Consider the following 144,179-nt stretch of genomic DNA (forward strand, 5'->3'; position numbering starts at 1 on the left):
TCTATGTTGTGCCCTTCCTGCCATAGGACCCCATGGAGAAACTCATGTTGGCATCTGCAGTGGGCATCTCCATGTGCTATTTACTGTGTTGGGAATAAATTCAGAGGTGTACAACATGCCTTCCCTACCCTTGAGCTGATTACCATCACATGGTGAAGATAGCTGCATAATTTAACTAAATTTTCTCTTACTATTTCCTCAGGCATGAGGAAATATTGTAAAGCAACTAGATAAGCAAGAATGTAGGTTTTATGCCCGTGGTATTGTAGATAAGGCTGGAAATGTAGGTTAGGTGAAAGCAGGAAGGTTTCCAATGCCAAGGAAAGAAGTTTTACTGGATTGAATGGGTCACAGGTTATTGATAAGGTCTTTTGTACAGGGCATAGTACAATAGATGAGAGATTTAGGCTCGTCGATTCCTCATCTCTGAAACTACTCTATAGACAGCCTACTGGAATATTTGGAGAAGGAAGTATCTGAAAGCAGAAAGATCCGTGGGAAAACTAATCTAATACTCCAAAAGGGAAACCAGCAGGGCCTGGACCAGAGAAGAGGAGGAGAATTTAAGAAACATGAAAGGCCTTGCAAAGGAAGAAGCCATAGGAATAGGTCACAGAATGGATAAATGGAGTAAAGTTGAGGTTTCAAAGCTAGGTTCCAGGGACAGCAATGGTATCATGAGCAGAAATCCTCTTTGATTTTAATGTAAATCTGTTCCAAAGGAACTGAGAACCTCTGGTTTCCCCAAACAAAAATAATGGTGGCCTGCCCCCTGAGGAGCTGGGGGAAAATGCAGAGGGATTGGGCTTCCTCACCTGGATTGTTGCTGATATTCTCACAAACATTGAGGACTGGTGGTTTGATGTGCTGAGCCCTCTGTCATGGTACTTGCCTTTATGGAACTTGTTACTGCAAAGGAGAGGCTTAATCTGCTTATAATTGTGCCTAAGAGTCTCCCTCTGAGTACTCTTGGTTGCTCAGATGTGGCCCTCTCTCGCTAGCTAAGCCAACTCAGCAGGTGAACTCACTGCCCTCCCCGCTATGTGGGACATGACTCCCAGAGGTGTAAATCTCCCTGGCAATTGGGGATATGACTCCTGGGGATGAATCTGGACCTGACATCGTGGGATTGAGAACATCTTCTTGACCAAAAGGGGAATGCAAAATGAAACAAATAAAGTGTCAGTGGCTGAGAGATTTCAAATGGAATCGAGAGGGTCACTCTGGGGACATTCTTACACACTATATAGGTAACACTTTTCAGGTTTTAATGTATTGGAATAGCTAGAAGTAAATACCTGAAATATCAAACTCTGACCCAGTAGACTTGATTCTTGAAGATGAGTGTGTAACTATATAGCTTACACAATGTGACTGTGTGATTGTGAAAACCTTGTGGCTCACACTCCCTTTATCCAGTGTATGGATGGATGAGTAGAAAAATGGGGAAAAAACTAAATGAAAAATAGGGTGGGATGGGGGGGTGATTTGGGTGTTCTTTTTTACTTTTATTTTTTATTCTTATTCTGAATCTTTCTGGTATAAAGAAAATGTTCAAAAATAGATTGGGGTAGGAAGATCTAAGATGGCAGCATAGAGAGGAGTGGAAGCTAAGTAGTCCCCCTGGAATAACTAAAAAAAAAAAAAAACAGAAACAACTAGTAAATAATCCAGAGTAACTGCAGGGGGACAAACGTGAACGTCCATTCATCATACACCAACCTGAATTGGGAGGAATGCCCGCAATCACAGAATAAAATCTGTGAGTAAAAACTGTGGATCCAAATCGGGAGACCCCCTCACCCATAGACCAAGCTACAAAGCCTCATGGTACCAGAGAGAAGCTTTCTCCCAGAGAGCAAATATAGCTCAGCTGAGCTCCAACTGGGGTTTTAATTAGTGAGTGTGAACTGCTCACTACCAGATACAAATCCCCAACAAGTAGACAGAGGCTTTGGGTGACGACTGAACTTGGAGAGCCAGAGGGTTGCCTCGGACTAGCACCATTCCTTTTTCAACTCAGTGGAGAAAGCCTCAGTCATTGTCAGTTCCCAGTTCTGTGACCCAGACAGGGGTGGAGATAGCACAGGCAGAGAGAGACCATTGAAATGTTAATGACCTCCCCCTAGGGCGTCTATCTTCTCTAAGAGGAAAGGGGTGGGGCCCAGCTCTACTACCTGCCTTTCATTCAGAACTTACACCAGTCAAGGATTATAGGCTAATAAGTGCCACCTGCTGGGCAGAAAAGCACAGTGACTGGAGGCATCACAGGGTGTACCGATTTTCTAAGACACACCCTCAGGGAAACTGGATACTGAATATTTCTTCCTTCTGGGACCTCAGCCCATTCTGGTCTGGGGATGTCTGATTGGGGTAACCAAGGAAACCATGCCTAGACAACAGAAAACTACAACCTACACCAAGAAAAATGAGGTTATAGCCCCGTCAGGGGAACAAACTTGCACTTCAACTGTGATGCAGGAATTGAAACAACTAGTAATAACTGAATTCAAGAAGTTTAGGGAAGATATGGCAAAAGAGATGAACTGTATAATGAAAACACAGGACATACATAAGGTAAGAAATTGGAAAGTCCAAAAAACCAACTGCTGGAATCTATGGAAATGAAAGGCAAAACACAAGAGATGAAAGACACACTGGAAACATACAACAGCAGATCTCAAGAGTCAAAAGAAAACACTCAGGAACTGGAGAACAAGGCACCTGAAAGCCTACACACAAAAGAACAGATAGAGAAAAGAATGGACAAATATGAGCAACATCCCCAGGAACTGAAAGACAAAACAAAAAGCAAGAATTTACGTGTCATTAGTGTCCCAGAAGGAGAAGAGAAGGGAAAAGGGGCAGAAGCAATAATAGAGGAAATAATCAATGGAAATTTCCCATCTCTTATGAAAGACATAAAATTACAGATCCAAGAAGCACAGCGTACCCCAAACAGAATAGATCTGAATAGGCCTGTGCCAAGACACTTAATAATCAGATTATCAAATATCAAAGATAAAGAGAGAATCCTGAAAGCAGCAAGAGAGAAACGATCTATCACATACAAAGGAAGCTTGATAAGACTATGTGTGGATTTCTCAACAGAAACCATGGAGGCAAGAAGGAAGTGGGGTGATATATTTAAGATACTGAAAGAGAAAAACCACTAACCAAGAATCCTATATTCGGCAAAACTATCCTTCAGGTATGAGGGAAAGCTTAAAATATTCTCTGACAAACAATGACCGAGTTTGTGAACAAGAAACCTGTTCTACAGGAAACACTGAAGGAAGCACTGCAGGCAGAAAGGAAAAGACAGGAGTGAGAGGTTTGGAAAACAAAGTTGGGAGATAGTAGCACAGCAATGTAAGTACACGGAACAAAGATGACTGCGAACATGGTTGAAAGAGGAAGGCTGGGATCATGTGAGACACCAGAACAAAAGACGAGCGATAAAGACTGGGACTGTGTAACTCAGGGAAACCTAGGGTGCTCAACAATTGTAATAAAAAGTACAAATATGTTTTTACATGAAGTAGAACAAATGAATGTCAGTATTGCAAGGTGTTAAAAATAGGGTGGGATTGGGGGGGAAATACAATCAATGCAAACTAGAGGCTAGAATTAACAGAAACATTGTATTATGCTTCCTTTAATGTAACAAAAGCAAGACACCAAAGCTAAATGCATATGGGGGGGTAGGGAATAGGGGAAGGGTATGGGACTCCAGGCATTGATGATGTTGTCTGACTCTTTATTCTACTTTAGGTTAATGCTATCTTTCCTTTTGTCATCTTCTATCAAGTTTTTTTGTTTGTGTGTTTGTTTGTTTGTTTTTCTCTCTCTTGCCTCTCTGCCTTCTTTGACTCTTCCTCTGTCTTTGTGGAAGAAATGTCCTTATATAGAGAGTGGCAATGGTGCTCAATACATAAAAACGTGACTATGCAGGGAACCAACGATTGTTTACTTAGGACGGAATGTATAGTGTTTGAACAAAACCATCTTAAAAGAAATGGGTTGATGAAGAAACCCTGAGGGCACTATATTGAGTGAAATAAGACAGACATATAAAGGCAAATATTGCAGGGTCTCACTGATATGAACTAATTATAATATGTAAACTCATAGACATGAAATATAAGTTACCAGGACATAGAATGAAGCTAAAGAATGGGGAGCGGTTGCTTATTATGTGCAGAATGTTCAACTAGGGTGAACTTAAATATTTGGAAATGGACAGGGGTGATGGTTGCATGTAATCAGAATAACTAACAGTGCTAAAAGGTGTGTGAAAGTGGTGGAAACGGTAAGCTCAGAGTCATGCATGTCACCAGAAGAAAAGTTGGAGGTTCAAAGATGGGAATGTATAAAACAGTGAATCTTGTGGTGGACAATGTCCGTGATTAACTATACACATATTAGAAATCCCTTTCATGAACTAGAACAAATGTATGTCACTATAACTAGAAGTCAATAATAGAGAGACATATAGGGAAAAATATATACCTATTGCAAACTATATACTACAGTTAGTAGTATTTTAACATTCTTTCATCAACAGTAACAAACGTACTATACCAAAACTATGAATCAATAATGGAGGGGGGGCGTGGTTAGGGGTATGGGAGGATGTGAGTTTCCCTTTTTTTGTCTTTGTTTCTTTTCTGGAGTAGTGCAGATGTTCTAAAAATTGAAAAAAAATAATTGTGTTGATGGATGCACAGCTGTATGGTGGTGCCGTGGGCAATTGATTGTACACTTTGGATCTTTGGATAGTTGTATGGTATCTGAACAATCTCAATTAAAATAAATAAAATAAAAAAATAGATTGGGGTATTGAATGCACAACTACATGATGGTACTGTGAACAGTTGATTGTACACCATGGATGATTGTATGGTATGTGAATATATCTCAGTAAAACTGAATTTTAAAAAAACTAACAGTGACCTGAAAAGTTTCCCCAGTTGTTCCCTCAACAAGCCCCAATGTAGTCTCCCTATGTGGGTGAGGTCCAGATCCCCTAGGAGGACACCAACCAGCTCCATGATCTACAGGTAATTATTTTGGTTTCCTCATCTTTAAAATCTAGAACAGACATTCAACATTGGTTCATGATTTCCTCCATAACCAATTCTTATGAAGCTAACATTTATAAATGTATGCTCTCTTTGAACCATGACCAGTCACTGCTAAGGTATGAATAATTTATTATGCTCCCCTTTCTAGCTGCATTGTCAAGGAGATCCTGGAACTTAACATTGTTCTAAAAGGTGGAATTCCAGACATCAAAGAGGACCAGAGGCAATGGTCCTCCCTAACTCTACTAAAAGTACACCATTCAGCCATTTCTCAGGTGGTATTTTGCACACTTCCATGAGACAGTATGCCACATTGTACACAGAGCCATAGGTCTCAGAACACATTATTTTGGAGCATCTTGAAGATGTTGGGATAATTTATTGATTGAAATAGTTTACATTAAAAGACTATACCAATGCATTGGGAAGTAGAATATAAATTTTGCACTAATTTTTTTTATTTTAAACAGTGCTGGGCTAACGGGAAGCATGTGAAAGGGCTTCGGGGAGAAGGGAGAAGAAGGTAAAGATATTAACTCTTAGGTTCACTCCAGAGAAAAGCTTGGGAAGCCCTAACGGATGCATTTAGCCTAGCCTAATGGATAATGTGCCTTACAATGAAAAGAGCATTGTGAGTAAGACCCAAGAATCAGTACATTTTTTTATTCCTCTCCATTTTCCCTATTTTTTCAGTGGAACTTGTATGTGGTATATAATTCTAAGCCTATTGGTTTCAGATTATAAACTCAGTAGCTCTCTGAAATCAGAGAGAGCCATGAATAGAATGACTGCACTGAAAATGGCACTGGGAAATGTGCATGGGGTTAGAACAACTGTGAAGGCAGATGTCATTAACTGCAGACTACAGCCAACCCCCTCCTATCCATGAACAAGTGACAGTTCACTGACATGTCCCAACCAAAAGGTCAGCAGCTCAAAATCCAAGTTTGTATATATTGTCTGCTTTGGAGCTTCCCCACCTCATAAGATCTTTAAAGAACCAAATAGCCCAAAATCTTTGCCATTTTGGTATGTCTATGTAAATCCTGACACAAAGTGAGCCATAGCCATAGTAACCATAGATAAATCTAGACATAAGAGTGACTTTGGATGAAAAAATCCAGCTAAAACTGTATGACTTTGATGATAAAGATGATGGATTTAAAAGAGTAAACATAAAATTATTTAAATCAATAGTCATTTTATTTCTCTCCAGTCTAGAGATTTAGCTTTGGCATTTACACAATCTTGCTGAATGCTTCCATGTTGTCATAGATTTTTATTTCAAATAAAGACTTAAGAATGGCTTAAAGTGACCCACAAGGTGGGGGGGGGGGGCAAAGACATTTAAAGTGTTTTTTCAACTATTATTGATATTTTCTTATTACACAGTGTAATAAGAGATACTTTCCCCATCACTATTCCATTTTCTCAAATTCCACATTTATAAATCAACTCATTTAGCCCTGAATGAAAAAATGATCTTTCCAATCTAAAGACTTCTCAAGATATTTTATGATAGAAACTGGTTCTAATCAAAACTTATAAATTCACATGAACTCTTCTCTGTGGGGGGTCGTGATGACCCTGAAGGTGATACCAAAACAGAATATCTTTTTTACTCTTCAAAGACCTTGAAATGTGAATGGCACATTGTATATTTTGGTTTCTTTCTTCACTGGTAAAGAAACTGAGAAGCCAGTGGATTAACAAATTGATTACACAAATCAACAGAAGTCAAGAAAGGAATCTAGAACAATGCATATCTCTGAGACACCTGAAACTCAGAGCTAGAGCTCGGCAGATATGAATGTCAGTATTAGTGCATACAGCCACTATCAAAAAAAAAAAAAAAAAGCTGAAAAAGAGCCCAGACTTCAATTAGTGATATGAATGAAGCAGGTCTGGTTAAGACCGGGGCAAGCCAGGCCAAAGGATAAAGGTTGAAACTGATTGTGTTTTAAAACTTCAACTTTCATATGAGACCAAGGGAATAGATATCTATTTGGTACAGGATCTAAATTTTCTAAACGGTACAACTCTACAGTCTATTTGTTCAAACACCACAATTGCATGGAACTTTGAATAGGAAGTGAGATACGGTAGGTTAGTATAGGCTGGAGTGAAATAGTGACACATCCTAGAGTAATTTGGGCAGATAATAAAAAATATATTTACAGCCTCCCCCTCCCCAGCCCCGAGGATCTGGAGGAAGGTGCGGATGTGTTGGACATCCTCACCTGGACTGGTGTTGATGTTGTCACAAACATTGGGACTGGCGGTGTGATGTGCTGAGCCCTCGAGCATGGGACTTGCCATTGTGAAGCTCATTACCACAAAGGAGAGTCTAAAGTTGTATGTAATGGTGCCTAAGAGTCTCCCCCTGAGTACCTCTTTGTTGCTCAGATGTGGCCTTCTCTCTCTCTAACCGAGCCATCTCGACAGGTGAACTCGCTGCCCTCCCCCCTACGTGGGACCCGACTCCCAGGGGTGTAAATCTCCCTGGCAACGCAGTGTATGACTCCCGGGGATGAATGTGGACCCGGCATCGTGGGACTGAGAGTATCTTCTTGACCAAAAGGGGGATGCAAAATGAGACGAAATAGTTTCAGTGGCTGAGAGATTTCAAATGGAGTCGAGAGGTCACTCTGGTGGACATTCTTATGCACTATATAGATAACACCTCTTAGGTTTTAATGTATTGGAATAGCTAGAAGTAAATACCTGAAACTACCAAACTCCAACCCAGCAGTCTGGACTCCTGAAGACTATTATATAATAATGTAGATTACAAGGGGTGACAGTGTGATTGTGAAGACCTTGTGGATCACACCCCCTTTATCTAGTGTATGGATGAGTGGAGGAATGGGGATAAAAACTAAAGGACAAATGGGGTGGGATGGGGGGATGATTTGGGTGTTCTTTTTTCACTTTTATTTTTTATTCTTGTTCTGGTTCTTTCTGATGTAAGGAAAATGTTCAGAGATAGATTGTGGTGATGAACGCGTAACTATGTTATCATACTGTGGACATTGAATTGTATATCATGGATGATTGTATGGTGTGTGAATGTATTTCAATAAAACTGAACTTAATAAAAAAAAAGAAAGGAATCTAGAATTCTTATTTCTAAAATGCTTAATTAATTACTACAAGGGGAAATAAAGAAAGCATCCACAAATCATACTAAATATTAATACACCTTACCCTTTCTCCACCCTCCATTCTGACACTTCATTTTAAATTTTGAGACACGCAAATAAAATAAAATGCTGTGATTGAAATCTTGCCACTGATTAGGTGATACAATGGTGAACTGCGACTATAACTCACAGAAAGGGGGCTTTTCATTAAGCAAATTATCTCCATACTAAATCATGCATGCTATTTATTCCCTTCATTTGTGTTATTCTTTCCCTATTATAATTCAGCTCTTGCCAGCTACAATGTCAATGGCTCTTGGACTCTGCTTTCAGAAAGAGTGTTAAAGGCAGACATTTCATCCTCACTCACAGAAAGCAGCTGCATACATAAACACCAAGCAAGACTCTGTACAAAACAATGGATTTCATAGTTGTCACTACAAATGTGAGCTTCTTTCCCATAATTTCTTTTCACTAAGAAATGATGTTTTATCAACTATCTGCCAAGCATCTAGACCATCAAAGAGTCTTTTGATGTGGCCAGTAAAGCAGGAAAGCAGCAAAGCTAGAAATACAGGAGAAATGAAGAAATCAAGAGATTCTTCTTGCTAATTACACTTGTATAGTTCAGCTTTCATTGAGAAGGGACAACCTAGGTAAGATATACTGAAAAGAAAAGATTGAGAAAAGAAATCTTTAAGAAAAGATTGGCCAGACACCAAGATTTCCACATCTTATTTTGTTGTGTTGGCAGCTAGTATCTCTACAAAAGCATAAGGGAGATGGCTCTGGCCCCTTTCTTAATCCTTACGTCTTAATCTTTATGTCTTAGTTTCTCAGGCTGCTATGACAAATACCACACAATGGATCGGCTTCAACAACAAGCATTTATTTAGTGCATCATGGTTTGGAGGCTAGAAGTCCAAAGTCAAGGCATTGGCAAGGCCGTGCTTTCTCCTGAAGTCTGGTTCTGGCTTGCTGTAATCCTCAGGTTTCCTTGGCTTGCATCTCTGCCTCCTCCTTGGGAGATGTCCTTCGTCTCCTTCTGCATGGTTTTCTCAAACTAACTGTATCTGAATTTCTTCTGTGTATAAAGGACTCCAGTAATACTGATTAAGGACCACTGAGATCCAGTTGGGCCACAACTAATTAGAATCTTAATATATCCTATGTGAAAATGTGTCCACACCTTAACTGATAATCAGTTTTCAAAGGGTCCTATTTACAAATGCGCTCACACCCAAAAAGGGTTAAGATTAAGAATATGTCTTTTGTTAGGGTCCCTGATCAAATCTGCCACACCCCATTTTTATTCCCTTTCCTAGCCAACAGGCAGCCATTCCAATGTGCATTTTTTTTTGGTTTGTGTATATTCCTACAAATGGATGCTTTTGTGTGCATATTCTTTTAATTTACCTAAATGGTATTTAGTTTTCTATTTCATTCTATTTTATACTTTTTACATTAAGCATTCAGATTTTAAGTTCTGTCCGTGTTGCTATCTGTACATCCAGTCTGATGTTTCTAACTGCTGTCTAATATTCCATGGTATGACTTCACATTTTACTTATCCCAAGATGGACCCTCGACTGCCTTCAATGTGCTGAATGAAATAACATGAAAATACCCTGGTACATGCCCCCTTAATAGGCCTGTGTGTGAATACACACTCATACACACACATACACACACCATCAGAAACATTGCTGAGTCAAAGAAATGTCTTCTGTTAAAAAGAAACCCTTCGTTGTCACTTAATCAACTTAATGTTATTCCCGTTTTATTTGTGCTTATGAAGATTTGTCTTAAAAAGTCCTTTCCTGCCTCTAAGCCACAAAGATATTATACAATTGTATCTATTGCTTTATACTGGTAACTTTCATGTCCAGGGAGATGCAGCAGGTAACATTACTTCACTTATTTATATAAAGCTTTTGCCCCAGATAAAAGTGGTCTCGGTGAGCCAGGCTGGGTCCCTGGAATTGGCAGGTCTAAAGAAGGCCTGGAACAGAAGAGGCTGAGTGGCCCCTTTGACTATTCTCCCATTTGCCCTACATAGGGACTGTGTCTGCTACTCTTATGGTGACAGGAGGGCCTGCAAATACCTGTTACTTTTTACCTGAGGTCCATTAATTTCCTCACTGATAAAAATGGGATAAGAAGTAATAAAAATTACCTGCTTAGTGAGTACAAAGCAGCAAGCTCAGGAATGGGGTAGTAATCCTATATCTCCTATCGTATGAACTTCTGTCTTCCACGGCATTTAAATAAAGTGGACATGTGATTTTCCCAGAGTTTGGCAGCTATTGAGACTGATTTCAGGGACTCTCTGTGTCAGGCCACGTTTGGGTGCAGCAACAGGGGTGTCTTCAATAGATAACACCTAAGGAGTTGCACAGCTTAGAAAGACCCTCCTGAGCAGGTCCAGAGCAGAGCGGGCCTCAAGCCCCTGTCCAGAAGCATTGCTAAGGGAGGGGCACTCTAGTGATGGGTAGAAGAGCGGAAAGACAGCCAGCGATGCCCCCACTGAATAAGAAAGAGAGCAGGTAGTTGATGGAAGCAGGTGCCCTTCCTTTATTCATTCAGCAGAGATGAAGTGGGATAGTGCGCCTTCTGATGGAAATACGCAATGCCACCATGGTCCTGCTCCCTGTGCTTGAGGGCCCTGAATGTCACAAATATAGAAAGACTAAGGCATCCTAAAAAATCTTTTAGGTCTTGTAAGTAAGTTATTTGAAAGTTCAGTAAACCATTATTAAGTGAACAAGAGAGCGCGTGCGAGAGAAAGACATGAGCTGAACTAGGCTTCCTACACCAGAGGATGTGTAGCTGAAAAAATACAAATATGAACAAGAAAAGGAGAAGAGTCATAATATTGGCCCTGGAAAACTAGAGAGAAGGCAGATGTTTTTGTTTAAATTGGGGGGCCTCAAATCACCCAAAGTAGAAGTCTCTGCAGACCGAGTTCCCCCGTCTGCTTGGTGGCGTCATTTTGGGGGAGTTTATACTGCCTGGACATCCCAAGTTGGAAAAGCAGGGGGTGGGGAGGGGCAACCCATCCCTTGGCTCCCCAAGGGAGCTTGACCTGGTCAGTCCCCACAGGGGGTCAGGTGGGGCCACCTCCCGTGGGAGTCCTGGGCCAGTCCCTGCCTCACCCTGCCCTGCCCCAGCAAATCCGGGTGACTGTCCAGGAGCCCACAGTGATCCCTGGAGCCCACGGCTTCTCCAGTTCCAAGAGGAGAGGGACCCTGGGGAAAAGGCAGGCAGACTGTGGGAACCACTTAGGTTATGACTTTAAAATATCAAGACATACGGTTTATGGGTGTTTTTATACTGCTGAATCTGATCAAGCACCAATAGTCAAATTCCAAGAAACACTGTGTCAGAGAAACATTAAACCAAAGCCCTGTGATGCAGTCAGCAAGACCGAGATTGGGGAAACTCTGTAGGACAAATACCAGTGTCTAAAATAAATTGCAAGGAGGAGAAATAAAGGGAAGTGGTAGAAACTATGGATTAAAAGATTCTTCAGAAATGCTTCAAGAAATGCTTCAGAAATGCTGCACTTGCTTGGACGGGAGTAAGCAGCCTGTAAAAGTCATTCATGAGACACCTGGGCTGACTCAAATACTGACTAGATATTTGGTGAATATGAGACATACAGAATTATTGTTAAATTGTTTAAAATGTGGTAATGGTGTTGAAGTTCCGCTTTTTAAAATAATTTTTGTCTTTTAGAGGTACATACTGAAATACTAATGGATATGTGATAAGGCGCCTGGAATTTGCTTCAAAATAATCTAGTGACAAGGGAGAGGAGTTGGGGATAAGATGAGACAAATGGGCCAGGAATTGATCTCAGTTGAAGCTGGGAGATGGGTATATGAGAGGTCACAATGTTATTTATTTCCTTTATTTTACAGATACAGGAAATTTTCCAAAATGAAAAGTTAAAAACATAAGTATTAACTGAGCACCTATTATTTGCCAGCACTGATCAAGATAGACCATTACTGCCCTCGTGGAACTTAGAGTTTTTAACAGATAATTTCAGATACTTAAATAATTTCTACTGTGCTAAGTGCTGTGAAGGAGAGGTCCTGGGGTCAGGGAGCACAAAGGGGCTATCAATCTGCCCTGAGAAGAGGAGTCTTCCTGCAGCCGCATCGGGCAGGCAGGGCTGTGACTCCCGGCTCCTGCTCCTTGCTTCCTCGTTGGGGAATACTGGGCACATTCCTGAGTTCTTCTAAGCTTCAGTTTCCTCTTCTGAGAACTGGCAGTAAAACAGCGATAAACTCTCAGTGTTCCTGGTGAGGATTATATGAGGTAAGATTACTTATCTTAAAGTCCTGGGCACTGCCCCCAGCACACAGGAAACGCTACCTTGGGCGTTTTAGAGTAAAGAGGAAGGTTGAAGTTTCAGGGAAGGCTTCTCTGAGGAAGTGACTTTTAAGCTGCGATCTACCAAAAGAAAGAGAGAGAGAGAAGAAAAGAAAAAGAAAGAAAGACAAGAAAGAACTAGTGATTAGCTAAAAAAAGGGGGAGGGAGGGGCAAGGGTGGGGGTGGGGGTTGGTTATGCTAAGCACAGGGCTTGTGGTGAGAAGCTTAACCTTCAAGACAGTGAGAAAAGGCCCTTTAGGAGTTGGTGAGAGGGGAAGGGAGGTGCAGGGTCCCTCACATCAATTCCTGGCTTCCTGCAGCTGTGTTAAAATCCGAGCTGTTACCATATTTCCTCACTTCTAGGATCCTCTTTTTTTTCCTATTTTAACATCTCTGAATTCAGGACACGTGATACAATCAAGGATGTGTCAAAGTTTAACCGGCAGCATTTTCTTTCTTGGATGTCTATAAAATAACAGCATGCCTTTGAAAATATGGAATGCTCTATTCTATAAAATGTGGCATTTTCTAAGAGCAGTGGAAAGCATTGACTGGTGGTTTAACATAAGATCAAATTTACGTTTCCAAATGGTCATTCTGGCTTCAGCGTGGAAGATGGATTGGAGGGGATGTATCTGGTAGGACTCTCATTTGGAAACAACAATTTATTGGGATATTAGATCACCCAAAGAATCATTAGGAGGATTGAAGAAGCAAGTTTAGAGCTAACCGTCTATGAACATTACCCAAACCTATGTCACAGAACTGGTCTGATAAGAGAACCAACAAGCCTCGCTGCTCCTGCCCATCAAAGCTGCTTCTGTGCCATGAGCATTATCTCAGAACCACTGCCACACACCAGGGACAGGAAGCCTGAGTCACAACCCTTGCCGACAAAGTGGTGACCAAAATTCTTCTTTCTTTCAAACAAGCTGCCTTACTCCTCACGTGCTCCTACCCACTTGAGTCCAGACTACCTTAAATCTAATCTTGCAGCTGTGAGACTACAGAGAAAAACAACTCAGACTGCAGGAAAAGAAACAAAAACAGACAACTTCAGACCTCTAATTATTTTAAATATCAAACTTGCCCCTGACCCTTAAGCTACCCATAAGGTAGCTTGCAAGGCTGCTAACTGGGCACTTCCTTATCTACCGCCTCCTTTCTCTCAGCCCTTACAGACCCCAGGCAGCCTAATTACTGCCAAGGAAAACATTCCAAACTAAATAGTCATAACCTCAGCAAATCACTCACCCACCCAAGGGATCAACTCCCTTACTATCTTCCAGTGCTTTTCCTCTAACCCACTCCCAGCCCTTCAAAAGCTGGCTGTCCTTTGTTTCCAGGGCATTGAGTTCTCCTCTTTCTGCTCTGCTATAGCTGCACGTGATTAAAGTCATCCTAGTCTGATTAACATTGTCTGGTACAGATTTTCCTTTGGCAGTAGATTCCATGTTGGATCCATTTTCTTCCAGTTGCCCAACCTATGAATCTTGGTTTCCTGTGAGCGAGTCTGATTACTTGTAAAGAAAGCTGAAGAGCAGAATTTTTCTGTGCTTTTTCTTGAGAATGTGGTACTCATAGGCTGGAAATGCTCCAAACGTAGTTTGGAAGTTCAGAGGGTGCTGGGCAGCCAGGAAACAAGGTGGACATACAACCAGGGGACTCAGTGAGATGCCATTTAGCTTGGACCCTAAGCCCGGCTGCCACTGAGCAGCTGAGGGGGTTGACCATCTGCAGTGGAAAGCAGTGGGGTGGGAAGCATTCACGCCCTGAGGCAAAGAGGAAAAACTGGGCTCAGCAAACACCCATCTTATCACTTGCACCACATGTTAAAACACAAAGCTTTCACAAATGTTATGAAACCACAAAGGCAAAAGTTGTTGGAGAATCAAGGCAGAATCAAAATAGCAAATGTATGGTAGCTTCTCACATATATGATACTGGATGAAAAGACCTACCAGTAGTCACTGACTTCACTAACCTTATAAATGAGACAAACCGCACCGTCTTACCCTCCCTCTCATCCTCCCATCCTTCCTTCCATCCTCCCTCCCTCCCTCCCTCCCTTCCTTCCTTCCTTCCTTCCTACCTACCTTTTAGCCATGTCTATACACTAGACTGGAAAAAAATAGTAATTTGGGAAAATAAATGTGATGTCTATAAATATTCGAGGAACTTAATTTTTTGAACCAAATGTTTTCCACATATTAAACAGGGATATTTACTATATCAAAACAGTGTATAAGGGAAGCAAATCTGAGTTCAGAATGAGCTTTAATTTGAACCTCACTTTACCAGCTGGGTGACCTGAGCAAATCATTAAACCTTCCAGAACCTCACTTGCAGTTCTCTCTTGCAAAACGGTAATAAAACCACTTAGTTTTCTTTGTTGTGAAGATCAGCAAGGAGTGTTGGAAAAGTGCTAGGAATATGGTTAAGATTTCAGAACATGATGTTACAACAATTGATTATAGACGCTAGTGATTGTAGCCACCACTTTTTCCTATTATTTCTGCAAAGATTTAAAGACATAATTTTATTTTAAAACCTTCACAAGTTTACCGTTAAAGATTTTGTTGCATTTATTTTTACGGCAATTCCCTTCCTTTATCTCAGACAACAATCACAGAAAATAGGAAATAGTTTAAAGTTTAAACTTAAATGTAGGCTTGTTAATGACATCGCTTTGGACTTTTAAATATTGTCATTCTTACTGCAGCTTTTGACTGAATACTTTCTATACATATATTTATCCAGAAGAATAAACTTATATCAACTGGGGTTGCAAAATCTGTCAGCTCTTTGATGTTTAATATTATGATTGCTAAGGGATATTTCTCCTCAGTGCCACACATCCTGCCTTCTCTCTTGGAACAAAGGATGAAGTGTCCCTCTTCCCATCCAAGTCCTGTCCTTCAGTGCAGTTCTTGCTTCCCTCCCCTCTTGGCGTCCAGAAGTACGTCACTCCAGCAATTCTCCCCTCTCTGTCCTGCATCTTCAGTTTCTCTCACACTACTGGTCATTCCTCTGAGCATAAAATATGCCTTAACATCACCCATCTTAAAAAAATCTGACTCTCCCTTGACCCTATGCCCCCATTCAGTTTCGGCCCCGTTCCTCAGTTTCACTTTGCAGCAAAACTGTTCTAAAAGATTGACAAATCCTTATTTATATTCTCCTTCCCAACCTCTCTAATAGTCTTTCATCCCCACCGTGCCCATAAAGCAGCCCTCATCAAGGGCCTTCACACACACCAAACCCAACGGTCAGTTCTGTGTCCTCATCCAACCTGACCTCTCACTGTCCTGGGACCCACTGCCCACACCCATCTTCCCAAATCACTTTCTTCTCTTAGCACCCACAGCTCCTCACTCCTAGTTCCAATTCCAACTCATTTTTTCCTCCTTCTATGCCCATCTGCTAATTACAGAACCCCAGGACTAAGTCGTCAGCCCTGTTCGCTTTTCTTGCTCTTCTGCCTCTCCACTCCAACCACACCATAAATCTCTCTGAGACAATGATGTAAAATGTTACCTATTAACTGATGACAACTATATTTTTATCTTTAGCCCTGACCTCTCTAACCCTGAGCCCTGACCCCATACACAACATCCACATCTGGGTGTATAATTGGCATCTCTAAGTTAACATGTTCAAAAGAGACCTCCAAATTTTCCCTTAGTAATCTCCACTTCTTGATGATGTGAATGGAAATAAGATCCAAGGATACAAGTAGTGTTGCAAAGGTCCCTTTAAAGATGTTAGACTCCGTAGATCATTCAGCAAAAATTATATTGCAGATAGTGTGCCGAGTGCTGAAGATACCAAGAGGGAAAAACAGGACCTCTGCCACCAGGGGGCTCAATGTAGTATAAACCAATGGCTAAATCCTCTGGCTCTGGCATCTCTACTTACCAGCTGTTCAAACTTGGGCTACTTAAATTCTTGGCCTCAGTTTCCTCATCCATAACATGAGGATAATAATCATATAATCATACTTTCCTCATATGCTTGTTGTAGAAATCAAAATGAAGTTTTATATATGTATAATTATATATTTGTGGGTGTGGATAGATGGTAGATAGATAGATAGATAGATAGATAGATAGATAGATAGATAGATGATCCCAGTGGCTGGCACATAAAAAACACTCAATTAATTTTAACTTTTAAGCAAGCAGCTAAAATTGTATGTCTTATTGTCATCCAAAATTCAAAGTGTCTCTTTCTTTTTGCCTGGAAGGGGAGACAGACATAAAAATAAATCTAGAAATTATGCTATACACTTTAGAGTAACACATAAAATAATGTAAGTTCTGAAAGAAAGTGTTCTCCAACAAGAAGTCTAAGCCAAGCAACTGCAACATAAACATCAACTGCTTGAGATGTCTTTTTCTCTATCCTATAATTACTCTTTCTAATTTATTTTGTCTTAAGGTCATCTCTTGCCTCTCAAGTATTCTTCATTAAAAGAGAGCATCCCACATTTAGAGGTATATTCATTTTTCCTTCCTCCTACACACAAAAGATCTATTACATTAAAAACCTACAAGTCATGAAGACTATTGTATAACAATGTAGCTTACAAGGGGTGACAGTGTGACTGTGAAAACCCTGTGGATCACACTCCCTTTATCCAGTGTATGGATGGATGAGTAGAAAAATGGGGACAAAACCTAAATGAAAAATAGGGTGGGATGGGGGGTGATTTGGGTGTTCTATTTTTATTTTTATTTTTTATTCTGATTCTGATTCTTTCTTGTGTAAGTAAAATGTTCAAAAATAGATTGGGGTGATGAATGCACAACTATAAGATGGTACTGTGAACAGTTGATTGTACACCATGGATGATTGTATGATATGTGAATATATCTCAATAAAACTGAATTAAAATAATTTTTAAAAAAAAGGCTTTGCTGGGGACTTGTGGAGCAAGAATTCTTTTCCAAGCAATTAAAAAACAAAACAAAACAAAAAAACCACCTATAAGTCAGCAGAGTGACAACATTTAAATGCCAATATTGGAAAGCCCATAAATGAAATACATCATTTTGTTCGCTGCATAAATAATTTTCAAGCACTCTGATTTCCAGACTATTGGGATTGTTTTTCCTTTCTGGTTACAAGCATCGAGGCTTTAGAAATATATCTTTTTCTTGGGAATGTTGAGGGAAACATTAAAGGCAAGTGATATGAAACAGGGCTAGAATGCTGAGCAGCAGATACTAATTGCATCACCTCATTTCAGCTTTGTCCAATCTTGTTTGAAAAAAATCTCAGTGACACTGTGAACTCTGACATTTCCTTTAGAAATGCCTCCTCACCAAGCTGAGAGTCCAATCCTTAATTCTTCTAAGGCTCCTCCTAATTTTTGCTATGACTAGAGTTTTATCTATCCTACTATTAAGTCATTCACATATTGGTTTTTTCATAAAGTGTACGTTTTTCTTGGACAGCATACTTAACCTCAAATTACAGAGTATACACATGAATACCATTCTGTTTGTTTATTTTACAAAATCTTTGCATTCAGGTAAACTATTAGAAAGCTGAACTTACAGAATTTCACATCAAATCCTGAGGCATGTGGCAAAGGGTTATCTAGGGTTTACAGAGGGAGAAACCGAGACCCAAAGCCATTACCAAATCCATAACAAAGATGGGAATGGGCTAATGGAAGCCAAATAGTGAAACCCTTTTTCCTTTTTGTTTTCCTGCAGGATTTAGGACTTATTTAATCAGGCAGCCTAATCAACATCCTAAACAAGGGATAGCCTCCCAATATGCTTGCATTTTTCTTGAAAAGGAATGAGGAAGAAGTGTCTTCAACACTTGTACCTGTATTATTTTTCCATGATCTCTTAAAGCAAATGAATCCCTCTGTGTTCCTTTGTTTTTGTGAGGACTTACTAACAAGTCAACTTGCTTGTTTCTATTCAGATTCTATAAATAATGAATAATTGTCTTCAGAGATAAAGGTAAGGATTAGCTTTTCCATACAATAGAAATCCCACAGCAAGGTCAACATCATATGGTAATGCCCCCTTAAATCCACCCTTGAAAGAACACAGAAAGGGCAAGTTCTTTGTTAGAATCTCCTTACCAGGACCTGGGAGGGAAACCTTATTCTACCTCTTTTATAGATGAAGAAATTGAGTCTCAGAGAAGTTGACCTGCCCAAGCTCACAGAGCTAACACTTGACAGACCTGGGATTTAACAGAGGACTGTCTACTCCAAGTCCATCCTATTTCCCCTTTGCCACTATGAAAGATGAAGCTTCACTCATAGGGCACCTTCAGATGTTCTGTAACCTAATGCTTCATCATCCATGGCCCAGGGTTCCTGTTCTGGTTCAACCCTTGGGCCAGCCTCAGAAGTCATCCACTCCCCCCTGAGAAACCAAGTCACAGCCAGGGCTTACCCCAGAGTAGGGCTAAATACCTGGATGTTGCGGTTCTGGATCTTTCTCAATCAAAGATGAGCCAGAGTTGGGTCAACTGCTGCAGTTAGACAGGGCAGAACTCCTGGTCAGGGCCCGAAGTAAGCTGGCTTCAGAAAATGGAAAGTGAGAGAAGCAGAAGGCTTGGCACCTGAAGACCAGGTTCTCCTCCCAAGTTCATCATTTGCCAGCAATGGGACCTTGAGGTTCCTCACTTCTCTGAGCCTCAGCTTCCTCCTCTTGCAATTAGGGATGATAGAACCTTCTATATATCCATCATTACAATGATTGTCAAAACAGGTCATGGAAACAGCTCCAGTATCCCTCAACAGGAAAATTGATATAATATCATATATACAAAAAGTGGATACTACTCAGCAACAAAAAAAGAAACAAGTTGCTGATACATGCAACAAAACCAATGAATCTCAAAAACATCTTAGGCTAAGAGGGAAAAGAGACACAAAACACTGGATGAGTCCATTTATGTGAAGCTTTAGGGCAAGAAAAACCAATCAATAACAATAGGACTCAGGATGATGGCTGCCCAGTGAGGGAGTAGGGATTGACTGGGAAGGAGAAAAGGAAACTTTCTTGGGTGATAGAAAAGTTCTATATCTTGATAGAGAGTGGGTTACAAGAGTGTATACATTTGTCAAGAATGAGCAAACATACTTTTAAGATCTGTGCATTTTACCATATATAAATTTTACCTCAATAAAAATGATAATAAATAGGAGAACTCTGTGCAAATGTAAAATGTCACCATTGCTTACCTAAATATTAGTACTCTGTACATCACTGCATGGTCAGACAATCTCATATGAGTGATTTGTGGTGGCTCCAGAAAGTGCACTTAATTGAAGTTGCTTCCTTTTACTATCCAGATTTTATGATTGGATCTGAACATAGGGATTTCTGAGAAAAGGAAATAGCATACAAAAAAAGCAATACTAAGTTTAGTAATAATGAGTCATATTCTAATAACAAGTGACATATGGTCCATTCCATAGCATCGACACTTCCTCTAAATCAGACTCCCTAGATCTCCATAGAAGAGGGAAGTTGCTATTTAAAATTTAGTTCAAAAAAAAAAAAAAAAAAAGTAGTTCAAGAAAAGCAAGTAGCAATAAAAAGAATAGTAGACATTTTTATTAAGTATTCCAGGCACTGACCACGCTCTTCTAAAATGTTTCTGCTCACAGCAGCACTGCAAAGCAGATATAATTTTCTCCACTTAAAAGATTAAAAAAATCAAGGCCCTGAAATGACTGTTACTTGCCTGAAAATATGCAGCAAAAATTCAATCCTGGTATGTCTGACTCCAAAGCATCTTTCTTCTATCTTGATAGATTATACATATATTTTTTCCCAATCTGACCTATTGTTATAATTTGCTATCTTCACAGTTGTGGGAAATTTCATCTCATTATACAGCAGTCATTAATAATAATATCTGACATTTATTGAGCATTTATCAAGTGCCAGGTACTTAACATGTATTAACTCATAAAAGCTTTAAACAACCTAAGAGGTAGATATTATTACTAGCCTGAGTTTACAAAGAAACTGACCAAGGAACGTACAGAAACCTTCCCGAGGTCACACCTGTAGTAAGTGGCAGAGCCGGAATGTATGCTGAGACAACCTGGATTCCAAGGCCATGCAAGCATTAACACCATTCACTGGATTATTTGTTTTTTTTCTCAATGCCAGCTAATGCATGGCTTACCTCTGTGAAACCCAAGGTACAAGGCCTTATACAATAAGAAGTAAACCTTTATTTTGGAAAAAAGGAGAAACATTTCCAAGTTTCCTATGAAAGGTCTGCAACCAGAGGCTAGTCTTAGATTATAAAACAACACATGTCTTCTCTTACTTCTAATTCATAAGAGAAGCAGGGACAATCATTATGCCTATAGTAGATGCAAAGACAATAGAACTTTACAAATCTTTATTAGCAAGTATCCTAAAAGGTTCATGAGGTCAGGGCATGACTGCTTGATAATTGACCATCTCTTAGAAAATTTCATTGACCTAGTCCTATGGTTCATTCCAAGGCTTCTAAAGGATGTATCAGATTCCCAGAGTAACAGAGTTCACTATGGCAGTGATAGGAGTGGAAGAAGGGGCCAGGGAGAGGGGTCCCAGGTGTTCCTGATACTCCTCTTCATTTACCTCCTTCTAGAGAATTAGGGATTTAGGCTCTCATTACCATCAGCGGTTCTCAAACTTTCACATGCAGAAGAATCACCTGAAGCAGAGGTATTACTAACAAGTTCCCAGGTAAGGCCGATGCTGCAGGGCTGGCACCACACTTTGAGAATTGCCCTCTAATATCCTCACCAAGCCTCTGTTTCAGTATTTCCAACCACAAGGGGCACTGAAGTAAACCTGACATTGCCCACTCAACATAGCAGGAAGTTACTATGTTATTTACTGACAATAGGAAATGCTACTAAGTGTTAAATAATGACTTTTTAATAATAAATTCTGATTTAAAAACAATAGAAGTTGCTATATGTCACTTAAAAATAAAAGGGCAGATTTTATTTTTTAACATCTACTGGGAAGTTCAGTTCAAAATTGTTCACATATGATGTTTATGCTCCATGAGAAGAAAATCCTCACAGACCCAGAAGTCAATGTACAAGCTCTGCATAAATGTCAGCAGCACAAGTCTCAGTTGAGCTCATTTAACTTAACAAGTCTCCAACTTCAGTTCACAGTCAGAAGCCGAGATCAATAAAAACTCCATCATGCTTTTCTATTAGTCTCCAGACTTTGCACAAAATGATGAAAGATGAACAAAGGTGATAATGTGATAGACATCACCCACACTAAAGCTCAATTCAGTTACTTAGAGCCAAGAGGCACTTTTAAGGGGTTTCTGTGTTTTTTCTGGGGTAATTTTGGAGCTATTTCTTCCCTGTGGCTTGTCACTAACTCACCAAATTCTAGATATGAAAGAGGCTTTAGAACTATCTTGGTTCCACTTGCAATCAGCCTATGTTGCAAGAACATCTCCTACAATATTTTAGGAGATGTAAACATGACAGCCTTCCAAAAGATGATCCTCAAGACTTCTCTCTATCAGAGTAATTTTAACCAACTCCCTGACCTACTCCTCACCAGAAATGACTGCTATTTAAAATACATCTTTCAAAACTAAGATATCTAGGAAAGGAGCAATACTGCTCAACCAATTAATTTACCATCACAAAAATAAAATTTCCATGAAGGGAGGAAGTCAGCCTTTGTTTTTCACCACTGTATGCCAGGGCTGGCACAGCTGGACATATAATTGCTCAGTAATTGTTTGTTGGCTAAATTAATCAATGAATGGGACCACCATAGGTATTTACAGATGTCACAGCATTTTGTAACTTTCCAGGATAACTCTAAATGACTAGATCTGTTGCTGAGGGTCCTCCACAGCTACAGAAAAACAAGTTTTGGTCAAGTCCAGAAGGAACTATGTTTTGTACTTAAAATATTCACTAGTGACACCAACTAAACACTTCAATATAGAGAAAATTTTAAATGTAATAAGTTACAGATGCAAATAGGAAACATTCAATTTTGGTGTGAAATTTTCTGAATTTTTCATTTCAGTTGGATCCTTGAAATGCTCTCTCTTACATGTGAACATGAAATACCTCAGAAACAAAACTGGAATCTTAGTTAACCCATTTGACTCTGGAGTGTAATTTCAACACTTTAAAAAAAAATCACTCCCATTATCAATTTCACTCTTAAGGAAAAAAGGAAACTAATAACCACTAAGCACCTTTGATGTGTGAAGCAAAGGGAAAGACTCTTCAAAACACCACCTATTCATCACATCAACAGGCTCTAACTTGCAGATATCCAAGTAATCATCTCTTGAAAACAGAAATCCAATGAGGGAACTTTTGTGATAAAAATAAATTAATTGATCCAAAGGCTCTAGACTTGAAAAGTAAATTCCTAAGAGCAAACATGTGCCTTCATACATGTATTAAATTACTAGAATTGGAGAAAATAAGCATTGACTTCAGTAGATAAGAGGGGGAAAGATTTCCCAATCAACTCAGGAATACTGTTTTATATGAGTAGAGAAGACAAGTATTTAGAAAGACATTGATTATTTCCTCATGGGAAAAAAAATGTCAAAAAAAGTTCTACAAGTGATTTTTTTTAAAAGGAGACAGGAGGGTAGGGATGGCTATCACATCCTTCACAAGAGGTGGGAGAGGTAAAAAAGTTTCCCTTAAATATGGGAAAGCTTAAATAAAAGGATAAATTACAAAGCAGAGTGTCAACTCAGCACACTTGCCACTAAGTCCTCCTACCCATCTTTCATTATCTCTCTTGTCTCTTTCCCTAGTTCAGCCTCTTTTTGTTCCTGTTTTTATCCCAGAGTAGAAGTGTCTATCTTCATCTCTCCCCTGTCTTTTCACATGACCATTTTCATTTCCAGGTAGTTCTCTTCCTTCTCCTCTCCCTTAGGGACCATCATATGGATTTGAAGTCCTCAATTTATAGTCCTTGATTGGAACATTTGATATCTTTCCCTTAAAGATGCCTTGGCTTTTTCAATGTGCTTCAGTATTGTTTAAAACGTTAAGATTTTATGATTAAAAAAAAATTGTCTTGGTATCTTATGTGTCCAGAAAACCTTGTGCTAAGATTCAGAGAAAGATAATTTTCAGACGGATTCATGAAAAGCATGATTTTTGTAGGCCTGGAGAACACATCACGAGAGGGTATGTATCTGGGTATGCCTGGCCACTTCTAGAACCAATCATCAAGTTAAAAAGAAAAAAAGACATAATAAGAGAAAAATCACAGCATAGTAAAATTAGGGCAAATAAAATGTACCACCATTGAGATATACAGCAACTCATTACTAGGACAGCTATATTATTTCAGTATAAAGTATGAAAACCTTAATAGTAGGAGACTTTAAATACACCACTTTCCATAATGGATATAACATCTAGATGGAAGATCAATAATGAAATATAGGACTTGAATGATATTCTAAACCAACTACACCTAACAGACATATATGGATAATGTTACCCAACAACAAGAGAATACACATTCTTCTTGAAAGTAAATGGATCATTCTCCAGGAGAGACCATATGTTAGATCACAAAACAAGTCTCAATAAATTAAAAAATATTGAAATCATACAATGTATCTTCTCTGACCACAATGGAATGAAGTTACAAATCAATAATAGAGGGAGGAATGGAAAATTCACAAATACATGGAAATTAAACAATGTATTCTTAAAAACCAATGGGTTAAAGAGGAAATCACAAGGGAAATTAGGCAATATCTTGCAGTGGATGAAAATGAAAATACAACATAAAACTTGTAGGATGCAGCAAAGGCAGTGCTAAGAGGGAAATTTATAGCTCTAAATGCTTTCATTAAAAAAGAGGAAAGATTTCAAACGAGAAACCTAACCTAAAACCTGGAAGAACTAGAAAAAGAAGAGCAAAATAAACACAAAAAGAGCAGAAGGAAAGAAATAACAAAGATTAGAGTGGAGATAAATGAAATAGAGATTTAAAAACACAGAAAACAATAGAGAGAATCAACAAAGGCAAAAGTTGGTTCTTTGGAAAGATCAATAAAATTGACAAACCTTTAGCTAGAGAGATGAAGAAAAAAGAGAGAGGACACAAATGACTAAAATCAGAAATGAAGAGGGGGACATTACAACCAACCCCAAAGAAATAAAAAGTTCTATAAAAGGATACAATGAACAACTGTATGGCAACAAATTAGATAAACTAAATGAAATGGACACATTCCTAGAAACATGCAAATTACCGACTCTGACTCAAGAAGAAATAGAGGATCTCAACAAACCAACAACTAGTAAAGAGATTGAATCAGTAATCAAAAACCACCCACCAAAAGATAATACCAAGACCCAATGGCTCCACAGGGAAATTATACCAAACATTTCACAAAGAATTTATACCAATCCTGCTCAAACTCTTCCAAAAAGTTGAAGAGAAGGGAAAACTCCCTAATTCATTCTATGAGGCCAACAGATAAAGATACCACAAGAAAGGAAAATTACAGACCAATATCTCTTAAGAATACAGATGCAAAAATCCTCAATAAAATACTAGCAAATTGAATCTGACAGTAAATTAAAAGAGTTCTATACCACGATCAAGTGGGATTTATCCCAGGTATTCAAGGGTGGTTCAACACAAGATAATCAATTAACACAATAGGCCATATTAATAGAATTAAAGAAAAAAGCCACATGATCATCTCAATTAATGCAGAAAAGACATTTTACAGAATCCAGCACCCCTTCTTGATAAAAGCACTTAGAAAACTAATAGAGGGAAACTTCCTCAACATGACAAAGGGCATATATGAAAAACCCACAGCTAACATCATCTGTAATGGTGAAAGACTGAAAGCATTCTATCTAAGATCACACACCAGAAAAGGATGCCCACTGTCATCACTGTTATCCAACATTGTCCTGAAAGTTCTAGACAGAGTAATTAGGCAAGAAAAATAAGGCATCCAAATTGGAAAGTAAGAACTAAAACCTTTCCCTATTTGTATATGACATGAGCCTATATATAGAAAATCCTGAAAAAGCCACAACAAATCTCCTAGAACTAATAAATGAATTCAGCAAAGTGGCAGGGTACAAGATTGACACTCCAAAATCCATCATCATTACACCAGTAATGACAATCAGAAGAAGAAATCGAGAAAAAAAAATCCCATTTATAATAGCAACTAAAAGAATCAAATATCTAGGGCTAAATCTCACCAGGAGGTATAGAACTTATAAACAGAAAACTACAACTTGTAAACAGAAAACCACAAAACACTGATAAAATAAATCAAAGACCTAAATAAATGTATGGACATTCCATGTTCATGAATTGGAAGACTAACTAATGTTAAGATGTCAGTTCTACCCAAGGCAATTTACCGATTCAGCACAGTCCCAATCAAAATTCCAAAAACCTTCTTTGAAGAAATGGAAATGCCAATAATCAAATTTACATGGAAGGATAAGGGGCCTCAAATAGCCAAAGCCATCTTGAAAAAGAAGAGTGAAGTGGGAGGATTCACACATCCCAATCCTAAAAGTTATTACAAAGCCACAGTAATTAAAACAGCATCGTATTGGCACAAGGGCGGACATATAGACCAATGGAATTGAACTGAGAACTCAGAAATAAACCCTCATATTTATGGCCCACTGATTTTTGACAAGGGGCAAAGTACTTAACTGGGAAAGAATAATCTTTTCAACAAATGGTTCTAGAAAAATTGGATCTCCATCTGCAAAAGAATAAAGGTAGATCCCTACATCACACCATATGCAAAAATCAACTCAAAATGGATCAAAGACCTAAATATAAGAAACAGAACTATCAAACTCATAGAAGAAAACATAGGCAAGCATCTACAGGACCTTGTGTTAGACAATGGTTTCTTAGATTTCACACTCAAAACACAAGCAACAACAAAAATTAGATAAATGAGACCTTATCAAAATTAAAAACTTTTGTGACTCAAAGGACTTTATCATGAAATTAAAATGACAATCTAGTCAATGGGGATAAATATTTGGCAATCACATATCCAATCAGAATTTAATACACAGAATATATAAAGAAGACTTTCAACTCAACAAGAGAAAGACAACCCAATTAAAAAATGGGCAAAAGACTTGAATAGACATTTCCCCCAAAAAGATATACAAATGGCCAAAAAGCATATGAAAAGATGCTCAACAACATTAGCTATTAGGGAAATACAAATCAAAAGTATAATGAGATCATTCCACACCCTCTAAAATGGCTACAGTTATTTTTTCAAAAAACTGGAAAATTAAAAGTGTTGAGGAGGATGTGGAGAAATAGGAACACTCACTCATAGTTGTTAGGAATGTAAAATGATGCAGCCCCAGTGGAAGACAGTTTGGCAGTTCCTCAGAGAGTTAATTATAGAATTGCCATGTGACCAGCAATCCCACTTCTAGGTATATACCGCAAAGAATTGAAAGCAGGGACTCTAACAGACTTTTTTTTTTTAATTTTATTTCCTAACAGTGTCTTCTTTATTATTAATTAATTATCATTCATTATGAGATAACATATATAAAAGGTGCTAGAATATAAATGCTATTGCTGACAGGGCGGCGCAGGAATGAAACACGGACACAAAGTTAAGAGTTACGGGAGCAGGGGGCCCACTGCATCTCGTGCTAAGTGGACACCAATGCAGCCTTGCTCCAGCTATTTATTACAGAAGATCAGGTGTATATGCTAAAGGTCCTCAGGCTTGGGAGAGCCTGCCAGATACCTATGTTTACATCAGGTGTATACAATCTAGGTTTACATCAGGTGCATACAATCTAGGTTTAAGACAATGGTAGTCACAAGACACACATCTTTACAGGGCAGGCCTGCATGGCATTCTATGCAGGCCTGAGGCTCAGTGTTCTAAGCCACCAGCCCAGATATGCCTCAGGCAACATGGAAGACTTAGTTTCCCACAAAATGCAATCTTAAAATACAACATATTGCAAGTCCCCATATAACAACCATATAGGTCAAGAAATAGAACTCAACCACTCACTCCATAAGCCCCCAACCACACCTGCCATGTACACCATCCTGATCACCACATACTTCTTCCTTAGAGGAATCCTGACTCTTGTGATAATCATTTCCTTACTTTTCTTTAGAGTTTTTTTTTTACCTAGATATGCATCCCTAAACAATGTGCAATACCTCAGTTTTGCTGTTTGCTAATTTCATATGACTTGAACAGACTTTTGCAAACCAATGTTCATAGTGGCATTATTCGCAATTGCCAAAAGGTGAAAGTAACCCTAGCATCCATGAACTGATGAATGGATACACAAAATGTGGTATATGCACACAGTGGAATATTATCCAGCCATAAAAAGGAATGAAATTCTGATAAATGTGATAATATGGATGAACCTTGAAAATATCATACTGAATGAAATAAGCCAGAGACAAAAGGACAAATACGATCTCACTGATGTGAAATAATTAGAAAAAGGAAACTCATAGAGTCAGATTCTAAAATACAGGTTACCAAGAGATAGGGTTGGGGTAGGAAATAGGGAGTTAAGGCTTAAAATGTACAGAGTTTCTATTTTGGGTAATGGAAAACTTTTGGTAATGGATGGTAGTTATGGCAGCACAACTTTGTGAACATAATTAACAGCAATGAATTATATATTTGAATGTAGTTGAAAGGGTAGTATGAGATTGTATATATGGTACTAGTATAAATCAAAAAAAAATATCTATGGAACTGCACAACAGAAACAGTAAACCCTAATGGATTGGATTTTTACAATTATAAAAGTGTGCTTCATCAATTGTAACAAATGTACCACACCAAAGCCAGGTGTTAATAATAAGGCGTTATATGGGAACCCTACATTTTATGCATGATTGTTCCTTAAACCCACAATTTTTCTAATAATGAAAAGAATGAAAGCCTGAAGCAGAATAAAACATTTTAAAACAATAAAGAAAAATACATGGTTTGTCTTATAAAGGACATTTTTCAAAGGTAAGGAGAAATTCCATCCCGGGTGCTCATTTTGTTTCAGCTATTGATCTACCTCTTAATTGCTCCTTCTTTTGTTATTAATTTCAAAATCAGAAGGAGTGCTTACCATTTATTCATTTGTTTATTCCTCAAATGCCTGTGGGGAGCGTGGCCAATGGGAAGAGGGGGAAAGCATGTTGTCCTCTTGCATCTGCAGCTTCTAAACTTAGAGACAGCCTCAGAGCCAAATGCCTCAAAAAGGAGGATACAAATGCCTCCAATGGGAGATATTGCTGACTGAAACTACTTCCCTGTTTATGAACATCAAAGAACAAATATCTGTGCTCCAAGAGTATCATAGTTTCATAGCAACCATCAGTCCAAAATCCCCATTCTGTTCTTAGTTCTTCAAAATAAGGTCCTTTCCTGATAAACCCAGTGAACCGCACTCTGACTCTGTTCTCTTGGGGCCTGAAATATTATTATTTCTCAGAAGTAGTTAAGTTTAGGTTTTCACTCCTGCAGATTCCAAAGACCTCTCAAAGACACTTGAGGATGCCCTCCACAAAATAGCTTTGCACCCAAAAAGACCCTGCCATAAAAATAACCTTCACCCTTCCAACCTGGAATTGATCACATATTATTCACATAAGAGTTTGAACAAAATGCCTAGCTATACTTCTACTCAAAATTATCTATGAACTTTCCTTAGCAATGACAATAATCTGATTCTTTTCTGTTTTGTTTTGTTTTTTTACATTTTATTTTGAAATAAATTCAAAGTTATAGGAACAGTTGCAAAAATAATACAAGCCCTATACACAGAACTCCAGCATACCCCGACCCCCCTCCACTGATACCCTGATCCACCAACTTTAACATCCTGTCACACCACCATTTCTTTCTTTCCATCCCTCCATCCCTATCATCCATCATCTATTGCTCTGTCTTCTGAACATATGAGAACAAGCTGCACACATCCTTGAACAAACACTATAATTCACATATACAATTCCCATGAACAAGAACATTCTTTTATGCAATCCCATTAAGCGCAGCTAAGAAGTACAAGAGATTCAACAATGATACAAAGCTTACATTCTGTATTTCCTTTTTCTTATGTCTCAACTGTGTCCCTTTGAGCCTCCTGTCCTCCATCCTCAGATCCCATCCAGGGTCATCCTTGGCATTCAATTGTCATCTATTTAGACTGTCTTCTTTTTTTTTTTTCCTCAATTGTGGAAACATATTTACAGCCTAAATCTTCCCATTCCACCCCCTCCCTAGCATCCCATTAGTGGGATTAATCACATTTAGAATGTTGTAATGGTATCACCTTCCCACCATCCATTTCTAGAAATTTCCCATCACCTCAAACAGCAACCCTACACTCATTTCTTAACTCCCCATTGCCCCTTCCTCCATTTCTCGTAACCCATACTCTACTTTTCATCTCTATGGTCATATTCTCTGATAATTCTTTGTGTTTACTGTGGTGCTTAAAATTAAACTCTTAAATCCATAACAATCTTGTTTTTCTTTGATGCCAACTTAATTTCAATAGGACACATAAACTATGTATCTATACTCCCCCATTCCCCCACCTTTATATAGTACTTGTAAAAAATTACATACTTTATATTGAGTTCAAAACCACTGATTTGTCATTAGAGTTTGTGTATTTTATATCATGTAGGAAATAAATAGTGGAGTTACAATTCAAAAATTATTGACTTCTATTTGTATTCCATTGTGGTCAGAGATTGTGCTTTGAATATGTTCAATTTGTTTGTTTGTTTGTTTTAATTTATTGAGGCTTGTTTTATGTCCCAACATATGGTCCATTCTGGAGAAAGATCTGTGATCACTAGAGAAAAATGAGTGTCCTGGTGATTTGGGATGTGATATTTTATTTATGTCTGTTAAAATTCTCTGTATCTCTTTCTCCTTTCTTTGTTTCTCTGTCAGTAGGGCTCCCTTTAGTATCTGAAGTAAGGCAGGTCTTTTATTGGCAAAATCTCTCAGCATTTGTTTGTCTGTGAAAAATTTAAGCTCTCCCTCAAATTTGAAGGAGAGTTTTGCTGGATAAAGTATTCCTGGTTGGAAATTTTTCTCTCTTAGAGTTTAAATATGTCATGCCACTGCCTTCTCGCCTCCATGGTGGCCACTGAGTATTCACTACTTAGTCTTATGTTGTTTCCTTTATATGTGGTGAGTTGCTTTCCTCTTGCTGCTTTCAGAGCTTGCTCCTTCTCTTCAGTATTTGAGTCTGATCAGAATATGTCTTGGAATGGCTTTATTTGGATTTATTCTATTTGGAGTTCGCTGGGCATTTATGCTTTGTGTATTTATATTGTGTAGAAGGTTTGGGAAGTTTTCCCCAACAATTTCTTTGAATACTCTTTCTAGACCTTTACCCTTCTCTTCCCCTTCTGGGACATCAATGAGTCTTAAATTTGGATGTTTTATTTTATCTATCATATCCCTGAGATCCTTTTTTATTTTTGTCTCCATTCTTTCTTTTGTTCTTTCATTTTCTGTTCTGTGGACCTCTAGGACACTGAGTTGTTCAACTTCCTCTAATCTTGTATTATGAACATCCAGAGTCTTTTTAATTTGGCCAAAAATTTCTTTTATTTCCATAAGATCTTCTATTTTTTTATTTACTCTTGCAATTTCTTCTTTATGCTCTTCTAGGGTCTTCTTTATGTCCCTTTTATCCTGCTCCATGGTCTTCTTCATGTATTTTACATCCTGTGCCATGTTTTCATTACTTGATTGTAACTGTTTGATTAATTGTGCCAAGTACTGTGTCTCTTCTGGTATTTTGATTTGGGTTTTGGGATCGGGTTCTCCATATCGTCTGGTTTTATCATATGCATTAAAATTTTCTGTTGTTTTTGGCCTCTTGGCATTTGCTTTGCTTGATAGGGTTCTTTAAAGTTGTAAAAAAAAATACCAATCTAATTTTTCAGAAATACAAGTTGGTGTCACACACTTTCTCCAACTAACCAGCAGATGGGGTCTGCGAGTCACCTATACCCCTCAAGTCAGTTCTCCCCAACTCTGTCTCTGTGGTGTGTGGGGAAAAGATTTTTGTGGGGTTCAGTTGGTGAACTCGGTTTGGGTTTGTTGTTGGAGCTGTCTGCCCTGAACGTGGTGCGTGTGTCTGGGTGGTCAAGGTTGCAGGGCCGCTTTAATATTCAAACCTTCCAGGTGTTCCCGGAGATTCAAGGCTGTTGCAAGAATCTAAGCCTTCGTTTCGGTTTTGCCCCAGATTTTCTCTGTCACTGACACACAAACCACTGGCATTGATGTAGCATCCCTGGGTTTTCTGAGCGGCCCCCCCTTCTCAGCTGTGATCTTCCAGGACCTCTGCTGAGAGAAGGCTGTGCTACATCACTAGTGGGCATCGTCCCTCAAGGGAAGCCCCGGGCCGCCGGGCCATGCAGGGGCGCTCTCTGCCTGATGCAAAGATTAGCCTATAATTCTTGACTGGTGTAAGTTTAGAATGAAAGACAGGTAGTAGAGCTGGGCCCCACCCCTTTCCTCTTAGAGAAGATAGACGCCTAAGGGGGAGGTCATTAGCATTTCAATGGTCTCTCTCTGCCTGTGCCACACCCCTGTCTGGGTCACACAACTGGAAACTGAAAATGGCCGAGGCTTTCTCCACTGAGTTGAAAAAGGAACAGAGCTAGTCCAAGGTGACCCTTTGGCTCTCCAAGGTCAGTCATCACCCAGAGCCTCTGTCTATTTGTTGGGGATTCGTACCTGGTAGTGAGCAGTTCACATTCGCTAATTAAAACCCAGCTGGAGCTCAGCTGAGCTATATTGGCTTGCTGGGAGAAAGCTTCTCTCTGGCACCATGAGGCTTTGTAGCTCAGGCTGTGGGGGAGGGGTCTCCCGATTTGGATCCGCAATTCTTACTTACAGATTTTATGCTGTGATCTCGGGCATTCCTCCCAATTCAGGTTAGTGTATGATGAGTGGACGGTCACGTTTGCCCCCTGCAGTTATTCCAGATTATTTACTAGTTGTTTCTGGTGTTTTTTTTTAAGTTGTTCCCAGGGGACTATTTAGCTTCCACTCCTCTCTATGCCACTGTCTTGGATCCCTCTTTTCTGTTTTAAGAAGCTCTGAGCATACTTGGAGCCAAGGGGAAAAGAACAAACACTTTCAATTTTTATTTTTCTCCTGAATTAAATTTGCATACCTACAATGCAAAGGCTGCTCATGACAACAATCCTCCCTTTCCTACTATTTGCCACTTCTAAGCAACTCTCAAATAGGAATGTTGGGACCCCTTTACCTCCTCCAAATAAACTCAATTATGTATGTTAATAAAAGAAAGGAATAATGTGAAATAAAACCCAAATAATTTGAAAATTTTACCCCAAGCATTCCTGTCACTCTGTACTTATTTTTACTAGAGCTGCTGGTAAATTAAAAACTAAAGCAAAATAAAATGAAAAACATGTTAAAGCTTACCTACCTTTCACTCACTAGCTAGGGCACTTTCTAACTAAGCAACTTGCTCCCACACTCCAACTCAGAGTTGAAGCTTGAATTACAAAATTACAAGTTTCTTGGACCTCTAGAATGATTTCAAAATAGTAGAACCACAAATGTTACAGTCACATATGACAAGGATCTATTTTAGATCTTCATTAAATGCACACCTTTCCTTTATATTCATTGAGTTGGCCCTCAAACAATTGATAAGATAATAAATATGTGGTTAAAAGCAATTCAACTCACATCATCATCCTCAAGTTCTTAGATGTTTTACTCCCATTTTAGAAGCCCTCTGTCTCTGTGCTTATGTTTTCCTACAGAGAAGAAATGTTCTATTTTCACAGGTTTCAACATGGCTTCCTTGGAGGGTACCTCCTTGAGCACTGGCTCCTTTCTTTTTTAAACAATTATAATCCAAAATTTCTGCTTCTTGGGTCCAAGCAGCCATCACCATTCACCCAGTACAGACCTGAAAGGCATCAGTCAACCACAATGTTTCCCAGTAGGCTACAATGTCTGATACCCTTGATAAGAAGTGTCTCTTTCATTGCGCCTCCTGTTTTCATCATCAAGAAAGGCTCAGTCAGCCTCCTTTCCCCTTGCTGTTAAGACTGTGTAATCAGTGACATCCAGCCAGTCCAGTACTCTCAGTCTATTCAATTGCTTCACCTTGTCAATGCTTCCTGGTTGGCAGGTGTTCTCAGTAAATGCTGGACATCCGGCCCTTGTCCTTTCAATCGCAGTAATTTAGCACTTTTTCATCCCACCACAAACTTCTCTCTTAGACGCTCAATCAGATGCTTAAACGGATGTTCAATTCTAAATCTGAAGCAAAGACAACATTCCAGGAGGTGTTAACTGGTAAAAGAGCTCCCTACTGTTGGAACACAAGTAGAAAAGAGGACCTAAAAGGTCTGCTACATCATTAACTCCATCTCTGGCAGCCAGACCTTAACTTTTCATTAAGTTCTTATATACTTACATCAATGAGTCACTGAATCATGGCATAGAGATAGCTCTAGTCTCCTTTCCAAACACTTTGCAAATTTAGAAGTTCAAGAAAGAAATATATCTAATAAGTGAAACCCTTCTTTTTTGCCCTAAAGGAGGTGGAATGATATGACAATATACATTTTTAATATAATTTAATGCAAATCACTTAATTCCATCCCTTTTTTTCCTGTTCTTCTTCATGCACTTCTAGGCATAAAAGCTTTCAGAATTCGTATAATACTAGGAGGAAATGTTGAATTGCACTGTAATTTTAAATTTTGACATTGACTGGGTGTGTTTGACCATATCAATTAAATTTTTTGGCCTTAATATATTATCCATCAGTTTAATTTCTTATTAAATGGGGTTAATACTTGTTCTGTCATCTTAATAGAATACTGTAATAAAAAGGAAATGATATCATGGTCTTTATATAGAAATAAAAAGTATTTTTTCAATTCACTTCAACAAGCACTGAGATTGTCAACCACAATTCAAGACACAAGCACAGTAGGAAGAATACAGGATTGACCCATGTGTAGTTCCTAGATACTGCTAAGCATCAATCATATTTGTGGCTTAAAACAAATAGGAATTTAACAAAAGAAGTGCAAGATTTGTACACTGAAATTATGAAACACTGTTGAAAAAATTAAAGATCTAACTAAATAGAAAGACATCCCATGTTCATGGATCAGAAGACAATATTGTTAGGATGGCAATATTCCCCAAATTAATCTGCATATTCAACTTGTAGAAAAGGGTAACAACATCTATCAAAATTCCAGCAGTCTTATTCACAGAAATTGACAAGCTGACTCTAAAATTCACATGGAATCGAAGGGACCCAGAATAGCCAAAATAATCTTGAAAGAAAAGAACAAAATTGGAGGATTCACACTTTCCAATTACAAAACTTACTACTGTAATCAAGAAAGTGTGGAACTGGCATAAGGATAGATATGCAGATCAATGGAATAGAATTGCAAGTCCAAAAAAAGTTATGGCCAATTCATTTCTGACAAGGGTGCTAAGAAAATTCATGGGGAAACAACAGTCTTTTCAACAAATTCTGCCAAAATGACTAGCTATTCAAATGCAAAAGAATGAATTAGGACCCATACTTCACACCATGAACAAAAATTAGGTTATAGATCTAAATGTGAGAGCTAAAACTTTAAAATTCCTAAAAGAAAACATGGGAGTAAAACTTCATAACCTTGGGTTAAGCAATAGTTTCTTAGATATGACAACAAAAGCATAAGAGACAAAAGAAAAGAGATAAATTGGAATTTATCAATATAAAAAAAAGATCTGTGTGCATTAAAGGACACCATCAAGAAAGTGAAAAGTCAACCCACAAGATGGGAGACAATCTTTGCAAATCATGTATCTGACAAGAGACTCACATTTAGAATATATAAAAAAATTCTTAAAACTCAACAGCAAACAGGCAAATAAGAAATGGGTGAAGAATTTGAGTAGACATCTCTCCAAAGAAGATATACACATGGCCAATAAACACATGAAAAGATGCTGAATAGCATTAGTCCTTAGGGAAATGCAAATCAAAACCATGAGATTCCATTTCACACCCACCAGTAAGGCTATAAAAATACAGACAGACAACAACAAATGTTGGCTAAGATATAAAGACAGATTAGAGCCCTTGTATATTACAGGTGGGAATGTAAAATGGTTCTGCCTCCTTGGAAAATAACTTAGTAGTTCCTCAAAAACTTAAATATAGTTATTATATGACCTAGCCATTCCACTCCTAGATATATACCTAAGAGAATGAAAACATATGTCCACACAAAAATGTGTACACAAATGTTCATAGCAGCATTGTTCATAGCCACCAAAAAGTGAAAACAACCCAAATGTTCATTTACTGATGAATGCATGGATAAAATGTGGTATATTCACACAATGGAATATTATTTGGCAATTAAAAGGAATGTAGTACTGACATGTTACAAGGTTGGTGAACCTTAAAGACATTGTGCCAAGAGGAAAAGGCCAGTCAAGAAAGACCGCATATTGTATGATTCCATTCACATATAATATCAGAATAGGCAAATCTATAGAGACAGGAAACCAGGACCGGGAGTGGGCATGGGAGGATGGGAAATGACTAGTAATAGATAAGGGGTTTCATCTTGGGGTGATGAAAGTGTTCCATGTTTATACAGTCATTAGAAATTCTGTTTTCAATTTATACAGCTGATGGCATGTTGTAACCTGCCTGGTTTTAAAAATTCTAGTCTTTCTCAATTAGTGATATGAATGAAGCAGGTCTGGTTAAGACCAGGGCAAGCCAGGCCAAAGGGTAAAGGTTGAAACTGATTGCGTTTTAAAACTTCAGCTTCCATATGAGACCAAGGGAATAGATATCTATTTCGTACAGGATCTAAATTTTCTGAACGGTACAACTCTACAGTTGATTTGTTCAAACACCACAATTGCATGGAACTTTGAATAGGAAGTGAGATATGGTAGGTTAGTATAGGCTGGAGTGAAATAGTGACACATCCCAGAGTAATTTGGGCAGATAATAAAAAATATATTTACAGCCTCCCCCTCCCCAGCCCCAAGGATCTGGGGGAAGGTGCAGATGTGTTGGACATCCTCACCTGGACTGGTGTTGATGTTGTCACAAACATTGGGACTGGCAGTTTGATGTGCTGAGCCCTTGAGCACGGGACTTGCCTTTATGAAGCTCATTACCACAAAGGAGAATCTAAACTTGCATGTAATGGTGCCTTAGAGTCTCCCCCTGAGTACCTCTTTGTTGCTCAGATGTGGCCCTCTCTCTCTCTAACTGAGCCACTTCGGCAGGTGAACTCACTGCCCTCCCCCCCTACGTGGGACCCGACTCCCAGGGGTGTAAGTCTCCCTGGCAACACAGGATATGACTCCCGGGATGAGTCTGGACCCAGCATTGTGGGATTGAGAATATCTTCTTGACCAAAAGGGGGATGCAAAATGAGACAAAATAGTTCCAGTGGCTGAGAGATTTCAAATGGAGTCGAGACGTCACTCTGGTGGACATTCTTATGCACCATATAGATTCCACCTCTTAGGTTTTAATGTATTGGAATAGCTAGAAGTAAATACCTGAAACTACCAAATTCCAACCCAGTAGTCTGGACTCCTGAAGACGATTATATAATAATGTAGATTACAAGGGGTGACAGTGTGATTGTGAAAACCTTGTGGATCACATTGCCTTTATCTAGTGTATGGATGGATGAGTAGAAAACTGGGGATAAAAACTAAATGACAAATAGGGTGGGATGAGGGGGGTGGTTTGGGTGTTCTGTTTTTTACTTTTTTATTCTCATTCTGATTCTTTCTGATGTAAGGAAAATGTTCAGAAATAGATTGTGGTGGTGAATGCATAACTATATGATCATACTATGAACAGTTGATTGTATACCATGGGTGATTGTATGGTATGTGAATATATTTCAATAAAACTGAATTCAAAAAAAAAAAGAAAGAAAGATTTGGAAAAATCCAAAAAAAAAAAAAACTATATGCATTATAAAAATAAAATATTTTCAAATGTAAAATAGGTGTATGAAACATTTTCTAAGGACCAGATACCTGTGCTAACTGCTTTACAGGCATTATTATCTCATTCAACTCTCAAAACTATAGTATCGAGCATTTACCAGGCATTTACTGGATGCCAGGCACTATTCTAACTTAAATAGTTCAATATGTTTATTTCTATGGCAGATGAAGAAACTGAAACTTTAGAGAGGTTAAATTGTTCTGGTTCACACAAAAATTCAACTTGGTATTTAAATCTGGGGGTCTGGCTCTAACATAAGTTCTCTTCACCACCACAATGCAGCCACCATCTCTGAGAAAAATATCAGGAGAAATGAAATATGAGAATTCATGAAGAAATCATTTAAAGTGAGTCAACAAAGTATAGAGTTAAAAAGACAGGATTTGGTATCCAACTCTTATTTAAAGTTGTTTTACCTCAGAAAAGTTATATCCTCTCTGATTCTTCTCTGATTCTTGGTTTACTGTGTGTTAAAAATGGGATAAAAGCTCCTGTCTTGCAAGTTGTTGTGAGAAAAGAGATGATTTATGAAAACTCTCACTGGTATAGTTCAATAAATGATAGTCATTATCATCGTTATTATTACTTTTTTTTTTGAAGTTTGACAGAGAGCTTAAAGACCCAACAAACTACTACAATTTTTTTTTAATCCTAACAGGACTTGTTTTGTTTGTTTGTTTGTTTTGCTTTGTTTTTTCTAACAGGACTTTTTGAAGAAGGAAATAAAATTCTATGTCAATTCAGGAAAATTTTGAAACAAAGGATTGATAGTAATTGGAGATATCAGGTGCATCTTTGTAACACCATAGCCATGAGGGGAGGTGAAATGTTCTCCATTTTACAGAAAAACAGAATCACCCACATATTCTGAGAAAGCAAGGGCAAACATAAGATTAGTAGAAGGGCTTTCCTTACACTAGATAGAAGGAAACTGATACTGGTTACTTTAGTTGATTAATGTTTTCTAGTAATTTGTTCAAGTAATTTTTTCCAGATTTAACCATGATATGGTTTGGTTATGCAGGCACAGAGGCCAATCTGTAAGCCCAGGTAACTAACTAATACACTGACACATGGCTGGACATAAAAGCGCAACATGAGAGTGTGAATAATTTGACAAAAACATCACATAAAAGGTAAGAACAATTCAACAACAAAATATTACAGCATCATTTATAATAGAAAAAAATAAACACAACTTTAATATTTGCAACCATAGGGGAATGACTATGCAAATTATGATAATACTTTGATAGGATACTATATAACCATTAAAAATAATACCTACATAAAGTATTTTATATTGGAGTGAAAAGGCAAGACGTAAAATTTTATGCACACTATGATCTAAATTATGTAAAAAGTAGTACATCTGATATTAACAGTGGTTATTTCTGGATAAGTTTTGAATGATTTCTGTTTTCTTTTATATATATCTCTAAAGATTTTACATTTCCTTCCAACTGGTATGTCACTTTAAAAATCAGAAATAACATTTCTTTAAATCCTATTGACAACTGATTAATGGTACTAACTTTTCCAATAAAGAAAAACAAACTTTAGAAGGAAAATATGATTTCAACATTTTTGCTGCTAGCGTGGATGCTCTCCTCTGCAACTATTCAGCATGCCAGATCTGAATAAAGATCATAGTAAATGAAATTTCAAATTCTTGAGCAAATGTTGTATTGCCAAGTTTCAACAGTTCAACCACAGATCCTTTCAAGTTGTGTTTAAGGCCAATCATTAACACTTCTGTCTTGGTTTACTAGTTACCAAATCCAGTTACTACTACCAGAAAACTTTTTTTCCCAGGACTGGGAATGATGGCTAGTATCAGGGTACTCCAAGTACTGAGGTATAGTGTACTCAAAACTATGGACTACCTAATGAGATGTACACATAGTGTACTACACAAGCTATCTGAAATAGCTTGTTTACAGATATGAATCTTCCCCACCAGTCAAATTATGAGTTTCTTGACTGTACTGCAGGAATGAGGAATAAATAAAATAAAGTGAGAAGTGAAGCTATAGCTCAAAACCAGTTGTAAAGATAAAACATTGTCAGAAAGTACATGTTCTTTCACCCTACAACTGTGCTACCCTGGACATTTTCATTAAAATGAACAAATACTTTTCATCAGGATGCTAAAGCAGTTCTCTTAGGGTGGAAGCATTTTTGTACCAGAATTTTTTATCATAAAATTTATGGGAATCTTTATACAAGGCACCTGCAACAAACCTGCTACATAGGCAGAGCTTAAATAATGGGTCTAGAATAAATGAATTAAATGAATGATTACTCCAAAATGTAACTGTAATTGTTCAATATAAACATAATGTTTTACGTCACCCAAGTATAAAATAATAAAATATAAAATAATTTGATTTTTGACCTCCAAATTATTTAGCAAGATTAAGACTCCAACAAGCTGTGTCATACTTTTCTGGTGATTGTATATACTCTTTCTTAACACATGCACACTGTAGTTGATTAGATTGAAAAGTAGGACTGTGGGCATAATTACCTATAGTAAAAAGAGTTGTGAGTGGACGTGATCACATAGGAGGAATTAAAGAAGGTTAGAAACAGTTGAGTCCAACCACCTCATTTTACAATAATTGAAGAGAGACTTGGAGAAGTCAGCCAAGTTAGCCAAAAGTATATAGCCAATTGGTGACCGAGTAAAGACCAGAACCCTTAAACCCTTAAGCTCCCTTACATGACACTTCCTTCAAATACCTTTAGAACTCTACAATTAAGAAGAGTGCTACTCTGGGAGAGTAGTAGTGTTTTTATGCTACCATAAAAATAAAGAGTACTAATATAACAAAGCTTACAAGAAATAAGGAAAGGCTAATCTGCATATTGTGAAAGCAAACCAGAAAGAAGTAAATAAAATTTGCCTTAAATTTCTGTTCTTGTTTTTAAATGTCCACATCTATTACTGATTTTCTTTTTTTCCCGCCTGATAAAATCAGTAAAAGAGGGTAAGAGTTGATAGGGGAGGGGAGATATTGCTGATATAGGTAGGTCGAGCTTTATTCTTTTCTCTTGCCTCTGTTGACTTTTCATTGTCTTCTTTGTCTTTCCCAAATAGATGTAACCAAACCAAAAGGAACACTGTAAGTAAAAACAGTGTTTCAGGTTGCTTTAGAGTAGATGCTGCAGAAAATCTTTTGTTAAACTGGTCTTACTGCTCATCCTGGAGTTTCTGGATTGTTCTTGTGGGGGAGTGGTAGTATTTTAAGGGCACGAATTGTCTTATCATGATTTGAATTATTAAGAATTTCCTATTATGACAAGTCTTATACATTTGTTAATGATTACTGGGGACAGCCAGGACCAAACTACTGACTCTCATTATTAATATGATTTTTATTCCAACATTTTCTTCTAGAATGTTTCAGGGTCTTTCCATGATGGAAGACTTCAGCCTTAGCGTTTGCATATCTGTTAAATGGAATTGGTAAGTTGGAGCAGTGCCACTCACCCTAGCAGAGCACAGCCACAGAGAAGCTCAAAAAATGTGCTAAATGAAAAGGGAGGGAAAGAAGGAAAGAGGAAGGGAAAAAGGAGGAAGAGGCAGGCCTGCTTTTGTTATCTACCACCTTATAAAATAGGGGACGTGTTACTTATAGTTGGAGGGGGTTCTTTCCAAAGCATCCCAAAGGTGCTCAGTGGTGATGCTTGGGTCTCTTTGACTGCTGGAGTCATGAAGGAGGAGGGTGGGTCACTGAAAGGAAGAGAAGGAAGGTAGGTTTCAACTGACAAAGTAGGAAAAATGAGATTGGACAAAACTGAAGTTCCTAAAAGATGGTATTTAGAGAAGATGCGGGGGTGGCGGGAGAGAGAGAAAATTATATACTAAGTACCTTTGTACACAGCATTTCATTTAATTGTCAAAAGAACCCTATGGAGTCAGTATTATTCCTCTTCATAGGTGAGAAAACCAGGCTGTGGAGAGACTAAGTAATTTGTCTCAGACTACAGAACTGGTTAGTAAAAGAGCTGAGATTTGAACAAAGTCCTTATTCTTTCCACCGTGCCACCCTGGTCAGGTTTGCAGGCTTGAGAAAACTCAAACTTCAGGCTGTTGGTCTAGGTCCCGGAGGGGTAAGGTCATCTCAGCAGATGGTCATTTTAAGTGGATTCTCAAATCAGGTCTTTTTTCCTTCCTGATACTCTAAACTCCAGAGACATTCCAAACATCCTTTCTGGGTCATAAACATGACTTTTATATATAAAGGAGTGTCTCTGCGTGGTTACATTACATATATGCCATTTAAGATTATTTTTAAAGGGCTGCATTCTTCTGCCAGCTATACCAGTTTCTACCCACTCCAGTGGAATAGTTGCAGAGTCTCCTATCCATTTCACAAGTCTTTGGCAGGGAGGAGTAAAACCCATTTCTACAGTTGCACAAACATATAAGCACAGTGTATGGCTGGTGAGGAGGGGCATGAATCAGTGGGAAAACAACTAGATAATGAATAATAAGGTTTAGAAACTAGTATAAAGACCATTAATCCACACACAAAAAAACTGGCTTGGTGATCCTGAGGAAGTTGCTTCTAGGGGGTTCTATTTGCCTGTCTCTCAAATGGAGATGATCACACTGCCTTGCCAACAATACACGATGTGTCAGGAGAAGCCAAGAGATCAGGGATGTGAACAACAGAAAAGAGATAAATAAATGAAAAAATGCTAGCGGTGGTTACCAGTATTTAGAAATAGGAGCAGAGCGAAAACATAGCAATGTTCAATGACAAACACGGGCTCCAAGCAGGTGCTCAGTTCCTATTGGTTCCCTTCCCTGAGCTCAAGCACCGTTGGCTTTCTTTAGGGGCACCCTCCCTTCTGCACGGGGAAACCACAAACTAATAACGTGAGTCTCCCTCTTGGTAGCACCAGCCCCTGCAGCTTGGAACTGCTGGAGTGTCTTGAAAATAAACAGAAACCTGCCAGCAGCTAAAATTCGCGCTTCAGCACCATTATCCCTGACCGAGCATGTGCAGTGCTTACTCTTTCGGCAGTGGGGGCTGACTGGCAGAAGCTGCCTAAATGCTCATTAATTAAAAGAAGCTTTCGCCCCTGGGTGTCGGGCAAGAAGAGTCTCGGCCACCGGGATACCAGGGCAGGGGACTTCAAAGTCTCTGAGCTCTAAGCAAGCAACTGCGGCGTTAAATCTAAGCAAACTTGTCCTCGGTTGAGAAGGGATGAATGTTGTTTTGCATGCAGGTTTCCAGGGAAGACGCTCTTCCCTGCGCGGCGCCTCCTGGGGAAGATAATTGAGCGCGGAGCGTAAGCGCAGGGCACACCAGCCCGTGGATTCGCGCGAGCCGGCGCCGCGCGCTCTCTGCACCACCAAGCCGCAACCGAGCCCTTTTACCCCAGTTTCCTTCCTGCCGCAGTCCGGGCCCAAATTAATTCTTTTCACTTGTGAGTGAGCACACACAAGTTCCCCGGGCACGATCCTTTCATCTGATTCCCTGGGGTAGTCCAGCTTTTAAACGACTAGCCTCCCGGCCAGGGGGGTGGGGGGGTAGGTGAGGGGGTGTGATAAGGGAGCAGGGGAGGGAGTGAGGCTGCGAGAGGCGTTTCGCATGTTCAAAGGCACCAAAATTAGCTATCAATGCTTAAAGGGTTTGCTTTCTTCGGTTTTTGACAAACAAATCCGGTGGGATGCCTGCTCGGCGGGCTGCAGCCCGGGCCTGGAGCCCTGGGTTCACTTGGCAGCCTGATGCTGAGTTTCACACCGCAGTCCTGCTCAGCGTACGCCCGGGCTTGGCCCTCTTGCCGAAGTCTGCAGATAGATGGATGCTGGACGCAGGGTTTCCCTGGGCAATTTAACGACTTAGGCTAAAGCCCCAAAGCTCCCACCTTGGAACCTCTTGTTTATCTGCCCCTCCAAAGGACGTGCCCCTTTGGAAGTGTCGGGGCTCCCAGCCCGAGCGGGGGGAGGGAGGGCGTCTTCCTATCCCCTCCTCCCCATCCCCGCCTCGGCTCGGGGTTTTACTGCAGCAGCCGAAGGTGACAGCGACGCCTTAGCCTCCTCTGTTGCTTTCGGAACCTGGGCTTCCCCTGGACCTGAAAGCGCCCCCTCTTGAGAAGCTGGTCCCTTGAGAAGTGCTAAGGAACTGCAGAAAACCAAATTTAAAAATGCGGAAGTCGCCGAGCTGCATTCCTCCGAGGACAAACCTAATCGCCCACAACTGAGAGTGGCAGTGAGAGGGAAGTTGGGACCGTGGAGCAAGGGGGGAGGGGAGTGGGAGCAGTGAGGTTGGACGCAAGTTTGCGTGGGAGTGTTTTCCTTCTGTCAATAATTAATCACCGGAATCAGTCTGGCAGAATTGGAGTTTCAGCAACAGTGCGGAGGGCGGGGCCGAACACCTAACTCCAGGAGGCTTGGAGCCTCCCGGTGCAGTGGCAAGCTCGCAGCAGCCCAGAGGAGCCAAATCATCAGAGCTCACCTAAGCCACAGGGAGATACACGCAATGGGAAGGTAAGCATCTTCCAGAATATCTGCTTGAACTATGAAGTAGCTTTAGTAGGATGGAATTCCTGTCTTTGTGAGGGGAACAAGATTTTATACCAAGCTTTAATGAAATTCATCAGTTTATTATTTAACTGTATTAACATTTTAAGAATTGAATGGGTTTTTCCATTTGCCTTTTACTATGTTGGAAAGTAAGATGTTTCACTCAACACAAGCCAAACTTTTGTTATCGCAACTTTCCCTAACAAAAGAGAATACTACTTTGCTAATTACTTTTCATTATTTACCTCTGTGTAGTTTGCTAATAACTTTTGAGAGAAATACCACTGGGATGTCCATGGATTCATTCTTAAATATTCATCTTTGTCTAGTTTCATGCTCTTATACAATACTTTTTGCCCATAAGCTACTTCAGGCAATAAATACTACACACAAAGTCAACAGGAAAAAAAGTGAAGAATTTCCAACAAGGAATACATTTTAACTTTTTCTTCTAAGTAGTCAGACTTCTACACTTAAGAAGAAATGGACAGTCAACTTTGCCTGGGGGTGGAGGAGGTGGTGGAATAGATAGGAAAGGGTCTTAGATATGAGTTAGGTTCTAGATCTGTTTCAACTAAAATAACATACAACCTGTTGGCAATTCACATGTGAACCCAGCCCAAAATCAAATTTTACATCAAATAAAGAATTTTCGAAATTGTCAAATGTAGATCTCAGCCTCCAAAGACCAAATAAATGTATCTGAGGAATTGAGAAAGCTGTGGTTCAGCAATCCTTTTGAATCAAAAATTAAGGAATTCATGGTCATTTTTGCTCTTGAACTTTTTAGATCCATGCATAGATTGCTAGAGCAACAACAACAATTTATTAATAATAAACTAAGAGTGGCTTGTCAAACCAAATGCATGGACATTCTAGAATTTGAGAGACAATCTGAAGTTTGAGAGTCAACCACTCTCAGCTTCCACTGGTTCTCTTAATCCACTCCTTATAAACTTGCAAATACTGTTGTGAAAACTTTCTTGATAATTCATAGCCAACTGTATATCCATTATGCCAGTATAAGCTATTTTACAGCCAAGTATATAAGAAGCAAAAATCTTCATTATGAATTACCCAAATGGGACTCAACTTCCAGAAAGGCAGTGTGAGGTGCTCCATGGACCCACTACCCAGCAAAGCAACCGTAATTGACTGGTGAGCATTGATAAAACAAAAGCAATTTAAAGACTGGAAATTGTCCTAAGGACATACCACAAATGAAAAAAATATATATTCATTCAAGACAGTTTACTAAATCTCAGTAAGAGTGGTGAGCCTGTGGCATCTGAGCCACAACCCACCTCCTTCACTCTGGGTGAGTGCAACCAAGAACACAGGCTCCCTCTCTGCCTAGATCTCAGTTTAGGGCTACAGCATCTCCCTAGAAGAAGCAGACCATCAGCATTTCTCATCCCCACTCCCACCTCCCCAGGTCTATGCTGCAGAAGCTCTATTCCAGGCAAGAGCACCTGAGAAGTCTGGAGCTCTTATCCTCCATCCACTCTTATGACAGAAATTCTATCCAAGGCACAGCTGGCCAAAAATACAAGGTCGCTGATCACCCTCACCGCAGCCCTCCCATAGGGCAGAAGTCTAGGCTACAAGAGGCATGCCAAGAAGACCAGAGGCTACTACTCCTACTTAGCAGTGTTGCAGAGGTGTTTTCCCAGGGGAAGAGTCAGAGATAGAGAGCTCCAAAGCCCTCCCCAAGGGAACAGACTTTATTTGGAACAGAGCATGGGGAAGTCAAGCCTGAAGGCAATATCAAAAACAATAAAGATTTTGGTGGTAAGCAATTAAGAGGTGGTTTGTAACCCTATAAGAGTAGCAAGGTAAATTATAGACTAGTTAAAAGTTTACCAGAGAGAACCAGGAAAAGAAGCAGCTAAGAAGAATCCTCTTGGATTAGAGTAAACCTCAAAGACTGGCCTAAAATACTACCCCTTTAAAAGGCCCAAATTTGATAGAATTGAACTGTGGAACAATTTGTGCCCCATGTTAGTGTCAAAAACAATAGAGCAAATAGCAGAGGCCAAGAGGTGAGTGTGATACCAACAGGAAAACAGCTTAATAAAGATATCAGGGAAAGGGACAAAGAGAGCCCTTCTCAAACCTCTGTCATCCCAGGGTAACTGTACCTGCCCAGGGCTGCACCCTCTGAGGAGTGACATCAGAGTGACTGCAGGGGGGGAAAGTGTTCACTGAAATAGTCTAGCCAAGTCACTAGGTTTCTTCTCATCTCAAAAATCAATTGTACAATAAAAAAATCAATTGTATTTCTATACACTAGTGGTAAACAACCTAAAAATGAAATTAAGAACACAATTCCATTTACAATACCATCAAAAAGAAAGAAATACCTAGCAATAAATTTAACAAAAGTATAAGCAAAACTTATGCTCTGAAAAGCAGAAAATGTGCTGAAAGAAAATTTAAAAGTCCTAAATAAATGGAAAGATATCCAATGTTCATGGATCAGAAGCCTTAAAATTGTTAAGAAGGCAATACTCCCCAAATTGATCTACAGATTCAAAGCAATCCCTGTCAAAATTCCAGCTGCCTTTTTTTTTTTTTTTGGCAGACATTGTCAAGTGGATACTAAACTTCATGTGGAAATGCAAGGAACCCAAAATAGCCAAAACAATCCTTAAAAATAAGAACAAAATTGGAAGATTTTTTCCAATTTCAAAACTTAATAAAAAGCTACAATAATCAAGACAATGTGACACTGGCATAGGATAGATAAATAGATCAATGGACTAGAATTGAGGGTCCATAAATAAACCATTATATTTATGATAAATTGACTTTCAACAAGGGTTCCAAGACAATTCAATGGGAAAGAATAGCCTTTTCAACAGATGGTGCTTGGACCTCCAGCTAGCTCCATGCAAAGGAATGAATTTGGACCCTTACCTCACACCATGCACAAAAATTAACTCACAGTGAACTATAGACCTAAATGTGAGAGCTAGAACTATAAAACTCTTAGAAGAAAACATAGGAGTAAAAGTTAATGATCTGGGATTAAGCAATGGTTTTATAGATATGACACCAAAAGTCTATACAAACAAAATTTTTAAAGTTGGATCGGACTTAAAAATTAAAAATGTGTGTGCTTCAAAGGACACCACCAAGAAAGTAAAAAGATAACCAATGCAATGGAAGAAAATGTTTGCAAATCATATATCTGACAAGGAACTTGTAACCAAAATACAGACAGAACTCTAACAACTCAACAACAAAAAGACAAATGACCCAATTAGAAAATGGGCAAAGAATTTGAATAGCCATTTCTCCAAAGAAGATATACAAATGGCCAATAAATATATGAAGATGTTCAAGATCATTAGTCAGATGGGATATGCAAATCAAAACCACGATGAGATACTACCTCGTACCCAGCAGATGTCTATAATCAAAAACAACAGATTACAAGTGTTGGAGATGATGTGGAGAAACTGGAACTTTGCTAGTGGGAATGTAAAATGATATTGTCACTATGGAAAAGAGTTTGGTAGTTCCTCAGAAAGTTAAACATAGAGTTACCACACTTCCCAGCAAATTCACTGCTAGGTATATACCCAGTAGAAATGAAAATACATGTTCACTCAAAAATTTGTATCCAAATGATCATAGCACAAATACTCATAATATTCATAATAGCCAAAAAGTGAGAATAACCCAAATGTCTATTTACTGATGAAGGAATAAATAAAATATGGTATATCCATAAAATGAAATATTATTTGGTAATAAAAAAAAATAAAGTACTGATACATACTACAACAAGACTGAAACTTGAAAACATTTTGCCAAATATTGTATGATTCCATGTATATGAAATATCAGAATAGGCAAATCTATGGAGACAGTAAGTAGATTTATGGTTGCCCAGGGTTGGATTGGGAAGTGGGGTTGGGGAGAAATGAGGAGTGACTGCTAAAGGGTAGGGGAGGTGTCTTTGTGGGGTGATGAAATGTTCTAAAATTGACTGTGGTGATGGTTGCATTACTATTAATCTATTAAAACCCACTGAATTATGCACTTTAAAAGAATGGATGGGTTTAGGACTTAAGAGTCATGAATCTTCATGTGCCACTAGACCAAAGTTCACATGAGGCTTTTTCCCAAGGATCACAATGAAATATGTGAAATAATTAAGAGTGGCACAGGTGTGACAAAGGTATGTAACTTGCCTACATTTACATTTACATTTACATTTACACGCTAGCCCAGGTTAGAAACAAGACAACTATCATTAATGCAGGCTTATAAAATTAGCTCACAATGTCATCTTTTTGGACTCAGCCACTCATATTAATCCAGGTCCAGTGAGGCCAGCTGTTTCTCCTGCTTCTAGGTAAGTTTACTCTCTTATCAGTTCTTCAGGCCAGTTGTTGAGTTTGTTATGGCCCATTTGGAGGGAGATGGAGGTACCTGCATCTCAGGCAAGAGGGCACTTGGCTGCCACTCAGATTAGTCCAGTTTCCCCTTACACTAGATTGGCCCTGGAATAAGGAGTTCTGGGGGAAAGAAAAAACTGGAGCAACCACTTTGGTCTTTGCAGCACACGGATATGTCATTGCTGGGAAGCATCTCCTGAGATTATAAGCATCTCAAATGCAGGAGAAACTCCCAAATAATTAATATGTCCCTCAATTCATCTTTTATGTTTTGAGATTCCAAAAGCTGTCTGGTCCTTTGCTGAGAGCCATGGAATTAGATGATAATGCCTTTTCCAGAGACGGGAATATAAACTTCGTGAGTCTGAGTTTCATGGAGTGATAAAGCAGCACCTGAACTTGTTCTAGGGACAGTTATGAGAGTACTAAACCAAACTGTGCTGTCAGCTTAAGGATTCAAGTAAGTATATCTGCTTCAGGAAGCGTCAAGGATCTTCCACTGTCTCCAGCAGAAGCCTTTATTAAAAGAGAAACTTTACTTGGAGAAATAATTATTTGAGTCTTTTCAACAACTGTCCATTTTCTCTGTAAAACTCAAAACTAAAAGTTATCATTTAATAATACTAGGAAGTTTATCTCAGGATGGCAAGAGGCTTTTCTTTGATGAACCAGCTGAGGGATGGTTGAGGACTTCATGGGCAGCCTCTTTGTGTATAATAGAGTAAACGTGGGTGATTCTGGAAGAGCAGGGATTCCAACAGGCCAATAATTCAATGTCAGCTCTTTTTTAAAAAATCAAATACAGGTCACACCAACGCCGCCGTTTCCTTGACCCGGTTGGTTCTGCTGTGGGTCCGGTCTGTTCCCATGTCCTGCTGTAGGACTTTTGCAGCCTTTGGAGGTTTGCCTTTAAAAAACTGTGGAAAAAGGCTATTTATGGATGGTGGAGTGGTGAGGAGCAGAATTTCGTCTCTCCCCTAGAGCAGCTGGCAATTACCCAAGAACTATATGAAACAGTGTTTTCGGGGTCTCCAGTAACCAGTCACACATTGGACGCAAGTTTGGAATTGGAGTAAAAGCTGAGATCACAGCGAACACTGCTGACCAAGGAATCTACCTGGAGAGGCCCCAAAGAGGACAGGGGAGAAGGGAATAGTGCCCCTGAGAGACAACTGGAGTTCTGAGGATTGGGAGAGTGGAGGGAAGTCCAGCTCAACTGGCAGTCCTCCTTCTGGGAACTCAGACCCCAGGGGCTGGAATTCAGATTCCGGCTTCAGTCAGCTATGCCCCCGACAGGATCAGAGTCACCAGGAGAACTAAAGTCTACATACCTCCTTACACTGGTGGGGGAGCTGAGGGCTGGCAAGTGCCACCTGCTGGACAGGAGAGGAAAAGCACCAATTCTAAAAGCCTCATAGGAGGGTCTTATTCTCAGGAAAACTCCATACCCTCCCAATGAGACCTGGGCCTCACTAGACTGGGAAAATCTGACTAGGGTCGACCATATCTGAGGAGACCCACTCACAAAAAGGTTACATAGAGGCAGAGCAAGAAACAGAAAAAACAAGAGGGGAAAAATTCTGATCAACTAAATAGAACCTAAGTTAGAGGTCTAGAATAAGTTGAACTGAATAACAGAGGCCAGAGAACAAAGCCAACCAACAAGAAAACCACTAGTTAAAAGATAGAAAACAAGCTCCAAAATAAACTAATCAAGAAAATCAGATGCCTAGACAACTTAAGATAACAAGCCATACCAGGAAACACAAAAACATGGACCAGCCAAAGGAATAAACTAATAGCTCAGCTGAGACACAGGAGTGGAGGCAACTAATGCTAAATAAATTTGATGAAATGAAGGAAGATATACCAAAAGAGCTGAAGGATATAAAGAAGACACTGGCTGACCATAAAGAAGAATTCATAAACTTAAAAAAACAAATGGCAGAACTCATGGGAATGAAGGCCACAATGGAGGAGATGAAAAACACAATGGAGGGACACAACAGTAGAGTTGAACAGGCAGAAGAAGGGATCAGTGAACTGGAAGACAGGTCATTCGAATTCATACACACAAAAGAACAGATGGTGAAGAAAAATGGAAAAATATGAGCAGGGTCTTAAGGAGCTGAGTGACAACATGAAATGCACAAATATACGTGTTATGGGTATCCCAGAAGGAGAAGAGAGGGTAAAAGGGGCAGAAAGAGTAATAGAAGACATATTCACTGAAAATTTCCCAACTCTTATAAAAGACAGAAAATTAGAGATTCAAGAAGTACAACATACCCCAAATAGAATAGATCCCAATAGACCTACTCCAAGACACTTACTGGTCAGATTGTCCAATGTCAAAGACAAAGAGAGGATTCTGAAAGCAGCAAGAGAAAAGCAATCCATCACATACAATGGAAGGTCGATAAGACTATGTACAGATTTCTCTGCAGAAACCATGGAGGCAAGAAGACAGTGGCATGATATATTTAAGATACTGAAAGAGAAAAACTGCCAACCAAGAATTCTATATCCAGCAAAACTTTCCTTCAAAAATGAGGGAGAGATTAAAACATTTTCAGACAAACAGACACTGAGAGAGTTTGTGAATAAGAGACCAGCACTACAAGAAATACTAAAGGGAGTGCTACAAGCTGATAGGAAAAGACAGGACAGAGAGAGTTGGAGAAGAGTGCAGAAATGAAGATTATCAGGAAAGGTAAAAGGAGAGGAAAAAATAAGATATGACATATAAATTCCAAAAAACAAAATGGTAGTAGAAAGTACTGCCCTTACAGCAATAACACTAAACATAAATGGATTAAACTCCCCAATAAAAAGACACAGACTGGCAGAATGGATTAAAAAACAGGACCCATCTATATGCTGTCTACAAGAAACTCACTGTAGACACAAGGACAAACATAGACTGAAAGTGAAAGGTTGGAAAAAGATATTTCATGCAAACAACCAGAAAAAAGCAGGAGTAGCTATATTGATATCAGACAAGTTAGACTTCAAAAGCAAAACAATTAAAAGAGACAAAGAAGGACACTATATATTAATAAAAGGGTCAATTCATCAAGAAAACATAACAATCATAAATATTTATGCACCAAGCCAGAACGCCCCAAAATTCATGAGGCAAATGCTTCAATCACTGAAAGGAGAAATAGATACCTCTGCAATAATAGTTGGAGACTTCAATACACCACTCTCATCAATGGATAGAACATCTAGACAGAGGATCACTAAAGAAACAGAGATGTTGAATTGTATGATAAATGAACTAGACTTGACAGACATTTATAGAACACTACATCCAACAACAGCAGGATACACTTTTTTCTCAAGTGCTCATGGAACATTCTCTAGGATAGACCACATGTTGTGTCACAAAGCAAGTCTCAACAAATTTAAAAATATTGATATTATACAAAACACTTTCTCAGACCACAATGGAATGAAGTTGGAAATAAATAAAAGGCAGAAGGTCATAAAATTCACAAACATATGGAGGCTAAACAACACCCTCTTAGAAAACCAGTGGGTAAAGGAAGAAATTACAAGAGAAATTAGTAAATACCTCGAGGCAAATGACAATGAAAACACAACTTATCAAAACTTATGGGATGCAGCAAAGGCGGTGCTGAGAGGGAAATTTATTGACCTAAATGCCTATATTAGAAGAGAGAGCAAAAATTGAAGAGTTAACTGCTCACCTGGAGGAATTAGAGAAAGAACAGCACACTAACCCCAAAGCAAGCAGAAGGGAAGAAATAACAAAGATTAGAGCAGAAATAAATGCAATTGAGAACAGGAAAACAATAGAGAGAATCAACAAAACCAGAAGTTGGTTCTTTGAGAAAATCAATAAAATCGATGGACCACTGGCTAGGCTAACAAAAAAAAAGGAGAGAGCAGATGTGAATAAATGCAATCAGAAATGGGAAAGGAAATATAACTACCAACCCTGCAGAAATTAAGGAGATAATGAGAAGATACTATGAGCAACTATATGCTAATAAACTAGACAACTTAGATGAAATGGACAACTTCCTAGAAAAGCATAAACAACCAACATTAACTCAAGAAGAAATAGATGACCTCAACAAACCAATCACAAGTAAAGAGATTGAGCCAGTCATCAAAAAGCTCCCAAAAAGGAAAAGCCCAGGACCAGATGGTTTCACATGTGAATTCTACCAAGTATTCAAGAACGAATTAGTACCAATCCTGCTCAAACTTTTCAAAAAAATTGAAGAAGAGGGAAAGCTACCTAACTCTTTCTATAAAGCCAACATCACCCTAATACCAAAACCAGACAAAGATACTACAAAAAAAGAAAATTATAGACCAATTTCTTTAATGAATATAGATGCAAAAATCCTCAACAAAATACTCGCAAATCGAATCCAGCAGCACATTAAAAGAATTATACACCACGACCAGGTGGGATTTATTCCAGGTATGCAAGGCTGGTTCAACACAAGAAAATCAATTAATGTAATACACCACATCAATAAATCAAAGCAGAAGAACCACATGATCATCTCGATTGATGCAGAAAAGGCATTTGACAAAATTCAACATCCTTTCCTGATGAAAACACTTCAAAGGATAGGAATAGAAGAGAACTTTTTCAATATGATAAAGGCAATATATGAAAAACCCACAGCTAACATCACAGTCAATGGGGAGAGACTGAAAGCTTGTCCTCTAAGATCAGGAACAAGACAGGGATGCCCACTATCACCATTGTTATTCAACATTGTGCTGGAAGTTCTAGCTAGAGCAATTAGGCAAGAAAAAGAAATAAAAGGCATCCAAATTGGAGAGGAAGAAGTAAAACTTTCACTATTTGCAGATGACATGATTCTATATGTAGGAAATCCAGAAAAATCTACAGCAAAGCTACTAGAACTAGTCAATGAATACAGCAAAGTAGCAGGTTACAAGATCAACACACAAAAATCTGTAGTGTTCCTATATACAAGTAATATGCAACAAAAGGAGGAAATCAAGAAAAAAATCCCATTTACAATAGCAACCAAAAGAATCAAGTATTTAGGAATAAAGTTAACCAAGGACCCAAAAGACCTTTACATAGAAAACTATAAGAAACTGCTAAAAGAAATTGAACAAGACCTGAAAAAATGGAAGAACATACCATGTTCATGGATTGGAAGACTAAATATAGTTAAGATGGCAATTTTACCTAAACTGATTTACAGATTCAATGCAATACCAATTCAAATCCCAAAAACTTACTTTACAGAAATAGAAAAACCAATAACTAAATTTATTTGGAAGGGTAAGATGCCCCGAATAGCCAAAAATATCTTGAGAAAGAGGAATGAAGTGGGAGGTCTCACACTACCTGACTTTGAAGCATATTACAAAGCTACAGTGCTCAAAACAGCATGGTACTGGCATAAGGACAGATATACTGATCAACGGAATCAAATTGAGTGTTCAGAAGTAGACCCTCGCATCTACGGACAACTGATCTTTGATAAGGCAGTGAAGCCGAAGCAACTGGGAAAGAGCAGCCTGTTCAATAAATGGTGTTTGGAGAACTGGATATCCATTTCCAAAAGAATGAAAGAGGATGTCCATCTCACACCTTATACCAAAATTAACTCAAAGTGGATCAAAGACCTAAACATTAGCACCAAGACCTTAAAACTCTTAGAAGAAAATGTAGGGCACTATCTTAAAGATCTTGTGATAGGAGGTGGTTTCTTAGACCTCACACCCAAGGCATGAGCAACCAAAGAACAAATAGACAAATGGGATCTCCTCAAAATTAAACACTTTTGTACAACAAAGGACTTTGTCAGAAAAGTAAAAAGGCAGCCTACACAATGGGAGATGATATTTGGAAACCACATATCAGATAAGGGTTTAATATCCCAAATTTATAAAGGAATCCTGCATCTCATTAACAGAAAGACAAACAATCCAATTAAAAAATGGGCAAAAGACATGAACAGACATTTTTCTGAAGAGGAAATACAAATGGCTCAAAAGCATTTGAAAAAATGCTCAACTTCACTGGCTATTAAGGAAATGCAAATCAAAACCACAATGAGATATCATCTCACACCTACCAGAATGGCCATTATCCAAAAAACAGAAAATGACAAGTGCTGGAGAGGATGTGGAGAAAGAGGCACACTTATTCATTGTTGGTGGGAATGTAGAATGGTGCAACCACTCTGGAAGACACTGTGGAGGTTCCTCAGGAAGCTAAATATAGATTTGCCATATGACCCAGCTATTCCATTGCTGGGTATATACTCAGACGAACTGAAACTTAAGACACAAACAGACATTTGTAAACCGATGTTTATTGCAGCATTATTCACAATTGCCAAGAGATGGAAACAGCCCAAATCTCCATCAAAGGACGAGTGGATGAACAAACTGTGGTATATACACATGATGGAATATTATGCAGCTGTAAGACAGAACAAAGACATGGATCATGTAACAATGTGGATGAACCTTGAGGACATTATGTTGAGTGAAGTTAGCCAGAAACAAAAGGACAGATTCTGTATGGTCTCACTAATATGAACAGACATTAATGAACAAACTTTGGGAGTTAAAAGCTGACAACACAGGCGACCAGGACATAGAAAGAGGGCAGACATCAGCCATTTGATGCTGAAGGACTACAGAATGTTTAGGATTGATTGCATAGATCCAGAAATAGATACCATAATATTGTGTGATGGTAGCACAGTATTGTAAGTACACTGAACAAAGATGTCTGTGAGTAAAGCTGAAAGAGGTGGGATAGGAGAATGTATGACACCAGAGGTAAAGATAGATGATAAAGACTGGGACTATATAACGTGGCAAAAACTGGAGTGGCCAATGACTGTTACTAAATACACAAATATAAAAATGGTTTTGCATGTGGGAAAGCAAATGAATGTCAACCATGTAGAAATTTGAAAAGGGGATGGTATTCAGGAAAAAACATAATCAAACCAAACTGGAGTCTATGGTCAACAGTAACATTGTAATATCCCTCCATTAAATGTAACAAAGGCAATATGCCAATGCTAAATGTATATGAGAGGGGGATATAGGGGAGGAATATGGGATTCTTGGTAGCAGTGTTATTTGCTGTCCTTACTAGTATATTGTATTGTATGACATGTTATTTTTCTTTTTATCATTTTTTTCTTATTGCTAAAAAAAAAAACAATTTTTCTTGTAGTAATCAGTATGTTCAAGTGCTGATTGTGGTGATAAATGTACAACTTTATGATGATACCATGAACAACTGATTGTACACTGTGGATAAATGTATGGTATGTGAATATAACTCTATAAAATTGTAGGAAAATATATATATAGGAGTAAAAGTGTTGGAGAAAACATGGTGAGAGGGATGATGCTTCACCAATATGGACTAAGTACAATGTGTAAACTCAGAATTGAATCTTAGAACATAGCCTAACATGGACATAATAATTGTAATAGTCCCTAGATTGTAAGCTCTTACAGCAGTTAACTCTATCCCTGAATTGTAATGCCTATCTCTAAACTTTGAGATGCTGATCCCCTAGCGTATAACCTGATTGGTCTCTGGAACAATGCATATCTCTGAGACACCTGGAACTCAGAGCTAGAGCTCGGCAGATATGAATGTCAGTATTAGTGCATACAGCCACTGTCAAAAAAAAAAAAAAAAAAGGCTGAAAAAGAGCCCAGACTTCAATTAGTGATATGAATGAAGCAGGTCTGGTTAAGACCAGGGCAAGCCAGGCCAAAGGGTAAAGGTTGAAACTGATTGTGTTTTAAAACTTCAACTTCCATATGAGACCAAGGGAAGAGATATCTATTTCATACAGGATCTAAATTTTCTGAACAGTACAACTCTACAGTCAATTTGTTCAAACACCACAATTGCATGAAACTTTGAATAGGAAGTGAGATACAGTAGGTTAGTATAGGTTGGAGTGAAATAGTGACACATCCTAGATTAATTTGGGCAGATAATAAAAAATATATTTACAGCCTCCCCCTCCCCAGCCCCGAGGATCTGGAGGAAGGTGCGGATGTGTTGGACATCCTCACCTGGACTGGTGTTGATGTTGTCACAAACATTGGGACTGGCGGTGTGATGTGCTGAGCCCTCGAGCATGGGACTTGCCCTTATGAAGCTCATTACCACAAAGGAGAGTCTAAAGTTGTATGTAATGGTGCCTAAGAGTCTCCCCCTGAGTACCTCTTTGTTGCTCAGATGTGGCCCTCTCTCTCTCTAACTGAGCCATCTCGACAGGTGAACTCGCTGCCTTTCCCTCTACGTGGGACCCTACTCCCAGGGGTGTAAATCTCTCTGGCAATGCAGAATATGACTCCCGGGGATGAATGTGGACCCGGCATCGTGGGACTGAGAGTATCTTCTTGACCAAAAGGGGGATGCAAAATGAGACGAAATAGTTTCAGTGGCTGAGAGATTTCAAATGGAGTTGAGAGGTCACTCTGGTGGACATTCTTATGCACTATATAGATGACACCTCTTAGGTTTTAATGTATTGGAATAGCTAGAAGTAAATACCTGAAACTACCAAACTCCAACCCAGCAGTCTGGACTCCTGAAGACAATTATATAATAATGTAGATTACAAGGGGTGACAGTGTGATTGTGAAGACCTTGTGGATCACACCCCCTTTATCTAGTGTACGGATGAGTAGAAAAATGGGGATAAAAACTAAAGGACAAATAGGGTGGGATGGGGGATGATTTGGGTGTCCTTTTTCCACTTTTATTTTTTATTCTTGTTCTGGTTCTTTCTGACGTAAGGAAAATGTTCAGAGATAGATTGTGGTGATGAACACATAACTATGTTATCATACTGTGGACAGTGGATTGTATACCATGGATGATTGTATGGTGTGTGAATGTATTTCAATAAAACTGAATTTAATAAAAAAAAAAAAACAAAAACTATGATCTAGGGATTCGCCGAAAAAAAACAAAACAAAAAAATCAAAACAAAAAAATCAAATACATTTGAGAATAGCTGCTTCTGCATGCCTCCAAAATACCTAGATGTATTTGGCAGAGTTTTCCATCCGTAATGAACAGTATCTGGTCAGTCTTGGAGCCCATAATCGAGACTGCAGGATTTTCACACCATAGCAGCTTAGGGAAACTGTAGCCTGAAAGAGAGAAATAGCTTCTCCAATGCAGTCCAAACCCACAAAGTGAGGACACAACTTCAAACTGCCAAGAAAGAGGGTCTGAGAAGAGATGGTCCATCAGAAGAAGAACCGAGGTCTCGTAATATGGCTGATTCCAGGTTTAAAATAAACTTAACTTTCTCCCTCCCCCCATCCCACTCACACACACAAACACACTTCCAGGGATGTCCTGGGACACATCAGGCCACACCCAGGGCCAGAAAGCCCACCTCATTGGAAAGCCCACAAAAGTGATTTCTTGACTACACCAAGAAGGGTAGAAATTCCTCCTTCCCTTTTTTTCTGATGGAGCCACATAAATCTAGCTCCTGTCAGCTCTGCCATCCCAAAGCCATCCCCACTCCCACCCTCTCATTTGTACACCCCACCCCAGCCCCAGGGACCACTTGCCTCTGTTAGTCAGTTGCCCTCCAGACCAGGAGCAACCCAGACTGAACTGCAAAGCCCTTTGCATTGCCTTTTTTAATGTAAAAGAGTGCACAACCTGGGGCTCTGCTGCTGCGTTTTCTTTTATCCCCCAGAACTATCTTCTTCCTTAGCATAACCAAGAAAGTCAGTTACACTTTCCAACCCTACTAGAATCCTTTGAGTTTTCCCTCTAAGTATGCTTATTTCCAAATGAACTCTTTGCTGACGTAAGGCTCACACCGCTTCATCTGCCTCTCACTGATAATAATATTGAGGTCACAATGTAACCTCCTCTTTAGCCATTGCTTTATTGATACAATGTCCACAAAGGTTAGACAGTAACCTAACATAGAGTCTACTGTCTTCTTTCTTCTCCCACCTGCTAGCTCTAGTGATCATGTCACCTGAGTGGGAAGAGAGAGGGGAATTGCTTTGAAGCATCACAATGCTGAGAGGACAGAGGAAGGTTGTGTTTGCCCTCCCATGCAGAGGGTTAGAAGAAAATACTATGCTGATGAAATTGGGTTTCATGTGGTTTTTGACCATGGAAGCTTTGGTTGATGTCCTACTGTGTAATATTTTTTCCAATTAGAAGATTTCTATAAAATTCTGTTAACTGTCCATCCAGTTTTATATACATTAATTACATGTAGGAAAAAAATTGATCATAGTAACTATTTAACAAAATTACTCTCATTGGGATTATTTCACTCATTCACTATTTGGCAGATATTTATTGCATACCTCTCCTGTACCAGGACACTTCTAGGGTCTCGATGAGCAATAAAAAAAAAAACAGAAAAATTTCATGCCATTTATTTCAGAGCAGTAAATATCCCACTTTTGTTAATATGTTGAATGGTGTTCATGTTCTTCAGCTTCTCATGGAGCAAAAATTCTTTTACAGGCTGAAAAAATTGTCCTATGTTGCTGAGAGGCACAGAACTCAGAATTCAAGACTGATTTTTCCAAATAAGCTACTCGGTCTTTAAATGGAGCTATTCCTTTTGGTGGCAGTCTTGAAACTTTTAAATAAAGTAGCCATGGATTCAGCAAAGGATCCTGCCTTCCTATGATGGTTTATTCTATGTTGTCAACTTGGCCAGGTTATGGTATCCAGTTGTTTGGTCACACTGTGGCCTAGATGTTGCTGTGAGAATTTTGTAGATGCTATCAGCATCTACAATCAGATGACTAACTTGAAGGCTTGAAGTAGTTTCCAGGAGAAGAAGAAATTCTTTCTCAAGACCACACCTTCTCCTCTCTGAGTTTCTAGTCCACTGGCTTCCACTGTGGATTTTGGACTCAAGACTTCAACATCATACTTACTGGAATTCCCAGCCTACCAGCCTGCCCTGTGCAATTCAGACTCAGCAGCCCGCACAATTGTGTGAGCCAATTCCTTAAAATAAATTATGTATATGTAAAAAAAAAAAAAAAAAAAAAATTTCATGCCTTGAGAAGCTTAAATTCTAGTGGGGCTTTCAGATACTTAAAAATTAATAAAAGTGAATTATGTAGTTTATGAAAAAGATATACAGGCTCTGGAAAAAATTAAATAGGGGAGAGAGTGAAGTATAATTGTGGGGTCAAGGTAGGAGGTAAGATTATGTAATTAAATGTTGTAAAGATCATGTATAAACCTGGTTGTTTTGACTCTGGGATGGGCTATAAAGATTACCAGCTCTACCTTAACTTTTCTCCTCCCTGTCACAGTTTTGGTTTCCCTGCCAATTAGCTACAACCACCAGCATTATTTTTGCTGTCTTAGTTTGCTGCTGCTTCATTAAGAAAATATTATATATTATCCCGAACACATTCCAAACAGTAGCAAGGAACATAGAGCTCAACACTGCTCTGAAAAATTACAACCTAAATAAAACACCGCCTTATGACAACAAAAATTATCCCTAAAGGAAATCATTAGCCTGGGCTTTCAGTTTTCATTTGGCCTTTCTCTCTTGCTCTGCCCTGGATTCTTGTAGTTTACCAAGGGACTGTGTGGCAAATAATTAAGAACTGTTTCCCCAAAGTTAACATTTTTCGAAGAATGAAAGGATGGATTGAGGTTGAGGGGAAGAAAACTTTCCAAGCCATCCTGGAAAAATGAAGGGAGAACAAATTTCAGAACTACAGAGAGTGGCAGAGTACCAGCTCCCACAGACTGACGGGAAAAAGGGGGAAAAAGTAACCAGAGTCTCCACCACTTTCCCAGACTGCCCTAGAATCTCTACCCAGGGGACCTGGCTTAAAAGACACCTGGGACATCACATTATTCTAGTAAAATATAATGAGTTGTGGCTGCTTTCCTTGGATAGAGCTTTTAGATAAAAGACTTAAAAGGGAGATGGGACTTAATTTCTTAAGTCAAAAGGGAACTTTTATTTCAAGTTTAGAGAAGAAGTATGTAAGACATTCGGAGTAAAGAGAGAAATAAATCAAAAGACTTCTTGTTATAATGGAGTAATTATAGAGCATTCAAAATCTCATTCATTTATTCAATAAATTTTAATTTTATTGAGCACACATTCCCATGTGCCAGGAATTGGGCAAACGAGACAGAAGAGGGCCCTACTTCAAAGACATTTCTTTCTAGAGGTTATATAATATGCCTTTTGCTACAAAACAGTTGAAGAACACAGTGATGAGAACAAGAACTTTCTAACCTGCTAGTCTGGATACCCCCTCCAGACTGGGTTAGAAGCCTCCTTTTATGCCCCAGAACACCCTACATTTATCTATCATAGCTCACATCATACTGTGTGGGGATGCTTGCTTAATTGTCCCCTCTCCTATCTAGAATATGGTCTCAGGACAGTGAACATGTCTGTGTTATGCATAGCTTACATTCTTTAGTATATGCTTACTCAAAATTTTATTGGATGGATGGATGAATGGATTATTTTCCAGATCATGGTCAAAACTCTTTGCAAAGAGAGGTAGCCTGGCAGAGTGCTCAGGAGTATGCTCTGCATTAACTGTACGACTTTGGTTCAGTTTTTCCATTTCCCAATGACTCCGTTTCCTTATTTATAAAATGGGTACAGAAATAGTGCCTATATTATAGCATTGCTATATGAAGTCCATAAGGTAATACATATAAAGTGCTTAGCACAGTTCTGGGAAATAAGTTGCTTATTAATCAGCTATTAATATCAGTATAGAATGGCAGCTTCCTGGGTGACAGTTCGCAATTCATGTATATTATCCCTGCATTTTCTGCCCCATTATAAAGTCAAAGGATGCCAATTAGTAATTCCAAGCTAAAATTACCACGTAGAGTTAAAGTTCTGTGTAAAGAATAGCAAGAGAATTTGAGAATGAATATAAGCAAGGATATTGAACAAGAAAATTAAAGGACTAGAACAAATAATAAAGGAAAAGAGCTCTGGATAGTATGTCCTAAGCAATTTTTCTGGGGCAATAACAGTTCTGCTGCCATACCTACATCCTCCCACAGACAGCCAAAGTACCAGTTCATGTCTATGTTCTACATCCTCATGATTCTTCATAGAATGTCATGCCCAATAAGCATCAATAAATGTTCACTGATGCAGAAGAAGAAAGAAAATTTTTAAGAAAATCTTATTTGAAGTTGAGTCTTCTAAACCTAAGGCTGTTATATTATCCTTCTTTTTCTTTTGAAAATCTAATGATTTCTTTTCGGTGGAAGACCTTCAGTCAAAATTGCCATAGTGCTTCCTCACATGCAGTTATCCGTTACTTGCTTTTTAGAATCAGAACAGAACACACTAGCCTAAGTGAGATGAAGAGCTAACCTGTGATCCTCTATGGAAACCCAGTAACTTTAAAGTCTCCTGCACATCTCTCAGAGAGAATACACTTGGCATCCTCCCCAACCAAGTGGATCCTCACAGGAAATTAAAAATATCACTTATTCACACTGGAGCCTCTGATGGCCCAGAGCTCTGAGTTGGCAGCTCAAACGTGAGGGAAAGTGTGTCAGTATCCAGGGTGGTGCCTGGCACACTCAGGCCCACAACAAATGGAAGCTGTTCTTATTGACCTTCTAGGCAAAAACTTCCTTTTATCCCAAGAATTTTATGTCATCATCACTAGAACATTGAGTTCTACATCTGTCTGGAAGAGAGAAAAGAAAAAGAAAAGTTTTCTAACTTATTGGACTTTAACTTGGTATAGTATCTGTGCAAATATATACATATTTTCCCACCTGTTTAGGCTGCTAAGCAGCAAGCAAATGAACAACTCAAGTACTTGGGATAAGGATAGTATTAGCACCAAATTACTGATTCCATGGATTTTTCTTTCATATACCGTCTATACACCTTCCCCATCCTCCCATGGAATGCACAGGGGTAAGGATTATTTTCAAGGGCCTAGAACAATGCCAGGTCCATAGTAGGACTCAATAAGTATTTGTGATAGGAATTGGATTAACCTGAAATTTAGCTTAATGCCATAATTTAGAGAGATAATTAGGAAAACCCTATAGCAACATAGAGAAAATGCCTTTAAGTAAAATTAATTGAAAAAAGCAGAAAACATTATTAAAATATATGCTATGATTATAATTATGAAAGTAAAATAACATAAAATAGGAAAAAATTCCAAAATACCAACAATATGTGTGGTTTTTTTAAGGTGATAAGATTTTTCTTAATATTTTATAATTTTTATTTTGATACTTCAGGTGGATGTTTTATTTCTACAATAGCAGATATGGTTCTAACAACACTTAAAATATTACTGTTACAAAGAAATTATTCCTTTGTACTTAAAAGCCAAAGGGAATTTGCATAGGTAGAATATTTCTTACAGTTGTCAACAAACTCTTCTGACCCAGCTGCTATGTTTATTTCATCTATATTCACTAAAATTGAATTTAATAAGCAAATATTAACATTTGTCATGCAAATAGTCAAGAAGACCTAATTAACTATAGCATTTCTAAGCATTTTTTAAAGTATTATGCTATTGAGGGGGCAATATTATTTGTCATATTATGTAGAACCATATCTCTTCAGTGAAGTTTAAAAGTAAAGTAAATTTTTTCCTGAGAATTTTACATATGCTCTTCTCTAAAAGCTTTTAAATTGATCATGTTGCCCACCAGCATAATGAAAACAAAATTTAGAAACAAACACCTTGGGGGTTAGGGGCTTGGGGGTACTATATTTAGTCCTTCACTTAGTTCAGTGTGTTTGAAGTGGAAGAGTCTCACTTAATTTTAGGCAGCATGGTTGGAGAGCAGGACCTCATATTTTTTATCTGCTCCTAAAAATAGTAAACTTCTTGTCATTTATTAACACATTCATCCAAGAGTAATTGTTAAGTAAAATTCATTGAGTCATTTTATTAATAGAAAAATTAGGCATAGAAAGAGTATACAACTGACCCTGATATTTCAGTGACCAAACTTTCTTCCTCTTTAAGGCTGCAGATATGTTGTCTACCCCACAATGGAGAGCCTGGGCCTTAGATTTTGAATAGGTTGTTTTATTGCCTAACACTTTAAACAAAGAAGAAATCAATCAGGTTGGTCTAGTTCTGGTTTTGATGGGCAGGAAAATCAGGTTATAAATTAGGTCAAAAGAAGTCATTCCATGGGTTTCTTCCGATTAGGAGGAAACAGCATCAACACAAACACAAAACAGAAGACATGGTACCGCCATGGCCTAACTTCGTTCCTGGGAGGATTTGTCTCCCAGACTCATGGAATTTTCATCTCATCACCGTTTTACCCACTTACATCATATGTCTCTGAAGTGCTCAATAGAGTCACCTGAAAGGAATCTCTTTAAAGCAGAGGAAATAAAATGGATGTAGGAAATAGGAGGAACGAATGATAACTGTGATAAAAGTCACCATCTTTGAGCTCTTACTAAGATCAGGCACCATTCAGCATCCTTGACTAACGCTGTGTTGTTTCATCCTCACAACAAGGAAGAATTAATTCATCATCTCCATGCTACTGATGAGAAAACTGACCATCTGAGAGGCCAAATGACATCCCAAATCTCACACAGTAGCAAACTCCAGTTTGCTGATTCTAAAATCTACACTCATATCACTATGGCAAAAAAAAAGAAAAAAAAAAGAAGGTTTTCAGTTTTTAAAAAAAGCAAAATCATTCTCCAGCAGGTCATTTAAATTCTACCATAGAAATAGGATCTTAGAATTGGTGAAATTTTAGTAATCTCTTTGTAAAACCTTTCTCCTGATTCATAGCAACTCTTAAAAGGTATTGTCTGGTCTACTTCAACGATTTCCCTAATGGAGCACTTCCTTCCTCAGCAGGTAACCCATTCCCCTTTAAACACCTCTTATTGTTTAACAGTTTTTCCTGTGATTCACCTCTAGAAACAATAAACAATTCCCAATCGCCCCCAGGACCGTGACACCTTTTAAGATCCCCTTGACAGGTTCTTCTCCCAAAATCTTCCCCAGTCTAAAGATCCTTGATTCTCTCAATGTTCTCCATTGCCAGCCTTCCAGATGTTTTCTATCTGGCTTCCTATGAATGTGCTCAGTTTGCTGAAGTGACCAGGTTATTTTTTTGTTTTGTTTAATTCATTTTATTGAGATATATTACATACCAGGCAGTCACACAAAACAAAGCGTACATCCAGTTGTTTACAGTACCATTATATAGTTGTGCATTCATCACCAAAATTACTTTTTGACATTTTCATTACCACACACACAAAAATAATAAGAATAAAAATTAAAGTGAAAAAGAACAATTAAAGTAAAAAAGAACACTGGGTGCCTTTTTTTTTTTCTTCCCCCATTTTTCTGCTCATCCATCCATAAACTAGACAAAGGGGAGTGTGGTCCTTATGGCTTTCCAAATCACATTGTCACCCCTCATAAGCTACATTTGTATACAATCGTCTTCAAGATTCATGGGTTCTTGATTGTAGTTTGATAGTTTCAGGTATCTACTGCTAGCTATTCCAATTCATTAGAACCTAAAAAGCATTGTCTATATTGTGCATAAGAGTGCCCATCAGAGTGATCTCTTGGCTCCTTTTGGAATCTCTCTGCCACTGAAGCTTATTTTATTTCCTTTCACATCCCCCTTTTGGTCAAGAAGATGTTCTCCATCCCATGATGCCGGGTCTAGATTCCTCCCCAGGAGTCATATTCCACGTTGCCAGGGAGATTTACTCCCCTGGGTGTTAGATCCCACACAGAGGGGAGGCAGTGATTTCACCTGCCAAGTTGGCTTAGCTAGAGAGAGAGGGCCACATCTGAGCAACAAAGAAGTGACCAGGTTTTAACAGCTGAGTAAAGGATCCTAATCAAAGCCAGGAGCCATAGTCCCTTTTTCTCCTATACGCTACAGTACTTCTGTAAATATATAAGAATATGGCATTTATTTATCTATTTACTTATTTACCAACCATATCACTATTGACTCATCATAAACTTGAAGCAAGTAAAATTCCTTAATCTTTTTTACTTGAACTATCCATAAACCAAAATTTTCCCCATTTTGTCCTTAGGCAATTGAAGTTCTGAACTGAAGATCAGGACTTCATATTTTCACCAGAATTTTACCCTCAGACCTTCTTGAACTCTGCAATCTGCTAAATCTCTTATACCCACATCCCCTAACATGGGGTCATCTGCAAATATGATCGGTCATACTTTCTATGACACAATGGTCAGGGCAAAACACAGAATCCTGGGGCTAACTGCTAAAGACCTACTAATCATTTTTATGATGCTTCACCAATTGCAAACACATCCACATACATTACTTCATTTAATTCTCACAATCGTCTTGTAAATAAGACACTGCCATTGTTCTTTCAATGAGGAAAAGGATTCAGAAAGATTAGACGACTTTCCAAAACAGGAAATGAGCCTCAGTTCTGCCCTGCATCCAATGCTTTTTTTAAAAAAAGTTTTTTAAACCTCGGTGATTTTTTATATAATTGTGGAAGCATTCATACAACATAAACTTTCCCATCTCAGCCACTCCCAAGCATGCAATTCAGTGAGATTAATCACATTCAAAATGCTGTGTTATTCTCACCATCATCCATTATCAGATCTCCCCCATCACCCCAAACATAAACCTTATGCCCATTTTGCATTAACACCCACACCCCTCTGCCCCCTCCCCTAACTGGGAACCTATATTCTACTTTCTGTTTCTATGAATTGGCATATTGTAGCTATTTCATATACAAAGAATTGCAGAATATTTGTCTTTTCGTGTCTGACTTATTTCATTCAATATGAGGTCTTCTATAGCATGGATGACAGCTTCATTCCTTTTTAAAGCTAAACACAGGTGATTAACCTGATCTCTTTTTTCCCTTCCATATCAACAGAGACTAATTAAAACCAAGAAACATTTTCTACAAACAAAATCTTACCTAAAAAGCCAATGTATAAAGCAGATTAAATGCAGGCTGCTCTATATCAATGTTAAATATCTTGAACTTAAAAACTGTACTTAAGGTGGTTACATAAGTGAATATCCTTGTTAGGAAATTTATATGGAAGTATTAAGTGTTCAAGGAATATGATGGATGCAACCTACTCTCAAATATTTAGAAAATATATAGGTAGATAGATAGATCTATAGATAGACGGAAATAATTTGTATGGGTAATGTGGCAATATGTTAAAAGTCAGTGGATATGGGTATCTGGGTGGGAGGTGTGTTGGAGTTCTCTGTATGGGTTTTGTATTATTTTTTGTGACTGTCTTACACTGGAAATTATTTCACAATAAAAAGCCATGGAACCTCTATAGTACTCAGAATACAACTGGAAAGTCACTAATGACATTTTCCCAAACTGTAACTTTCTCTAAAACTAATTTTTAAAATAAGGCTATAGCTTGATGTTTTTATGATACATTCTAGAATTTTGTGGGAGGATCATATATCTCGATGGTTTAATGATCTCTTAAATGATACCAAATTGTTTAATGCTTGAAGGCACCTTTGGGTTTATTCAATCCAATACCTTTATTTCACAGATGAAGAAACAGCAACACAGAGAGAAGTAATCCATACAGGATCATTCCTTGGAGGAGCAAGGACGAGAACCCAGACCTGGACTCTTCAAGGTAGGGAAATTCTTCTGGTTATACCATGGAGTCTTGCTTTTAGAAATCCACCTTTTTTAATTACAAGATGTCATCTTCAACAAGAGGAAGCTTCCAGTTCTCTCTTAAGCAACCGACAAACATTTATTGTATACCTGATATTATAATGGTATTGTAATGTATTACAAAGGAGTAAAATGTGTCGATTGGTCTTAGGAATGAAGCCCCAGAACAGTGGTCTTTGTTTACAGACCACATTAAGGGCTTCTTTGAAGTGTATGCAGAAAAAATGGGGCTTACAGATGACCCCACCACCACCAAGGCCTTGACCTCCAAGTTAAGAACCCCTGGACTAGAAGAAGCCAATCCCAGTACAAGTGCCAATGTCAGAATTGCATAGCACCAGCTACTGTCTTATACATGGGTCTGCTGGTGAAAGGCTACTTCTGTTTCAGCATCCTTCATCTTTTATTTAAATGGAGCAGCATCTTATTCTGGAAGACCTTTTATACAAGAGAGGAATAAGTGTTTTAATAAGCATTTCATTAACCATGTGGGACAAATTAAGAGATAACTATGACAAATGAAAACACTGTCTTTCAAAAATGTTAATAATGAAAGTGAGGAGTGTCAGTGTGCATAACAGGACATCTACTTTCTTTTGGGTTCTTTTTTTTAAGAATGACAGAAAGAAAAGAATAGAAATAGAATGAAACAAAAAAACCTAGACTACCACTAGCTGCCTGTCCATTTTTATTAAATCTATGGTAAGAATGACCTATCAACCAATGAAAAAAGGCGATAGGGGATTTGGTCAAAAAGAAACAGATTTATTTTCTGAATGGTTGTTTCCTAATGCTTCCCTTTTTGCTATATATGTTTCAGGAGACTTATAGTTCTGAAATGGTTGGCAACAACTTCTTTATTTCAAAATAGTTTGGGAAGTTTCAATGTTAATCTAAAGTTATTGATACGTAGGCTTGATTTCACTAATTCAAAAAATACCTATTGGACACAGTATCTGTAAAGCACTGTCCTAGAAGGCAGCAAGATGTGATAGGACACTTTGGAGACAGAGTCCTAGGACTGAATCCTAAAGTTGTTTCCTCCTTGGCTTAAGACAATAAGCAAGGTACAAAAACTTTCAGCCTCAGTTTCCTAATCTTTGAAATGAGATAATCTATTTAAAATGTTTAGTGCAGTTCTTAATATGCATGAGGCACTCAGCAAAGAGTAGTTATTATTGAGGCATTTTTATCCCCTTTATGACAGCCACACCAGCACTGAATAAACATTCTGAAGAAAAATCTCTCTAAGTGACTTCTAGATGAGTAACTGATAAAGGTCATATGCTATACTTTTAAAATTATCTTATTCTCTTTTATGCTTTTGTGTCTGATATGCATAACCTTAGCAACAATATATTAATATAGTGTAGTAGTAATTATAAGTTAATATTCATTTAGCCCTTCCTATGTACTATTTTATGTACTTTATTCTTTTTAATCCTCCCAGCCATCCAGTGAATTAAGTTTAATTATCATCCTTATTTGCCAGTTGATGAAATGGAGGTCCAGAATGATTGAGTAACTTAGCCAGGATCATGCAATTAAGGACAGAGCTGGGATTCAAACCCAGACTGGATCCAGAGCACAAGCACATAACTACTCCACCACACCACCTCTGAGCAAGATTCTCACCCAGCTACCCATGTGCTCACCAAGAGACGTTCAGCTGCAGTTTCTCCATCTTTAAAATAGGGGGCCATTTGAGTTAAGCAGTGCTGCCACGCTGGCAACTAACAAATGCTATTTCTATTCCCATTACAAGATTCTAGTGTTTCAAAGGAAGATATGTTAGTCCAAAATATTTTTATGTCTTGGGAGATCCCCTCTGGTATTCTTCCTGACAAACAGCCTATTTATTCAAAGGGGAGATAGAACATTTTATCTCATGCAGTTTAGCCCAACAGTTAGTGGTTACAAAATCTGTTAGTTGAATATATTTTTCCTAATATGGCCAGTTACCATTAGCCTTCTCCAAATTGATCTGAGAATCAACAAAGTTCTCAGGGCACACACGGCGGCTCCCCATTTTTACAAATAGCAAGCTTGGAGCTCAGCGCTCCTCCTCCACTTTTCACAAGGAGCATGCAGGTAAGCCTTGTGCCTGGGAGCAGGAGAAGGATTAGGCCAGCAATACAATGTCCACAGAGTTCTCCCCAAGAGAGTGAGAAATCCCCTTTAAATCGTCAGTGAGACTCTTTCCTTTAGTACGTAAATTCAGTAACTCACTGCCAAGTTTCAGATTTTAAAACCTAATTAGAGTAATTTAGTTACCTAAAAGCAATAACATATTTTGACTTAATTCTATAGGATAGAAAGCATGGTTTCCTTCCTACCTTCCTCTTCTCTCCACAACCCTGAAACCATCTGAACACAACAGTGTAACTAATCCAGTGGGAAATTTCCCTCGAGCTTGAGGTTGGCAGAGAGCACCTCAACATCTCCATGACCCCCAGGGTCAGCTTTCCTCTCCACTCATTTTCCTAAAAGCAGCGATAACTGAGATATAGAAGCAGGTCAGTGAAAGAGCAACAGGCTATATCACTATTGTCATGAAGTCACACCTATGAAAGGACAGTATTGCTGGTCACCAAAATAAGAAAAGTACTGACCTCATCCTCAGAAAGTTTCCAGACAGTGTTATAAGAAATAAAGAATGAGACAAAAAAAAAGTGAAAAAAAAAAAGGAAGATATAAGAAATAAAGAATGAGACAAAAAAAAAGTGAAAAAAAAAAGGAAGAAACATGAGTAAATTAAGCAAAAACAAAAAAAAAAATGAGCAAATCTGTTTAATGTAACCAAAATAATCACAAAGAAAATTGATAATTAGTGATAGAAAGTAATATTGAAATGTTCTATGCAACCAGATTTTTTTTGGCAGAGTTCTGGGAACAAGTGCTCAGCCAGCATGCTTTTGGAAAATCAACATTGCGGTAGCTTACCTTCCTCACCCTCGGATTGTCCCTTGGATAAAAGTTTTCAGTATCAGAAGATTCACCAAATATAATGACTCTCAGTAGGGATGAATTAAAGGCTCAATTTTTCATACTCAGCCTTCTAGCACCTAAGAGGAAGAGTCATTAGAAACAAACATTGAGCAAGTAGTTTCTTTACGAAATTATGGGTTTGACAGGCAAGTACTGATGAAGAGAAGAAAAACAGCAGAATTGTCAGTCACCAGGTGTGATGGATTGGCTTGTACACCTCAGTTGGGACATGTTCTTGGTCTTGGTCCACATTCTGGCGGGTGTAGATCCATTGTAAATAAGATGTCTTTAAGATGTTACTTCAGTTAAGATGTGTCCCCACTAAATCAGGTTGGGTTTTAATCTAGATTAAGCAGAATGAAAGTCAGAGAGAGAGAGTGAAGACAAGAGAGACTGCCATGTGCATTGCCATGTGACAGAAAACCCAAGGACCAGGGATCACCGGCAGCCAGCCGCAGAATACCACGAGTGTAGCCTTGCCGATGCCTCGATGTTGGGCTTCTCTGAGCCTCAAAACCATGAGCCAAAGTGCCTGGCAGGGCCCAGTACCCCTGTGAAAGCTGGACAGATCACCTGGGTTCAGAACAGGACTCCAGCCCAGGAGGGAACTGGTTTATATTCTCAAAACCAGTGGCTGGGGAATAGGGAGGAAGAAGGAAGGTTTCAGACTGTGAAGTATACCCAGGGTGGAATGACCCCTTGTAGACACCGTCTCCTAGGGGCTGGAGGGAAGGGGGTTCCTAGAAGCTCACATTCATTCCGGGCCAGGCAGGGAAAAGTCCTGGGCTGGATGGTTTTTGCCACCTGCAGCTGGATGGGACCTCCAGGATCCAGTGCTCGCTTCTGAGTCCAGGTCGTCTTTCTCTCTGGGTGGGAAGCCACTTGTCTTTCACATCTCCTTCGGTGAGCACTGTTGCCACACTGGTATTCAGGGAGTGAAGGAGAGTCCTTATCTGAAAAGAAAAGAAAAACAAAAACCTGAACCAATAAATTCCTATTGTCTAAGCCACCCTGTTGTATCGGATTTGTTTTAGTAGCCGGGAAACATAAGCACCAGGGAAGAAGTTTGTAATGACAGTAGAGTAGTTCTGCTAAGAGAACACTTACTCCCTGACAAGTGCTCCGGGTGTTGGACTATAATAAGACCTGTATTTCACAGACTTTTCAAAAACAAGCAAGCATGTCATAGAATTTATAATTCCTACAAGTACTGAAGGAGATTAAACTGCTATAATTTCATTGGTATCAGAAAAAACCTAAACATGTCAACCCTCCTCTCAAAAGATTATTTGTAGTTTGGCAGTTCCCAGTTTCCCTCTTTTATCCTGTAAACCAAGAAGAGGGGCACCCCATTAGGGACCTCACAATTATTAGTTGAAGACCTTTGGGTTCTTTGTTTACTCAGATTTGGATGATGTGTCAGTGCAATTTCGCTGGACTTGTAATGACCCACTCCAGCTTGAGAATCTCAAAACTTTTAATGACTTTTTAAAAATGACATTGAAGGCCACTGGTAGTGTTGCAGTTCTGTTTACTTTTTACTTCTAAAAACAACTTGACAGGCCTTAGAAAAATATCTTCAGAAAGAGAAAGTCACCCCAATGCTATATTCTTTCCTCTTTCCTTCTTGATAGGATAACAGAGTTTCATATTTCATTTGTTAATGAAATAGGATCTTCCTAAGAAATGAAATTGTAGTTTAAAATTTGGCCCCAAAGCCCTACTCGACACTCCAATATTGCCATAAGTGAATGGGGTACCTGCCTTATTTCTATATTAAGAAGTAAAAGAACACCAGGGACAAGATATCATCCCTCCCACTACAAAGTTATCTTTCCATTCATAGCTTCTACTCAACATGAATGTACTTACTGTTCTTTTTAGTTTCTAAATATATATGCTCTATTTTATAGCCACATGACATTAAGATTGATCTAATCTGACTTTAGTATTTCCTAAATTATTATGAAATTTTCTGTTAAGGTCAAATTCCAAATTTTCTTTGCCAGGCAGAAGTCTTTCATTCATAAATTCCTCTGAGGTCTGTCAGAATATATTAAAAAATAATGACTGCTTTGCAATTACAGTTACTCAACTCCATGGCATGTTGCATAAAGGCATCAGATGATAGTTGGGCTGGAAATACGTGTTTTCTATGGTTCTGATTTGTCAGTGTTAATGAGAACTCAAGACAACAGAGTAGGTTCATATAACCACCAAAAACCAGTCTGCCCTTGTGTCTAACTCGAAACAACACTGTACCAACAACTTGGCTAAATTGTTAGTGAGACTTTTCTCTTTTAGTACATCATTTTGGTAACTCACTTCTAAGTACAAGATTATAAAATTTAATTAGAGTAATTTAGTTTCCTAAAAGCAATACTTGTTTTGACTTACAATTGTTTCTCCCTGTCTGGGGCATTTATAGAATTGTCCAATTAATTCACGAATGTGTAGAGAAAAGTCCTTACTTTCTCTGTGGCTGTTCGATTTTCTTCCCTGATTTGATTCATCACAAACTTTTAAGTTGGTTTTAAGCTTCCTCTAAAGACTTGGACTCCAAATGCATCACTTCTAGTCTTGACTTCAAATGTTTGCTCTGGTGTCAGCATGAGGGATTGGTTGCCACAGGAAGGCTGGCGAGTATTTTAGGATGGAAAGCAAATTCCCAGGAAGATGTCAAGCAAGGATGGAACTCTCTGTAGGGAACAAAAACAGTAGGATCACCCACAGAAAATGTGCTGTAAGATATCTGAATACTGGGAAGTCAATAAACTGCGTCCTATTAAATAGAATATGAGGTTCTGCCATTAATCACATGAACATAAATCACATTCATGTCTCTAATGCAATAAGAAATTATAACTCTTTGTATCTTTGTGAACCAAATTGTGCTCACCTAAAGAAGCAGGTTGTAATTAGGTTCCCAAGACAAAAGCCATCATGTAAAGGTGTGCAGTGCACAGACCACACAACAGTAGGTGGTGGCCCTGCTCAAGGCACATTTGAAAATTTGTCTAGAGATGGCATTGCTGTTCAAGTAACGGTGTGTAGTAATGACTATACACATGCCTTGTTAAAAAAAAAAGTTCTCTAGGCAGTTCAACTAGCAAGCATAAATAACGGCTATTTTTTCTGCTGTTAAATATATAACCTACTTCATGTTGAAGTAACCATTATGGGTTAGTCCATAAAAACCCTTTGACTATAATTTAATAAAATCCTGCAAATGGTTTAAAGTTATTCTAATCAACAAGTAATGAAACAAACCCTAGTATTATTTTGAACTAATGTGACATCTTCAAGAGAGCTCAAAACCTGACTCTCCTCTCCTTACCACATCACTGAGACAAGCTTTGAGGCAATTATCAATTATCTTCATTTTACACATAGAGAAACTGTGACACAGAAAGATTTTGGAACTTGCTGAAGGACACAAAATTAAAATAAGTAAATACATAAAATAAAAAAGAAAAGAAAAGACAAGCAAAAAGCTGTAATAGAATCCAGGTCTCCAGATATTCCCAGCTTGGGATTTTTTTTGCCACTAGAACCGCTTTTATAATTACCAATCTTAAATTATTACCCACATAGAGTAAGTAATGTAAAAGCCATTTTAATGTGATTTAAAACCACTTTACAAGCATTTTGTATCCCCCACAGAGTCCATGAACTTTTAACATTATAAGAAAATAAAAATACATTTGTTATTTAAGAAAAAATTTATACCAGCTCCCTTACGGTCTACAAAAAGACAGATTGTCCCAAAGTTGCAGAAACCAATCTTTCTAAAACTCATTGCCTGAAGCAGACGATGAGAATTCATGAGCACCTTTTATGTGTCCCCCATTGTGCTAAATACCACTGTGGAAAATAGTAAACAAGTAGAAGTGTGGTCCCTGTCCTTAAGAACCTTACAATTCAGTCAGTCGGTCCTCCAGCCAGCCAACCAGCCAGCGTATATTTCAGTGTCCCACATTCCTGGCACTCTAGATATAAAGATGAATCCAGAATGTTCCCAGTAGTCATAGATGTCATAGACTAGTAAAGAAACAGATTGGACATGGCTGATTATAATACAGTGTAAGTGTTGAAATGGTGCTACAATGGTAACACAAAGAAGAAACCAATTTTGTGGGGGGAGGACTTCTGAGACTGTACTTACAAAAGAAGATGTAGGAGTAAGTCTTGTAGGTAAATAGGATTTTTTTCCAAGTAAAGGGGCACAAGAGCATTTCTAGGAAAAAAAAAAAAAAAGCATGGGCTAACATATGGAAACTTGAGGGTGAATGGCGTTTAGCAGGAACATTGAGAGATGAGGCTGGAAGAGTGGAGGAATCAAACTAGGAAGGGTCTTGACTGAATGTTCATTTCATGGGAAATGGAAAGCCATTGACAGTTTTCAAGCAGAAAAATGGATGGGTAATTCTTGCAAGTTAATTCCACCAGCAGCATAGAAGACTGTAAAGTAGCAAGGAGATGAGTTAGCAGACTGTGTCATTAGCTCAAGCAATAGCTGGAGAGAGTCCACTGTTCAATGAAACTTCCTGGAATGATGGAAATATTCTATATTCTACATTCAGTGTGGTAGCTATTAGTCTAATGTGGCCATTCAGCACTAGAAATTTAAATTGTCCCCTGTGGCTAGTGGCTGCTATATTGGACAATGCGGTGCCATCTTAGAGAAACTAGCCCTTGAGTTAAGCCTTAAAGCAGGACTTTCCAACTGCACATTGCAGTTGGTGGGTAGGAAATTGATATGGCCAGACAAAATTGGAATATTTTTTAATGAAAGAAGGAAATTGCATAGAATAGGATGGGATGGGGAAGGATGGGATGAAGTGGGATAGAGTAGAGTAAGATAGGTTAGGAGAGAAAATATCCGCATTCATTGCAGAGCAAGTATTATTTTGACAAATGTTTATTTCAGTTATAGGGTTATGTATGTGTGTCTGTGTGTCCTGCATCATAATGAAAATGAATTTTTTCCTCTGTATTATGTTTTAAAATGTTTAATTTCAGTCAGTGCCTTATGGAAGGAGATTTTTTAACTATGCAAGGAGTTATTAGGGAGAGTTTTCCCGAAGGGCAGAACAGCATAAGCAAAGTTCACTGAAGTCTGAAATAGGGATAACTCTAGATTGTTCAAGACTTTCCTAATTCTTTGTTTTTTTGCCTTTGAAATTATTTAATAGACTTTACTATTTAGCACAGTTTTAGGTTTGAGAGTATAGAACAGAGAGTTTCCATTTATCTGTACCAGTTTCCCCTATCATTAACATCTCACATTAGTATGGTACATTCGTTATAATTAATGAACCAATATTGATGCATTATTATTAACTTAATAATGCTTACTAATATCCATACTTACTAGCATCTCCCCAGTTTTTCCCTAATGTCCTTTTCTGTTCCAGTGTTCCCTCCAGGACACCATATAACATTTAGTTGTCACGTCTCCTTAGGCTCCTCTGGGCTGTGACAATTTTTAGACTTTCTTTGCTTTTCATGACCTTGACAGCTGTAAAGAGTTTTGGTCAGGTATTTTGAAGGATGCCCCTCTATTGGAATTTGTCTGGTGATTTTCTCCTGATTAGACTGGGATTATGGATTATTGAGAGGAGAACCACAAAGGTAAAATGCCATTTTCATGACATCATATCAATGATATGATGATCACATGACTGAGGTAGTATTTCTAAGTTTTCTCCACTGTAAATTATTCTTTTTCATCCCCCTTTCCATACTGTACTCTTTGGAAGATAATTCACTATGTTCCTAATTTATCTCAAAATAAATGAATTAATTAAAGAAAGGCTTTTACTTGAGTAAGTCATGTTGAGTTCTGTCCAAAGAAAGCTACTTCTGAGTACAGACACGATCTCTCCTTTTAGATACAGCATTCTCTCTCTGCAGCAGGCAGGGTATTTTTTTTTTTTTTTTAATCACTTCTTAGATTTTTCAGACTCCAAATATGAAGCACACACAAAAAAACCTAAGTGTTTAGATCGGGAATTCCAAAATAAATAGAGAAGGAGTTAACCCCAAATCGGGTGTGGGTCCTTTTAACCTTTCTCTTCAGCCTCTGATTCTGACATTCAAGAAGTAAATCTCAAGCCAAAATGTGTTAGATCTTTTTTGCTCTGAGGGAAGACTGATTTTTTAGCTAATTTTTAGGAAGGGAAATCCCTTATATAGAAAATCCAGGCATTTGGAGTACTTCTTTGGGAGTGAAGGAGAGGACTAGAGGAGCAAGTCTTCTGCAATTGCAGAAGATTCCCAAGGTAAATCCCCACCCTACCAAATACCTGCTACTCACCAATTGCAATAAAAATTGCATAACCTTCTACCATTCCTATCCCTATGAACACAAACACTCATGACAAAAAACAACTTCCCGAGCCAGCACAGCTGCTTATTTGATTACTTTCTTGCATGTTCTTACAGTGTCCTCATTTTATGACTCACACACATGGGTTCATGTTAACACATGTATCTTTTTTTATTGCTACATTTACTCTACTTTCTTCTCCATTCAGGCCAGAACAAAGTGCTATGCCTGAGTCATATGAGTTGTAAATGAAACCTTATCTCCTTCCCGACTGCACACATATCTAGTGAGAGACAAAGCATCACCTGTTGATAAAACGGCAGACATTCCAAAATAAAATGTAGTACTTACTCTGCAATCAGTTATGAAATAACTTCTTAGGGGATTTCCAAGTCCTTAATTTTCCCATTGTCCTAGTGTTCCTCTTCATTCCGTCTATTTCCTTCCAGGTTCAGTCCCCCTCTCTGGTTCCCAAGACTCTAATAATCCTTCTCCTTTCCGCTTCCCCCAGCTTAGCGAAGCTCTGCTTTGGTTCTTTCATTCATGCTAAGTTGGATGTTACTAATAAGAACATTAGGTTTTGTCAGTGACCAGTAATATTTGCAGTCAATAAACATCCAAACTTTCTGCCAGCTGGAAGAGAATCTGAACTGTTAGGATTTCAGGGAAAAGTCTTGAATAAGGGAGGAATAGGATCTAGGAAAACCAAGAGAGTTCAGGGCTGAGGCCTTCCAGACATCACACACTGGCACACAGATCCATTGTCCTGGCCCAACTTTGAGGGGTTCAACACCTTCATCTTAAAGACCACAGAAAACCTCCATTGGAATTTCTACTTCTTCAATCCAGTGTCGTTTCAGAGATCACAGGGTATTCCCGGCCTGGTCCAGGTACTTCAACTCAGCTTGACAAACCAATTTAATGTTGACCAATTTAATATCAACTTAATGTTCATCCCATCGTCTTGGTCCTTTTTTTAAAATGAGTGATTTGGTCTAGGGGACCTCTAAAGTCAATCCAGCCACTAACATTCTAGGATGCCACTATGCCACATAACTATGATAAATATTGTTTAAAATGTATGTGAGTGGACTATACTCAGCTGAATAATAAGCTCTAAAGGCCACAGCCATGACCTTGGTCACCATGGAAATCCCAGTTCCTGTTGCAATTCCCAGCATGTTAATAATTATTTTTAATAAATAAATGGAAAGGAAGGAAGGATGGAATCCAGTTAGATTCTATCAAGTCCTTGGTTTTGATGCTTTGCTTGCATTACCACTAATCCTCATGGATTATTATCTCTATTTTACTGGAGAGGAAACTGAGGCCTGGAAAAAAATAAGTAACTGATTCAAGGTCACATTGCCAGTAAGTGGAGGAATCAGGATTGGAACCAAGGTCTATCTTACCCTCACAGGTATACTCTGCATTATACAAATGCAATTAAAGCACTTTCTAAACAACAAATAATCCTATAAAAATATCATCTTTTCTGTTATTATTACTAGAAAGACTCTAATAAATCAAATCCATTAAGCATCCTATTGTGTGGTACTATACTATCATTCCTGAAGGAGACTTGTTTAAAAAAATAAAACAATGTCCTGGAGAAAGCCTTTCCTCAGCCTTCCTAATTACTCTGCTAACAGTGCTGAGCTGCAATCCCGTTGTGTGCCCCAGGAGCCTCCCAGCAAAGCACAAGCCACTGGATGATCACCTCCTTTAAAAGCCCCCACCCCTCCCCATTCTCCCGAGAGCCTCATCGCACAGCCTCTGTGTGTGGAGTCAGAGTCAGCCAGGCCTCCGCACCCCCGAAGACCCAACACCACTGCTTAGACAGTGCCACCTTTGAAATCACAACCTCATCAAAGACCTAAGAGGGCTTTAAAAATCCTCAAGCTCAGTGGATAATGAGGGGGATGGGAAACGTCAACTATTCCCTTATATGGGGTATCATCTTCCTTTAATAAGTATATAACTAAAAGCAAGGAGAGTTGGTGTTCTTGGTTAACCTCAAGAGTAATTTCATGTCCTTTAGCAATTTCAAGATGAGTAATTTCAAGTGCTTTGTTTAGTTTTGCCATGATACAGCATTAGGACTTTAAAGAAGTGGGTAAATTAATTTCACATTTCATTAAGAAAGCTTAAGGCTTTCAGATGTTTGCTGTCATCCAGATCTAGTTTACTTAGAGATAGTTAATTTCATGGCATTGCTGTCATCTTATTTCCCCAAATTCAGCCTCTTTTCTTAGCTCTCTTCTTAGCATTTTCCATCCCTTTTTTGCCCATTTAAGCTGCTCTGAGTGCTCATTCCTAGGCCAATCACAGCTTGATTTTTCCAAACTACAGTTTGCTGCTTGCCTAGTAGAGCATCTCCTGCCTGCAACACTTTTGGAATAGTTTCCTTCTGAAGCCATTACTGTTTACAAAAAACCACAGAGAAGTTCAAATGTATTTGTTAAATAAATGAATGAATTCTCCTACCCATGTTACTCATCTCAAATTTTATAAAGTCTTTAAAAAACAAAACTGTCATGAAGTCATAGAAGAGATAAGAAAAATGAACTCAAAAAGAAGTGGAAATGTATTACTTAAGGGACTTTAGAACCTAAAAATAGTGCATATTCTAACAATAGGTTGTAGCAGATGGTTTACCAATAATAACCAACTCTCTCTTCTCACCTTTTCATAAGAAGCAATGAATAAACAATCTTTAAAATCACTTCTCATCTGAAGGGGAAATAAACGAGCCAGAGAAGGGGGGAAACCAATACTTTTTAATGACTGACAAGTTCATGAGATAAAAGTGAGATGGGACAATGAAATCTCTTTTCATATGTCAGAGCTGGCTACTAAGAATGCTGGAAAATGACACAGGAGATTGCGGAACTTGGCAAGAAAATTTTCTGTCTTAACTCCTTTAGTGATTAGCAATGAGAAAGTGTATTTTAAAGGGCAAGATTTCAAGTCAGTGCAGATTTGGAGTATTTGTGACCAAGCTCTTACCAGGTATGCACTTTGGTGTAATGCATGTTGGTATGCTTTTGATCTTTTGTTTCCTTGACTGAGTGACTGATTGATTTTTAGCAGCTTAAAACAATGAACATTTATCATCTCACAGTTTCTGTGGCTCAGCAATCTGGGGGCCTCTGGCTCAAGTTCTTTCAAGGGGGGTGCATCAGGACTGTGCCCAGACAGACCATTTAATTTTAAAAGAGAAATCAATGGCCAACAAATTAATTTGTACATTTTTAAAAGCTAAAATGTATGTAGAGAAAGTCAATGATATTTCTAAGTGAGCAATATTCTCTCATTTGTAAAAGTGAAAAGGGTATTAAGAATATTTTAAACTGATTTTCAGCACATGGTTGATTCTGAATGAGTAATGCCCATGGAGAGACATGGATTTTCTAAAATGTTGGATAACCCAAAATCATTTCAACTTGACTTCAGAATACAGGCAAAGATAACTTTTGACCTTAAAACCTCATGCTCTCAAACTACCACAGCATTTCCCTGTGGATCCCCCTATTCCTAGGAAAAAGGCAAAATACTCCACATAGCTGACTAGGGCACTACAAGGTGTGTTCTGACTCTGGCCAGGCAGCTTTATCACACTCCGGCCACCCTCCCCTACTCCTTCCCACCTGTAACCTTTCCACAAGTTGCTTCTTCTGCCTTGGCCTTTCTCCCACGTCACATGCATTATATCTGTTTGACTCCTAACCATCCCTCATATCTCATCTGAAATGTCTGCTCCTCAGAGACAGGTTCAGACTGGGACAGGTTTCCCACAGCTCCTTATGCAATGAACATTTCATTTAGGGCACTTAACATAGTTGATAACTAGATATGTATATATTATTTGATTATCACCTATCTCCCTTAAAAGTCCAAACTTCTTAAGAGGAGGGACTGTGTCAGTCTTAACTCGTCATTATCTCAACTTCAGCCAACACATCCCAGCACTTGATGCCTGGTAAATGAATGGATTCTCACACTCCTGATCTGTCTGCAGGCAATGCCCCAAACTCTGAATAAATAGGAGCAAGCAAGTGTGCATAACCATGAATAAAAGTCTTAAAAATTAAGTTTAGTTGATACTAGTAGGCCAGCCTAAAATCTCAAATAAGGATCACTTCCAACTTCCACTGTTATAGCCCATCTGTGGAAAACCTCAGTTGCTTGATGATATTGCTTGCTGAAATTATCACTCTTCTGTCACTCATTTCCTCTAGGTTCTAGCCCTCTTTGCCTTTGTTCTTTCTATGCAACCAGAGCTGGCAGAGGAAAAGAATGTTGTTGGTAACTTCTCAATGAGGGCCAGTAACCAAAACAAGGCATTTAGATCCAATTACTTAATCCCCATTCTGGCTTCAAGGCAAGGTAGGAGTCTGACTTTTCTTTTCATAGGAAAGTAAAACTGCTTGGCTTTGTATTTATCTATTGATTTGAATTATCCTGGCCATTATTACATGGTAATTGGAAAATTGCTTCTACATGGACTTTCCATTTTAAGTTTTTGTGGAATTGATCCTTATCAGAAGAGGTCACTTCTTATTAAAGCCAAACTGTATGAAAATCAACAACAGGTAACCATATTCCACTTAGTTTGGGACTATGAGTGTGCTATAATTATTTTTTATGCATTTTTTATTGTGAACTTTAACGTATATACATAAAAGTGATAACTTTCAACGTACTACTCAAGAAGTAGTTAGAGAGCAAATTTCAAAGAATGTCATGGGTCACAGTTCTACAACTTCAACTATTTCCATTATTGTAAAATATAACGTACTTACAGAAAGGTGTCAATTTTTCGACATACAGCTCAATAAGCAGTTATATAGGTAATTTAAAAAATTGTAATGGGTTACAGTTCCATAGCTTCATTTCCTTCCTTATTATGCAATATAGGGTATAAACAGAAAGCTGAAGACCCTCAAAGCACAATTTGAGTAGCTGTAGAGCAAATTTCAAAGGATGCTGTAGGTTACAGCTCCACCATGTCACCTACCTCCTTCCAGCTATTCCAGCATCCCAGCATCAGTGTCCATAGGTCTCTGTCAACCTTATCTTGCTGTTGTTACCCCTTCCTCTCACTTAATCTCCTTCTCCGTCTTCAGGGGGGTATAGGCAGTGAGCACCCTAACTTATTCTTATTGAAAGGGGGTATCAACAGTTTGGGGAAAGGGGCTGCATCTGATTGTTGTTCTTAAAGAGGCTGTTTTTTGCCTCTGGGTTTTAGGACTTGTCTGGCATAGGAACGATCTGGTGGATTTAAGTTTCTGAGGGATAAAACTTACTGAGTGAATCTTTTATATAATCTCAGTTAGGGACCTAGGTATTTGGGGACTACTTTTGGTAAGGGCATGGCCTACTGTGGCCATTTGGGGTGTCTAGCTGGAGCTTGCATAAGAGAAACCTCCAGGATACCCTCTATTTTTTTTTTTTTTTTGCTGCATTTTTTTTTTACTTTATCAAAAAATTAAAAAACAAACAATAAAAAACAACATTACAAACAAAGCCAAAACAAAGGAATAAGAAAAGCAAATAACCTAAAATAACTACATTGCTTCCAAAATATTCCTACCATACCCCAAGAAAATTTACAAACCATAACTGAACAAAGGAATAAGAAAAACAAATAACTTAAAATAACTATGTTGCATCCAAACATGTTCCCACCTTATCCCACCAAAATTAACAAACCATAGTCATTCCTGAGCATTCCCATAACATTAAAATTACCCTCCATAACTTATCTGTTCTTATTAAATCATCGTTCCCCCTTCACTATTTGCTGTCTATCACTGGGTCCCCTATATTCTACACTATAAAACATTTATTTTACATTTTTCACAGAGTGCACATTAGTGGTAACACACAATATCACTCTTTTTGTGCCTGGCCTATTTCACTCAACATTATGTCTTCAGGGTTCATCCATGTTGTCATATGTATCACAACTTCATTCCTTCTTTCTGCCGCATAGTATTCCATCATGTGTATATACCACGTATTGTTTATTCACTTATCTGTTGAAGGACACTTGGATTGTTTCCATCTCATGGCAGTTGTGAACAGGATAACCTCTTTACTCTATTCGGGATCTCTCAGCCACCATGACCTCAGCTTGTTACCTTTCTTTTTCTCCTTTTGGTCAGGTAGGCATTTTCAATCCCTCACTGTCAGGGCCAGGCTCATTCCTGGGTGTCATGTTGCACATCATCAGGGAGATTAATTCCCCTGGGAGTCATGTCCCTCATTGGGGGGAGGTTAATGAATTTATTTGATGAGTTGGGCTTAGCGAGAGAAAGGCCACATCTGAGCAACAAAAGAGGTTCCCTGGAGGTGCCTCTTAGGCATAATTATAGGAAAGTTCAGCCTCCCACTTACAACCCTAAGTTTCACAAGAGCAAGGCTCAAGTTGAGGGCCTGATTTATTAAGTAGTGTGTTCCTAATTTCACTTAATATATATTCTATCCCAAGAAAAATGGTCAGTTTCTTACATGATCTTCACTTAGTTGTACAATTATCATCACTCTCAACTTTAAACAATTATCATAACATAATACATCCCAGAGCTCTTAGCAGCTGCTAATTTATTCATCCCTAGTAGTAGTGTAGTGTTGGTAAGATATGCCTATTAAATATAGTCTTTAATATGTAATGGGTAGTTTTTCCATGTACCACTCTGTTGTTAACCCTCTGCACCAGTGTCATACCTTGTAAGTATATCATGCTAATACTTATTTAGGTTTGTGGTGCTACTCTGTGGGTTACATGCCTTTAAACAACATGTTCACCTTCAATGTATCACTGATACTTATAATCCCACTAACAAACCATAGTCACACCTGGCCATTCCCATACCATTAAGTTCACACTCATTATTGTATCTGTACATATTAGATTATCATTCCCCCTTCACTATCTTCTGTCTATCTCTAGGTCCCCTATATTCTACATTATAAGACACTTATTTTACATTTTTCACGGAGTTCACATTAGTGGTAGCACACAATATCTCTCCTTTTCTGTCTGGCTTATTTCACTCAGATGTCTTCAAGATTCATCCATGTTGTCATATGTTTTATACCCTTGCTCCTTCTTACTGCTGCAAAGTATCCATCATGTGTATATACCACATTTTGTTTATCCACTCAGCTGTTGAAGGACATCTGGATTGTTTCCATCTCTTGGCAATTGTGAATAATGCTGCTATGAACATCGGTGTGCAAATATCTGTTCACATCACTGCTTTTAGATCTTCTGGGTATATACTGAGAAGTGAAATTGCTGGATCGTAGGGCAAGTTGATATCTAGTTTTCGGAGGAACCATCAAACTGTCTTCCAGAGTGACTGAACCATTATACAGTCCCACCAGCAATGAGTAAGGGTTCTAATTTCTCCACATCCTCTCCAGCATTTGTAGTTTCCTGTTTGTTTAATGGCAGTCATTCTTATTTGTGTGAGATGATATCTTATTGTGGTTTTGATTTGTATCTCCTTAATAGCTAGTAAAGATGAACATTTTTTCACTTTTTTTTTAGCCATTTGTATTTCTTCTTCAGAAAAAATATCTTTTTTTATCTTTTTCCTGTTTGTACTATTGTCATTGAATTGGAGAATTTCTTTATATGTGCAAGATAACAATCTCTTATCAGATACATGGTTTCCAAATATTTTCTCCCATTGCATTGGCTGCCCTTTCACCTTTTTGACAAATTCCTTTAAGGTACAGAAGCTTTTGATTTGGAGGAGTTCCTATTTATCAATTTGTTCTTTCATTGCTTATGCTTTGCATGTAAGGTTTAAGAAGTGACCTCCTAATACTAGTTCTTGAAGATGTTTTCCTACATTACCTTCTAGGAGCTTTATGGTAATGTCTCTTATATTGAGGTCTTTGATCCACTTTTAGTTAATTTTTGTATAAGGTGTGAGGTAGGGGTCCTTTTCCATTTTTTAGATATGGATATCTAGTTCTCCCAGCACCATTTGTTGAAGAGACTGTTCTGTTCAGTTCAGTGGATTTAGGGGCCTTATCAAAAATCAGTAGACCATAGATCTGGGGGTCTATTTTTGAATCTTCAACTTTATTCCATTGATCAATATGTCTATCTTTGTGCCAATACTATGCTGTTTTGACTACTCTGGCTTTATAGTAGGCTTCAAAGTCTGGAAGTGTAAGTCCTCCCACTTCATTTTTCTTTTTCAGAATGTTTTTAGCAATTCGAGGCCCCTTTCCTTTCCAAAGAAATTTGATAACTAGCTTTTCCAAGTCTGCAAAATAGGTTGTTGGAATTTTGATTGGAATTGCATTGAATCTGTAGATGAGTTTGGGTAGGACTGACATATTAATGACTTTTAGCCTTCCTATCCATGAATGTAGAATATCATTCCATCTCTTCAGGTCCCCTTTTATTTATTTTAGTAAAGTTATATAATTTTCTGTGTAGAAGCATTTTACATCCTTGGTTAAACTTATTCCTAGGTACTTGATATTTTTAGTTGCTATTGTGAATGGAATATTTCTTTGAGTGTCTCTTCAGTTAGGTCATTTCTAGTGTATAAGTTAGGTCATTTCTAGGGTATAGGTGCTTTGCTGACTTATGTGCATTAATCTTGTATCCTGTCACTTTGCTGAATTTGTTTATTAGCTCAAGTAGCTGCGTCATTGATTTCTCAGGTTTTTCCCAACATAAGATCATATCATCTGCAACTAATGACAGTTTTACTTTTCCTTTCCAATTTGGATGCCATTAATTTCTTTGTCTTGCTGGATTGCTCTGGCTAGAATTTCTAGCACAACGTTGAATAATAGTGGTGATAGCGGGCATCCTTGTCCACTCCTGATCTTAAAGGGAAGGTTTTCAGTCTCTCACCATTGAGTATTTTGCTGGCTGTGGGTTTTTCATATATGCCTTTTATCATATTGAAGAAGTTTCCTTCAATTCTTACCTTTTCAACTGTTTTTATCAAAAAAGGATGTTGAATTTTGTCAAATGCTTTTTCAGCATCTATTGAAATGACCATTTTATCTTTCCCTTTTGATCTCTTAATGTGTTGTATTGCACTGATTGATTTTCTTATGTTCAACCACCCTTGCATGCATAGGATGAACCCACTTCGTCATGGTGTATGATTTTTTTTTTTAATGTGTCTTTGGATTTAATTTGCAAATATTTTGTTGAGAATTTTTGCATCTATATTCATTAGGGAAATTGGCCTGCAGTTTTCCTTTCTTCTAACATCTTTATCTCGTTTTGGTATTAGAGTGAAGTTGGCTTCATAAAATGAGTTAGGTAGTGTTCTAGTTTGCTAATACTGCGGAATGCAAAACACCAGAGATGGATTGGCTTTTATAAAAAGGGGGAGGAGGTGGGGCAAGATGGCAGACTGGTGAGCTGTATGTTTTAGTTACTCCTCCAGGAAAGTAGGTAGAAAAGCCAGGAACTGCATGGACTGGACACCACAGAGCAATCTGACTTTGGGCATACTTCATACAACACTCATGAAAATGTGGAACTGCTGAGATCAGCGCAATCTGTAAGATTTGTGGCCAGGGGACCCACACCCCTCCCTGCCAGGCTCAGTCCCGTGGGAGGAGGAGCTGTCAGCTCCGGGAAGGAGAAGGGAGAACTGCAGTGGCAGCCCTTATCGGAAACTCATTCTACTGATCCAAACTCCAATGATAGATAGACTGAGACCAGACACCAGAGAATCTGAGAGCAGCCGGCCCAGCAGAGACGAGACAGACATAGAGAAAAACAGCATGAAAAACTCCAAAGTAAAAGCGGAGGCTTTTTGGAGTTCTGGTGAACATAGAAAGGGGAAGGGCAGAGCTCAGGCCCTGAGGCGCATATGCAAATCCCGAAGAAAAGCTGATCTCTCTGCCCTGTGGACCTTTCCTTAATGGCCCTAATTGCTTTGTCTCTTAGCATTTCAATAACCCATTAGATCTGTGAGGAGGGCCCTTTTTTTTTTTTAATCCTTTTTTCTTTTTCTAAAACAATTACTCTAAGAAGCCCAATACAGAAAGCTTCAAAGACTTGCAATTTGGGCAGGTCAAGACAAGACCAGAACTAAGAGAGCTCTGAGACAAAAGGCAATAATCCAGTGGCTGAGAAAATTCACTAAACACCACAACTTCCCAAGAAAAGGGGGGTGTCCACTCACAGCCATCATCCTGGTGGACAGGAAACACTCCTGCCCATCACCAGCCCCATAGCCCAGAGCTGCCCCAGACAACCCAGTGTGACCGAAGTGCTTCAAATAACAGGCACACACCACAGACTTGGTGTGGACATTAGCCTTGCCTGCAACCTCAGCTGATAGTCCCAGAGTTGGGAAGGTGGAGCAGTGTGAATTAACAAAGCCCCATTCAGCCATCATTTCAGCAGACTGGGAGCCTCCCTACACAGCCCAGCAGCCCAGAACTGCCCTGGGGGGATGGCACTCACCTGTGACATAGCACAGTCATCCCTCAACAGAGGACCAGGGGGTGCACGGCCTGGAAGAGGGACCCACTTGCAAGTCTCAGGAGCCATACGCCAATACCAAGGACTTGTGGGTCAGTGGCAGAGACAAACTGTGGCAGGACTGAACTGAAGGATTAGACTATTGCAGCAGCTTTAAAACTCCAGGATCACCAGGGAGATTTGATTGTTAGAGCCACCCCCCCTCCCTGACTGCCCAGAAACACGCCCCACATACAGGGTGGGCAACACCAATTACACACACAAGCTTGGTACACCAATTGGACCCCACAAGACTCATTCCCCCACTCACCACAAAGGCAAAGCAGGGGAGAACTGGCTTGTGGAGAACAGGTGGCTCGTGGACGCCACCTTCTGGTTAGTTAGAGAAAGTGTAATCCACAAAGCTATAGATCTGATAAATTAGAGATAAGGACTTCAGTTGGTCTACAAATCCTAAAAGAACCCTGTCAAGTTCAGCAAATGCCAAGAGGCCAAAAACAACAGAAAATTATAAAGCATATGAAAAAAACAGACGATACGGATAACCCAAGCCCAAGCACCCAAATTAAAAGATCAGAAGAGACACAGCACCTAGAGCAGCTACTCAAAGAACTAAAGATGAACAATGAGACCATAGTACGGGATACAAAGGATATCAAGAAGACCCTAGAAGAGCATAAAGAAGACATTGCAAGACTAAATAAAAAAAATAGATGATCTTATGGAAATTAAAGAAATTGTTGACCAAATTAAAAAGATTCTGGACACTCATAGTACAAGACTAGAGGAAGGTGAACAAAGAATCAGTGACCTGGAAGATGACAGAATGGAAAATGAAAGCATAAAAGAAAGAATGGGGAAAAAAATTGAAAAAATTGAAACGGACCTCAGGGATATGATAGATGATATAAAACGTCCGAATATAAGACACATTGGTGTCCCAGAAGGGGAAGAAAAGGGTAAAGGTCTAGGAAGAGTATTCAAAGAAATTGTTGGGGAAAACTTCCCAAATCTTCTAAACAACATAAACACACAAATCATAAATGCCCAGAGAACTCCAAATAGAATAAATCCAAATAAACCCACTCCAAGACATATTCTGATCACACTGTCAAACACAGAAGAGAAGGAGCAAGTTCTGAAAGCAGCAAGAGAAAAGCAATTCACCACATACAAAGGAAACAGCATAAGACTAAGTAGTGACTACTCAGCAGCCACCATGGAGGCAACAAGGCAGTGGCACGATATATTTAAAATTCTGCATGAGAAAAATTTCCAACCAAGAATACTTTATCCAGCAAAGCTCTCCTTCAGATTTGAGGGAGAGCTTAAATTTTTCACAGACAAACAAATGCTGAGAGAATTTGCTAACAAGAGACCTGCCCTACTGGAGATACTAAAGCAAGCCCTACAGACAGGGAAACAAAGAAAGGAGAGAGAGACTTGGAGAAAGGTTCAGTACTAAAGAGATTTGGTATGGGTACAATAAAGAATATTAATAAAGAGAGGGGAAAAATATATATAACAAACATAAACCAAAGGATGAGATGGCTGATTCAAGAAATGCCTTCACAGTTATAACATTGAATGTAAATGGATTTAACTCCCCAATTAAAAGATATAGATTCGCAGAATGGATCAAAAAAAAATGAACCATCAATATGTTGCATACAAGAGACTCATCTTAGACACAGGGACACAAAGAAATTGAAAGTGAAAGGATGGAAAAAAATATTTCATGCAAGCTACAGCCAAAAGAAAGCAGGTGTAGCAATATTAATCTCAGATAAAATAGACTTTAAATGCAGGGATGTTTTGAGAGACAAAGAAGGCCACTACATACTAATAAAAGGGGCAATTCAACAAGAAAGAATAACAATCATGAATGTCTATGCACCCAATCAAGGTGCCACAAAATACATGAGAGAAACACTGGCAAAACTAAAGGAAGCAATTGATGTTTCCACAGTATTGTGGGAGACTTCAACACATCACTCTCTCCTACAGATAGATCAACCAGACAGAAGACCAATAAGGAAATTGAAAACCTAAACAATCTGATAAATGAATTAGATTTAACAGACATATACAGGACATCACATCCCAAATCACCAGGATACACATACTTTTCTAGTGCTCACAGAACTTTCTCCAGAATAGATCATATGCTGGGACATAAAACAAGTCTCAATAAATTTAAAAAGATTGAAATTATTCAAAGCACATTCTCTGACCACAATGGAATACAATTAGAAGTCAATAACCATCAGAGACTTAGAAAATTCACAAATACCTGGAGGTTAAACATCACACTCCTAAACAATCAGTGGGTGAAAGAAGAAATAGCAAGAGAAATTGCTAAATATATAGAGACGAATGAAAATGAGAACACAACATACCAAAACCTATGGGATGCAGCAAAAGCAGTGCTGAGGGGGAAATTTATAGCACTAAACGCATATATTAAAAAGGAAGAAAGAGCCAAAATCAAAGAACTAATGGATCAACTGAAGAAGCTAGAAAATGAACAGCAAACCAATCCTAAACCAAGTAGAAGAAAAGAAATAACAAGGATTACAGCAGAAATGAATGACATAGAGAACAAAAAAACAATAGAGAGGATAAATATCACCAAAGGTTGGTTCTTTTAGAAGATCAACAAGATTGACAAGCCCCTAGCTAGACTGACAAAATCAAAAAGAGAGAAGACCCATATAAACAAAATATAAATGAAAAAGGTGACATAACTGCAGATCCCGAAGAAATTAAAAAATTATAAGAGGATACTATGAACAACTGTATGGCAACAAACTGGATAATGTAGAAGAAATGGACAATTTCCTGGAAACATATGAACAACCTAGACTGACCAGAGAAGAAATAGAAGACCTCAACCAACCCATCACAAACAAAGAGATCCAATCAGTCATCAAAAATCTTCCCACAAATAAATGCCCAGGGCCAGATGGCTTCACAGGGGAATTCTACCAAGCTTTCCAGAAAGAACTGACACCAATCTTACTCAAACTCTTTCAAAATATTGAAGAAAATGGAACACTACCTAACTCATTTTATGAAGCTAACATCAATCTAATACCAAAACCAGGCAAAGATGCTACAAAAAAGGAAAACTACCGGCCAATCTCCCTAATGAATATAGATGCAAAAATCCTCAACAAAATACTTGCAAATCGAATCCAAAGACACATTAAAAAAATCATGCACCATGACCAAGTGGGGTTCATTCCAGGCATGCAAGGATGGTTCAACATAAGAAAATCAATCAATGTATTACAACACATTAACAATTCGAAAGGGAAAAATCAAATGATCATCTCAATAGATGCTGAAAAAGCATTTGACAAAATCCAACATCCATTTTTGATAAAAACACTTCAAAAGGTAGGAATTGAAGGAAACTTCCTCAATATGATAAAGAGCATATATGAAAAACCCACAGCCAGCATAGTACTCAATGGTGAGAGACTGAAAGCCTTCCCTCTAAGATCAGGAACAAGACAAGGATGCCCACTGTCACCACTGTTATTCAACATTGTGCTGGAAGTACTAGCCAGGGCAATCCGGCAAGACAAAGAAATAAAAGGCATCCAAATTGGAAAAGAAGAAGTAAAAATGTCATTGTTTGCAGACGATATGATCTTATATCTAGAAAACCCTGAGAAATCGACGATACAGCTACTAGAGCTAATAAACAAATTTAGCAAAGTAGCGGGATACAAGATTAATGCACATAGGTCAGTAATGTTTCTATATGCTAGAAATGAACAAACTGAAGAGACACTCAAGAAAAAGATACCATTTTCAATAGCTACTAAAAAAATCAAGTACCTAGGAATAAACTTAACCAAAGATGTAAAAGACCTATACAAAGAAAACTACGTAACTCTACTAAAAGAAATAGAAGGGGACCTTAAAAGATGGAGAAATATTCCATGTTCGTGGATAGAAAGGCTAAATGTCATTAAGATGTCAATTCTACCCAAACTCATCTACAGATTCAATGCAATCCCAATCAAAATTCCAACAACCTACTTTGCAGACTTGGAAAAGCTAGTTAGCAAATTTATTTGGAAAAGGAACATGCCTTGAATTGCTAAAGACACTCTAAAAAAGAAAAACAAAGTGGGAGGACTTACACTCCCTGACTTTGAAGCTTATTATAAAGCCACGGTTGTCAAAACAGCATGGTACTGGCACAAAGATAGACATATAGATCAATGGAATCGAATTGAGAATTCAGAGATAGACCCTCAGATCTATGGCCAACTGATCTTTGATAAGGCCCCCAAAGTCACTGAACTGAGTCATAATGGTCTTTTCAACAAATGGGGCTGGGAGAGTTGGATATCCATATCCAAAAGAATGAAAGAGGACCCCTACCTCACCCCCTACACAAAAATTAACTCAAAATGGACCAAAGATCTCAATATAAAAGAAAGTACCATAAAACTCCTAGAAGATAATGTAGGAAAACATCTTCAAGACCTTGTATTAGGCGGCCACTTCCTAGACTTTACACCCAAAGCACAAGCAACAAAAGAAAAAATAGATAAATGGGAATTCCTCAAGCTTAGAAGTTTCTGCACCTCAAAGGAATTTCTCAAAAAGGTAAAGAGGCAGCCAACTCAATGGGAAAAAATTTTTGGAAACCATGTATCTGACAAAAGACTGATATCTTGCATATATAAAGAAATCCTACAACTCAATGACAATAGTACAGACAGCCCAATTATAAAATGGGCAAAAGATATGAAAAGACAGTTCTCTGAAGAGGAACTACAAATGGCCAAGAAACACATGAAAAAATGTTCAGCTTCACTAGCTATTAGAGAGATGCAAATTAAGACCACAGTGAGATATCATCTCACACCAATTAGAATGGCTGCTATTAAACAAACAGGAAAATACAAATTCTGGAGGGGATGTGGAGAAATCAGAACTCTTATTCATTGTTGGTGGGACTGTATAATGGTTCAGCCACTCTGGAAGTCAGTCTGGCAGTTCCTTAGAAAACTAGATAAAGAGTTACCATTCGATCCAGCGATTGTACTTCGCGGTATATACCCGGAAGATCGGAAAGCAGTGACACGAACAGATATCTGCACGCCAATGTTCATAGCAGCATTATTCACAATTGCCAAGAGATGGAAACAACCCAAATGTCCTTCAGCAGATGAGTGGATAAATACAATGTGGTATATGCACACGATGGAATACTACACGGCGGTAAGAAGGAACGATCTCGTGAAACATGACAACATGGATGAACCTTGAAGACATAATGCTGAGCAAAATAAACCAGGCACAAAAAGAGGAACATTATATGCTACCACTAATGTGAACTTTGAAAAATGTAAAACAAATGGTTCATAATGTAGAATGTAGGGGAACTATCAATAGAGAGCAATTAAGTAAGGGGGAACAATAATCCAAGAACAGATAAGCTATTTAATGTTCTGGGGATGCCCAGGAATGACTATGGTCTGTTAATTTCTGATGGATATAGTAGGAACAAGTTCACAAAAGTGTTGCTATATTAGGTAACTTTCTTGGGGTAAAGCAGGAACAGGTTGGAACTAAAGCAGTTATCTTAGGTTAGTTGTCTTTTTCTTACTCCCTTGTTATGGTCTCTTTGAAATGTTCTTTTATTGTATGGTTTGTTTTTTTTTTAATTTTTTTTTCCATACAGTTGATTTAAAAAAGAAAGAAAAGTTAAAAAAAAGGGGCGGGGGGGGTTATTTGGCTACACAGTTACAGTCTTAAGGCCATAAAGTGCCAAGGTAACACATCAGTAATCAGGTACCTTCACTGGAGGATGGCCGATGGCGTCCGGAAAACCTCTGTTAGCTGGGAATTCACGTGGCGGGCGTCTGCTCCAAAGTTCTGGATTCAAAATGGCTTTCTCCCAGGACGTTCCTCTCTAGCAAGCTTGCTCCTCTTCAAAACATCGCTCACAGCTGCACTGAGTTCCTTCTCTTTGAGTCAGCTCATTTATATGGCTCCACTGATCAAGGCCCACCCTGAATGGGTGGGGCCACAACTCCATGGGAACATCTCATCAGAATCATCTCCCACAGCTGGGTGGGGCACATTCCAAGCAAATCTAATCAGCACCAAAACGTCTGCCCCAGAAGACTACATCAAAGATAATGGCATTTGGGGGACACAATACATTCAAACTGGCACAGGCAGTATTCCATTTTCTTCAGTTTTTCGGAGGAGTTTGAGTAGGAATGGTGTCAGTTTCTTTTGGAAAATTTGGTAAAATTCCCTTGTGAAACTGGCCCTGTGCGTTTATTTGTGGAAAGCTTTTTGATGACTGTTTGGCTCTCTTTACTTGCGATCGGTTTGTTGAGGTTTTCTGTTTCTTCTCTGGTCAGTCTACATTATGTGTTTCCAAAAAATTATCCATTTCCTCTAAATTGTCTAGTTTGTTGGGGTACAGTTGTTTGTGGTATCCTCTAATGATTTTTTAAATTTCTTTGGGATTCACAGTAATATCCCCCGTCTCATTTATTATTTTGTTTATTTGGATCGTCTCTCTTTTTTACTTTGTCAGTCTAGCTAAGGGTTTGTCAATCTTGTTGATCTTCTCAAAGAACCAACTTTTGGTTTTATTTATTCTCTCTATTATTTTGTTGTCCTCCATATCATTTATTTCTACTTTAATTGTTATTTCTTTTCTTCTACTTGCTTTAGGATTAGTTTGCTGATCATTTTCTAGCTTCTTCAGTTGTTCCATTAGTTCTTTGATTTTAGGTCTTTCTTCCTTTTTAATGTATGTATTCAGACCTATAAATTTTTGCATCAACACTGCCTTCACTGCATCCCATAAGTTTTGATATGTTGTGTTCTCATTTTCATTTGTCTCTAGATATTTACCAATTTCTCTTGCAATTTCTTCTGTGACCCACTGATTGTTTAGGAGTGTGGTGTTTACCCTCCAGATATTTGTGAATGTTCTAGATCTTTGATGGTTTTGGACATGGACTTCTAGTTTCATTCCTTTGTGGTCATAAAATGTGCTTTGACTAATTTCCATCTTTTTAAATTTATTGAGGCTTGTTTTAAGCCCCAGCATATGATCTCTCTTGGAGAAAGTTCCATGAGCACTAGAGAAGAATGTATATCCTGGTAATTTGGGATGTAATGCTCTATAGATCTGTTAAGTCTAATTCATTTATCACGTTATTTAGGTTCTCAATTTCCTTTTTGGTCCTCTGTTGGGCTGTTCTATCTATAGAAGAGAGTGGTGTATTGAAGTTGCCCATGATTATTGTAGAAACAACTATTGCTTCCTTCAGTTTTGCCAATGTTTGACTCATGTACTTTGGATTCTTTGTCTCTTATGACATCCTTGCATTTTAAAGTCTATTTTTTCTGAAATTAGTATTGCTATTCTTTCTTTCTTTTGGCTGTAGCTTGCATGGAATATTTCTTCCATCCTTTGACTTTCAGTCTCTCTGTTTCGCTTGGTCTAAGATGAGTCTCTTGAAAACAGCAAATTGATGGTCCATATTTTCAATCCATTCTGCTGATCTATATCTTTTAGTTGGGGAGTTTAATCCATTCATATTCAGTGTTATTACTGTGAAGGCTGCTCTTGAATCAACCATCTTATCCTTTGGTTTTTAGTTGTTGGATATATTTTTTCCTTCTCTATTTCCTTTAAGTTACCCTTACTCATACTCTTCAATTCTGTGTCCTTCTCCAGACCTTTCTCTCCTGTCTTTTTTTCTCAGATGGCAAGCTCCCTTTGGTATTTCTTGTAAGTAGGTCTCATTAAGAAATTCTTTCAGCATTTGTATGTCTGTGAAAATTTTAAACTCTTCCTCAATTTTGAAGGAGAGCTTGTCTGGATAAAGAATTCTCGGCTGGCAATTTTTCTCTTTCAGAATTTTAAATATGTCATGCCACTGTCTTCTTGCCTCCATGGTGCCCGCTGAGTAGTCAGTACTTAGTCTCATGTTTTTTCCCCTTGTATGTGGTGAATTACTTCTCCCTTGCTGCTTTCAGAATTTTCTTCTTCTCTTCAGCATTTGACAGTCTGATCAGAAGATGTTCCAGGCCAAGCACTTACCAGTCTTGAACGCTGTCTCTTAGCTTCTCCAGCTAAGTACTCACTTAGTGTAGAAGTGCCTGCCCAGTCAGTGGAACCCTGGAACTGCTATTCTGGAGAGCTTTCTGTCATTTATTTAGTATTTTTCATGGAGAAGAATTTTGCTCTGTCTCTCTTAATCTGTCATCTTCCACGATTGACTATAATTATATTTTGTCAGTTACTTGGCATTCATTCATTTACTCATTTATTCAGCAAACATTTACTGAGGACCCGCATGAGGTACTAGGCCTTACCCTAGGATGCAGTATGCAAGGATCAGTGAGGGTTTTCCCCATAGCCTGAGGAGTCTACAATCTTTTGGAGGAAAAATATTTTGCTTTTCCCTAAAGGAGGATCAAAGTAAAGAGAGCAATTTCTAGGTCAGAAGACAGAAATGATCTTCATAAAATTTTAACTGTGATTGGAATAGTAGAATTTATCAAAGCTGACTTTGATGATATAGCACCATTATAGTCTTAGGAGCCAACAGAACAGGCACAAAATTGAACCCATATCCCCTCCTGAACACTCACACACACCATGGCTATGAATGTCTGCAAAATCTTCCCAATAGTCTAAAAAATGATATATGCTCTTCTTTCTGGGAAGTTTTGCACATGGTTATAGCTGTTGGTCCTACCTGAAGGCCAATGAAATATTTCTATATGGTTTTCATAAGTTCTTTACCCCAAAATACCAAAGACCACACACAGGTTTCTTGACTTGCTAAAAGGACTCATAGGACTCATATGTATATACTCATTGCTATGTTTGTTACAATGAAAAGATGTACATGAGGATCAGCAAGGAAAAAAGACACAGGTGGAGTCTGGAGAAATCCATGTACAGGTTTCCAATGCTCTCTGCCTCCCATGAGGTGATATACAGAGTGTGGTCCTTTCTCAGCAGCAAAAAATGCAAGTAATATTTGTGCAATATTTCTGCACAGGAAAGCCCGTCATAGACTCAGCTCTCAAAGTTTTTATTGGAGCAATCCACATAGGCATCATCTGCCTGGCAACTACCAAAATTCCAAACTCCCAGAACAACATGAGGATTTGCCATAAGTTACATTGCTGTACAGTCGAGGCACAGTGAATCATCCTTATCAGTTAGGGAGTCAGGAGGGAACATTCTGAAAGCCAAGTTCCAACCTTGCAAGCAGATCATTCTAAAGATAGCAGCCTTGGGCTTGCTATGTGAACTCATTTCTGCACACCATTCTTTAAACCTTCTGCCAGAATATATGGTGTAGGAAATAGAAAAGTTCACATTCATCTCTCTGTATACATTGCTTAAGAAAATATGGTTAGCCTCAATTTTTAGATACTGACATCACTGAAATCATTTCTAGCAAAAAACCTAATTAGGTAAATATTGTTACTAATAATATTTTTCCTATTACTTTTAGAAGTAATGATTACTACTAGTAGTAGTAATATTATTGATTTATATGATTAATGTACTGTGTATTATTTCTATATAATATTCATAGTATTTATATTTCTGTATAATATTCATATAAAATCCAGTCAGTGATATTTAATATTCTCTGAAAGATTTTAACATCCTGAAATCATGGAAATCTAAGGAGGTTCTGTGTTTGGTTGCTTATGTTATTTTTCTTCTAATCTTTTACCTTTTTTAACAGGTCAGCCTTTCTGCAGCTTGAAGGAACCAACCATGGATTTCAGGAGGGTGAAGGAATATTTATCCTGGCTCTACTATCAATACCAAATCATTAGTTGCTGTGCTGTCCTGGAGCCCTGGGAGCAATCTATGTTCAATACCATCTTACTAACCATTTTTGCTATGGTGGTGTACACCGCCTATGTATTTATCCCAATCCACATTCGCCTGGCTTGGGAATTCTTCTCAAAAATATGTGGCTATCACAATACAATTCCTAATTGATCTTGTTTGCATTCTGTGGAATGGTATTAGATATTTATTTGTTGCTTACAACTTATTGATTGAGACAAATACTGTGTCTTCTTTCACTATATGGCCTGAAAATCACTTTTGTCTCTATGCACTCTTGTATCCTGCCTGGAGTTTGAGATAGATGTCTCTTTCGGTTCATTGGTACATGCTACATTGTGCATCAGAGTGTAGATAACTCGATGACTTTTTTTTTTTCTCTCAATGTAAATCTATGACTTTAGTTGTTTTTTTTTTTTTTTTTAAATCAAGACAATTTCATATAAAAATTTTCTGGAAGATAGGCTCATAAGATACTATCAGAATCATATTTAAAATGCTCCTTTGATGCATATTCCATACTGAAAGGTATATTTAAAAGTAGCCTGTCTTCGTTTACAGTGTGTGAAAAGATTTGAGTAAGTTATTTGGGCTCCCCCCACAGCTGCCCCTGAAGTCTTACTGTCTAGTAAACTGCTGATATCTAAAATTCATTTACTTCAAATGCAAGGAATGGGCTGGGATCAATTATTTATCCCCTTTCATATGTGGTTCATGAATTGTTTCAAATAACTTGAAAATTCTGACTTCATTACAGTCTAAAATCAATGATTTTAGGTAACCAAGTAAGTATTATAATACAAAATACTTTTAAGTTTAAGAAACAAAACATGATCAAAGGAAATTTAGATATTGTGACTGGCATTGCTGTCTTACCTTGCATGATAATGGGGGGAAAGGAGGAAATAAATTGCTTTCTTGCTGTGCTTTCATTTACTGGAGAAAAAAAAAAAAAAAAAAAAAGCATGTATTGGGCTACAGGAAGAAAAGCTAGTAAATAGACTGGAAGTAATATTCTACCAGCAGGAATGCAACAGCTCCAGTTAAAATCTTTGATATAACGGCTCCTTTGCAGAGCAGAAACAAGATTTATTAAATTTCCTTTGAAATGTTTATCTTAAAAACAAAGAAGAGGTTTTAATTATACTGCAGAATCAAATATGAATGCTAAAGACTAAGCTTTGCAGTTTTTCTTTCCTCACAATAAATATTAATGTTAATTCTGAAGGGTAAAAATGCAAATAGTTTCTGGATATTATTTTCACCCTTGTTAGTGTCATGAAAAAATTGTTTCTTTTCCAAGGGGAGTTAGAGAGAAAGATGTTGGGCATGTCAAATTAATCTGCATGTTTGTTAAAAAAACAAACACGTGTTTTGAAGATAAACCAGGTCTGAACATGTATGTGTTGATTTTTGCAAAATAAAATTAAGTTTAATTTTATAAGTAAAAAATAATCCACCTCTGGATTTGCATTTTTCCTTGCAGTGCACGAAATACCTAGGTGGTTATGTCTGTTTTTTCTCTTCACACATCCACTAATCTCTTCACTGATCCTGTGTGGCAATTGATCTTAAAATAGTAGGGTAAGAACTAACATATCAAGTGTCTGTTCCACGCTGGACACGTTTTGCATGAAGGTCTCCTATTTACAGGTGAGGAACAACCTGTAGGAAATGTTACCTCTCTTGCTCAAAGTCTCTTAGCTACTAGAGGCAAAGCAAGGAGGCAAATCTAGATCAGGTCCACACTGAGTCCTGCAAATATTTGCCATATTGAAATCCATGAGAGAACAAAGTGAGCAAATGAAAGATGAAGGGACAGGATCAGCAACATGTTAGAAAGCAGAGCTCCATCAAATAAAAGGGGCAGGTTGGAGCAACAAACCTAGGTCCCAGGTGCCACCTTAGCTGCTGTATTAGGAATGCTCTGCTCACCCATGGCCATGCTGCCAGGCCCACATGCCTATTTTTAAAGATTGCTTTGACTTTTACATATTTAACAGAGGATTCTCAGTTAAGCATGAACTTGGATGCATTCCCAGTTCATAATGATTCAACACCCTTATATACATGGACCCCTGCTAAGTATTCTTGGAATTCAGTCACAAAGATACTGCACTGACCTTCTCAAAATCCACCTTCTAAAAATAAGAGAGTTAGAATAAACATGAATAGATGTGGCAAAGCTTAATAAAGGATTATTGCAAAGCACTGCCCTGGGATGTCACCTTGAAAATAAGCATTTCCTCTTTCATATGTGGTTCATGAATTGATTCAATGCCTCAAAAAGTCTGACTTCATTACAGTCTAAGATCAATCAGAATAATAATAAATAAAAGGTCCCAAAACTGTAATCAAACATAGTTTGGAAGAATACCTAATAGCGCACAACAGGGAAGAAAAGAAAGCTCTACCTGCCTGCCTGTTCTAAACTAGGGTCTTCTAAACTAGGAGATGCTCTTTGCCTTGACCACAGCTAGCCTAGATTAGAAACACTTTTTTCATGCTTTTCCTTTGTTTCTATAACTTGGATATTTCTCTGGTGTGTGTAGGATTTAAAAAAAAAAAAAAAATCCCAAAGTTCCATGTTTCTAATGGGGTTGCATTTGTCACTCATTAAACTAAGAATCATAAAATGTTCCCTCACTGGCATTGGTCAGGTCAACAATTGCTTTTATTTACTTGTGAAACATGAAACAAAATGCCAAGAAATCAGAGAGTTTAAACATCAAGATAACATTGATCTGTCTTATCAATAATTTGAGTATATGAAACAAAATTTGCTAGTCTACACTTTTTATTTTTTTCTTCTTCCAACTTCTTTAGGTCCCCTCACTAGTGGCATATGTAGTCCTTGGGCAGGAAATCTGTCCTTATTTCTGAATCTCCAGTCTCTAGCCTGGTGCCTAGTACAGGGCTTACCAAATACACACCCTAGAGAACATTATGTATGTCCCTGTACCCTGGGTCCACAGGAAAACAAGGAAGCTCAGTATCTGTAATGAGCCATCAGAATGGACAGGCTCATGTTGCCATCCAAAGAGTAAAACTCATTCATTCATTTATTCACTCATGCAAAAAAATTTTTCCGAAAGCCTACCATGTATTCATGGATAGAGAGATGAATAAATAATATGTGATGAAGAAAGTACAATAGAAACTAGGTGTTTACTACAAGATTCTTTTAACTGTGTTATACATTTGAAATTTTTTATTAAAAAATATTGGGTGAAAATGCCTACCACAAGGTAATCATTGAGGGTGTCACTGAGGAAACAAAGATGAATCAGACAGAAGCATCCTTGATCTTATAAATCCTATGGCCCATAGGCAAGACGACTAAGAACAAAAAATAGACAAGCAAACCAAATATTTACAAACTGTGATAAGGTCTCATGAAAGAAGCAGCAGGATGCTGGAGCAAATAACAATTGACTGTGGACAGCGGAGCACTTGGGATCCAGGGAATCCCACGCCTTCCCTCTGCACTTACAGTAAAATTCAACCTTGTCTCAGGGCAGGACTTTGAGCAGGGGAGATGGGGGAGGGAAGCTATGCCCATTTGCTGGAAGAAGAGGACACAGGCTTTCGTGTGAGGGCAGATGGGAGCGGGCCTGAGAGGAGCAGGGAGAATCGGCACAGCTTTTGCAGGACTCCAGATGACAGCTGGAATAAGACAGAGAGGTGGACAGTTTGATATGACATATATTTTGGAGCTAGAAAGTTAACAGATCTTGCTGATGGGTGGGATCAAAGTGGTAATTCCATTAAATACACAATACAAAATCTTTTTCTTTAAACATCTATCCCACCCTAAGGAAACTTCCTCCTCATTCTGGGAAAGTTTATTTCCAGAGCTGATTCAGTTGGGTGTAAGAGAGAATAGCACCTTTCCAAGGGATTGACGGAAAAAAAAACTCTATATTTTTACTATTTTGTTCCAGCTTTTACATTTTTTCTGTATCCTATGAAGAGTTTTTATGCTTCTGATTGGAAGAAAGAACTTGACTTTCTACCGTGAAATAGAATTTTATTCTCTAGTTATTTTACATCATCAAAACTGACTAACCAAAATAGTACCAGCCAGGTTGTTGCTAGGGATTAAATTATTCTAATTTTCATTCTAGGACTTGTAAAGATTCTGAGGACAAACTTGAAGGTTTGAGTTCTCTTTGATGCATTTCTGAATTATTATGCTGACAATAACAAAAGTAATGGTAGGGGAAAGATTTACTGGTGGGTTAGGGGGGTAGAGTTGACCAATTTTTATTTTTAATTATTTATATATGGATTATAAGGCACCAGCAGGCAGATGAGTTCAAAAATTAAATTTCAGTTACTTTTACTATAATGACAAAGGTATTTCAGGAGCTCTGCAAAAGCTTTGTGAACTACATTTATGAAGTATTCCATTCATGATATTCACACTTCTAATCACTTTTGTAAAAAATTCAAAATTCAGATTGCTCATTTTTATTATTTATAGTTTTGTTTCTCTCTCAAATGTAACTTCCTAACAGAAACATCCCTTAACCCAGATGTCCGATGGGGTGTGGCAAGGGGAGGCCTCCACAGACTGCAAAATAGACAGGGGAGCCCTTTGTCCCAGCCAGCTTCTACTTGGCATAGTCACACCCACCCCCATGACATCCCTGGATGGCGTTATCCTGACTATTTCAGTTCGTTAAAGCTGCCGAAATGCAATATACCAGAAATTGGTTTGCTTTTAACAATGGAGATTTATTAGGTTACAAGTTATAATTCTAAGGCCATGAAAATGTCCAGATTAAGGTATCAACAAGAGGATACCTTCTCTGAAGAAAGGCTGCTGACATCTGGGTTCCCTCTGTCATATGAGAAGGCACATGGCCAGCATCTGCTGGTCCTTCTCTCCCAGGTCTCATTGCTTTCAGCTTCTGGTTCCAGTGGCTTTCTCTCTGAGCATCTGTGGGTCCTCTCTTAGCATCTCCAGGGCATTTCTATCTCTAAGCTCTCTCCAAATGTCTCTGCCTTTTATCCTCTCATAAAGGACTCCAGTAAAGGATTAAGACCCACCTTGAATGGACGGGGTCACATCTCAATTGAAACAGCCTAATCAAAGTTCCTACCCACAATAGGTCCGCACCCACAAGGATGGATTAAAAGAACATAGCATTTTCTGGGGTACATAACAGCTTCAAACCAGCACACTGTCCAATGGGGACACAATTGAGAATAGCCCTGTGGCACTGAGCTTGAATTCCTGCTCGGGATGAGACTGAAGAAAGAGACGAGAGGGAGGGGGAGAGGTAGTGGGGGAGGGGGAAGAAAGAAGAAATGAGGATTGTTGTATTTTTTCCCAAGCTTAAACAGGGAAAGCCTCACTTCCAAATAAATTGCAATTCTCCCCTGCCTTTATCCTTCAAATAGCCTCACTAGTCTCATTTTTTCCTTAACATAAGCCATGTCTAAATGTTTCTGTCCTTGTTCATATTTATATTTCAGTTTCTTTGTTAAAATATGTCATTTTTGCCCATGGTTAAAGTAAATTCTCTGAATAACCAGGCAACTTGTTATCTTCTCACCATTCTCCAATGAGCCTTTGTCTTCCCTCCTCTATGTCCTGGCTTATAAGATTCCCTCTGCCTCACCCCCATTCCCAACCCCACTCCATCCCTATTTCATGGTTCAACCTCTTCTAGAAAATTAAAGGGTAGTGCTAATGCTTTCTGAAGCTTCTTCCAGTTAAAAAATCTAGACTTTATGTAATTCTAGTGACTCTCAACATTTCAGCTACCTGTAGCTTTCCCTGGTTATTTATAGGATGGCCCCTGCCCCTTCTCTGAAATTCTATGGCATGTGAACCATCACCATTGTGGGGAAAAGGTAATGTACTCCGTAACGAAAACAAGCAAGCAAGCAAATAAATACACAAAACCCCAGACAGCAATCAATCAGTCCTTTATATAGGATTCATGAGAGAAAATCTAGTTCATACCAAGGGTGGTGGGGTTATGGGACAGGCCTCCCTGGTGGATTTGGCTCGCATTTCAGTTCAAATCTCCCACTCATACCCCCTCTTTCATTTCCTCCACAACCCCTCAGTCCTCTTAAGTAATTCATGTCCCCCACTTTCCTACTCGTACCACAGCTCCAAGGGAGAGTTTACTGTAATTCTCTATAACCTCTGTTTTCACCACTGGATCTACTGGGACATGAGGGTTTGAAGATGGGGAGGGAGGTTCTGAAGAGAAGAGAAAGGGAGAACCAGTTCATGTCATTGCTCTGGTCCACAGGTCAGGTATCCAGAAAAATCAGTTAACTGTCAGAATGTAGCCTCCTGGTAGTAGCTTATTTCTTGCTCCTCATTATGCAAAGGCAATACCTTCCTTCCAGCCTGAGTTGTGTTTACCTGGCCCTAAAAGAGAGGAAGGGAAGAAAAGCCCATCACCACTTCTGCATCTTCTGCATCTTCTGGGCCTCTCCTGTGTGGGTTACCACAGCCTCAGACAAATACCGGTTCTAGAGAGCCCTGAGAACACGGACCAGGATCCTTTGCCCCATGTATCTTGTATATAAGAGCCACTGCTCAGTAAAAGCTTGTGGATGGATGAGTTAATTATATCATTTCTACAACTAATTAAGACATTTTTACAAGTCCAGGTTAAGAGGCATGCAGTCATATTCCAAACATGATTTTTCATTATTATTTGTACTGAGTGACTGAACTAAAAGATGAGTTCTTAAATATCTGAATGTGTAGGTGAAGGTTTTGGGAAACTGCTGTTCCTCCTTTGTATTTTCCCACCTGTTACTACTACTGTCCTGTTCCCACATTTACTTTCACAGCAATCCCTTCATGAGCATTTAAAAAAGTATCCAGGATCAAAAGGGATAACTAATGCATTTGTAAAGATCTGCAACTATTTTGTTCCTCAAAATTAGACCACTGGTTCTCACTCTGACTGTAACCATTCATATCTTCTGGGGAGCTTTAAAAATGACTAAAGCCTGGCCCCACCCAAAAAAATTAAATGGAAGTCCATGGAGGGGGCCCAGGATTGGGGTTTTATTCAAAGCTCCCAACATGATTCTAATGTTCATCCAAGAAAGAGAACCATTTCACCAGGTTTTCAGGGCATGCTGATTAACTCACTAAAATCCAGATACTCCACTTACTCTCTTCAACTTACCTAGCCTGCTGAGCATGTCTATGCAGTGGCCGACGTACCACCATTTCTTTAGATACAGACTTAATCACAGCAAACACCACTTCCTTACTTTTCTTCAGTAAAGGTACTTAACATTCCCATAAGAGTTTGAAGTATGGAACAGTTAAGAGCCTCTCACTCTCTGCTGGATTTAGTTCCATGTAATGATGTCTTCAATCATTTCATCATGCATCATTTAAGAGCAGTAAAAGATCATAATTTATGCTTACAGGCATGAAGCTCTAAAGTCTGCTCAGTCTGCTGCTGATGTGCCTGGTGGAGCTTTCTCATTTGCAACCTGAGTAAAAGATCACATCACAATAATTTGGTTAAGACAGATAGATACTGCCATCAGCACTGCTGCAGAGCATGAAAGGCTTTATGCATTTTATAATAATGCTGTGCCGGTTTGAATGTATTGTGTCCCCCAAATGCCATTGTCTTTGTAATCTTGTGAGGCAGGCATTTTGGTGATGGTTGGATTTGCTTGGAATGTGCCCCACCCAGCTGTGGGCAATGATTCTGATGAGATGTTCCCATGGAGGCGTGGCCCCACCCATTCAGGGTGGGCCTTTATGGGTGGAGCTATATAAATGAGCTGACTCGGGGGAGGAAAGAGAGTGCAGCTGGGAGTGATGTTTTGAAGAGAAGCAAGCTTGCTAGAAAGGAATGTCCTGGGAGAAAGCCGTTTTGAGGCCGGAGCTTTGGAGCAGATGCCAGCTGCCTTCCTAGCTAGCAGAGGTTTTCTGGTCACCATTGGCCATCCTCCGGTGAAGGTACCCAATTGCTAAGGTGTTACCTTGGATGCTTTGTGGCCTTAAGACTGTAACTGGGAGGCGGGGCAAGATGGCAGACTGGTGAGCTGTATGTTTTAGTTACTCCTCCAGGAAAGTAGGTAAAAAGCCAGGAACTGCGTGGACTGGACACCACAGAGCAATCTGTCTTTGGGCATACTTCATACAACACTCATGAAAACGTGGAACTGCTGAGATCACCGAAATCTGTAAGTTTTTGCGGCCAGGGGACCCGCGCCCCTCCCTGCCAGGCTCAGTCCCGGGGGAGGAGGGGCTGTCAGCTCCAGGAAGGAGAAGGGAGAATTGCAGTGGCTGCTCTCATCAGAAACTCATTCTACTGATTCAAACTCCAACCATAGATAGACTGAGGCCAGACACCAGAGACTCTGAGAGCAGCCAGCCCAGCAGAGAGGAGACGGGCATAGAAGGAAAACAACACGAGAAGCTCCAAAGTAAAAGCAGAGGATTTTTGGAGTTCTGGTGAACACAGAAAGGGGAAGGGCGGAGATCAGGCCTTGAGGCGCATATGCAAATCCCGAAGCAAGGCTGATCTCTCTGCCCAGGGCACCTTTCCTTAATGGCCCTGGTTGCTTTGTCTATTAGCATTTCAATAACCCATTAGATCTCTGAGGAGGGCCGTTTTTTTTTTTTTTTTTTTTTTTTTTTTTTAAATCCTTTTTGCTTTTTCTAAAACAATTACTCTAAGAAGCTCAATACAGAAAGCTTCAAAGAATTGAAATTTGGGCACGTCAAGTCAAGAGCAGAAATAAGAGAGCTCTGAGACAAAAGGCAATAATCCAGTGGCTGAGAAAATTCACTAAACAACACAACTTCCCAAGAAAAGGGGGGTGTCCGCTCACAGCCACCATCCTGGTGGACAGGAAACACTCCTGCCCATCGCCAGCCCCATAGCCCAGAGCTGCCCCAGACAACCCAGTGTGACGGAAGTGCTTCAAATAACAGGCACACACCACAAAACTGGGCGTGGACATTAGCCTTCCCTGCAACCTCAGCTGAATGTCCCAGAGCTGGGAAGGGGGAGCAGTGTGAATTAACAGAGCCCCATTCAGCCATCATTTGAGCAGACTGGGAGCCTCCCAACACAGCCCAGCAGCCCAGAACTGCCCTGGGGGGACGGCACTCACCTGTGACATAGCACAGTCATCCCTCAACAGAGGACCCGGGGTGCACAGCCTGGAAGAGGGGCCCACTTGCAAGTCTCAGGAGCCATACGCCAATACCAAAGACTTGTGGGTCAGTGGCAGAGACAAACTGTGGCAGGACTGAACTGAAGGATTAGACTATTGCAGTAGCTTTAAAACTCTAGGATCATCAGGGAGATTTGATTGTTAGGGCCACCCCCCCTCCCCGACTGCCCAGAAACACGCCCCACATACAGGGCAGGCAACACCAACTACACACGCAAGCTTGGGACACCAATTGGGCCCCACAAGACTCACTCCCCCACTCACCAAAAAGGCTAAGCAGGGGAGATCTGGCTTGTGGAGAACAGGTGGCTCGTGGACGCCACCTGCTGGTTAGTTAAAGAAAGTGTACTCCACGAAGCTGTAGATCTGATAAATTAGAGATAAGGACTTCAACTGGTCTACAAACCCTAAAAGAACCCTATCAAGGACAGCAAATGCCACGAGGCCAAAAACAACAGAAAATTATAAAGCATATGAAAAAACCAGACGATATGGATAACCCAAGCCCAAGCACCCAAATCAAAAGACCAGAAGAGACACACCTAGAGCAGCTACTCAAAGAACTAAAGATGAACAATGAGACCCTAGTACGGGATATGAAGGAAATCAAGAAGACCCTAGAAGAGCATAAAGAAGACATTGCAAGACTAAATAAAAAAATGGATGATCTTATGGAAATTAAAGAAACTGTTGACCAAATTAAAAAGATTCTGGACACTCATAGTACAAGACTAGAGGAAGTTGAACAACGAATCAGTGACCTGGAAGATGACAGAATGGAAAATGAAAGCATAAAAGAAAGAATGGGGAAAAAAATTGAAAAACTCGAAATGGACCTCAGGGATATGATAGATAATATGAAGCGTCCGAATATAAGACTCATTGGTGTCCCAGAAGGGGAAGAAAAGGGTAAAGGTCTAGGAAGAGTATTCAAAGAAATTGTTGGGGAAAACTTCCCAAATCTTCTAAACAACATAAATACACAAATCATAAATGCTCAGCGAACTCCAAATAGAATAAATCCAAAAAAACCCACTCCGAGACATATACTGATCACACTGTCAAACATAGAAGAGAAGGAGCAAGTTCTGAAAGCAGCAAGAGAAAAGCAATTCACCACATACAAAGGAAACAGCATAAGACTAAGTAGTGACTACTCAGCAGCCACCATGGAGGCGAGAAGGCAATGGCACGATATATTTAAAATTCTGAGAGAGAGGAATTTCCAGCCAAGAATACTTTATCCAGCAAAGCTCTCCTTCAAATTTGAGGGAGAGCTTAAATTTTTCACAGACAAAGAAATGCTGAGAGAATTTGCTAACAAGAGACCTGCCCTACTGGAGATACTAAAGGGAGCCCTACAGACAGAGAAACAAAGACAGGACAGAGAGACTTGGAGAAAGGTTCAGTACTAAAGAGATTCGGTATGGGTACAATAAAGGATATTAATAGAGAGAGGGAAAAATATGGCAAACATAATCCAAAGGATAAGATGGCCGATTCAAGAAATGCCTTCACGGTTTTAACGTTGAATGTAAATGGATTAAACTCCCCAATTAAAAGATATAGATTCGCAGAATGGATCAAAAAAAATGAACCATCAATATGTTGCATACAAGAGACTCATCTTAGACACAGGGACACAAAGAAATTGAAAGTGAAAGGATGGAAAAAAATATTTCATGCAAGCTACAGCCAAAAGAAAGCAGGTGTAGCAATATTAATCTCAGATAAAATAGACTTCAAATGCAGGGATGTTTTGAGAGACAAAGAAGGCCACTACATACTAATAAAAGGGGCAATTCAGCAAGAAGAAATAACAATCGTAAATGTCTATGCACCCAATCAAGGTGCCACAAAATACATGAGAGAAACATTGGCAAAACTAAAGGAAGCAATTGATGTTTCCACAATAATTGTGGGAGACTTCAACACATCACTCTCTCCTATAGATAGATCAACCAGACAGAAGACCAATAAGGAAATTGAAAACCTAAACAATCTGATAAATGAATTAGATTTAACAGACATCTACAGGACATTACATCCCAAATCACCAGGATACACATACTTTTCTAGCGCTCACAGAACTTTCTCCAGAATAGATCATATGCTGGGACATAAAACAAGCCTCAATAAATTTAAAAAGATTGAAATCATTCAAAGCACATTCTCTGACCACAATGGAATACAATTAGAAGTCAATAACCATCAGAGACTTAGAAAATTCACAAATACTGGAGGTTAAACAACACACTCCTAAACAATCAGTGGGTTAAAGAAGAAATAGCAAGAGAAATTGCTAAATATATAGAGACGAATGAAAATGAGAACACAACATACCAAAACCTATGGGATGCAGCAAAAGCAGTGCTAAGGGGGAAATTTATAGCACTAAACGCATATATTAAAAAGGAAGAAAGAGCCAAAATCAAAGAACTAATGGATCAACTGAAGAAGCTAGAAAATGAACAGCAAACCAATCCTAAACCAAGTAGAAGAAAAGAAATAACAAGGATTAAAGCAGAAATAAATGACATAGAGAACAAAAAAACAATAGAAAGGATAAATATCACCAAAAGTTGGTTCTTTGAGAAGATCAACAAGATTGACAAGCCCCTAGCTAGACTGACAAAATCAAAAAGAGAGAAGACCCATATAAACAAAATAATGAATGAAAAAGGTGACATAACTGCAGATCCTGAAGAAATTAAAAAAATTATAAGAGGATATTATGAACAACTGTATGGCAACAAACTGGATAATGTAGAAGAAATGGACAATTTCCTGGAAACATATGAACAACCTAGACTGACCAGAGAAGAAATAGAAGACCTCAACCAACCCATCACAAGCAAAGAGATCCAATCAGTCATCAAAAATCTTCCCACAAATAAATGCCCAGGGCCAGATGGCTTCACAGGGGAATTCTACCAAACTTTCCAGAAAGAACTGACACCAATCTTACTCAAACTCTTTCAAAACATTGAAAAAAATGGAACACTACCTAACTCATTTTATGAAGCTAACATCAATCTAATACCAAAACCAGGCAAAGATGCTACAAAAAAGGAAAACTACCGGCCAATCTCCCTAATGAATATAGATGCAAAAATCCTCAACAAAATACTTGCAAATCGAATCCAAAGACACATTAAAAAAATCATACACCATGACCAAGTGGGGTTCATTCCAGGCATGCAAGGATGGTTCAACATAAGAAAAACAATCAATGTATTACAACACATTAAAAACTCGAAAGGGAAAAATCAATTGATCATCTCAATAGATGCTGAAAAAGCATTTGACAAAATCCAACATCCCTTTTTGATAAAAACACTTCAAAAGGTAGGAATTGAAGGAAACTTCCTCAACATGATAAAGAGCATATATGAAAAACCCACAGCCAGCATAGTACTCAATGGTGAGAGACTGAAAGCCTTCCCTCTAAGATCAGGAACAAGACAAGGATGCCCGCTGTCACCACTGTTATTCAACATTGTGCTGGAAGTGCTAGCCAGGGCAATCCGGCAAGACAAAGAAATAAAAGGCATCCAAATTGGAAAAGAAGAAGTAAAACTGTCATTGTTTGCAGATGATATGATCTTATATCTAGAAAACCCTGAGAAATCAACGATACACCTACTAGAGCTAATAAACAAATTTAGCAAAGTAGCGGGATACAAGATTAATGCACATAAGTCAGTAATGTTTCTATATGCTAGAAATGAACAAACTGAAGAGACACTCAAGAAAAAGATACCATTTTCAATAGCAACTAAAAAAATCAAGTACCTAGGAATCAACTTAACCAAAGATGTAAAAGACCTATACAAAGAAAACTACATAACTCTACTAAAAGAAATAGAAGGGGACCTTAAAAGATGGAAAAATATTCCATGTTCATGGATAGGAAGGCTAAATGTCATTAAGATGTCAATTCTACCCAAACTCATCTACAGATTCAATGCAATCCCAATCAAAATTCCAACAACCTACTTTGCAGACTTGGAAAAGCTAGTTATCAAATTTATTTGGAAAGGGAAGATGCCTCGAATTGCTAAAGACACTCTAAAAAAGAAAAACGAAGTGGGAGGACTTACACTCCCTGACTTTGAAGCTTATTATAAAGCCACAGTTGCCAAGACAGCATGGTACTGGCACAAAGATAGACATATAGATCAATGGAATCGAATTGAGAATTCAGAGATAGACCCTCAGATCTATGGCCGACTGATCTTTGATAAGGCCCCCAAAGTCACCGAACTGAGCCATAATGGTCTTTTCAACAAATGGGGCTGGGAGAGTTGGATATCCATATCCAAAAGAATGAAAGAGGACCCCTACCTCACCCCCTACACAAAAATTAACTCAAAATGGACCAAAGATCTCAATATAAAGAAAGTACCATAAAACTCCTACAAGATAATGTAGGAAAACATCTTCAAGACCTTGTATTAGGAGGCCACTTCCTAGACTTTACACCCAAAGCACAAGCAACAAAAGAGAAAATAGATAAATGGGAACTCCTCAAGCTTAGAAGTTTCTGCACCTCAAAGGAATTTCTCAAAAAGGTAAAGAGGCAGCCAACTCAATGGGAAAAAATTTTTGGAAACCATGTATCTGACAAAAGACTGATATCTTGCATATACAAAGAAATCCTACAACTCAATGACAATAGTACAGACAGCCCAATTATAAAATGGGCAAAAGATATGAAAAGACAGTTCTCTGAAGAGGAAATACAAATGACCAAGAAACACATGAAAAAATGTTCAGCTTCACTAGCTATTAGAGAGATGCAAATTAAGACCACAATGAGATACCATCTAACACCGGTTAGAATGGCTGCCATTAAACAAACAGGAAACTACAAATGCTGGAGGGGATGTGGAGAAATTGGAACTCTTATTCATTGTTGGTGGGACTGTATAATGGTTCAGCCACTCTGGAAGTCAGTCTGGCAGTTCCTTAGAAAACTAGATATAGAGCTACCATTCGATCCAGCGATTGCACTCCTCGGTATATACCCGGAAGATCGGAAAGCAGTGACACGAACAGATATCTGCACGCCAATGTTCATAGCAGCATTATTCACAATTGCCAAGAGATGGAAACAACCCAAATGTCCTTCAACAGATGAGTGGATAAATAAAATGTGGTATATACACACGATGGAATACTACGCGGCAGTAAGAAGGAACGATCTGGTGAAACATATGACAACATGGATGAACCTTGAAGACATAATGCTGAGCGAAATAAGCCAGGCACAAAAAGAGAAATATTATATGCTACCACTAATGTGAACTTTGAAAAATGTAAAACAAATGGTTTATAATGTAGAATGTAGGGGAACTAGCAGTAGAGAGCAATTAAGGAAGGGGGAACAATAATCCAGGAAGAACAGATAAGCTATTTAACGTTCTGGGGATGCCCAGAAATGACTATGGTCTGTTAATTTCTGATGGTTGTAGTAGGAACAAGTTCACTGAAATGTTGCTATATTATGTAACTTTCTTGGGGTAAAGTAGGAACATGTTGGAAGTTAAGCAGTTATCTTAGGTTAGTTGTCTTTTTCTTACTCCCTTGCTATGGTCTCTTTGAAATGCTCTTTTATTGTATGTTTGTTTTCTTTTTAACTTTTTTTTCATACAGGTGATTTGAAAAAAGAAGGGAAAGTTAAAAAAAAAAAAAAAAGAAAAAAGACAAACAAGGGGAAAAAAAAAAAAAAAAAAAGATTTTGTGCCCCCTTGAGGAGCCTGTGGAGAATGCAGGGGTATACGCAAACCCCCCCACCATGGTTGCTAACATGACCACAGACATAGGGGACTGGTGGTTTGATGGGTTGAGCCCTCTACCATAAGTTTTACCCTTGGGAAGACGGTTGCTGCAAAGGAGAGGCTAGGCCTCCCTGTATTTGTGCCTAAGAGTCTCCTCCTGAATGCCTCTTTGTTGCTCAGATGTGGCCCTCTCTCTCTGGCTAAGCCAACTTGAAAGGTGAAATCACTGCCCTCCCCCCCTACGTGGGATCAGACACCCAGGGAAGTGAATCTCCCTGGCAACGTGGAATATGACTCCCAGGGAGGAATGTAGACCTGGCACCGTGGGACGGAGAACATCTTCTTGACCAAAAGGGGGATGTGAAAGGAAATGAAATAAGCTTCAGTGGCAGAGAGATTCCAAAAGGAGCCGAGAGGTCACTCTGGTGGGCACTCTTATGCACACTTTAGACAACCCTTTTTAGGTTCTAAAGAATTGGGGTAGCTGGTGGTGGATACCTGAAACTATCAAACTACAACCCAGAACCCATGAATCTCGAAGACAGCTGTATAAAAATGTAGCTTATGAGGGGTGACAATGGGATTGGGAAAGCCATAAGGACCAAACACCACTTTGTCTAGTTTATGGATGGATGTGTAGAAAAGTAGGGGAGGGAAACAGACAGACAAAGGTACCCAGTGTTCTTTTTTACTTCAATTGCTCTTTTTCACTCTAATTATTATTCTTGTTATTTTTGTGTGTGTGCTAATGAAGGTGTCAGGGATTGATTTAGGTGATGAATGTACAACTATGTAATGGTACTGTAAACAATCGAAAGTACAATTTGTTTTGTAAAAAAAAAAAAAAAAAAAAAAAGACTGTAACTGTGTAGTGAAATAAACCCCTGTTTTATAAAAGCCTATCCATCTCTGGTGTTTTGCATTCCGCAGCATTAGCAAACTAGGACAAATGCCATAGGATGCCACATGAGAATGATTGCACCTTGCTTCCCTTTGTCTTTTGTTTTGCTTTTTAAATAAAACTTTTTATTTGGAAATAATTTCAAACTCACAGGACAGTTGCAAAAATAATACAAAAACCATACAGGAGAACTTCAACGTATCCCCCTCCCCAGATACTTAGATCCACCAATTTTAATATTTTGCCACATTTAGCACTGCCATTCTATCTTCTGTCTACCTATCTATCTATTTTCTGAACATCTGAGAGTAGGTTATATACATCATGCTCCTCAAATACATAATACTTCAAGGTATATTTCCTAAGAACAAGGATATTCACTTATATGACTACCTTAAGTAAAGTTATCAAGTTCAAGAAATTTAACATGGATGTAAATCTCACCGTGTATTTCCAATTTTTTCATATGTCCCAATAATATCCTTTTGAGGCTTTTCTGCTTCTTTTGTTTTTAATTACTTGCAACTGTATGTCTCTCCTGTCATATTTGTGTGTGTGTATATATATACACACATATATATGCATCTACTGTATACTCTTTACCCTCTAAGTGTGTGCCAATATATTTGGTGGCAGAAACTATTCTAATTAGAAATTAAGCTAATCACTTGATTTGTGTGATGGAAAGATAAACATCATTTGTGTGTTGATGGAGAGATGAAAACCAACCTTCTGGTAACACAAGTTCTAGTTCTTGCTCTGGCTAACTGTGTGGCCTTGGGCAAGCCACTAAGCTTCTTCAGAGACCAAGATTTCTCTGCTGTGAAATGAAGAACTTACTTGGGAAAGGCAGTGTATTTTTATTATACCAATTACTCCCATCACTGGCAGGACTCCTTGGAGAGCCTCATTGAAAAGGATTTGGGGGCTAGATCTGTTCACTGGAAAGACTACCATCTACCATTATCAACATATCATTGTCTATCATGAGGTCATGTAAGGGAGTGGAGTTTAAGCTCCCCTAGGCCAAAGACTAGGTAATTACTTCCCCAACCCAATGCGATAGATGGAGAGCAGTATAAATAAAATGAAAACAACTATTCACAACACCTTAACTACTGATATGTACAGCGATACGAAAATGTGTATACGTATACTGGTAGTGTGTTTACCCAGTCATGCTTATCCTTCAGCTCCAATTCAAACTCTACATCTACTAGGCAAGTCGCATACGATAATAATAAATAGTTAATATTTATACAGCATTTACTATGTGCCAGGCTCTGATCTAAGCATCTTGCATATGTAATTAATTTAATCCTCACCCTGTGAGGTAGATACTATTATTATCCCTATTTTACAGATAGGGAAAGCTGAGACACAAATTGTTTAAATGTTTTGCTCAAGGTTACACAGCCAGTGAGAGAGTTGGAATTTGAATGAGATAGTCCACTTCAGAGGCAAAAATACACCATTGGATTTGGTGCAGGATCTACATTTTTTAAACAGTATAACTCTACAGTCAGTTTGTTCAAACACCACAATTACATGGAACTTTGAATAGAAAGTGAGATATGGTAGCTTAGTATAGGTAAGAGTGAAATAGTGACACATCCCAAAGTAGTTTGGTCAGAGAATAAAAATATATTTACAGGGCCCCCCTGAGGAGCTGGGGGAAAGTGCAAAAGTGTTGGACTTCCTCACCTGGACTGATGCTGATGTTGTCACAAACATTAGGACTGGTGGTTTGATGTGCTGAGCCCTCTATCATGGGACTTGCCCTTATGAAGCTTGTTACTGCAAAGGAGAGGCTAAACTTGCATATAATTATGCCTAAGAGTCTCCCCCTCAGTACCTCTTTGTTGCTCAGATGTGGTCCCCTCTCTCTCTCTAAAACTGAGCCACCTCAGCAGGTGAACTCACTGCCCTGCCCCCTACATGGGACCTGACTCCCAAGGGTGTAAATTTCCCTGGCAACACAGGATATGACTCCTGGGGATGAATCTGGACCTGGCATCATGGGATTGAGAATATCTTCTTGACCAAAAAGGCAATGAAAAACGAGATGAAATAGTTTCAGTGGCTGAGAAAAATGAAGTCGAGTGGTCACTCTGGTGGACATTCTTATGCCCTATATAAATAACACCTCTTAGGTTTTAATGTATTGGAATAGCTAGAAATAAATACCTGAAACTATCAAACTCCAACCCAGTAGTCCAGACTCCTGAAGACAATTGTGTAACAATGTAGATTACAAGGTGTGACCATGTGATTGTGAAAACTTTGTGGCTCACACCCCCTTTACCCAGTGTATGGACGGATGAGTAGAATAATGGGGACAAAAACTAAATGAAAAATAGGGTGGGATGGGGGGTTTGGGTGCTCTTTTTTACTTTTATTTTTTATTCTGATTCTTTCTGATGTAAGGAAAATGTTCAAAAATAGATTGGGGTGATGAATGCATAACTATATGATCGTACTGTGAACAGTTGATTGTATACCATGGATGATTGTATGGTATGTGAATATATTTCAATAAAACTGAATTTAATTTAAAAAAATACACCATTGGAAAAGTGACACCTTCTGAACACCCATGTCAACCATTCCTCATCCCATAAATATACATATTTTTTGCATTCTAATGCCTAATGATTCTATGAGATTACAAGAGATTAGTCAATGTGGCAAGCACTCTGATTGAAATTTAGACAGAACATTATATAGGATGATCATACATCTTGGAGTGCCCAGAACAGTCCAAATTTATGACTATCGCAGGGGATGGCATGAGGTGAGGAATATTCAGAGGAGGCTTCCTAAGGAAACTGAGACTTGAACTACCTCTTGAAGGAAAACAGCAGTTAGCTGCAATAACATAGGTTTGTTCTCTAATATAGACATTGCCCCTTGTCAATTGATTATATTACTTGGACACCAAAATACAGCCTTTTGTGAATGCAGTGGACCATCCCTCCCTAAAACTCAAAACCCGTAAGAATAAAGTTCAGTGTCTTTATCATTGTGCATCATTATCATACATATGAAAGGCCTAAAATGTCGCTTCCAGGTGATGTTCTTGGGTTATTAGGGAAAAAAGGAAAGATTTAATAAAACTCTTGATCAGAAAAGGGAAAAATATTTTAGAGTGAAGGAAATAGTTCCTCCCTACAGGTGAGAGATGCAGACTTTCCAATAAGTCAAAGGTAATGAGCTGATAACTCCATGAGGACATGAGGGAACTGATGCTCCATTTTGATGAGTTTCTGACAAATAAAGATTGGTTCCACTCACACAGTTAAAGACCTAGTCTATGGATGGTTAGGCCAATAGGAAAGCACACCGATCAAAGAGAGAATAAAGTAGGACCATATTGAAATTCCATTTTTATTTGTTTTTGTTTTATTGGCCCTGCCTTTCATTTAACAGTCACATTTTCCAAATTTATTATAATGAATAAAGTTTTAACTGACCATGATGGTGACTTTATTCCACAGATTTGCAAAGATGCCAGTCTTGTAAGCCACGTGTACCTATTAAATCCGAAAGCACTGAAAATTTCAGAAGAGAAATGCAAGGGAGGGCATGATCACTTCTTACCAGGATAAGTCTGCATTAATTACCATAACAGGACACTCAAACCAAGCTTAAAAGTCAATCTGCTCTATAGAGGATTGTATATCCTGAAAAGTTGAAGTTACTTGCTTCCAGAGTGAGGGGCAGGGCAAACAAAATGATTAAACCTAGCAGGAAGCTGGGAGTTTGACATTTCAAGACACAAGAAACCAACTTAGAGCCAAGGGAGCTATCAGAAGTGATGTCCATTTATCAGGCTGAGGTTAAAATGCAGATTAGGATCTGGGCAAAAAGGAAAACCAATCAAAAGCCAGGTGCTCTGGAAAAAAGAAATAAGGTCTCAAGCCTAAGTGAGAATCAAACCCCAGGAGCTGGAGGGTTTACTGCCTGGAAACTCCACGGCTCCTATGCCTCGGAAAGGAGTGGCTTGGGATTCCAAATACCAACTGTCCCTGGAAGGTAGAGGGCACCCTTGGTCAAACTGACCCAGCTTCTCAGGTTTGGTGCCAAACACCAGCCCCACTGCTGCTGGACCATGCTCCTCGCACCACTCCAGACTTTGAAAAGGTATCTTTGTGAGTCTAAAGGAGGGCAGCAGAACAAGTTTCCACTTGAAGTCATCTAAAGTCTGTGCCACAATCAGAGAGGCCCTAAAAGTTAAAGCAAGCCCAGTGAGCCCATTTGCACACTTCTCTACAAATGGAAAAATTTTGCATAAAATTGCATAAAAGGGTCATGACCGTTCCTCTGCTGATTTGTTTAGCAAACGTTTTTTTTTCCAAAGACCAAGGTGAACTTGATCACAGCCCTATTTGAATGATCACAAACTTCTTCCTCTTGCAGTTTTTCATGATCTGTGACATAATTTGTTGAATGTCAATTTTCCCTTTAGACACTAAGCTCCATGAGGGCAGTAGTGACTGTGTCTATTTTTGCTCACGATTGTATCCCCATCACCTCAGCATCAGTTACCTAGAAGGACTTCAATAAATGTTTGCTGAAGAGAGAATACCCACTCAAAAAGTCATGAGGATTAAATGAGAAAACATATGTGAAGTACCCATCCATCAGAGTGCCTGGCAACTAAATCAATATTTGTTGAATTAAGTGAGTAAGTGGAGAAGATTCTACTTCACTCACTCTTGCTGCTCTCTCCGGTTACCTTCTATTTCTTAGCTTTCTCTTATTACCATAATTTTTGAAGGAGTGCTGAATGCTTTCTTTTCCTCTCTAGTTACTTTCCAACTCCTGCCCTTTCCACTCCACTGAAACTATCCCCTCAAAGCAGTTGCAAAATCCAAACATGTGGCAAACTCCCTCCTCCTCGAAACTCCCTTTTCACTGTCGGTGACACCAAATGCTACAAATTCTTCTACAACTTTTCCAGCACTTTCTTCCTTTCTGTCACTGACTCTTGGCTTTCTCCTGCTCCCTCAATGTGAATCCCACCAGCACTCATGCCTTAACCTTTTCTGTTTCATTAAAATTGGACTCAGCTGTTCCAGACTTCCACTACCATTTCTTGATGATGACTCCAAAATTTCCACTCTTCTGTATTTTGCCTAAGCTGTAGTCCCATACTCCCAACACCCTAAAAAATTGTCACTCCTTTATCCTCCCTGAGTTCTTTATGCTCCCCATGTCATCGTCTATATGTACTTCTATATGTTGCCCATTTCCTACCAGACTACTTTAGGAGAAGATCCATGCCATGGGGTTTTTGTATTGCTAGCACTTAGCATAAAGCTGACCACAAACCAGGTGATAAATATGTGTTTGTTAAGTGAATGAATGAAGGAAGGAGTATGTGAAACTATTACAAAAAATTTATTCATATGAATCTCTTGTAATATCTGAAACTTAGTGCCAAACTGATGTCCTTTCTTCCCCCAAACTCCCTTGCCTACTGAATTTCCTGCTGATACCTGTATTCACCCTCCTAAGCTGAAAAATCTTAAAGCCCTCTTTCACTCCTCTCCATTTCCTTCACAGTCACCAAGTCTTTGACCGTTTCCTCTGAAATTCCACATTATATCAATTCTCTACCCCACTATCAATATGCACACCTACCAAGGCCTCATCCCATCTAGATTACTACAACAGCCTCCCAAATGCTCTCTGTTTTCTGCTGCAGGCTGGTAAGCTAATATACTCAACCTAGTAATCCAGTCTCCCCCCCTTCCCTAGCTATTTGTCCAACCTCAGGTCAACATCCACTACCCACTCCAGGCAGGCTGTTCCTGCCATTGGCCAGTTGAGTAGTAGTTTGTTCTTGCTCTACGTGGAATCCCTTCTCCACCATCTATGGAATTCTGCCTACATTTCAAAGCTGAGTTCAAAACATTTTTTTTTAATTTTTTATTTTAGTAACATATATACACCCTAAAATTTCACCTTTTAACCATATTCAGGTATATAATTCAGTAGTGTTAATTACATTCACTATGTTGTGCTACTATCACTGTCATCCATTATCAAACCATGTCTTACTCTTTGTTTTTTAAATTATTTTTATTTTAAAATTTCCAAACTTTACAAACAGACTATACCTACTATACAAATCCCTCACCCCTCCCTCCATCTCCTCATAACCTCAACTCTACTTTCCATCTCTATGTATTTGCTATTTCTAGATATTTCATATGAGTGAAATCATACAGTATCTGTCCTTATATGACTTGTTTATTTCACTAAGCACAATATTTTCAAGGTTCATCCATTGTGATAGTTAATTTCATGTGTCCATTTGGCTAGGTTATGGTCTCATTGTTCAGTCAAGCAAGCATAGGTCCGATTGTTACTGTGAGGATATTTTATGGATTTAAGTCATTAGTCAGTTGATGGCATCTATAGCTGATTAAATCTACAATCAACAAAGAAGATTGCCTTCTGCAATGAGAGAAGTTTAGAACTGATGATTCTAGCAGTTGTAAACAAGAATTTCTATCTCTATTTCAGCAAGCTGGCTTCTCCTGCAGAATTTACTGAAACCTTCATCAGAATTTCCAATTTCCAGCCCACTCTATGCATTTTGGACTTGCCAATTCCCATGGTCATATGAGCCAATTCCTGTAATAAATCTCATAATATTTACATGTGTGTGCATGTCTCCTATTGGTTCTGTTTCCCTAGAAAAACCCCAACTAATACAGATTTTGGTACCAAGGGTGGTTTTTGAGAAATAAAATCTTAAGTATGAGATTTATGAGTTGTTTCTGGAGTTTGGTTCTCCAATCTGCTAAGATTAAAAGCCACTAATAACTATATCCAATGATCAATGTGGTAGTTTGAAGCTGTTATGTACCCCAGAAAAGGCCATGTTCTTTTAATCCATTCCTGTGAGCACAGACCTATTAAGGTGTGACCTTTTGATTAGGTTATTTCATGAGGTCTGCTCCAAGGTGGGTCTTAATCCTCTTATTGGAGTCCTTTATAAAAGGATAAAACACATACAGAGGTAGAGAGATGAAATTAAGAGAAGCTCACAGAAAAGTTCCCAGAGAAGCTGAGGGGAAGCCACTGAAGCCACAAGCAAGAAGCAACAATACCTAGGAGAGAAGGACCAGCAGACATCTCCATGTGCCTTGCTATTTGACAGAGAAGCCCAAGCATGATGGCAATCAGTCTTCAGAGAAAGTACTGTCCTATTAATGCCTTAATTTGGACATATTCATGGCCTTATAATTGTAAACTTGTAAGCTGATAAATCCCTATTGTTGAAAGCCAGTCCATTTCTAATATATTGCATTCTGGAAGCTTTACCAAATGAAAACAATCAAGATGGCCCTGATAATTCATGGCATGAATTGGCAATAGAGATATGCAAAAAATCACCATTGGATACTACTGCTACTCAAATACTTATAAGAGGCAAGGTTCTGGGTGACAGTGTATTTGAAACCTCAACAAAGTTTTGTGTAGTTAAAAAAGTAAAATGATGTTGCTGGTTGTTTCTAAATATGCCAGATGCAGTGTTTAAACAAAGGGATGAGCTCAAAGCCTCAAATTCCCAGCCACATGTTGGACATGAAAGTTTCTATGTGTGCCCTGAAAAAAAAAAAAAAACTAATTTATTGTAGCTGCAGACTTGAGATTTCTGAGAACCAGACCCAGAGTCTCATTGTGCAAGTGACTGAATTACAAAGTAAATTGAGTTCTAACCTTTCAGAATATTTGTTGTTAAAGTGAGGGCACTGATTAGGAAGGAATGGGACCCTGAAAACTGGAATGAGGACATGTGGGCTGATAATGATGGTGGTAGGACATTGAAGCCCTAGATTCCGCTGAGTCTTCCTTGCCAGATAAACCTGTAGTAGTCTGCCTTGAGGAAACAGCCATTGCTTCCTCCACCTGAAGAGATTAACTGTTTCGTCAGATGAAACTATAAGGGAATGCCCTGAGGTGGTTGGCTTGTAAGGCACTGCTAATTCCTCTCATGACCCACCCCCACCTTCCCTCTTTCCTTCCAGATCCATAACTAGACTGAAGTCCCAACAAGCCCTGAAAGTTGAGGTACAATTGTGACCAATGAGGAAGCATGTTCATTCCAAAAGAACAGGGAAATATGTGTGGGAATGGATATTAAGCATGTAGGATAATGGTGGAAGAAATAAACTTATATCCGTCTGAATTCATTGATATGGATCCACTAACCAGAGATTCTGGACTCAGTGTTGTAGCTCAAGGGCTATAACAGTTTATTTGGGTAGTTTGCTGAAGCATGGGCAAAAAGATGGCCTGCATTGCCTGAAGTCAGAATGCCAGAACTGATATAAGGGATCTAAAGATCTAGAGAGAGTGAAATGTTAGAGTGGATTTATAGTGTAAGAACTGCTCACCCACCCCAAGAATGTCCAGAGGACCCATCTTTGCCAGGACTGTGAGGAATAAATTTGTGAGAGCAGCTCATTCATCCCTGAAGAGCTCTGTGGTTACTCTTCTCTATAGGTCAGTATCACTCAGGGAACTGCTACCACTGAACTTGGATCCTTAAATACAGTGAGGATGATTGGATATCAGGTTGGCAGGAGCCAAGTGATGGAAACTAATTGCCAAAGACAAGGTGGGTGTGGCCACCATAATGACAGCAGAAGCAAATCAGTAATCAGAATAGACTCCCAGAGACCTATGGCATTGCCTAGTTGATCATGCTGTACCTAGAAGTGAAATAGATGAGCAGTCTACTAAATTCTCACTTGAGCTATATAAACAGAAAAGTTCCAGGTGAAGTGAATAGAAGTCTAACTTGAATCACAAAAACAGGATCATAGCCCCTCCATCAATTCCCAGACTTGAGACAGTTTACAGACCCAGAACCCCTTGAATGGTGGTAAGCCTGTGTCCCCTGGGGGAAGGACCCTGCTACACTGTCAGAAATTTATACAGTTTATCTTCCTCTTAGCCTTCCCCAAAGGGACCTACAGCCTTTTATCTGAGTGACTATGTATGAAGGAAAGGGAAATGATCATAGAGTTTGGGGGTTATTAGACACTGGCTCAGAACTAACAGTAATTCCAGGAGACCAAAAAGATCACTGTGGTACACCATTCAGAGTAGGGGCTTATGGAGGTCTGGTGAATTTTAGCTCAAATCCATCTAACAACAAGTCCAGTGGGTCCCCAAACCCATTCACTGGTTATTTCCCCAGTTCTGAATGCATAATTGGAATAGACATACTCAGCACCTGGCAGAATCCCCACCTTGGTTCCTTGACTTGCAAAGTGAAGGCTATTCCGATAGGAAAGGCCAAGTGGAAGCCACCAGAACTGCTCCCACCTGGCAAAATAGTAAATCAAGAGCAACACCACACACCTTGAGGGATTGAATAGATTAGTGTCATGAAGGAACTGAAGGATGCAGGGGTGGTGATTCCCACCACATCCCCATTCTACTCTCTTGTTTGGCCTGTGCAAAAAACAGATGAATCTTGGAGGATGACAGTGAATTATCATAAACTTAACCAGGTGGTAACTCTAAGTGTAGCTGCTATTCCAGATGTGGTATTATTGCTTGAGAAAATCAACACATCCCCTTATACCTGGTATGCAGCTACTAAATGCTTTTTCTCAATACCTGTTAATAAAGAGTTTGCTTTCAGTTAGCATGGCTAGCAATGCACCTTCACTGTCCTACCTCAGGGGTATATCAGCTCTCCAGCCCTATGTCATAATATTCCACAGGACATCACATTGATTCATTATATGGATGACATTATGCTGATTGGACTTAGTGAGCAAGACGTAGTAACCACTCTAAGTTTACTAGTAAGGCATTTGTGTGTCAGAGGATGTGTGCCAGTCTGGATGTATTATGTCCCCAAAACACCATGTTCTTTGATGCAGACTTGTGGGAACAGATATATTAGTGTTGATTAGGTTGGAATCCTCTGACTATTTCCATTGAGATGTGACTCAATTAACTGTGAGGGAAACATTTGATTGGATAACTTCCATGGAGATATGAGCCCCGCCCATTCAGGTGGCTCTTAATTAAATCACTGGAGTCCTATATAAGAAGCTCAGACAGAAGGAGCATGCTGCTGCAGCCTAGAGAGGAATGTCCTGGGAGAAAGCCATTTTGAAACCAGAACTCTGAAGCAGACACCAGCCATGTGTCTTCCCAGCTAACAGAGGTTTTCTGGACGCCATTGGCCATCCTCCAGTGAAGGTAACTGATTGTTGATACCTTACATTGGACACTTTGTGGCCTTAAGACTGTAACTGTGTAATCAAATAAACTCCCTTTATGAAAGCCGATCCATTTCTGGTATTTTGCATAATGGCAGCATTAGCAAACTGGAACAAGATGGAATGTAAATCCAACAAAAACCAAGGGCCTTCCACCTCAGTGAACTTTCTAGACAACCAGTGGTGTGTAGCATGTTGAGATTTCCCTACTAAGGTGCATCTGACTCCTCCTATAACCAAAAAGAGGTACAATGTGTAATTGGTCTTTTTGAATTTTGGAAGCAACATATTCCTCATTTGGGTGTGCTACATGGCCCATTTTCTGAGTGGCCCAAAAGCTGCTAGTTCTGAGTGGGGACCAGAAAAAGAGGAGGCACTGCAACAGATCCAGAGTGCCATGCAAGCCACTTGGGCCATATGATCCAGCAGAACCAATGGTGCTGGAAGTTTTGATTGCAAATAGAGAGGCTGCTTGGAGTCTTTGGCAGGCATCTGTAGAAGAATCACAGTGTAGACCCTTGAGATTTTGGAGCAAAGCACTGCCATCCTCTGCAGGTAACTACTCTCCTTTTGTGAAACAGCTTTTGACCTGCTACTGGGCCTCAGTGGAAACAGAATCCTTAACCATGCATCAGCAAGTTACAATAAGACCAGAGTTGCACATCATGAACTGTGTTATCTGAACCAGCAAGCCATAAGTTGGGCATGTACAGCAGCACTCCATCATCAAATGGAAGTGCTATATACAAGATTGGGTTCAAGAAGATCCTGAAGGCACAAGTTACATGAGAAAGTTGCCCAAATCCCCATAGCCCCCACTCCTGCCACATTACTTTCTGTTTCCCAGCCCACAGCTATGGCCTCAGGGGCACTCCCTATGGTCAGTTGACTGAGAAAGAGAAAACTCTGGCCTGGTTTACAGATGACTTTGTATGATGTATATGATATACAAGTACCACGTGAAATAGGACAGCTGCAGCACTATACCCCTTTCTGGAACATCCCTAAAAGACAGCAGTGAAGAGAAATCCTTCCAGTGGGAAAACTTTGAGCAGTGCACCTGGTTGTTCATTTTGCTTGGACAGAGAAATGGCTAGAGGCACATTTGTATCCTGATTCATGGGATGTGGCTAATGGTTTGGCTGGTCAGGGACTTGGAAAGAACATGATTGGAAAATTGGTGACAAAGAAATCTGGGGAGAGGTTGTGTGAATAGACCTTTCTGAATGGGCAAAAAAACATGAAGATATTTGTTTTCCATGTGAATGCTCATTAAAGGTGCTTCAGCAAGGAGGATTTTAATAATCAAGTGGATAGGAAGACCTATTCTGCAGATATCAGTTAGCCTCTTTCCCCAGCCATTCCTGTCATTGCCCAATGGGCTCATGAACAAAGTGGTCATGGTGGTAAAGATGGAGGTTATGCATGAGTTCAGTTACATGGACTTCTACTCACCAAGGCTGACCTATCTACAGCTACTGCTGAGTGCCCAGTCTTCCAGCTGAAAAGACCAACACACAGTCCCTGATGTGGCACCATTCCCCAAGATGACCAACCTGTTCCATTGTGGAAGGGGGTGTGCTTTGTTCTTAATGGAATAGATGCATACTCCAGATGTGGATTTGCTTCTCTGCATGCAATACTTCTGCCAAAACTACCATTTGTTAACTTACAGAGTGCTTGTCCTCTCTCATGCTATTGCATACAGCATTTCTGATCAAGGAACCCCCTTCACAGCAAATGAAGTGCAGTAATGAGCACATGATCATGGAAGTCACTGGTCTCACCATGTTCTCTATTATCCTCAAGCAGCTGTAGTTATCAAATGGTGGAATGGCCTTTTGAAGACTGAATTAATGGCACCAACTGGGCAGCAATACTTTGCAGGGCCAAGGCAATGTTCTCCAGGAGGCTGTATATGCTCTTAATCAGCATCTACCCTATGGTGCAGTTTCTCATATAGCAAGGATTCACTGGCCCAGGAATTAAAGGTTGGAAATGGAAATGGCATCCCTCACTATTACCCCTAGTGGTCCACTAGAAAACTTTTTGCTTCTTGTCCCTGCCATCTTAAGCTCTGCTGTTCTTCTGGTCTTAGTTCCAAAAGGAGGAGTGGTTCCACCAGGAGACACAATGATACCATTGAACTGGAAGTTAAAACTGCGACCTGCCACTTTGGGCTTCTCAAGCCTCTAAATCAATAGACAAAGAAGAGAATTACTCTACTGAGTGGGGTCACTGATCCTGATTATCAAGAGGAAATAGGACTACTACTATACAATGGAGGTAAAGAAGAGCTTGCCTAGAATGCAGGAGATCCCCTAGAGTACTACTAGGCCCTGTGATTAAAGGCAATGGACAATCACAACAACCCAATCCAGGCGGACTACTAGTGGACCAGACCCTTCAGGAATGAAATTTTGTGTCAATCCACAAGGCAAAGAACCATGGCCAGTTGAGGGTAAAGGGAATATGAAACGGGTAATGGAAGATAGTTTTAAACATGAGCTAAGTACACTTGACTAGTTGCAGAAACAAGGACTATAATGGTTATAAGTATTTCTTCCTTGTTCTGTTACGAATATGTTTGAATGTACACATAAAGCAAATATTATTGTTTTTTTCCCTATCTTATCTTCACGTCATACAACATAAGTTGTATTAACTCTATGCAATAGCATTTAAGTTACAGAAAATCAGAAAAGTGAATATTACCAGAAGACTTGCATCCTCTTCTGGGGGAAAAATCAGTGCATTTCCAGTTGTAAGCAACACAATTGAATTATGTTAGGAAAAAAAATGACTTTAATGTTTTTATTTTGAGATAAGTATGGTTTAAGGAGATGTGTAAATGGGTGTCAAGTTGATATGAGGTAGACTCTAATGATTAAGTTTCTGTGCCAATATTATGGTGTTCGTCAAGCAAGTACTGAGCTAATTGTTACTGGAAGGATATTTCATAGATTTAAATCATTAGGCAATTGATTGAATCAGTAGCAGATTACATCTACAATCAATAAAAGAGATTGCCGGGGAGGCGGGGCAAGATGGCAGACTGGTGAGCTGTATGTTTTAGTTACTCCTCCAGGAAAGTAGGTAAAAAGCCAGGAACTGCGTGGACTGGACAACACAGAGCAATCTGTCTTTGGGCATACTTCATACAACACTCATGAAAACGTGGAACTGCTGAGATCAGCGAAATCTGTAAGTTTTTGCGGCCAGGGGACCCGCGCCCCTCCCTGCCAGGCTCAGTCCCGGGGGAGGAGGGGCTGTCAGCTCCAGGAAGGAGAAGGGAGAATTGCAGTGGCTGCTCTCATCGGAAACTCATTCTACTGATTCAAACTCCAACCATAGATAGACTGAGGCCAGACACCAGAGACTCTGAGAGCAGCCAGCCCAGCAGAGAGGAGACGGGCATAGAAGGAAAACAACACGAGAAGCTCCAAAGTAAAAGCAGAGGATTTTTGGAGTTCTGGTGAACACAGAAAGGGGAAGGGCGGAGATCAGGCCTTGAGGCGCATATGCAAATCCCGAAGCAAGGCTGATCTCTCTGCCCTGGGCACCTTTCCTTAATGGCCCTGGTTGCTTTGTCTATTAGCATTTCAATAACCCATTAGATCTCTGAGGAGGGCCGTTTTTTTTTTTTTTTTTTTTTTTTTTTTTTTAAATCCTTTTTGCTTTTTCTAAAACAATTACTCTAAGAAGCTCAATACAGAAAGCTTCAAAGAATTGAAATTTGGGCACGTCAAGTCAAGAGCAGAACTAAGAGAGCTCTGAGACAAAAGGCAATAATCCAGTGGCTGAGAAAATTCACTAAACAACACAACTTCCCAAGAAAAGGGGGGTGTCCGCTCACAGCCACCATCCTGGTGGACAGGAAACACTCCTGCCCATCGCCAGCCCCATAGCCCAGAGCTGCCCCAGACAACCCAGTGTGATGGAAGTGCTTCAAATAACAGGCACACACCACAAAACTGGGCGTGGACATTAGCCTTCCCTGCAACCTCAGCTGAATGTCCCAGAGCTGGGAAGGGGGAGCAGTGTGAATTAACAGAGCCCCATTCAGCCATCATTTGAGCAGACTGGGAGCCTCCAAACACAGCCCAGCAGCCCAGACCTGCCCTGGGGGGACGGCACCACCTGTGACATAGCACAGTCATCCCTCAACAGAGGACCCGGGGTGCACAGCCTGGAAGAGGGGCCCACTTGCAAGTCTCAGGAGCCATACGCCAATACCAAAGACTTGTGGGTCAGTGGCAGAGACAAACTGTGGCAGGACTGAACTGAAGGATTAGACTATTGCAGTAGCTTTAAAACTCTAGGATCATCAGGGAGATTTGATTGTTAGGGCCACCCCCCCCCTCCCCGACTGCCCAGAAACACGCCCCACATACAGGGCAGGCAACACCAACTACACACGCAAGCTTGGGACACCAATTGGGCCCCACAAGACTCACTCCCCCACTCACCAAAAAGGCTAAGCAGGGGAGATCTGGCTTGTGGAGAACAGGTGGCTCGTGGACGCCACCTGCTGGTTAGTTAAAGAAAGTGTACTCCACGAAGCTGTAGATCTGATAAATTAGAGATAAGGACTTCAACTGGTCTACAAACCCTAAAAGAACCCTATCAAGGACAGCAAATGCCACGAGGCCAAAAACAACAGAAAATTATAAAGCATATGAAAAAACCAGACGATATGGATAACCCAAGCCCAAGCACCCAAATCAAAAGACCAGAAGAGACACACCTAGAGCAGCTACTCAAAGAACTAAAGATGAACAATGAGACCCTAGTACGGGATATGAAGGAAATCAAGAAGACCCTAGAAGAGCATAAAGAAGACATTGCAAGACTAAATAAAAAAATGGATGATCTTATGGAAATTAAAGAAACTGTTGACCAAATTAAAAAGATTCTGGACACTCATAGTACAAGACTAGAGGAAGTTGAACAACGAATCAGTGACCTGGAAGATGACAGAATGGAAAATGAAAGCATAAAAGAAAGAATGGGGAAAAAAATTGAAAAACTCGAAATGGACCTCAGGGATATGATAGATAATATGAAACGTCCGAATATAAGACTCATTGGTGTCCCAGAAGGGGAAGAAAAGGGTAAAGGTCTAGGAAGAGTATTCAAAGAAATTGTTGGGGAAAACTTCCCAAATCTTCTAAACAACATAAATACACAAATCATAAATGCTCAGCGAACTCCAAATAGAATAAATCCAAAAAAACCCACTCCGAGACATATACTGATCACACTGTCAAACATAGAAGAGAAGGAGCAAGTTCTGAAAGCAGCAAGAGAAAAGCAATTCACCACATACAAAGGAAACAGCATAAGACTAAGTAGTGACTACTCAGCAGCCACCATGGAGGCGAGAAGGCAGTGGCACGATATATTTAAAATTCTGAGAGAGAGGAATTTCCAGCCAAGAATACTTTATCCAGCAAAGCTCTCCTTCAAATTTGAGGGAGAGCTTAAATTTTTCACAGACAAAGAAATGCTGAGAGAATTTGCTAACAAGAGACCTGCCCTACTGGAGATACTAAAGGGAGCCCTACAGACAGAGAAACAAAGACAGGACAGAGAGACTTGGAGAAAGGTTCAGTACTAAAGAGATTCGGTATGGGTACAATAAAGGATATTAATAGAGAGAGGGAAAAATATGGCAAACATAATCCAAAGGATAAGATGGCCGATTCAAGAAATGCCTTCACGGTTTTAACGTTGAATGTAAATGGATTAAACTCCCCAATTAAAAGATATAGATTCGCAGAATGGATCAAAAAAAATGAACCATCAATATGTTGCATACAAGAGACTCATCTTAGACACAGGGACACAAAGAAATTGAAAGTGAAAGGATGGAAAAAAATATTTCATGCAAGCTACAGCCAAAAGAAAGCAGGTGTAGCAATATTAATCTCAGATAAAATAGACTTCAAATGCAGGGATGTTTTGAGAGACAAAGAAGGCCACTACATACTAATAAAAGGGGCAATTCAGCAAGAAGAAATAACAATCGTAAATGTCTATGCACCCAATCAAGGTGCCACAAAATACATGAGAGAAACATTGGCAAAACTAAAGGAAGCAATTGATGTTTCCACAATAATTGTGGGAGACTTCAACACATCACTCTCTCCTATAGATAGATCAACCAGACAGAAGACCAATAAGGAAATTGAGAACTTAAACAATCTGATAAATGAATTAGATTTAACAGACATCTACAGGACATTACATCCCAAATCACCAGGATACACATACTTTTCTAGTGCTCACGGAACTTTCTCCAGAATAGATCATATGCTGGGACATAAAACAAGCCTCAATAAATTTAAAAAGATTGAAATCATTCAAAGCACATTCTCTGACCACAATGGAATACAATTAGAAGTCAATAACCATCAGAGACTTAGAAAATTCACAAATACCTGGAGGTTAAACAACACACTCCTAAACAATCAGTGGGTTAAAGAAGAAATAGCAAGAGAAATTGCTAAATATATAGAGACGAATGAAAATGAGAACACAACATACCAAAACCTATGGGATGCAGCAAAAGCAGTGCTAAGGGGGAAATTTATAGCACTAAACGCATATATTAAAAAGGAAGAAAGAGCCAAAATCAAAGAACTAATGGATCAACTGAAGAAGCTAGAAAATGAACAGCAAACCAATCCTAAACCAAGTACAAGAAAAGAAATAACAAGGATTAAAGCAGAAATAAATGACATAGAGAACAAAAAAACAATAGACAGGATAAATATCACCAAAAGTTGGTTCTTTGAGAAGATCAACAAGATTGACAAGCCCCTAGCTAGACTGACAAAATCAAAAAGAGAGAAGACCCATATAAACAAAATAATGAATGAAAAAGGTGACATAACTGCAGATCCTGAAGAAATTAAAAAAATTATAAGAGGATATTATGAACAACTGTATGGCAACAAACTGGATAATGTAGAAGAAATGGACAATTTCCTGGAAACATATGAACAACCTAGACTGACCAGAGAAGAAATAGAAGACCTCAACCAACCCATCACAAGCAAAGAGATCCAATCAGTCATCAAAAATCTTCCCACAAATAAATGCCCAGGGCCAGATGGCTTCACAGGGGAATTCTACCAAACTTTCCAGAAAGAACTGACACCAATCTTACTCAAACTCTTTCAAAACATTGAAAAAAATGGAACACTACCTAACTCATTTTATGAAGCTAACATCAATCTAATACCAAAACCAGGCAAAGATGCTACAAAAAAGGAAAACTACCGGCCAATCTCCCTAATGAATATAGATGCAAAAATCCTCAACAAAATACTTGCAAATCGAATCCAAAGACACATTAAAAAAATCATACACCATGACCAAGTGGGGTTCATTCCAGGCATGCAAGGATGGTTCAACATAAGAAAAACAATCAATGTATTACAACACATTAAAAACTCGAAAGGGAAAAATCAATTGATCATCTCAATAGATGCTGAAAAAGCATTTGACAAAATCCAACATCCCTTTTTGATAAAAACACTTCAAAAGGTAGGAATTGAAGGAAACTTCCTCAACATGATAAAGAGCATATATGAAAAACCCACAGCCAGCATAGTACTCAATGGTGAGAGACTGAAAGCCTTCCCTCTAAGATCAGGAACAAGACAAGGATGCCCGCTGTCACCACTGTTATTCAACATTGTGCTGGAAGTGCTAGCCAGGGCAATCCGGCAAGACAAAGAAATAAAAGGCATCCAAATTGGAAAAGAAGAAGTAAAACTGTCATTGTTTGCAGATGATATGATCTTATATCTAGAAAACCCTGAGAAATCAACGATACACCTACTAGAGCTAATAAACAAATTTAGCAAAGTAGCGGGATACAAGATTAATGCACATAAGTCAGTAATGTTTCTATATGCTAGAAATGAACAAACTGAAGAGACACTCAAGAAAAAGATACCATTTTCAATAGCAACTAAAAAAATCAAGTACCTAGGAATCAACTTAACCAAAGATGTAAAAGACCTATACAAAGAAAACTACATAACTCTACTAAAAGAAATAGAAGGGGACCTTAAAAGATGGAAAAATATTCCATGTTCATGGATAGGAAGGCTAAATGTCATTAAGATGTCAATTCTACCCAAACTCATCTACAGATTCAATGCAATCCCAATCAAAATTCCAACAACCTACTTTGCAGACTTGGAAAAGCTAGTTATCAAATTTATTTGGAAAGGGAAGATGCCTCGAATTGCTAAAGACACTCTAAAAAAGAAAAACGAAGTGGGAGGACTTACACTCCCTGACTTTGAAGCTTATTATAAAGCCACAGTTGCCAAGACAGCATGGTACTGGCACAAAGATAGACATATAGATCAATGGAATCGAATTGAGAATTCAGAGATAGACCCTCAGATCTATGGCCGACTGATCTTTGATAAGGCCCCCAAAGTCACCGAACTGAGCCATAATGGTCTTTTCAACAAATGGGGCTGGGAGAGTTGGATATCCATATCCAAAAGAATGAAAGAGGACCCCTACCTCACCCCCTACACAAAAATTAACTCAAAATGGACCAAAGATCTCAATATAAAAGAAAGTACCATAAAACTCCTACAAGATAATGTAGGAAAACATCTTCAAGACCTTGTATTAGGAGGCCACTTCCTAGACTTTACACCCAAAGCACAAGCAACAAAAGAGAAAATAGATAAATGGGAACTCCTCAAGCTTAGAAGTTTCTGCACCTCAAAGGAATTTCTCAAAAAGGTAAAGAGGCAGCCAACTCAATGGGAAAAAATTTTTGGAAACCATGTATCTGACAAAAGACTGATATCTTGCATATACAAAGAAATCCTACAACTCAATGACAATAGTACAGACAGCCCAATTATAAAATGGGCAAAAGATATGAAAAGACAGTTCTCTGAAGAGGAAATACAAATGACCAAGAAACACATGAAAAAATGTTCAGCTTCACTAGCTATTAGAGAGATGCAAATTAAGACCACAATGAGATACCATCTAACACCGGTTAGAATGGCTGCCATTAAACAAACAGGAAACTACAAATGCTGGAGGGGATGTGGAGAAATTGGAACTCTTATTCATTGTTGGTGGGACTGTATAATGGTTCAGCCACTCTGGAAGTCAGTCTGGCAGTTCCTTAGAAAACTAGATATAGAGCTACCATTCGATCCAGCGATTGCACTCCTCGGTATATACCCGGAAGATCGGAAAGCAGTGACACGAACAGATATCTGCACGCCAATGTTCATAGCAGCATTATTCACAATTGCCAAGAGATGGAAACAACCCAAATGTCCTTCAACAGATGAGTGGATAAATAAAATGTGGTATATACACACGATGGAATACTACGCGGCAGTAAGAAGGAACGATCTGGTGAAACATACGACAACATGGATGAACCTTGAAGACATAATGCTGAGCGAAATAAGCCAGGCACAAAAAGAGAAATATTATATGCTACCACTAATGTGAACTTTGAAAAATGTAAAACAAATGGTTTATAATGTAGAATGTAGGGGAACTAGCAGTAGAGAGCAATTAAGGAAGGGGGAACAATAATCCAAGAAGAACAGATAAGCTATTTAACGTTCTGGGGATGCCCAGAAATGACTATGGTCTGTTAATTTCTGATGGTTGTAGTAGGAACAAGTTCACTGAAATGTTGCTATATTATGTAACTTTCTTGGGGTAAAGTAGGAACATGTTGGAAGTTAAGCAGTTATCTTAGGTTAGTTGTCTTTTTCTTACTCCCTTGCTATGGTCTCTTTGAAATGCTCTTTTATTGTATGTTTGTTTTCTTTTCAACTTTTTTTTTCATACAGGTGATTTGAAAAAAAGAAGGGAAAGTTAAAAAAAAAAAAAAAAAAAAAGAAAAAAGACAAACAAGGGAAAAAAAAAAAAAAAAAAAAAGATGTAGTGCCCCCTTGAGGAGCCTGTGGAGAATGCAGGGGTATTCGCCTACCCCACCTCCATGGTTGCTAACATGACCACAGACATAGGGGACTGGTGGTTTGATGGGTTGAGCCCTCCACCATAAGTTTTACCCTTGGGAAGACGGTTGCTGCAAAGGAGAGGCTAGGCCTCCCTGTATTTGTGCCTAAGAGTCTCCTCCTGAATGCCTCTTTGTTGCTCAGATGTGGCCCTCTCTCTCTGGCTAAGCCAACTTGAAAGGTGAAATCACTGCCCTCCCCCCTACGTGGGATCAGACACCCAGGGAAGTGAATCTCCCTGGCAACGTGGAATATGACTCCCAGGGAGGAATGTAGACCTGGCACCGTGGGACGGAGAACATCTTCTTGACCAAAAGGGGGATGTGAAAGGAAATGAAATAAGCTTCAGTGGCAGAGAGATTCCAAAAGGAGCCGAGAGGTCACTCTGGTGGGCACTCTTACGCACACTTTAGACAACCCTTTTTAGGTTCTAAAGAATTGGGGTAGCTGGTGGTGGATACCTGAAACTATCAAACTACAACCCAGAACCCATGAATCTCGAAGACAGTTGTATAAAAATGTAGCTTATGAGGGGTGACAATGGGATTGGGAAAGCCATACGGACCAAACACCACTTTGTCTAGTTTATGGATGGATGTGTAGAAAAGTAGGGGAAGGAAACAAACAGACAAAGGTACCCAGTGTTCTTTTTTACTTCAATTGCTCTTTTTCACTCTAATTATTATTCTTGTTATTTTTGTGTGTGTGCTAATGAAGGTGTCAGGGATTGATTTAGGTGATGAATGTACAACTATGTAATGGTACTGTAAACAATCGAAAGTACAATTTGTTTTGTATGACTGCGTGGTATGTGAATATATCTCAATAAAATGATGATTAAAAAAAATAAATAAATAAAAATAAAAGTAACCAGCATTTAAATAAAAAAAAAAAAAAAAAAAAAGAGATTGCCTTCAGCAGTGAGAGAAGTTTCATCCAATCAGTTGAAGGTCTTAAAGGGGAAACTGATGGTTTCAGCAGTCAGAAAAAACAGTTTGTATCTCTATTTTAGCCTGCTAGCTTCTCTGGGGGAATTCATTAAAATCTTTATCAGATTTCCCAACTTGCAGCCTGTCCTAAGCAATTAAGACTTGCTAATCCCCAAAGTTGTATGAACCATTTCCTCTAATAAATCTCATATTAACATATATATAACCAATACATATATGACTAATATCTCTTTCCCCAGATAACCCTAACCAATACACCCATGTTGCTGCAGGTCTCAGGAATTCATTCTTCTTTTGGCCAAGTAACTTTCCATTGTGTGTATGTACCACATTTTGTTTATCTATTCATCTGTGGATGGACACAAGGAATGGAATTGCCAGGTCATATGTTAATTCTAAATTTAACTTTTTGAGGAACTGCCATACTGCTTTCCACGGTGGCTGCACTGTTTTACATTCATACCAGCAATGCACAAGGATTCCAATTTCTCCACATCCTCTCCAGCACTTGTTATTTTCTGTTTTGTTTTTGTTTTATGTTTTTTGTTTTTTTAGTAATAGTCATCCTAATGGATGTGAAGTGGTAGCTCATTGTGGTTTTGGTTGCATTTCCCTGATGACTAATGATGAGAGCATTTTTCATGTGCTTTTGACCATCTGTTTATCTTCTTTGGAGAAATGTCTATTCAAGTCCTTTACTCATTTTTTAATTGGGCAAAATTGTTGGTCTTTTTGTTGTTGAGTTGTAAAAGTTATTTATATATCCTGAATGTTAAACCCCTACCAGAAAATATGACTTGAAACAATTTTCTCCCATTTTGCAGGTTATATTTTAACTTTTTCATTTTTTTGATGCACAAATGTTTTTAATTTTAATAAAGCCATTTCATCAATTTATCTTTTATTTCTTTTGCTGCTTATGCTTTTGGTGTCATACCTAAGAATCCATTATGGAATCCAAGGTCATAAACATTTCTTACACTTCTTATACATGAAACTTATTGTGATCATTCTCATCCCCCAAGCCCATTTCTTCCCACAGCACCTAAATTCTATACCATGAATTCATTCAGAGCTTAATTCAAGGTTTTGACTTGTTTTCTCTGTGTTCTTCCTTCTCCAAAGAGTTTGTGAGCTTATTGAGGGCTGTAGCTGTGGTAAGCAAACACTCACTGATTAATTTTACCAGACATAACAGTGACTCATTTAGAAGATGATAAGCAGTCCCTAAAAGCAGACTACAAAGAAAACTACTGTGAATCAAAATGCATTTTATCCTCCTATAAAGTCAGAATTGCATTGCCAAAAGGAAAAACTGTGTGCTCAGAATTTTATAACAATAATATTTAAAATACAATATAATTTTAAAATCACACTTGCCAAGGAAAAGTAAGATATTTTGGTGGGGAGTGGGAAAGGGAGGGTGTTACGGATTGAATCATGTCCCACACAAAGACAAGTCAAATCGTAACCCCTGGCCTTATTTTCAAATAGGGAGCAGAGTGGGCCGTAATCCTATATGACTGAAATCCTAATAATTAGAGGAAATTTGGACACAGGAATAAGGGACAGACAGAAGGAGAGAGACAGCTATGTGACAGAGGTGAGACTGAATTATGGATGGCCAGCCACCACCACCAAACACTACGGACTTTGAAGAATGCGTGACCCTGCCAACACCTTGATTTTAAACTTCTAGCCTCCAAAACTGTGAGATGATAAATTCCTATTTTTATGACAACCAGTTTCGTTGCCTGTTATAGCAGCCCCTGCAAACTAAGATGTAGGGCAAAATAAAATCAATAAAATTCCTCACACAAAATATAACATAAAAATGGCCTCATAGAGCTGTATCTTGTCAACTTGCCCAACCCTCTAAAGATGGCTCTAAAACTTTCACATTCCACTCTCTTCTTAAAGAAGAGAGAGCCTCTGTCTCAAGCATCTTTTACTTTAAAAAAAAAAAAACAAAAACACTTTCATTTTGAAACAATTTTAGACTTACAGAAAAGTTATGAGTATAGTTCCCAGCTTCCTCTAATGTTAGCATGTTACATAACCATAGCACAATTATCAAAACGGTGAAATTAATATTGGTGCAATGCTATTGACTAAATTACAGATCTTCTTTGAATTTCTCCAATTTTCCCCTTAATGTCCTTTTCCTTTTCAGGATACAACAGAGGATCCCACAGGGCATTTGGTTTCTCCTTAGTCAACTCCAATCTGTGACAGTTCCTCAGCCTTTCCTTGTCTGTCATGACATGGATACTCTCAATGAGTAATGTCAGTTTTTTGTAAAAGGACCCTTAATTTCAGTTTATCTGATGTTTTCTCAGAATTAAATGAGAGCTTTTATGCATTTTGGGCAAGAATACCTGTGAAGTGATGTGTTTTCTCAGTTCATCCTATCAGAAGGTACATAATGTTGATATGCCTTAGCACCAATGACAAGAACCTTGACCACTGGCTACCGTGGGTTTTTCCACTGTAAAGCTACTACTTTTTCCTTTGAAATTGATAAATACCTTGTAATTGATAAATCTCCTTTGAGGATATACTTTAAGAACTATAAAAATATCTGGTTACTCCTCAAATTTTTACCCACTGATTTTAGCCATCATTGACTCTCACCTACGAGTTATTACTGTGGTATTTGCTTAGTGGTGGTTTCTTACTTCATTCCTCCTACATTTAATAATTGCCATTCTTTTGTAAAGCTGGGTGTTCCTTAATATGTTTTTGATGAACACTCCTCAGTAAGTGTCTAGTGTGAAGAGCACAGTCCAAGAGTCTTGGAAGTCCTTTTCTGGTCAGAGCACTGCCCTGAACCGGCTCCATTATCTCAAGAATGTGTCCATTTCACACCTCCAAGCCAAAGGAGGTAGGCTTACAGATACCTGGCAAGAAGAAAGAGGAGGAGGGGACAGAGGCAAGAAAGGAGGAAAGGAAGGGAGGGAGTGATAGGGAAAGGAGGGACAGAGGGAATAAGGAAGAGGAAAAAAATTAACCTTTGGTGCCTTTTCCTTAACTATCAGTTATTTTGAAAACAAATAGTATTTTAAGGGCACACTTTCCTTTAAATGGAATACACCCATATTGAACCCCAAGGAAAGATCTAGAAGCAAAACACATTTCTGGCACTCATGCCACGTGAGTGAGTTACACAGCAGGGTAATACATTTATGAGCCCTTTGCATGCCACACAGCTACCATTGTGGCTTTCGCTCTTCTCTTTTATAGCAAGTGAGCACACTTTGGAACTGGAAAAAAAGGGCTTCAGTCCATTGTACAAACTAGGAGAGGTGTGACTTGGAAGGTGGACATCAATCTGGCAGGGCCTGCATGTCTAGAGAAAGGAATTTGGTATAAGCTTGTCTGCAAAAGAGCAAAATATATTCCTAGGCTGGGAATTGGGGAGGTGTAAACCTGCACAGACCACATATCCCATTCTTAACACCGACTTCCTTGCCAGCAGTAGACAGAATTCCTGTGAGAGTTGGGTAATAATGGCAGTGTCTGTCTTCTCTTCACCCAGCAGTTTGCTCCACCTGATGCCTTGGTCCACCGTGCAGGAAAGTAGAAGATAGCACCCAGTGATTCTCACACTAAGAAATGCTCGCTTGTCTGGATTGTGATTGACGGGCAGTATCCAAAAGTACCTTGAAATTATTTTAATTGATTTTTTATTTTCATGCCATTGATAGTAAAAATAAATAAATAAATAACACACACATACTTGAGTCACCTTGATGACCACCTAATACCCACAAACAGCCACTAATTCTAGTGCCTGCATTTTTGCACTGCTCTTTGTAATCATGTTGTCATCAATTGACTATTCAAAGGGACAGCGTTGGCTCCTATGTGTTGATAGGCATAACTGAATATTTTTGAACTGGCAAACCCTAATGTCCAAATGACAACACTCAGTACCTGCTATTGTACTTAAGTGACTTATTTTACAAATTATAAAGAAAAATCTTAAGATTTTCAGTGACACTTAGAACTGATCATGCACTAAATTTTGGTTTCTTAAACTAAACTTAATAAACTGAGATTTTGATATGAAATCATGAAAACGACAGTGAAGAGGAATATACTCCACTGAAACAGGCTGATGAGAAAAGAATTGAGCAGACCTACAATGGAAATGAGCATTCAGTTCAGCTGGAGGCCCAATTACTATACCATGTGCTATACAGACAAAAGCTTAACAATAGTTCTAAGAGAAAGAACTGTTGGAGAATTGAGTCATCATACCGTATAAGTAATTCCAATAGGAGTTAGTTCTATTCAGAAAGTAAGTGGGTTTTCGTATCTCTGACTCTGTACTAACCAGCTTGCAAAATTCATTATCAGAAAGGACAAATGGGGTGGGATGGGGGGATAATTTGTGTGTTCTTTTTTCACTTTTATTTTTTATTCTTGTTCTGGTTCTTTCTGATGTAAGAAAAATGTTCAGAGATAGATTGTGGTGATGAACGCATAACTATGTTATCATACTGTGGACAGTGGATTGTACACCATGGATGGTTGTATGGTGTGTGAATGTATTTCAATAAAACTGAATTTAACAAAAAAAAAATCATTATCAGAACATATAGTTGTAGAGATAAATGGATAACATTTTTGTTAAGTGGTCCTTTTTAAAATTTTCAATATTTGGGGGACAGATACTATTACATTGATTGGTCATAGGCTCAAAAGAGAGTTTATTATTTAAAAGCAAAAATAATAATGATGATGATGACTTAAACAATGGCCCATTATGCTCAAAATCAAAAAGATTAAGTCAACAAGTAAAAAAATAAAATGCCTTCTGTGCCAGTTTGAATGTATTGTGTCCCCCAAATGCCATTATCTTTGTTGTCTTGTGGGACAGACGTTTTGTTGCTGGTTAGATTTGCTTGGAATGTGCCCCACCCAGCTGTGGGTGGTGACTTTGGTGGGATACTCCCATGGAGGTGTGACCCCACCCATTCAGGGTGGGTCTTGATCAGTGGAGCCATATGAAACATGCTGACTCAAAGAGACTGGATGGAGTGCAGCTGTGAGTGATGTTTTGAAGAAGAGCAAGCTTGCTAGAGAGGAATGTCCTGGGAGAAAGCCATTTTGAAACCAGAACTTTGGAGCAGATGCCAGCTACGTGCCTTCCCAGCTAACAGAGGTTTTCCGGATGCCATTTGCCATCCTCCAGTGAAGGTACCTGATTACTGATGTGTTACCTTGGACACTTTACGGCCTTAAGACTGTAACTGTATAGCCAAATAAACCCCCTTTTTATAAAAGCCAGTCCATCTCTGGTGTTTTGCATTCTGCAGCATTAGCAAACTAGAACACCTTCCTAGTATTAATCCCAGTCATTGACAATTTTATTTCAAGTATATTAAACTGCATTAAATTAACATTGACAATTTCATTTTTTATTTTTAAAATGTTTGGTCCTTAATTTATTTGAGTTTTATAATTGTGTGCAACCTAGAGGCACAAAAAAGTTTCACACCTAATTTTATATACATAAGTCTTTAAGCCATAGTATGGTAAAATAATTCAAGTCACTATGGGGAAATGGGGCTCTAAAGTAAAAAGAAAAGTCCAAAGTGAAGTTTTAAAAAGTTGAAGAAATTTATAGACAAAATGACACTCTTTATGTGAAATAGAATAGCTATGTATGTGTTTATGTATATTTAGGTACATAAATGCACAGAAAAAAAGCATCTGTAAAGAAAAACACCCATGGAAACAGATTCTCTTGCATCTCCAGAAAGATGGCAGCCCTGCCCACACCTTGAGCTTAGCCCATTTCAGACTTCTGACCTCCAGAAATATAAAATAATAATTTTGCCTTGTTTTCAGCCACTAAGTTGATGGTAATTTGTTACAGCAGCTACAGGAAACTAACACAATCATCTTTACATTATACCCATTCCAAGTTCTACCCTAATGTCTTGCAAATACTGTACAATATAAACTGAATTGAAGTCAATATAATTTGGGAGGTGTATTGGAACAGGGGAAGCATTGTGTGTATTTGTGTGGAGGGGAGGGAAGCTAGGAATATCAATTAGGAATGCCTTTGGCTGCAAATAATAGAAAAGCTGACCAGGCATAGCTTAAACAATGAAGAGCTTATTTTTCTCATATTGCCAAAGCTAGGCAGTTTCTGACAACTGGTTCAGCTTTTCAACTGTACCCAAGGGCCCACAGCCTTCTTTTTTAATTCACTTTATTGAGATATATTCACATACAATGCAGTCATACAAAATGTACATTCCGTTGTTCACAGTACCATTATATAGTTGTGCGTTCATCACCAAAATTAATTTTTGAACATTTTCATAACCACACACACAAAAATTGTAAGAATAAAAATTAAAGTGAAAAAGAACAATTAAACTAAAAAAAAACTCTGGGTGCTCCCCCCTCCCCATTTTTCTACTCATCCATCCATACACTGGACAAAGGGGAGTGTGGTCCATATGGCTTTCTCAATCACATTGTCACCCCTCATAAGCTACATTTTTATACAATTGTCTTCAAGATTCATGGGTTCTGGGTTGCAGTTTGATAGTTTCAGGTATTTACTGCTAGCTATTCCAATTCCTTAGAACCTAAAAAGGTTTATCTATATTGTGCATAAGAGTGCCCACCCGAGTGACCTCACAGCTCCTTTTGGAATCTCTCTGCCACTGAAGCTTATTTCATTTCCTTTCACATCCCCCTTTTGGTCAAGAAGATGTTCTCCATCCCACGATGCTGGGTCTAGATTCCTCCCCAAGAGTCATATTCCACATTGCCAGGGAGATTTACTCCCCTGGGTGTCAGATCCCGTGTATGGGGGAGGGCAGTGATTTTACCTGCCAAGTTGGCTTAGCTAGAGAGAGAACCACAATCTTTTTATATTTCTGCTCACCATCTGCCTTAGTTTTCCAGGACTGCTATAACAGATACCAAAACTGCTTGGCTTAAAAAACAGGAATTTATCATCTCATAGTTTAGGAGGCTGGAAGTCCAAAATCAAGATAGCATCATGGTGGTGGCTTGCTGGCAATTGATCTCTGCATCTGCCACATGGCTATCTGTCTCTTTCTGTTTCCTCCTGTGGAAATTAATAGCAAATTTCCTTTGCTTATAAGGACTCTAATCATATAGGAGTAAGGCTCATCCTGAATCACATTGGCCTCATCTTAATAGGATCTTTGAAGATCCTATTTAAACATGAGTTCATACCCACAGAACTGGGGTTTAGGACATGACACATGTCTTGTGGGGGGCATAATTTAATCCCAACACCATCCTCTACAAGTTGGCTTTTTCTCTCATGCCTATCTCCTCATCGATGCAAGATGGCTTTTTCATCTCCAGATACTTGTTCCACTTCAAAGCAGGAAAAGGGGGGAATGGTCAATTCCAAACTAACTATATCAGTCTCTTTCTACAGAGTCATCAGCAAATTCTGTCTACATCTCATTGACCAGAACTGGGTTACTTAGGAGCCAATAAGGGAAGTTGAAAATAATGGAACATGATTAAATATTCAGCTTTGAAGACCCAGCTCTTGGTACATTGCCACAATAAAGAAAAGGGGACTGCTTCTTGGGATAGAAGAAAAATTATTTCAGCTTCAGGGGTATCTGTGCCCAAAGATTAGATCACAGTTACAAAAGCTAAAACTAGGGATCTCAAACCCAAAGTCTACAGGAGAAGAAATCAGTAAAACCTGCAGGTGATTTCTACACAGATATATCTTGAATGTATATTAATCCCACAGGATACTCTTCCGTTCTATAAAGAAATTTGTCTTCTCTTATTGTTCTTGAATCATGTGGCATCTTGGGCCATCTTTATCACACTTTTGATAGAGACAAGGGCATAAAAAATATTCCAATATCCTATTAATTTTACTGTAGAACAGAAAACTGTACACCTGTACAAACAGATTGATGGATGGTAATTGACAGCCTCTATGAAAAGGCAAGGGGGAGGGAGAACAATGGAAAAATAGGGACAAGGAGAGAAGTGGTGAATCAGCCCTTTCCCCAATGATCAGACTCTATTCAGTTCCAACTGATTGCTGCAACAAAAGAATGTTACCAGATTTTTCAAGAGAAATCTGAAATGTGGATGAGTATGTGAAGTCACATGATTAAATGTTAGTCATGAATTTGGAAAGTTTTCAAATGTAAAGAGAGATAAATTTCTTGTGACCTCTGAGAGCAGGTGTCAAGGATGAGAGCTCTCACCTCAGGGCAAGCCAAGCCAAGCCCCTCCAAGTCTAATTTACCACTGCAGATTCCAGCACTTTCTGTAGGCCACTTGCTTTCCCACTTCCCAATATCTAGACATTCCTGTCAACATTAACAAACCAAAAAGTTTTAAATGAAGACATTTCTGTTCTAAAACTGGAGCTCATTTCTAAGAACAAACCTCTTCTACTGTTAAAAGGGCCTTTTCAAGGGAGAACATAAGATGGCAGCTAGGAGAGACAGGGCAAAAAAACACCTCCGTGAAAAATACTAGATAAAAGCCAGAAAGTGACCCAGAACACCAGTTCCAGTGATGCACCAGCTGGACAAGGTCTGTAAATCCACAAGGAACATGCACTTGGTGAACCAGGAATCTGCGTTCTGAAATGAGTGAGTGAGCCTGCTGAATGTCTGGCAGCCATGCTGTGGTGTGGGGAAACCATGGGTTGGTGTTTGGAGGCAGACTAGTTCTTTTTTAAAAAAAAACCCAAAAGCAGCTGCAGACACAGCAGCGAGAACCACACAGTGAAGTGCAGCAGGAACGGGCTGTGCGAATGCCTCAATATCTGGTGTGGAAGATAGCCTTTTGCACACCCACTGCTAATTGTCTCAGAGCGAGGCAGGCAGAGGTTAGCCAAAAGGGGAAAAAACCATGCCCCTTGCAGTCATCTTCCTGGTGGTCTGGAAACACTCCTGCCCGGCACCAGAGCCATAGCCCAGAGCCGCACCAAAAAACCCAGTGTGACATGAAGTATTCTCAACAACACACACATGCCACAATATCAGGCATGGACAATAGCCTTTCGTGCACCCACAGCTAATTGTCCTGGAGCTGGGAAGGCAGAGCTGTGCAAACAGGGGGAAATTAACACACCCCATATAGCTATCCTTACAGCAGGCTGGAAATGCACCTACATGGCCCAGCAGCCCAGAACTTCCCTTGAGGGATGGCGTGCACTTGTGATATAGCACAACCTTCCCTCAGCAGAGGCCCTAGAAGGGCATGGCTTGGAAGAGGGATCCACTCAGAAATCCCAGGGACCATATGCCAATACTAAAGACTTGTGGGTCAGCAGCAGAGACAAACTGTGGCGAGACTGAAATGAAGGTTTAGACTCTTGCAACAGCCTTAAATCTCCAGGAACACCTGGAATATTTCATTATTAAAGCTGTCCTGCCTCCCTAACCACTCAGACACACACCCCACATTCAGGGCAGACAGCAACAACAACACACCCAAACTTGGTGCACCAGTTGGAACCCACAAGAATCAGATCCCCACACACCACAAAGACAAAGTTGGGGAGAACTGACTTGAGGGGAATAGGTGACTTGCAGATGCCATCTGCTGGTTAGTTAGAGAAAGTGTTCGCCACCAAGCTGTAGATCTGACAAATTAGAGATTTGTCCTTGAATAATCCTACATATCCTAAAAGAACCCTATCAAGTAAAGCAAATGCCAAGAGGCCAAAAACAGCAGAAAATTTTAAAGCATATGATAAAGCCAGACAATATGGATAACCCAAACCCAAACACCCAAATCAAAAGATCAGAGGAGACACAGTACTTGGAGCAATTAATCAAAGAACTAAAGACAAACAATGAGAACATGGCACAGGATATAAAGGACATGAAGAAGACCCTAGAAGAGCATAAAGAGGAAATTGCAAGAGTAAATAAAAAAATAGAT

At 38.9% G+C, this 144,179-nt stretch overlaps 1 protein-coding gene and 1 pseudogene across 1 annotated transcript; both read left to right on the forward strand.

The window, feature by feature from the left end:
• The first annotated feature begins 41,446 nt into the window (after nt 1-41,446).
• On the forward strand, nt 41,447-43,985 carry LOC119524367 (annotated as a pseudogene).
• An 11-nt stretch (nt 43,986-43,996) lies between these two features.
• On the forward strand, nt 43,997-97,536 carry LOC119527335 (serine palmitoyltransferase small subunit B). The gene is made up of 3 exons (XM_037827246.1): nt 43,997-44,236; nt 67,294-67,383; nt 97,009-97,536. The coding sequence occupies exon 3, from the start codon at nt 97,041-97,043 to the stop codon at nt 97,269-97,271; it is 231 nt and encodes a 76-aa protein (XP_037683174.1). The 5' UTR covers nt 43,997-44,236; nt 67,294-67,383; nt 97,009-97,040; the 3' UTR covers nt 97,272-97,536.
• The last annotated feature ends 46,643 nt before the right edge of the window (nt 97,537-144,179 follow it).

This window comes from Choloepus didactylus, chromosome 1 (assembly GCF_015220235.1).
Source record: "Choloepus didactylus isolate mChoDid1 chromosome 1, mChoDid1.pri, whole genome shotgun sequence".
Taxonomy (NCBI): Eukaryota; Metazoa; Chordata; class Mammalia; order Pilosa; family Megalonychidae; genus Choloepus; species Choloepus didactylus.

Bases quoted from the DNA above. Each gene is read 5' to 3' on its own strand.
- LOC119527335 (XM_037827246.1), top strand. From the start codon at position 97,041: ATGGATTTCAGGAGGGTGAAGGAATATTTATCCTGGCTCTACTATCAA.